This window comes from Lithobates pipiens, unplaced genomic scaffold (genome assembly GCF_037356315.1).
Source record: "Lithobates pipiens isolate NorthernLeopardFrog02 unplaced genomic scaffold, aLitPip1_a1.2 Scaffold_16, whole genome shotgun sequence".
In the NCBI taxonomy this organism is placed as follows: domain Eukaryota; kingdom Metazoa; phylum Chordata; class Amphibia; order Anura; family Ranidae; genus Lithobates; species Lithobates pipiens.
The window spans coordinates 287398923-287543101 of NW_027507748.1; positions in this window are offsets into that span (position 1 = coordinate 287398923).

The window sequence follows — 144179 nt, forward strand, 5'->3', positions numbered from 1 at the left end:
ATTTTTGAGGGTCTAATCGCTTGATCTTTAGTGGGTTTAGTCTTGTCAAGACCCTGGTCGAATGCTACGTTGGAGTCCCCACCCATAATGATTTTACCTTCCAGCATTGGACCCAATGTCGAATAGAGGGATTTGAAGAATTTGGCTTGACCCTTATTGGGAGCATAATATGAGACTATGGAATATAGTATTCCTTCAAACGTGCCCTTCACTAGGATGAATCTGCCCTCTGGGTCCCTATATTCTGAAATGTGTGTATAGTTGCATTGTCTAGAGAAGAGGATCGCAACCCCCTTGGTTTTTGTAGGGGCATTTGCCAGAAAAAACGTGGGGTAGGAAGAGTGAATAAAGTTAGGTCTATATCGGGTAGGAAAGTGCGTTTCCTGTAACAGGACGACATCAATTTTAAGGGCTCTATACCGATCGAATGCTATTCTCCTCTTCTTGGGGGAATTAAGCCCCTGGACATTGTGTGAGACCAGTCTCAGATCCCTGTTGATATTGGGAGTATCAGCCATGAGAACAGAGAGGGGAGATGATCAACCAAATACATCCACTAACCTTTTGGGTGGTGACCTTCCGAGTCGAAGCCCCCAGATGACCCCGGAACCAATCACTCTATTCGCCTGCGGACACGCTTGGGGGAAGAGAAGGAGAGAACATGAGGGGGGGGAGGGTAGGGAGACAAAAAACACAGAAACATGTCTTCTACGAAGACTGGTGTAGGGTCAGTGCAATAGAACCCACCGACCCCCGACAAAAATGCTTTGAGCGATCCCGAGGATCGTCCAAAGGCCCATGTCAGAGAGGAGAAAACTACCTCTATGAGATGGGTGAGAGCACATTGGGCCCACCCCGGACCCTAACATACAGCTATATCAAACAGTATAAAACTTAACGACTAAACGCTATAAAATTAAGAGCAGCAATTTCCTGCCAACCGTTGTACCCAGGCTGCTTCTGGAGAGCAACTATCGAGTGGGGAGAAGATCCGACCTGGTTCAGCTAGATCCAAACCCAAGGTGCAGAAATCTAAGGCTATGGCGAGGAGACAGTGAAATGATGGGACAGGCCACTGCCCATCCCCGAGCCATTGGTCTTAGTAAACCATATCCACCTCCTGCCCCCCTACTAATAAACTAAGGAACACCAGTATACCGAGTAGGGGGAGGGGGAGCCTGGGGGTTTGTGGACCCATCAATCTATACATACCAAGAAGACTTATGAACCGCAAAGGCCTAACAATTCAAAGGGGGTCTCCGACCTAGGGGGGTATGACCAAAGTGGGCCTGGGCCCCCAGGCGTGCAGGGGGACTCCTCCCAGAAGGCCCAGAGGCCATCAATAAGGTGTTCCTATAGCCCATCCACGACCATACCGTTGTGGGGGCATAGGGGGATAAACCCGCTTAAACGCCTGGAGGCCAACCCTATAAGAAAAAAAAAATATATATATATAAAAAATTATATAAACCAAAAAAAAACGAAGTGCCAGAAAAGATCATAAGGGAACAAGGAAGAAAAAGTCAGTTCAACCATGGTGTTGGAGGTTGTCCCTCCGATCATCGAGTGGGCTATTGCCCGAGGAAGTCCACTCGAGGTTGGGAAAAGAAATGAAAAGGTCGGCTTCACAGCAGACATCCATCAGGGGGGGCATCCGTCCTTGCTCTTCTTGTTGCGGCCGTTAAGCCAGAGTGGGGAAACCGGGCTAGATGGGGGGGGTCTCTTGGCTGACCCGGCTGAAGAAGAGGAAAAGTCCATGGGGAGCTCCTGAGAAATCAGCTTCAAGTGTAGAAAGAGTTTTTCACCATCCGTCATATTGGAAAAGGAGTAAGATTTGCCGTTGAAGGAGAACTTCGCTGCAAACGGGAAAGTCCATCGGTATTTAATGTCTTGCTGGTTAAGCACCAACAGGAGTGGTTTGAGCGCCCTTCTCTTTTGTATGGTGGAGGGAGCCAGGTCAGCGAAAATCTGTAAACGATGACCCTGAAATTGGAGGTCTGACTGCAATCTAGATTGGCGCATCACTTCTTCTTTAGTGGTATAGTAATGGGGTTTCACAATAATGTCCCTTGGGGAGCCATCTTCTCTGGGGGGTCCCAAGGAACGGTGTGCCCTGTCTAGGTCCAGACGTTGCGGCGGGATTTGTGGGGCCAATTGGGAAATGATGTCCCGAACCGTAAGGGGGATGTCATCAAAGGACTCTGGAAGGCCACGGATTCGGAAGTTATATCTCCTTGACCTATTCTCAAGGTCATCGATTCTTGCAATGGCAACGTCAAGTTGATCCTGGATAGTTTTAATATGTGCCTCGTTTTGATTGGTCCTGGAGACCGTAGTGTCCATTTTGTTTTCTATGGCCTCAATTCTGGAGCCCAGATTGGCAAAGTCAGATTTGATGTTATTTGTAATCTGAGTAGCAGTATTAGCAAGTCCCCTGTCCAATAACTCCGAGAATTTGGAGAACAGATTAGCTTGGAGAGTGGAAATGTCTGTCAGGGAGAAGTGCTGGAGTGCAGGTCCCAGTGGCTGCGGTGTGCCTGGGCTCTCTGGGGAAGGAGGGAATTCCTCCATGTGGTGGCCTATGAGGGATTCGGTAGAAGCAGGTGACGGGACCTGAGGGGAGCAGGGATCATCAGGTGGTTTGTGCCTGCGTTGGGAGCCACTCTGTGCCACCTGAGAGTAGGACAGTGTGGCCGGGGTCAGCACTTGCCTGGATTCTGGCGGTTTGTCCGTGTAGGCCGCAAGTGTCTGTGTAGCTGAGGCGCCGGCGGCCATCTTGGTACACCCTTTCCCCGCTGTACGGTTGAAGTGCGGCCCGAGATCTCGTCTGGCGGGGGGACCAGGCATCCGTTGATGTGCTCCGTTCTTTCCCACGTTCGGGGGAGTATCTGGGGAGAAGCTCCGTGCGCTGAGAGCGGCGTAATGCGGTCCGGGGTGGTGCGGAGCTCGTGGCTTAAGCGGCCATGTCGGAGCTCTCGCGCATGCGCACTCGTTTTGGGGGTGTTTTAACCATTTAAGGACCAGCTCCTGTAGAAATACGTCAGCAGAATGTAACGGCTAGGCAAAGTAATGTACCTGTACGTTACTTTGAATTTCCCGCCATGCGAGCTCCGTGACCGTGTCCACGGGACCCGCAGACTCGATGACCGCTGGGTGCCCATGATTGTCTCAGGGAACTGAAGAACGGGGAGATGCTGTGTTTACATTGGCATCTCCCCGCCTAGTGACAGGACACTGATCGTCTGTTCCCTGTCACCGGGAGCAGCAATCAGTGTCATGTGACTGGTAGCCCATCCTCCAGTCAGTTAGAATCACTCCCCAGGACACACTTAACCCCTCCTCTGCCACCTAGTGGTTAACCCATTCACTGCCAGTAACATTTTTACAGAAATCAATGCAATTTTATAGCATTGATCACTGTATTAATGTCAATAGTCCCAAAAATGTGTCAAAATTGTCCGATGTGTCCGCCATAATGTCGCAGTCATGATAAAAATCACTGATCACTGCCATTATTAATAAAAAATAATTCATTAATAAAACTAATAAAAATGCAATAAAACGATCCCCTATTTTATAGACGCGATAACTTTTGCACAAACCAATCAATAAACGCTTATTGCGATTTTTTTTACCAAAAATATGTAGAAGAATACGTATCGGCCTAAACTGAGAAAAAAATGTTTTTTTCGATATTTTTTGGGAATATTTATTACAGCAAAGAGTAAAAAATAATGTGTTTTTTTTTTCAAAATTGTCGCTTTATTTTTGTTTATAGGGAAAAAAATTAAAACCGCAGAGGTGATCAAATACCACCAAAATAAAGCTCTATTTGTGGGAAAAAAATGACGTCAATTTTGTTTGGGAGACACATTGCACGGCCACGCAATTGTCAGTTAAAGGGACGCAGTGCCAAATCGCAAAAAGTCCTCTGGTCTTTGGCCAGCCAAAAGGTCCGGGGCTTAAGTGGTACTCTAGGTTGACATTTTGTCAAATTTGTACACAAAACAGTGTTTGTGAATAGAAGAGCATAATATACTATGCTCTTGTGACTTGTTTTGCCCCTGTTTGAAAATGTATATGGCATTAATATCTTTTTTTTCCTGTAATACATCTGCTGTTTCCAGAGTTCAATTAAAGCTTACATAGAAAAATCTGTTGTTTTTCCCAAAAATCTGTCATATTGGGTTTCCACTGTTGTATGCAAGCAAAACCATTATGTGTAAATAAAGTGAATGATCAGAAATGCAATTTATGTGATGTCAGAAAATGGTATAGCTGACACTATCCCTGAGAGTCAAAATGTAATACAATTCCACTTACACCTTTAGGTTATCCCTCAGGCAGGTTATATAAAGGAACTTTACTTTCTTTGCCAATACTTTGACCTTTAACTTTAATGGCAATTCATGAAAAAAGATCAAATTGGTTTAACTGGGGCTTGGATCTTCAAAAACATTCGTCAAACCATGGGTATGATCCGCTCATCACTACCAATAGAATTTGTCTCAGTAAAGTTCAGGGTAATACTGGTAACACAGGCAAACAGCTGCAACTGCACTTGCAAAGTGCATAGTCTAGTTGTCTTTAGTAAGCATATAAGAGCATGCCATTATGTCATTTAAGTCTAGTACAAAGTATTCAGATTATGAGAACTATAAGAGAAATATACTAGACTAAATATAATATACATATTAGACCAAAAATACTGTACACAGTCCTTTTGGAACCAAATGTTCTATCCAATCAATAATAAACAACAAAGCACATAATAATTAACCCATGCATGCCTAACATATAAGTTTACTGTACAAAGTTTGGTTTGTGGCTAGCTTCACTAAATTTAAAGATTTATCTCTTCCTGTTATTTCCTGTGTCTTTTTTATGCTAAAGTGAGTTCTTGCAGGTTCTGTGTGATAACATCTGAAGAGAGATCCTGACTGTACTTCTGAGCTTCCTTCAAAGCTCCTGGCTCTAACTCTCCCTGGGATTTCTCAATTGCTTTGATTTGCAGCTGGCCATTGCAATAGATGCACATGCTATCTCTGTACTATAGGGTCTGCAAAGTATGAACACATCTAACTAGTGCTTTAAATAATCTTTTCCACTGGGAAGTGAGTGACAAGAGCTAATAATCATGGTACTTGTCAAACATGCTAAAGTTTCAGTCACAGTAAGTAACTGCCAAAATGTTTTTCAAGAGACTCCGGGAAATTAAATATACTTTCACGCTAAGTTCACTTACAAAGAGTACAAGGTAAATGGGTAACTTGTAAAAAAGTAGCACACTGGCCATCATTACTAGCCATATCTTCTAATGACGCATGGGATTCTATTACGTCAACAATACATTACATACCTTATAGTTTAACATTTGCATTTGACAACCTACAGGAAAAATTGTCCGCTCTGCTGTTAATTGACATCATAAGAATTGAAAATGAATACAAACAGATGTCTAAAGGAAGATTAAATTATAACCAGTGGGCCCTTATGTTTATATTATTAACATCTTTAACCACCTCCATACAGTGCAGTTACACCCCCTTCCTGACCAGACCAATTTTCAGCTTTCAGCGCTCTCACAGTTTGAATGATAATTACTCAGTCATGCAACACTGTAACCATATGAAACTTGCGTCCTTTTTTTCACACAAATAGAGCTTTCTTTTAGTGGTATTTAATCACTAGTGAGTTTTTTATTTTTTGAGCTATAAATAAAATAAAATGTAAATTTTGTGAAAAAAATGCATTTTTCTTTGTTTCTGTCATAAATGTTTGCTAATTAGTAATTTTTCTTCATACATTTTGGCCAAAATTTATACTACTACATATCTTTGGTAAAAATAACCCACATTAGTGTATATTATTTGGTCTTTGTGAAAGTTATAGCGTCTACAAACTATGGTGCCAATCACTGAAAATTAATAACTTCTGATCAGGCCTTCAGTACATCAGGTGCATCTAATTTCTTGAGACATTAACAAGTCAGGAAAGTACAAATACCCCCCAAATGACCCCTTTTTACAAAGTAGACATTCCAAGGTATTAAGTAAGTAGCATGATGAGTTTTTTTAATTTGTCATTTTTTCCCACAATTCTTTGCAAAATGAAGATTTTTTTTGTATTATTATTTTTTTTTACAAAATTGTCATATTATCAGGTTATTTCTCACACACAGCATATGCATACAACAAATTGCACCCCAAAATACATTCTGCTACTCTTCCCGAGTACGGCGATACCACATGTGTGAGACTTTTACACAGTCTGGCTACATACAGAGCACCAACATTGAAGTAGTACCTTCAGACGTTCTACGAGCAAAAATGACGCATCTCATTTCTCAACCACCTATTACAATTTTGAAGGCCCTGGAGTACCAGGACAATCGAATTGCCCATAAAATTACCCCATTTTGGAAAGCAAACACCCCAACGTATAATCTGTGAGGCATAATGAGTCTTTTGAATGGTTAATTTTTTTCCAGAAGTTTTTGGAATATGTGCAAAAAAAATTAAAACGCATTTTTTTTACACAAAATTGTCAATTTATAAGAAATGTCTAACACATAGCATGTATATAGCAAAAATTACAACCCAAAACACATTCTGCTACTCCTCCCGAGTATGGCGATACCACATGTGCAGGACTTTTATACAGTCTGGTCACATAGAGAGGCTGAACATTGAAGTAGTCGTTCAGGCATTCTAGGAGCATAAATGACACATCTCATTTCATTCCTACCTATCACACTTTTGAAGGTCCTGGAGCATCAGGACAGTGAAATTACCCACAAAATGACCCCATATTCTATGAGACATGGGCTGCAAATAGGTACTCGGGTACTCTGATGGCCTGGTGACAGGTACTCGGGTTCTCTGATGGCCTGGTGACAGGTACTCGGGTACTCTGATGGCCTGGTGACAGGTACTCGGGTACTCTGATGGCCTGGTGACAGATACTCGGGTACTCTGATGGCCTGGTGACAGGTACTCGGGTACTCTGATGGCCTGGTGACAGGTACTCTGATGGCTTGGTGACTGGTATTTGGGTACTCTGAAGGGCGGTGACAGGTACTCATATGGACTGTGACAGGTACTCGGGTACTGAGATGAACTGTGACAAGTACTCGGGTACTCAGATGAACTGTGACAGGTACTCAGGTACTCAGATGAACTGTGACAGGTACTCAGGTAGTCAGATGAACTGTGACAGGTACTCGGGTACTCAGATGGGCTGTGACAGGTACTCGGGTACTCTGATGGGCTTTGACAGGTACTCGGGTACTCAGATGGGCTGTGACAGATACTTGGGTACCATGATGGACTGTGACAGGTACTCTGGTACTCTGATGGACTGTGACAGGTTCTCGGGTACCCTGATGGACTGTGACAGGTACTCGGGTACCCTGATGGACTGTGACAGGTACTCGGGTACTCTGATGGACCGTGACAGGTACTCGGGTACCCTGATGGGCTGTGACAGGTACTCGGGTACTTTGATGGGCTGTGACAGGTACTCGGGTACACTGTTGGACCGTGACAGATACTTGGGTACCATGATGGACTGTGACAGGTACTCTGGTACTCTGATGGACTGTGACAGGTTCTCGGGTACCCTGATGGACTGTGACAGGTACTCGGGTACCCTGATGGACTGTGACAGGTACTCGGGTACTCTGATGGACCGTGACAGGTACTCGGGTACCCTGATGTGCCGTGACAGGTACTCGGGTACTCTGATGTGCTGTGACAGGTACTCGGGTACTCTGATAGGCCGTGACAGGTACTTGGGTACTCTGATGGGCCGTGACAGGTACTCGGGTACTCTGATGGGCCGTGACAGGTACTCGGGTACTCTGATGTGCCGTGACAGGTACTCGGGTACTCTGATGGGCTGGGACAGGTACTCGGGTACTCTGATGGGCTGGGGCAGGTACTCAGGTACTCTGATGGACTGGGACAGGTACTCGGGTACTCAGATAGACTGGGACAGGTACTCGGGTACTCTGATTGGCTGTGGCAGGTACTCAAATACTCTGATGGACTGTGACAGGTACTCTGATGGACTGCGATTGACAGGTACTATGAGGGGTGGTGACAGGTCCTCTTTGGGGGGGCAATCAGTGTGATTGGTGTACACTAGGCGGTAACGAGATGTTACCACAATCTCCTCCTCACACACGATCGGTGTGTGAGGAGGAGAACAACCCGGTAACATCTCGTTACCGCGGTTTGTTTACATTTTAGTGATCGGCTGTGAAAGGATCACAGCCGATCATGTGGGTAAACAGCCGGACAATGGCTGTTTACCAGCGTCGGTGACGAGCAGTGTTCCCTGGGAACACACCCCCACCGACGTGCACGCGCAGAGCGCTCGCGTTCGCGCGCATGCGCCGTGCACAGCCGGGGTGTGACCATCTGGGATCGGCCGTGACTTCATCACGGCCGATCACGTGGTAAACAGCCATAACCAAATCGCGTGCATTCCCTGTTTAAATGGGAGGCCATCATATGACGGCCTCCCGCCACAATAGGTGCGCCGCCTGGCGGTCAGGAACCAGTTAAAGAGGAACTGCAGTCTGCTCACATAATTTGTAATAAAAACATATTTGCCATTTTGAAGCTTCCCTCCAACCACTTTGCATATTATTTTATATATACTATGATTCTGTACTTGCCAAATATGCTGCAGAATTTCCCCTCCACTGAGTCCAGCCGCAACCATTTTAACTGTTGGCAGTTGAAGCTGCTGCCTGTTCACTTCCTGGATTTACACAGAGGCACACCTCCAGCTCTCGTTGGCCCTCTTATGACTCGTCCCCCTCCCTTGCTTGCAAACTCTTAGGAGAGTGAGAGAGAGAGAGAGAGAGAGAGAGAGAGAGAGAGAGCTGTGCATAATGTCATAAGCCTAGGCTTCCTACCAGACAAAAAACAGGAAGTGGGCTGTATATGTTATTTACTGGCAAAAAAAAAATGTTTTACTATCCAAAGTTAAAACAAGGGCAGCAGATTTAAAAGATGGAAAAAGGACAAAATTACAGAAGTTCCGCTTTAAATTCAAACTGCAGCCAAAGGTTTTTTTATTTTATTTAGGACTTTATATGCCCCGTTAGAGATTTCTTCATGCATTCTCACTTAGTATTAGACTGGGTTCACACTACTGAAAATTGGATGCAGGTTTCACCGCATCCAATTCGCATAGCGGGAAATTGTGACCGGCTCTCTATGGAGCCAGTTCACACATCCCCACAGTGGTTCCAGTGGAAATTGCATTGGAGTCCTGTGCACATTTTGGTCTGTTTCAGGTCCGAATGCAGCCCAAAATTTGCGCTGAAATCGGACCCCCTGAAACAGTGAGCCGCTCCGTTCTCCAGGGTGAACCCAGCCTTAGCTTTTACTGAGGGAATCACTGATAGGAATTGAAAGTAAACCTCACCAGCTGCACATAGAAAATAGCAAATACCCAACAGATACTGTAATATTTCTTAACTGTGCTTAAAATTAATTTTTGTGTTGAGTAAACCTGTGGACTCATGTAAGCAATTAAAATGGCATTTACATTGAGCAACAGGTACCTCCAAATGCCTACATACCAGCATGTCTCTTGTAGAGCACTTCAGAAACCTAGGAAACATGACAACTTTGATATGGAGATAGTAGACACCTATTGAACATTGGTTTGGGATGGACTGGACCACTTGGTGTGAGGTAAATCATTTAGATTTTTTGTGATTTGATTGAATTTTTTTCTTGCCTTCTTTTTCAAGGCCAGTTTGCAATTTTTTGAAAGAAAAAGAGCTTGGGTAGCTGGGCACTGCCCTGGTGGACATAAACAAAAGTAAAAAAAAAAAATAACATGCTTGGAGGGTGCCTTAAACCTGCATATGAAGTGGTGAACCTACATTATATGATGTGCTAAAGCAGTGTAGAGTTACAAAAATACTATTTAAATTGCCTTAAAATTAAAAAAAAAAGTGTGCTATATGTAAATAGGTTTGTTAGTGTAGAAATTTGGTCTTGCTGAGAGCCAGGCTTGGGTTGGATCTGGGTCAGGGTTGAGTGACTCAGGGAGGCTGGATAACTCAGCAAGCAGTTCCTTTGGTGCCTTCCCCTGTTTCTGGAACCTTGAAGAAGCTTCCAGATATAGTGGGTGGAAACTAGTAGGAGTTGTTTGGCATATTTATGAGGTCCACGACTACAAAACGACAGGAAAGAGAGCAGCTAGTACCTAATAGCACCATTAAAATTTGTTACCTCTCCCCCCACATATTAACTGAAGTCGAACATTCCTTATTGAAAAAAGTCTCAGCTTTGCACCTTATACCACAGCCAGCGAATTTAGCCTTTTTAAAGATCTGAACCATTTTATATCTAATCTTACAGTGAAACGTCATTACATAAAAAATCAAGACATGAATCCATCTTCTCAAGATGAGCCCCTGGCCTGTGATGACATATAGGGGATCATGACACACTTCAGAATTTATGGAAGTTATGGGGGAAGTCATATTGATAACCAACCTCAGAAGGAATGTTTTGACCCACCAGCCTTAAATACTTCCCTCTGGTCCTGTTCCATTTTCTATCCCTCCCAGTCCAGAAGTTCATATTTGGATACTTGTTATCATGTGTTTATAGAGATCTCATTAACTTATGTGATAATATTTCTACACATAAGTCTAACCTACCCCCCATTGAGCAACAAGTTTTGAAAGCCTTGGAATCTAATTCTGATATTATTATCAAACAAGCAGACATGGGGGGGTAGCATTGTCATTCAGAAACGGATTGAATACCTTAAAGAGGAACTGCAGTCTGCTCACATAATTTGTAATAAAAACATATTTGCCATTCTGACGCTTCCCTTCAACCACTTTGCATATTATTTTATATATACTGTGATTCTGTACTTGACAAATATGCTGCCGAAATCTCCCTCCACTGAGTCTAGCTGAAATCACATTAACTGTGGGCAGCAGAAGCTGTTGGCTGTTCACTTCCTGGTTTTAAACAGACACACAGAGGCACACCTCCAGCTCTGCAGCTCTCATTGGCCCTCTTATGACCCCCCCCCCTCCCTTTCCGGCAAACTCTCACAAGAGTGAGAGAGAGCTGTGCATGATGTCATAAGCCTAGGCTTTTTTCCAGGCAAGAAACTGGAAGTGGACTGTATAAGGTGTTTACTGAAAAAAAATGTTGTACTATCCAAAGTTAAAACAAGGGCAGAAGATTTAATAGATGGAAAGTTGAAAAAAAATGACTGAAGTTCTGCTTTAATGAGTCGCTAATGCCGTGTACACACGGTCGGCCTTTCCGGCAGAAAAAGTTAGACAGAATCATTTCTGGTATTCCGATCGTGTGTGGGCTTCATCATACTTTTTTTTCAAAAATTCTGATTGACCTAGAAATAGAGCATGTTTTAAATCTTTCCAACGGAATCAATTCCAATCGGGAAAACTGTTCATCTGTATGTTATTACGACAGACCAAAAACGATGCAAGGGCAGCTATTGGCTACTGGCTATTGAACTTCCTTTTTCTAGTATATCATCGCGTTCTAAATGAACTGACTTTGGTGTGATCGTGTGTAGGCAAGTCTATTTCAGTGGAACTCTGTCGGAAAGACCATCAGAGTTTATTCTGATGGAAAGAACAGTCGTATGTACGCGGCATTAGGCTACTTTCTGACACTGCCACCTACCTAGTACTACCAAGGGATCCTCTTCTGAGTTCCGCTTAGATCTCCAAATAATGATATATGAAGCCACCAGGGATGGAGTTCTGAGCAAGAAGGAAAGCCAATTCCTTACACCTACTTCCTGTTGCACCCCATACTTTTATCACTTCTATAAGCTGCACAAATCACTCTCAAACCCCCAGTAGACCTATAGTAGCTGGGACTAACAGTTTTACTAGTGGGCTATCTCAAAACATAGACTGGTTCTTCCAGCCAGTTGTCTAACTTTATTCCTATATACGAGACTCTGGTCATGTCATTGATATCCTCCAGCATTACCACTATTTATGGGCATCCCTGGATGTCTGCTCTCTTTATACCTCAATCCCACAAGATATAGGTCTAAAAGCTCTCAACCATTTCCTGTCTAAAGATTTGCAGTTCAATTCTCGCCAGGACCAATTTATACTCGAGGGGACTAGATTCTGCCTTGAACATAACTATGTTTCCTTCAATGACAGGTTCTATCTACAAACTAGTGACATGGCGATGGGAGCGAGCTTCGCATCCTGCTATGCTAATATAATGATGGGTTTTTGGGAAGAAACTTCTATTTGGAACAACCCAAATGTGAGGCACATTGCGTTTTATGGCAGGTATATTGATTACCTGTCAGGGCTGGCTTAGCCCTTCGTTCTCTGGGCTGGCTGCTCAGCTGTTGGCTAATTGCCAGCTCTCATCTCTCTCCACGGTTACCAGCTGTTCCTGATCATGCTCGTCTGACTACTTAAATCTGTCCAGCTCACTTCACCTCTGCCTTCGCCTTGGTCTCATCACAAGAAACCATCTCCTGCGGTTCTGTTTAATGACTGGCTTGCTGACATCCCTTCTGGCTCCTTATCCTGCTTGCTGTTGCTCTACTTGGATCCCTGACTTCTGGCCTGGCTGATTACCCGATCTGGTTATTGAACTCTGGCCTGGCTGACTACTCTATCCGGTTACTGGACTCTGGCTATGCTTTGATCACGCTTTTACTATTTACCTTTTTATTTTTATTTATTAAACAAGTGTGATTTAATTGTACTTCTGTCTCAGTCTGATTCATGGTTTCTAACATTACCTACACGTATGAGTTTTTGGCCTTTGTTGCTGTCAGGGAAGAAACCAAAGAAGAGCTGGCAATGTTGCCAATACAGGTAATGACCGCATTCGGCACTTTCCCGCGAACATGCACATGCAAATGCGTGACAGCGCTAACAGGGGAATGCATGTGCGCAACACAAGCAATGCGTGACAGAAGTGAGCACTTGATGGCCTATAAAGAACTGCTGCTGAACCCATAAGATTTCTGGATTGTTGTCAGCCTTCCTGTATTCCTGAGCCTCTGTGTGCATTCCTTGGATTTCCCTTCATCCCCACTTGTTCCAGACCTGTCTAATCTCCTCTCCCTGGCATTGACCCCTTGGCTTGTTCTACCAACCTTGCCCCTGTTTTTGATCACCTGTATATGACCCCGGCTTACCTTATGGACTTTGCTACTTCTCATCTGCTTGCTTTCCTGTCTCTGACCTCTGCCAAAGTTCCTTTTCCATTATCTGCCTCTGCCTGATTGATCACCCATGTTTGACCCTTGGCCTGTTTTTTTTACGATTGTTTCCTGTGTGCACTGATTGCCAAGTACATCTGGAGTTTCCCCAGAGACATCTGCCTTGCTGTGTACATTACCACCTTCAGCATTCTCCAGGTGATCACGGGTCCCACGCTCCAATACCCTGCTGCCAATCTGTGCTTCTCTGGGTGCTACAACCTCCTGTACCACTTCCAGGGGTTTACTACACTTAGCAGCATGGAGAGCCCTCTCAGCACCTTGGCATCGGATCAGGTACGGGACAATTGCATATTGCAACACCATCCATCTGGACTTCACCTTTATGCACGTAATCGTCCCCCACTACCTAATGCTAATGGATCTAGAGCTCACGCACAAGAATGGTTTCATCGTTACCCTCAAACATTCCAAGCCAGTTGGTGGCAACTCTTATCTACATTTTGGGAGCTGCTACCACCCTACTTGGAAGAAAAATATACCCAAAAGGCAGTTCCCGAGGCTGCAAAGGAATTGTACGAGGGATACAGATTATGTTGCCCAGAGTAAGGTACTATGTTGCCCAGAATAAGATATTGACCAACAAGTTTAGAGAGAAGGATTATCGCAATCTATTTTTCCAGAATGCCTTTGAATCTTGTTTTATGGGGCACTCGGGTAATAATGCTACAACTGTTTCTTCTAACTCTAATGTTAGATTCCCCACAGGTTTTAATGGCAACTTTAAGGCTATTATATATACTAATATAAAATAAAACCATTGGCCTATCCTTTGACCCCAAACTAGGTCCCCATCTACCAACTGCTTTTCAGGTTGTCTTTAGGAAAACCCTGGCCCTCAGAAATTGCATTGCTCCGGGTAAACCAAAAAAGACAGAGCCAGATACATAGAACTATGGACATCAGGAGTTATTTTGCCAACCGGTTTGGCGTCTTTCAATGCAGTAAACGGGGCTGTCTGGCATGCTAATTCATCACCCATGGCCAGTCCTTTTTCAGTGACAGCTCCGGTAATACTTACTCCATTAGACAGTTCATCACCTGTTCCACCCAGTTTTTTGTATATGTCCTGTAGTGCCCATGCAATCTAATATATGTGAGTTGCACCATCTGGGTCTTACGCACCAGGGTTTGTGAGCACCGCAGGTTCATTAAGAAAGGGGAAGATGAACATAGTGTCCCCCCGTCACTTAGCTGCCCACCACGGGAATTTACATTGTCTGTTTTAGCCATCACATACATACCCAAGGGAGGCCTCACAGAGAATGAAAGGTTTTTGTGATTATGAAGAAAAGAGACCCTATGGATATATAAGCTCAATACACTCAATTAGATGTTCATACAGTAATTTAATTGTAGTGGTGCATTACTGGTTATATTTATTTATATTCGTATATATACTGTTTACATATGTTTATATACAGTGCCTTGAAAAAGTATTCATACCCCTTAATATTTTCCCAATTTTGTCATGTTACAAACAAAAATTTAAACGTATTTACTGAGATTTTATGTGATTGACCAACACAACGTGGCACATAATTGTGAAGTGGAAGGAAAATAGTGAATGGTTTTCGATTTTTTTTAGAAATAAATATCTGAAAAGTGTGGCATGCATTTATATTCAGCCCCCTTTACTCTGATACCCCTAACTAAAGTCTAGTGGAACCAATTGCCTTCAGAAGCCACCTAATTAGTAACTAGAGTCCATGTGTGTGTAATTTAATCTCAGTATAAATACAGCTGTTCTCTGAAGCCCTCAGAGGTTTGTTAGAGAACCTTAGTGAACAAACAGCTCCATAAAGGCCAAGGAACACACCAGACAGGTCAGGAATAAAGTTGTGGAGAAGTTTAAAGCAAGTATAAATTATAAGAAAATATCCCAAGCTTTGAACATCTCACTGAGAATTGTTCAATTCATCATCTGAAGATGGAAAGTGTATGATACAACTGCAAACCTACCAAGACATGGCTGTCCACCTAAACTGACAGGCTGGGCAAGGAGCGCATTAATCAGAGAAGCAACAAAGAGGCCCATGGTAACCCTGGATGAGCTGCAGAAAGCCACAGTTCAGATGGGAGACTCTGTCAACAGGACAACTATTATGCCGCGTACACACGAATAGAATTTCCGACAACAAATGTTCGATGGGAGCTTGTTGTCAGAAATTCCGACTGTGTGTAGGCTTCATTGGACTTTTTTTTGTTGGAATTTCCAACAACAAAAATTTGAGAGCTGGTTCTCAAATTTTCCAACAACAAAATCTGTTGCCGGAAATTCCGAACGTGTGTACGCAATTCTGACGCACAAAATTCCATGCATGCTCTGAATCAAGTACAAGAATGGAGATAGCACATTCATCCCGCTGCAAATTTTTAAATCTTTTAATGCAGCGCATTCTCTTCTTCTTTATAATGCTAGAATAATGAAGTTGCTTTGCTGCTGATATTCACACAGAGTTCTCACAAACTGATTTCTTTATTATTTCTTGTTATCTCATGAATATATTTTTTTATTCGCCAGATCTCCAGAATAATGTTTCTAATTTTTGTTTATAGTGGTCTCCTTTTTTTTTTCTTTTTTTTTTTAAATCAAGATCTCCTGTTTTTTTTTCTAGTGATCTCCATAATACTTTTTGTAATTTTGTGTGTCAAGTTACCACAACATCATTATGATGACCTTGTATTTTTGAAATGTACCTGCCTACTCACAAACAAACTGTCATTTTTTTATTAAAACACATAGCCAATGATTTGTGAAAAAAATAGACATTTATTAAGGGGTCATAACAAAATAAAGAGGAAGGCAACGCTGGATAAACTAGTGAAACTAGCAAAGCCTTTGTACTCCAGGGCACACATCAACTATTTAACAGGCAAACTTGGTAGCAGAGGGAAGGGACCTGGGATTCGGTCAGGCTACTGGACCCGGCCAAATCCTGGCTGCCACTGGCCCCCACCACCTCCTTGCTGCCACTTTCCCCTGCCACTTCCTGGCTGCCACTTTCCACAGACTCCTCCTGGCTGAGGCTTTCCTGTGTATGAAAAAGGTTTATTGTTCATTAACCACATACAATTTTGAGAAATGTGTTTAACAATGCTATACCTGACTGAGGCTGGGCTCCTCCACATCTTCTTCTTGGGTGGAAGGCCCAGGTTGGACTTCTGAAGCCTCATTTAAGGTGGAAGGAAGAGTGGAAGGAAGGGTTGTGAGTGATGGCCTGATTTCAGTCTGGTCTGACAAAAACCACAGTCTGTCGTAGTACCAGAGCCTGGGGACATAAACATCATCTGCTGCTGCTCCTGATCTCTGGGAATCCTGGACCTTCTTGTGCTCCCTATCATAAGTGCTCCTTAGGCCACCAATTTTGCACTTCAAATAGTTGATGTTTGCCGTGGGGATCTGCGGCTTAAGAAATTCCAGCAATTTATCCAGTGCTGCCTTCCTCTTTATTCTATTTGTATAAAGGGGTGTTTTGTCTGCCACAGACAGGGCAGCTCTCTGTTGATATCAATGAATTGGGGGAGGAAATCATGATCTTTGAATCAAACCATTTTATCTTCAAGATACAACACAAGACAAACCCTAATGTCAGGCTAAACTATCATAATCTTGTTCCAATATAGACCTCAATATAAGCAGTATAGGCCACTGATGCACCAAGTTAAAATTGTACCTTTGTTAGAACGATCTGTGCTTCTGCTACTCCTTTCTCCGCTAACAGATTGTAGGTACAATGTACGCATGTTCCACTTTATATACACTGCGCATGCATTAAACTCAGCCTGCCCCTGACATTCTTTCTAGTATATTCCCTGCCCCTTCTGTTTCGGCACAGTGGGAGAACACATGGCAGAGAAAGAACAAGTGCATGAAGACAGCAGCAATGACAAAAGTCCGGAGCCACAAACGTTCTGATCCCGGAGGAGATTTAAGGCCTCAAATATTTGTAGAGATGGTGGAGATGGTGGACATCTTGGAGAGGGCCGACTATTATCATTATTATAATTATTATAAGGGATTTATATAGCGCCAACAGTTTGCGCAGTGCTTTACAACATCGGGGAAGACAGTACAATTACAATACAATTCAATACAGGAGGGATCAGAGGGCCCTGCTCATTAGAGCTTACAATCTAGAAGGGAGGGTCAAGTGGAACAAAGAGGAGTAGCTGCGGGGGATGATCATATGGCCAAAATGAAAATACAGCTGTTAGGTGTGGGTAGGATAGGCTTCTCTGAAGAGGAGGGTTTTCAGGGATCGTGAAAAAGCTAATAGAGTAGGAGATAGACAAACAGATTGGGGCAAGGAGTTCCACAGGCTTGGAGAGGCTCTGGAAAAGTCCTGGAGACGAGCATGTGAGGAGGTGATGAGAGAGCTAGAGAGCAGGAGGTCTTGAGAAGAATGAAGAGAACGATTAGGTTGGTATTTTGAGATTAGGTCAGTGATGTAGCTTGGGGCAGAGTTGTGGATTGCTTTGTAGGTAGTTGTTAGTATTTTGAATTTAATTCATTGGGTGAGCGGAAGCCAGTGGAGTGATTGACAGAGAGGAGTAGCAGAGACAGAGAGGTTGGTAAGGTGGATGAGTCTGGCAGCAGCATTCATGATGGACTGAAGGGGGAATAGAGTATGCAGAGGTAGGCCAATGAGGAGGGAGTTGCAGTAATCTAGGTGAGAGATGACCAGGGAGTGAATTAAGAGCTTTGTTGTGTCATTGGTTAGAAAGGGGCGTATTTTGGAGTTGTTCTGAAGGTTGAGGTGGCAAGATTTGGACAGTGATTGGACATGGGGCTTAAAGGAGAGTTCAGAGTCCAGGACTACTCCTAGTACCTTGGCATGTGGGAATGGGCTGATAGATGTGTCATCACTTTTGTCCAAGAGATCATTGGAGGAGGCACGTGGGAGAGGAAAAATGATAAGTTCGTTTTTGGATAGATTAAGTTTGAGGAAGTGGTGATATATCTGATAGTAAAATATTGATATGTGAGGAGACTGAAGGAGTGTGTTGATAGGTAGAGAAATATATTTGAGTGTCAGTATTGGAAGCCGTGGGAGGCTATCAGCTGACCCTGGGAGGAAGTGTAGATTGAAAAAAGAAGAGGTCAAAGAACAGAACCTTGGGGGACCCCAACAGAGAAAGGAAGAGGAGAGGAGGCAGTAGAATTGTAGGTAACGCTAAAGGTGCGGTTAAATAAGTAGGTAGAAAACCAGCAAAGAATATAGCCATGGAGACCAAAGTCCTGGAGTTTTTCGAGGAGGAGGGGGTGGTTAACCATATCAAAGGCAGCAGAGAGGTCCAGAAGTAGGAGTACAGAATAGTGTCCCTTAGTTTTGGCCGTTAGTAGATCGTTTGTTAGTTTTAGGATAGCAGTGTCTGTGAAATGTTGAGGATGAAAACCAGACTGAAGGGAATCAAGAAGGCTATTATCAGAAAGATGGGCACTCAGTTGGTTGTAGACTAGTCATCAATAAGTTTGGATAAAAAGGGGAGCAAGGAGATGGGGCATAGGTTGTTAAGATTGGATGGGTCCAGTGAGGGCTTTTTAAGTATAGGGTGGACAAGTGCATGTTTTAAGGAATTAGGGAAGATACCAGAAGAGAGGGAGAGATTGAAGATGTGGGATAGAGAGTGTAGAATAGAGCTAGATTGTGACTGTAGCATTTCTGAGGGAACAGGCTGCAGAGGGTAGGTGGTAAGATGAATATTAGCAAGTAATTTATCAACCTCTTCTATAGTGGTGGGGTTGAAAGAGGGAAGTAATGACTGTACCTGTGGACATGAGGTATAAAGCATGGAGAACGTCTGAACAGTAGAGATCTCCTCACGAATTGTATAAATCTTCTGCTTGAAGTGATTGGTGATCCCCTGAGCAGTGAATGAGTTAGTGGGTGGAGGCAGTGAAGGGCGCAGTAGAGAGTTGAAGGTAGAGAAGAGTTGACGGGGATGGGATTATGTTTTTAATGAGGGTGATGAAATAGGTCTGCTTGGCAGTGAGGATTCTGGAATTGTATTTTTGGAGGGCAGATTTATACTGACTTTGTCTTACACCACAGGTGCTCGAGAGCATGGCTGTGCTTTTTCAGACTTCTAGTGTGATCTGTTTGCCAGGGTTGAAGGGGGCAGGGCCTGACTTTGTGCATAGCGAGAGGGGGGCCAGTGTTTCCAGTGAGGCTAGAGGTGAAGTGTTGTAGACAGAAGTGGCTAGGTTGGTGCAGGACAGAGGAGTGATTTTGTCATAGAGGTGGTCAGTAGCAGAGTAGAGAAGAGAAGGGTTGAGACGGCAAAGGTTTCTACGGGTAACCGTTAGGTGTATGGAGGGTGAAGAGGCAGAGGTGAGGGAGAGAGTGAAGTTAATAAGGTAGTGATCAGAGAGAGGGTAAGGAAAGTTGGAGAGGTTGCATTGAGTGCATAGGTGGGAAAAGACAAGGTCAAGAGTGTAGCATTCAGAGTGAGTAGCAGCATATATCCATTGCTTAAGGTCAAAGGAGGAGGTTAGACTGAGAAGTTTGTAAGTTGCAGGAATGCTAGTATTAGCAGGGATGTTTAATAGACTTGTGCACAACGGAAAATTTTGTTTAGTTTCGGTTCGTTGTCATTCGTAAAATACATCATTTCGTTCTGTTATATTCATTATGTTACGTTAATACGTTTTCGGATAATTCGTTATTATTCGTAGAGTGTCGAATTAATTTGTTTGTATTCGTTAAAATTCGCTATTTATGTATGTATAGACATTCGTGATAATGATTTGTAGTTTGGAAAGTTGTTTGTTTATTGAATCTTTTAACACACACAATGACAATGTCTCTTCTCCTCGGTTCAAATACAATACAACACCCTTCTAACTCAGTTCTCAGGAATGCACTTTGCCAGTAATCCATCCTCCGGCACAAAATGAATTAGCTGATTGGACTATAAGATTTACTTTAAGCTGACCTTTTGTTTCATTAGATCTTTAAAGAATTACCGAATCATGTCAAATTCATTTGAATTAATTCGTTATTTTTCTTTCGTATTCGTTGTTATTCGTTATTTTTTTATTCGGACATTCAGATGCATCCGAATGTCCGAAAGATGCAAAATCCGGCCAAATTTTGATTCGTTAGATCACAGCTATCCTTAGAGAAACTGGAGAGAAGAGACGAATGCAGTGCACCTCAAATGAGGAGAGTGACAGAGAGGGAGATGCGTGAAGTACTTGAAAGGTGCTATGTGGGTCTAAAAGGATTTCAAAACCCCCTCTTTTGCATCCACTGGGTCTGGGGGAGTGAGTCCAAAGAAGACCACCGCGGGATAGAGCAGCAGAAGACACAGTGTCAGATTCGCCAAGTTTTGTAATGGCAAGTAGATTAAATGAGTTACCAATAAAGAGATCATGGAGGGAGGTGAGTTTGTTGCAGACAGAGCAAGCATTCCAAAGGGCACAAGAGAGAGGGAGTATGGTCTTGGGAAGACGAGAAATGGGAACTAGATTGTGTGCATTGTGGCTGCAGCCAGAGGGTGTACGATAATGGGAGCTTTGAGTACAGTTAGATGAAGGAGGCCCTGTGTTTTACACTAGGTTGGTGATCAGTGAGTAAAAAGCTGTAAAAAACACATCATACTCACTGATCACCACCCGGCTACAGGGATCTGCTCTCCTCTCCTCAGCGATGACTTCTGTGTGAGGAGAGGAGAGTCGATTGCTTAGCAACCAGCTGTTTGTTTACATCACATGACGACCGTGATTGGACACGGCCGTCATGTGATCAGGAGAACCAATCACAGAGCACTCCTGCCGATCCGAGATGTGCCATGTCCATGTGACACGAGCGCATTGGGATCACGCCACTGCGCGGGCACATGCGCGCACGATCCCCCTACTTCTGAAGGACTTTCAGGAACGTCCAGTCAGAAGTGGAGAGCTCCCACCCGGCTGTATATATACATTGGCTGGGTGGGAAGTAGTTAAGGATGGAAGACTATGATGGGAAGCATGGACCTTACCCAAACCCAAATGTGAGAAAGGCCAAGATCATGACTAAAGTTGTGAAAAGTCTGCCGAAGAATTTTGGGGTACGACGATCCAAGGATCAATTGAGGAAACAATGGTCTGATCTCAAATTGAGGGAGCTGGATCAGTAAATAAGAATCAAGAGAGTTCTGCAAAAAAGCAAGTAGTTGTCCTGTGTTCCTATTATTATTATTACTTGCATGCTGCTCCATGTGCTTTTCTTTACTGTTGTACAGTTTAAAATGGCAACTTTGAGGGTCATGGGCACAGTAACCGTTCATAGCACACATTGTTCGTTCACCAACTAATACAATGTTTTTGGTAGATGCAGGTTAACTACATTTGGTCATGCCTATGTGTATTAAAAGAAGTTTAGCACATTGTTGCCAGATGGGTTTGTAAATAGAATGAAATGCCAACTTGATTCAGTGTAAGGAGAGGACACTCAGCAGCTGTTTACACATTTGGATGCAGGAACACTAGTGTGGGACACCATAACAACCTTTTTATGGTGTCCCACGCAGGTGCTCCAGTGTATACTAGGGGTGTCGCCATGTGGCAAAAAAGGTAATTATTCCAGCTTTAAGATAGAGAAAAACATCATGTCTTCAGCTTGGAACTCTGCCAAAACAGACATTTGGACTTCCAAGCAATGTTTCATATTACTATTTCTGTCCTCAAATATCTGTGTGCTAATTATATCTTTTTTTATTCACATGGGGAGAAAAGACTTGGGACATTAGAGGACATGATGGACCCACAACCTCCTAAAGAAGGGGAAATCCCAAAACCACAACCTTAGGATGTGGAGGAAGGAGAGGTTTATAAAAAGGGGCGAAATAGTGACAACAGTTGAGTATCTTAGACCACAGCTTCAGGTAATAGATGTATGCCTGCATATTTATAATACATGGTGTATTTTTTTATTATTTTAGGTGATGTGGATGTTGTGGACAGATCCTCATTGGAGAGATCATGGTGTGCAATAGGGATTTACAGAAGATCAAGTTAGACATCAATGATGTTGAAAAAAGACTCAAAAACATCATTGATGTTTTAGGCAGAATTTAAACACATCAAAACTATTCAAATGGTTTATATTTTTCTAACTTTTTAAAAAATTATTGAAAGATTAATTTTGAAGAAGCACACAGTGGGGATGATTTACAAAGGGTTTGCGCCATGAGTTGCTGCGAACGCCGATGCGCAACGGCCATTTTTGTATTCACAAAGCATTTGAGCCTGTAACACAGCGCAATTCCCCATTTACTATTAGCATGCCGGCGCACAGGCGGCCATGATCTGTGCACTGCTATAGGCCTGGTGCATACATTCTTCAACTCAGAATTAAAAGAAACTGGAAGTGCCAATATTATGGGGGTGATGTGGGTGATGGGAGGAAGTATAGATATAACTGTCCAAGTAACAAATATGCCCAAAATAGAACGGAAAAGTAACTTTCTCTGAACAAGCTTGCTTCGCCTGAAAATACACTTGGAACTGCACTAGGTCAATTTATGCACTGCTCATGCGCAAGCAGCATTCGCGTTACACGTTCAAGGGCTCTGGTTCACTGCGCCGGCAAAATCTTAGTAAATGTCAAGCTGCGTAGATTCATTTGCATAAGTTGAACAGGCGTATCTCTCAACTTGACTTTTTTTTTGCGTTGGTTCACTTCTATGGGGTTTTTTTTAAGGCTATTTGCACAAAGGTCATGTTAGCATTAAGAAAAAAAAAATAAGAAAAAAAATGCATGGGGGTCCCTCGAAATTCCATACCAGGCCCTTCAGGTCTGGTATGGATATTAAGGGGAACCTCGCGCCAAAAAAATAAAAAAATGGCGTGGGGGTCCCCCTCAAAATCCACACCAGACCCTTATCCAAGCACGCAACCTGGCAGGCCTCAGGAAAAGAGGGGGGACGAGAGAGTGTCTCTTCTTCTGACACTTATATAACGGGTGGGTGGGGGGCACTGGGTGGCCTCGCCCTCCGTTATATAAGAACTGTCAAAAGAAGAGAAGCATCACACAGCGGGAGTGGCCGGAGAATGAAGAAGAGACGACGTGGAGGAAGATGCCGGATGAGAACACCGGAGCAAGAAGAAGAGGATCAGAGGAAGAAGACGATGGAGGAAGAAGAAGATGAAGGAAGAAACCGAAGGATGAAGGAAAGAAGGAAGAAGACCAGGAGAAAGAAGATGAAAGAAGAAGATGTTAATAAAGGAATTGTCAAAAACCGTCTCTTGTAATTTTTAACACTTTTGTCAGTTTTTTGTTGAAATAGTAGGAGTACTTTTGTACCCCCTTACCATTTCACACCGGTCGGAAGCTGGGATCTGGGGGTCTGGGGGCTTCTAGATTCCGATAAGACAGGGTTGTGGGGATGAGGCACAGCTCATCCCCACAAACCCCAAAGCAATCTCCCAATGTTGAGGGCATGTGGCCTGGTATAGTTCAGGAGGGGGGCACTCTCTTATCCCCCCTTTTTTCCTGTGGCCTGCCAGGTTGCGTGCTCAGATAAGGGTCTGGTATGGATTTTGAGGGGGGACCCCAAAGTATTTTTTTTCTTTTTTTTGGTGTGGGGTTCCCTTTAAAATCCATGCCAGACCTGAGGGGCCTGGTATGGATTTTGAGGGGGACCTCACGCCATTTTTATTTATTTTTTGACGCTAGGTTCCCCTTAATATCCTTACCAGACCTGAAGGTATGCTCTTGGAGGGGAACCCATGGCGTTTTTTTAAAAATGAAAGTCGCCTGGCCTGGGGCGACTTAAAGTCGTGTTGTAAGTCGCGCTGTGATTCACACTCAAGTCATGTCCAAGTTGCCTCCCAAAGTCGCGCTGGAAGTTGTGTTTCCCCTGTGTGAATGGACTGTTAATGATACGGCGTGCGCTATTATCAATAGGATACTATTATCGCGTGTGCCGACATATTATTATCTGTTGCGCTTATGCATGCGCTGGTTCAGACGCTCACTTAATAATTTATCTGGCGCACAAATTGAGGTATGAACCGGCGCAGTGCATTCATATTAGTAAATCAGCCCCAGTGTGTCAACATGTGCTATCTGCCAACACGGGATATCAATGTATGTGTTTTGTGGGTGCAACCTCTTCCTCGCAACTAAAGTAGCTGAGGTTGTACCCCTGAAACACATCCATTGATCCCCCATGATGGGAGCTAGCACATGTTGACATTAGGCATGAGACCAAGAGGGAAATCCACATTTTGAGTCCCAATTTGTGTGCATCATTAAAATGTGGCTTTCACAGGGGTGACATCACCCCATCTGATGAAGGCAATATCAACACAGTTTGGACATAATGTCTGATATTGCCTTCAATTTATCAAAGCTGAACTTTGTAAGTCCCTGATTTATGTATGTTTTATGGTTTTAAACATGCCTGTTTACCCCAAAAAGGATATTTCTACTGTCAAAAAACATATATATATATATATATATATATATATATATATATATATATATATATATATATATATATATATATATATGTATATTAAAAAAATATGTTGGTTTGTTCAAAAACCCTTTTCTAACGCAAATGTGAATGTGCACAGAGTAAAAAGCGTTCTGCTCAACAATGTGTGGCTTCTTCTTTCAATGCTCAATAGCAGTTTTTTTGAGTAAGTTAGTGCAGTTTCAATTCCACTTTGCAGTGCACTTGTAGTGCAAAATGGATTTTACTTTTGTAAATAACACCCACAGTGCTTTATAATTTGCCCCAATCAAACAAATACATTAACAACAAAAACAAGGTGTATGTGTAGCAGACCCACAACATAATAGTTAGTTGAAGAAGAGATTGTCACCTCATGTATCAAATAAACTACGTTTGTACTATTGAAGAAAAGTAAAAAAAAAAAAAAAGCCCATTGGAGAACCTAGGAGACAGCTGAAAGAAACACAAGCAGTAAATCAAAGGAAATATTATTTCAGTTTAAAATAAAATGTATTTTAAAAATGTTTCTTAAACATTTTCTGCATATCAATGCCTCTTCTACCTGCAAATTACTCCATATATTTTAGATGGACCTCGCAGGGGCTTTGGGGGGGCAAGCCAGGATGGCTAGCTTTAAGCACCCAACTGAGGCCACATAGTTAATAGAATTTCTCCTTAAAAGGTGTGTAGAATGCAGCATGCAACGATTATATGGTTAAGTTTATATTCTGCCATTTTGATTGGTGTAAGGAATAAGTGGAACCAGCTGGCCATTATCCCGAAAGCATTCTCCACCACTCTTCTGGCTCTGGCCAGCCAATATTTAACCACTTCCCACCCGGGCAATGTACATATATACGGCTGGGTGGGAGCTCTCTACTTCTGATAGGACGTTCAGGAATGTCCTTCAGAAGGAGGGGGATGGCGCGCTCGCATGCCCGAGCATCGGCGCAATCCCGATGTGCTTGTGTCACCCAGACACGGTGCATCTCAGATCGGCAGGAGGGTTCTGTGATTGGCCCTCCTGATCACATGATGGCCGTGTCCAATCACGGCCATCATGTGATGTAAACAAACTGCCGGTTGCTAGGCAATTGACTCCTCCTCTCCTCACACAGAAGTCATCGCTGAGGAGAGGAGAGCAGATCGCTGCAGCCGGCTGGTGATCAGTGAGTGTGAGCTGTTTTTACAGCTTTTTACTAACTGATCACCAGTCTAGTGTAAACACACATCACCACACAGTGTAAACACACATGTCACCACAATACACATGTCACCACACATGTCCCCAAAACACACATGTCACCAAATAATAAAAAGACATGTCCCCAAATAAAAAAACACATGTCCCCCACATATGTCCCACTAAAATCACATGTTCCAATGATTATCTGCACACATATGTACGTGATCACCAGCACACATCTGTACATGATCATTTGCGTACATATGTCCGTGATCACACAAACCAATTATTATACACTTAACAGATTTTTTTTACCAAAAACATGTAGCAGAATACATTTTGGCTTAAATTTATGACAAAATTTGATTTTATTGGATTTCTTTTAAAATAGAAAAAAGAAAATATAGTTTTTTTTCCAAATTTCCTCTTTTTTTGCGCTTATATCGCAAAAAATAAAAAACGGAGTCATGAATAAATACCACCAAAATAAAGCTCTATTTGTGAGAACAAAATGATGAAAAAATTTCATTTGGGTACAGTGTAGCATGACCGCGCAATTGTCATTGAAAGTGCGAGAGCGATGAAAGCTGAAAATTGGGCTGGGAAGGAAGGGGGCGAAAGTGCCCTGTATTGTAGTGGTTAAAAACCCTCTGGTCCGGGGTGAGGGTCCTTATCGAGAACGGCCACATCAGGTGATCACCCAGCCCAAACGCTTCATCAGCGACAAAGATGAACGGCAGATCTCCACTTCATTGCGAGCTTAATGCATAAATAATGTGTGTTATTTTGACCAGCTCCTCCTTATTTACACTATTGGCAGCCCACTGGACAGGTAAGAAGTGTCATAATACAAAAATATAAATACACACTGTCTAAATTGAAGCACATTTTTACATTCTGCAATTACTTATCAAGATAATAGGAGAACAAAACTTTAAACAGTACCATTTGAAAGTATTCGGGCAGGCCCTTTCACTACATGCTTTGGTGAATTCATTCATAAATCTGGCCACAAAAGAGCTGGGTATAGTATGTATGGGTTTGGCAAAGTCAGCAGATAGAGGATTGGTATCGGTTGACTTAGCGGCTGGGGGGAGGGAGGGTTCCATATGATTTTGGGGTCCAAAAAAAAGCCTCTGGCACTCTGTCTGAATTTAAACACACAAATAACATTTGTAGATATTTTAGGGAGTGTTTAGGGTAAAGCAGTGCAATGGAGCTGGCAAAATACATTGTTAAGTGACTAAGCTAGGTGTGTATGGGCGCAGGATAGCATGCTGGGGAGGTTAGTGAAGGCAAATATGCATGAATAACTAAAAAGGAACTTTAAAAAACTTCCAGCATGCATGAGGACAAAGAGGGCATTCACAGCATATTACCAGTCTAGTGTAAACACACATCACCACACAGTGTAAACACACATGTCACCACAATACACATGTCACCACACATGTCCCCAAAACACACATGTCACCAAATAATAAAAAGACATGTCCCCAAATAAAAAAACACATGTCCCCCACATATGTCCCACTAAAATCACATGTTCCAATGATTATCTGCACACATATGTACGTGATCACCAGCACACATCTGTACATGATCATTTGCGTACATGTGTCCGTGATCACACAAACCAATTATTATACACTTAACGGATTTTTTTTTACCAAAAACATGTAGCAGAATACATTTTGGCTTAAATTTATGACAAAATTTGATTTTATTGGATTACTTTTAAAATAGAAAAAAGAAAATATAGTATTTTTTCCAAATTTCCTCTTTTTTTGCGCTTATATCGCAAAAAATTAAAAACGGAGTCATGAATAAATACCACCAAAATAAAGCTCTATTTGTGAGAACAAAATGATGAAAAAAAATGTAATTTGGGTACAGTGTAGCATGACCGCGCAATTGTTATTGAAAGTGCGAGAGCGATGAAAGCTGAAAATTGGGCTGGGAAGGAAGGGGGCGAAAGTGCCCTGTATTGTAGTGGTTAAAAACCCTCTGGTCCGGGGTGAGGGTCCTTATCGCGAACGGCCACATCAGGTGATCACCCAGCCCAAACGCTTCATCAGCGACAAAGATGAATGGCAGACCAGCCACGTTGTCTTCTGGAGGTGGCAATCCCAAAACCATTCTTCCCCGTCTTCCCCAAAACAATTCTTCCCCATGTCCACATAGAGAAACTCAGATGTCACAGACACCACCGCCAATATCACAATACTATTAAACCCCTTATAGTTATAATAGTATGACCCCGACTTGGGGGGTGGGACTATGTGGACGTGGGGAAGAACTGCCACTCTGCAGTTGGGAAAGTCCCATCGCTGGGCAAATTGGGAAGCCACAGTCTGCCATTCCTGTGGGTTTGAAGGAAACTGTGGAGTGAAACAAAAAAAATCGTACTTTTGCATATAACATTGCAAGCAGATTGGACACAAACATTCTTGGCCAACATAAGTATAACATTTATTTTAAGGAGTATTTAAAGAAAAAAATCTAAGGTCCACTTATCAGATTCCTCACCCCCTCTGATGACCCATTGTAAACATTTTAGGGGGGGGTGTTTTGGACAGGTAACCCTCTCCACTTCATTGCGAGCTGAATGCATAAATAATGTGTGTTATTTTGACCAGCTCCTCCTTATTTAATGACCCTGACTTGGGGGGTGGGACTATGTGGACGTGGGGAAGAACTGCCACTCTGCAGTTGGGAAAGTCCCACCGCTGGGCAAATTCGGTGGCCACAGTCTGCCATTCCTGTGGGTTTGAAGGAAACTGTGGAGTGAAACAAAAAAAATAGTACTTTTGCATATAACATTGCAAGCAGATTGGACACAAACATTCTTGGCCAACATAAGTATAACATTTATTTGAAGGAGTATTTAAAGAAAAAAATCTAAGGTCCACTTATCAGATTCCTCACCCCCTCTGATGACCCATTGTAAACATTTTAGGGGGGGGGGATGTTTTGGACAGGTAACCCTCTCCACTTCATTGCGAGCTTAATGCATAAATAATGTGTGTTATTTTGACCAGCTCCTCCTTATTTACACTATTGGCAGCCCACTGGACAGGTAAGAAGTGTCATAATACAAAAATATAAATACACACTGTCTAAATTGAAGCACATTTTTACATTCTGCAATTACTTATCAAGATAATAGGAGAACAAAACTTTAAACAGTACCATTTGAAAGTATTCGGGCAGGCCCTTTCACTACATGCTTTGGTGAATTCATTCATAAATCTGGCCACAAAAGAGCTGGGTATAGTATGTATGGGTTTGGCAAAGTCAGCAGATAGAGGATTGGTATCGGTTGACTTAGCGGCTGGGGGGAGGGGGGGTTCCATATGATTTTGGGGTCCAAAAAAAAGCCTCTGCCACTCTGTCTGAATTTAAACACACAAATAACATTTGTAGATATTTTAGGGGGTGTTTAGGGTAAAGCAGTGCAATGGAGCTGGCAAAATACATTGTTAAGTGACTAAGCTAGGTGTGTATGGGCGCAGGATAGCATGCTGGGGAGGTTAGTGAAGGCAAATATGCATGAATAACTAAAAAGGAACTTTAAAAAACTTCCAGCATGCATGAGGACAAAGAGGGCATTCACAGCATATTACAATAATGGTAATTAGGGAACGATGAAATAAATGCAATACATTAGCAAATAGGGATGGCCTTGCGGTTCACCCAGCGGTCGGTTTGCAGTGAATTTTGCGCGTTTGCGAATCGCCAAACCGGTGGACTTCTGGAGCTGTTCGCACGGCGGACATATGCGTCTACATTGTGAAAGAACTTTGACCCATGATGACATATCCATCATGGGGTACAGGACAGCCAATTGAGACATTTCAGCACATGGACAATTGGACATTCCCCCACCTTATAAATAGACCTGATCTGGTGGCCATTTTACATTCTGTCTTTTGTCAGTGTAGGGAGAGGTTGCTGTGTGGAGCATGGACAGACTGTAGTGACACAAATCGCTAGCTATTAGGTCCACAAAAGTCCTTTTAAGGACTGGTATAGGTTTACAATATATAGGGTTCTGGTGCACTGCTGCTGACTACTGTGCTGATTGCTGAGTGCACTGCTGACCGATTCTGCAGCTGTCTTTTGTCAGTGTAGGGACAGGACGCTGTGTGGAGTAGGGACAGTCAGTTTAATCACTAGCTATTACTATTAGGTCCACAAACGTCCTTTTAAGGACTGGTATAGGTGTACAGTATATAGGGTTGTACACGTATAATATACTTTCTTTCAAATATAGAAAGCCTATTATACTTGACTGCTGAGCTGAGTGCTGACCGATTCTGCAGCTGCCTTTTATCAGTGTAGGGACTGAGGGACAGTCTGCAAATCACTAGCTACTAGGTCCGCAAAGGTCCTTTTAAGGACTGGTATAGGTGTACAGTATATAGGGTTGTACACATATAATATACTTTCTTTCAAATATAGAAAGCCTATTATACTTGACTGCTGAGCTGAGTGCTGACTGATTCTGCAGCTGTCTTTTATCAGTGTAGAGACAGATGGACAGTCTGCAAATCACTAGCTACTAGGTCCACAAAGGTCCTTTTAAGGACTGGTATAGGTGTACAGTATATAGGGTTGTACACATATAATATACTTTCTTTCAAATATAGAAAGCATATTATACTTGACTGCTGTGCTGCTGAGCTGATTGCTGCCCGATTCTGCGGCTGTCTTTTATAAGTGTAGGGACTGAGGGACAGTTTGGTATTTGGAGCAGGGACAGTCTGCAAATCACTAGCTACTAGGTCCACAAAGGTCCTTTTATAGGGGTACAGTATATAGGGAAATATGGAAAATATAAGTAAATGATCAAAAATGTGCACATGCAAACATAAGGTGCAAGAAATGCAGCTGAACCTGATAGTGTACACAAACTACCCAGCAAGATTACAGTGAATAAATAGTCCTGCGCAAATCTACCAAAAGAGTCCTTTGAAAGTGCTAAGTGCTAGTGAAAATTACAAAATATAATATATCTAATATATAATATATCCCAGGGAGTGGCCGTAAGTCGTACCGGAAGTGAAGTAGGACTGACGGAAGACACCTTATCTCCATTTTACTTCTTGTGCTGTTGTTTATTTTGTTTAATGTGAGAGTCTGATACTTATTTCTTCTATTAAAACCTTATTTTTTAACCCAATACTACACTATCAGAGCCTTCCCTCTCTCTCCATGTTTTTTATTATTTATTTCAGCCGCATACCTCTATGAACGTCTTCCTGGCTACTACAGTATCGTTTACATGTATTATATGGCCCCCCTGTGGCCCGGTGTGGAGAACATCGCTTTTTAGCTTACTGCAGTGGCGGACCCCCCTGGTGGCTGGAAACAAGGAGTGGAGTTGGCCAGTTTCTTTTCCGATGTGCCTGTTTCTTGTATTGTGAGGTGAGAGTTCTGAGAGCCTATAATCCTGTGATTTTATTACTGCTTTCATCCACCATTTTTTCATCATTTGTGCCTGTTTACTACATTATATGGACTTTTATATATTTTTGCTCTATATATATATATATATATATGTATATATATATATATATATATATATTTTTTTTTTTAGATATATTATATTTTGTAATTTTCACTAGCACTTAGCACTTTTAAAGGACTCTTTTGGTAGATTTGCGCAGGACTATTTATTCACTGTATACTTTCTTTCAAGTATAGAAAGCATATATAGTGCACTGCACTGCTGTGCTGCTGACCGATTCTGCAGCTGTCGTTTCTCACTGTAGGTAGGGATAGTTTGGTTTTTGGAGCAGGGACAGTCTACAATTCACTAGCTACTAGCTAGCTACTATTAGGTCCACAAAGGTCCTTTTAAGGACTGGTATAGGTGTACTATTTGGTGTGCAGTATATAGGGGTGTAATACACGTATAAAATACTTGCGCATATAGGAAGCATAGTATAATGCATTTCCACTGTGCAGCATTGTGACTGCTGAATGGTTCTGCTACAAAGAGTGACAAACGTAATTAAAAAAAAAGTATTATAACTGGTGTGATAGACCAGTGGCCCCCAAAAACGACAGATTGAAGCGGGGTGTTATATACCTTCTTCCACTAACATACTGCACTTCTCTAGAGACTTTTATCACAGGGTCATTTAAAAAATGACAGGCAGAGGAAGAGGCAGGCCGATTACATCAAAGGACGCACCAGACTTGGTTGAGTAGCTCACTCAGCCTTACTCTTCTGCACCCTCCTCATCCTCTCTATCTGCACCCTCTTCAATCTCTGCTGTGTGTACCCCCAAAGACACTACCACCAACACCACCATATACCTTCCGCTTGAGTCACAGGAATTATTTTCTGATCCATCACAAGACATTTCCGATACACAGCCATTCTTGGCATTGTATCAGGAAGAGGAGGTAGCAACAACCGCCACTCAGCAGTCTGACGACAGTACCCAGATCATCCCAAGGAGGAGGTTGGTCCCCGTGTTGCTGCCTACTCCGAGATCTCTAATTATAGCGGTGGGGAAGGTGACATCGATGATGACGTGTCTAGTGATGTCATGTGGGTGCCCACAAGAGAGGAAGAGGAGGGGAGTTCAGAGGGAGATATGGACCAGCAGATAGGGAGGAGAAGCATGCGGAACTTAGATTGCACAGGAGGGATAAAGCAGACTGCTAATGTATCAGGAGCGAGGCATCAACCATGTACGGTCACATCTGGTGCTCCCAGGATGCCGGAACATGACTCCGCAGTGTGGGCTTTTTTTAACGTGTCCACTGTTGACAATAGTGTTGCCATCTGCAATCTTTGCAGTCAACGCATAATTCGCGGTAAGCCCAACACTGACCTAGGGATGACCGCCTTAAGAAGGCACATGAGCTGCCATCACCGAGCCCAGTGGGAGCAACGGAACCCACAAAGCCACACTCCAGGCTCCCACCGTCCAGCCTCATCTTCTACTTCTCCTCTCTCCTCAAAATTGTCCTCCACTCCACCTTCCATCATGCCGTCCTCATGTTTTTCTGCAAAAAGGCAGGCTTCCGTGGGCCAAATGTTCGAGCGCAAAAAAATGATGACGCCGGATAACCCTCTTGCCCAATGGTTGACAGCTGGCTTTCAGAACTGATAGCCCGTCAACTACTGCCAGATAAACTGGTGGACTCGGAGGCCTTTTGAAAATTTGTGGCCATTGGAACACCACAACGGAAGGTCCCAGGAAGGAAGTATTTCTCAAAGAAGGGCATACCAGAGCTATATGGCCATGCTCAGCAGCAAGTGAATGTATCTCCGGCACACAGTGTCAGTGCCAAGATACATCTGACCACAGACACGTGGTCTAGCAAACACGGGCAGGGAAGGTATATAACTTTTACTGCCCACTGGGTGAACCTTCTGACAGTCGCCAAGGATGTAACCCGTGGCACCCGTGTAAATTTGGTTTTACTGCCATGGATTGCATGCAGGCCTGCCTCTTCTTCTCCTCCTACTCCATCCTCCTCCCTCTGCTCCTCAGCTGACTCCTCCTTTTCCGCTGCTAGCGTCTCTTCTGCTGCACCGCCCAAGATCCCCAGAACCTATTCGACATGCCAGGTGAGACGTTGCCATGCTGTGCTGCATCTGTTGTGCCTGGAAGCCAAGAGCAACACTTGCCCTGCACTCCTTTCAGCTTTGTGTTCACAGGCAGATCAGTGGCTAACACTGCTCAATTTGACAGTTGGTAAAGTGGTGTGTGACAATGGTGCCAATCTGCTTAGCGCACTGAAACAGGGCAAAATTACACACGTGCCATGCATGACACACGTCTTAAACTTGGTCGAGCAGCGATTCGTTGTCAAATACCCTGGGGTCCAGGACATCTTGCGGCAAGCAAGGAAAATCTCCGCCCATTTCAGAAGATCTTACATGGCCATGGCTCGCCTTGCTGACGTTCAGCAGTGACACAATCTGCCAGTCAGGCGTCTTATTTGCGATTGCCCGACGTGATGGAACTCAACCTTCTATATGCTTGATAGGCTGCTCCAGCAGAAATGTTCAGTTAACAGCTACCTGTACGAACTCTGCAGCAGAACAGGTTCTGGGGAGCTTGGTTTTTTTTCACTGCGCCAATGGCTGCTCATGCGCGACGCATGCAGACTTATGCAGCCATTTGATGACATCACCAAACTGGTCAGTCGCAGCCATGGCGCCATCAGTGATATGGTACCTTATGAGAAAAAATTGGTGTAGCGCTGGTGAATCAAATGGTGTAAAACTCTAAAGCTATATTTGAAGGGGTGGTAATAAAACCAATACTATAAAACACACATGTGAAATAATGTGCAAAGGTAAGTGAAAAATAATATAGAATGAAAATAGGTGAAATTAATAATTCATTAAGTATATGGATGCAATATATAAATGCACACAAATCTTAATGGGTATCAGCAACTGAAATATAAATCCCAGCAAACAGTCCACATATGTTAGGTGGTAAAAAATATCAATGTTGGTCTTCCCAGCAACGGAATCAAATGACCACACAGTTCAATTCAACCCGGAACAGCGGCTTGTCTGGAGTAAATTAAAGAGAATTGAATACTCTTACCAGAAGAACTGGACACATCTGTCATATGACAGTGGGTCAGAAGCGCTTGAAATCCTAGATGGTATCAATCAGGTATTATGCTTTTTTGGCAGGTCCCGGTTAGTCACCGTATTGTCTCCGGATCTCACAATTCACTGGGACTCCTGATATGAATGGCTGGATCGTACGTCTCCTGGCTCCACAAGGTCCAAACATTCACATTGGAATGCCATCCAAAATATGGTAGATCATATAAAAAGGGGTTCAAAAAGAAAAAAGGCTCCAAATGGTGCAGGTCAGACGGTAACCAATGGGTTTATTGAAAAAATCATAAAAACCTTGGCATAAAGGCAATGATTGATCACAAATTAAAATCGAACATGAGAAAAGATATAAAAGCAATGTGGGGTACAAAATGCAAGCCCAACGCGTTTCGACAACAAAAGGTCTTCAACAGGGGCATGGTACCTTATGCCTTCTTTATGGAGCGTGCATTGCGTCGTGTCATTGATCAAGCCGTGGAGAAGCAGGAGCAGGAAGATGAGGAAGTCACAATGCTGGATGAATTCCCAGGGGGGGCTACTCTATCAGAGACAAGTCAACAACAGGCATCTAAAGAGGAGTCAGAGGAGGATGATGCCGGGGCGGATGAGGAGGAGCAAAAAGAGCATGCTTTAAACCTTTCTGGGATCCCTGTTGTTGTGCATGGATGGGGAGAAGAGAACGAGGAGGACGACATTATCCTGGATGATGAGCAGGAGCCAGGCCACCACACTGCTTCCAGTTTAGTGCAAATGGGGGGCTTCATGCTCCAGTGTTTTAACAGGGACCCCCGTATAAAAAGCATAAAGTTCAAGAACCAGTACTGGGTGGCAACGTACTTAGACCCATGGTACAAACACAAAATGGCGGAAATGTTACCACCACCACAGAGGGCTGTCAGAATGGAGCACTTGCAGGCCTTGCTTCGAGAAATGCTGCATTATGCTTTTGCGTGCGCTGGCAGAGGAGGAATTCCCACTCCCAGAGAAAGAGTTGCGGGTACCAATCCAACAGCGCCTGCAAGAAGATGACGGTTTGAAGATGTGTTGGTGACTTCTGATATGAGGTCATTCTTTCAGCTGACCCATCGACAGGTCTCATCCGGATCCAGCATCAGGGAATGCCTAGACCGACAGGGTTAACGGCAGATGTGGATGCTCTGAGGAGTGATGAACCCCTGGACTACTGGGTGGGCAGGCTTGACCTCTGGCCAGAGCTTGCCCAATTTGCAATGGAACTGTTGGATTGACCCTCGTCCAGTGTCCTGTCTGAAAGGACGATCAGCGCAGCAGGGGGGATCATGACCGATAAGCGCACTCGCCTAGCTCACAACAGTGTTGACTACCTCACATTTATAAAAATGAATGAGCCATGGATCTCGGAGGCATTTAACACATGTGACCAGTAGACCATGTATATGCATAACTCTATAAACAATTTATTTCATCGAGCACTCGGACCTTTTTTCTACCTTTGACTCACTTCCTTGTACAAAAAAGCACACCATACTATATGCCCTTACCCTCCTGTTTGAAGAGGCTGAGCGGTGTCATATTTTTGGGTCCCACAGCAAGTTGCTGGTATCAGTGCTGCTGTCAGTGCTCTCTATCTCGGTGCTGGTGTCAGTGCTCTCTCTCTATCTCGGTGCTGGTGTGGTTTCAGTGCTCTCTATCTTGGTGCTGGTGTCAGTGCTCTCTCTCTATCTCGGTGCTGGTGTGGTGTCAGTGCTCTCTATCATGGTGCTGGTGTCAGTGTGCTCTATCTCGTTGCTGGTGTCAGTGCTCTCTATCGCGGTGCTGGTGTCAGTGCTCTCTATCATGGTGCAGATGTCAGTGCTCTCTATCTCGGGGGGTGGTGTCAGTGCTCTCTATCTCGGTGCTGGTGGCAGTGCTCTCTATCACGCTGCTGGTGTGGTGTCAGTGCTCTCTATTTCGGTGCTGTGTCAGTGCTCTCTATCACGGTGCTGGTGTCAGTGCTCTCTATCTCGGTGCTGGTGCCAGTGCTCTCTCTCTATCTCGGTGCTGGTATCAGTGCTCTCTATCTCAGTGCTGGTGTCAGTGCTCTCTCTCTATCTCGGTGCTGGTGTGGTGTCAGTGCTCTCTATCTCGGTGCTGGTGTCAGTGCTCTCTATCTCGGTGCTCGTGTCAGCACTCTCTATCGCGGTGCTGGTGTCAGTGCTCAGTCTCTATTGCGGTGCTGGTTTCAGACAGTGAGGGAGATAGCAGCGGAGAAGCCAATCAGCAGGCAGTGCCATCACCATGGCTGAGGATCAGCACTGGACTGGCACCTCTGGACCACCGCAGTGGAGCCCTGCATAGGTGGGGGTAAGGGCCGGGCAGAGGGAGGGGCTCAAGCACAGGTTGGCACACTGGGACACTGGCACAGGACTGCGCTGCCCAGACTGTGGCACTGATCATCTCCTGCACCCCCTTCATAGCCTGCCCTGACCTTGCCTCCCCTCCATGGCCTTCATGCGCTCCTGAATTGTCAAAATTTCACAGATAAAAAAAGAATGCTTGTCATTGTCGATCCCAAATTCACTTAATACTTCTGGTATGTCAGTGTCCATGTTGTGGGACTATGTGTGCACAGCTAGTAAGTATTTTGTGGCTGAAAATATGACCTGGAGGTTTTTAAGGTTTGCCTGCCATTAAAGTCAATGGGGACCGCCGCAAACTTTGCGGTTCGCAAACTTTGCGGTTCGCAAACTTTTTTTTTTTTTTTTTTCAAAAAAATTTTTATTCAAATTTTTATCAAACGGTTACAAACATTGGTTACATATTGTGAGATAAGTCACTTTTGTAGTATAGAAATACAATTGGCTGTCATAGTTATAGTGAAAATGAAAAACTGTTGGAATACTTCGATGAGAAATCGAAGAGAATGAAGCGAGACACAATATAATAAGATCAGATAAACTAAAGTCAAATAAAGGAAAAATGAAAGAAAATAAAATAAAATAGATTCTGTTGCAAATGTACAGAAGCCAAAGAAAGATACAAACGGTTATTCCCTCCTAATGTGAGGGTAGATATCACTGGGTCAAGTAGCATAGATAGATTACAAAAGAAATCAGTACCTCAAAATGCATCAGTATTTAAGGAAAGAGCATGACATTAAGATTATAGTCTATACATCATTGAGTCTAATGTGCATAAGATCATCTCCGGACACCCCTACTGGGATCTGACTGTGACCGGCGACGGAATCAGTTAGGGATTCCTATAAGAGTGATTAACAACACCCAACTGTCAATGACAGCACGTTATGTTTAAGTCAAAAATTATACAGAACAGCTGTCCTCTGGAAGGGAGGAAAGAGAAAAGAGGGGGGGGGGAGGAGATTCGAAAGAACCAAGGAGTTACGGGAGAGGCGAAGTGTGGTGCACATGAGGGGGAATGTGAGTTAGAGTAGGTTGGGTTAGTCCTGCTAGCCCAGAAGATCTAAAGTGTTTCCATACAGCCCAAGTTTGCCCATAAATGTTCGGGGTATCTTTGGCCTGATGGATGAGTTCTTCCATTTCCGAAATTTTGTCTACCCTTTTTGTCCAATCAGCTATGGTAGGGGGAATAGTAGATCTCCAAAGCACCGGGATGCATAAGTTAGCTGCATTAATGAGGTGGATGGTCAGGGATTTAGTGTATTTCCGGGTTATATTAGGGCCATAATGTAGTAGGAATTGGGCGGGAGTAAAATCAGGGGAATAGGTGGTAATTTGAGAGATCAATCTGTGTATTTCCTTCCAAAACACTTGCAGTATGGGGCATTCCCACCATATATGAAGCAGAGTGCCCAACGCATTATTGCATCTCCAGCATGTCGGGGGAACCGCTGTGGCGAATTTGTGGATCTTGTCAGGAGTTCTATACCATTTAGCATAAATTTTGTATCTGTTTTCCTGAGTTGAGACGTTCACAGACCCCTTGTGTAGATTATGATAAATCAGTTCCCAGGCCGCCGGTGAGAGATCTAGGTGCAAATCCGATTCCCATTGTTGCACCATTTTGTCCGATTTGATCTCGTGTGAGGAGAAAAGGAGCAAGTAGACCGTGGATATAACATGTCTTTGAGGTTCAGTACTAGCACATAGGGATTCAAAGGGTGTAAGATCTCTATGCCATTGAGCACCAAGCTTCGAATTTTGGAAGAAGTGTCTCAACTGCAAGTATTTGAAGAATGGGATGTTGTAATCTGGGAAGGTGGAGACCATACTTTGATGTGACAGGAGTACGCCCTTATGGAAAAAGTTAGAAGCTCTAGGTTTAGGGCTAGATGTATTAATGTGTGGTGAACGAAGAGGAATATCCGGTGGAAATTCAGGGTTTTGAGTCAGTGGGGTCAGTGGGCCATACGCAGGAGCCAGCTTGGTGAAACCGCAGAAGGGAAGCTTGTATACAGGGGTGATTGGAAAGCTCGCGTGGAATGTGGGATTTATGTATCCATGGTAGATTGTCTAAAGGGAGGCAAGAGAAGGCTTGCTCCAGTCCAACCCAGTCTTTGTGGGATACGTGGGAGTGCCAATCTAGAATTCTATTTAAGTGACATGCTAGATAATATTTATGTAGATCTGGGACTCCTAGGCCTCCAATGTTTTTGGGGAGCGTAAGTTTTTGCCAGCCAATTCTAGGGTGTCCAGACTTCCAAATAAAAAGTCTACACAAGTTATTGTAGGAACGAAAAAAGGAAGATGGCAAAGTAATAGGTATAGCTTGAAGCATGTAAAGAATCCTTGGTAAAATGTTCATTTTTAGAATGGCCAATCTTCCAAACCATGAGAAGGGACCAAGTTTCCATTTTTGTAGGTCAGCTTGAGAGAAGAAGTGGTTGAAAATTTTTAGTGTATAGGGAATGCAGGGTGGTTGGGATTTGTATGCCCAGGTAGGTAATGGATTCCCTTTCCCATTCAAAGGGAAAATTGCGAGTACATTGAGCCACCAAGGAGGGTGGTAAAGAAATGTTGAGAGCTTTGGATTTATTGAAATTAATTTTTAAGTTAGAAAGGAATTGGAAATAATTAAAATCACTTAATAAGTTGGGAATAGAGGTAATGGGGTCCGACAGGAAAAGCAGGATGTCATCAGCATAAGCTGCTATTTTGTACGTTTTGTGTTTAATTGGTGAAAATGGACGATAACACCCCAATATGGGGTCAGAGGGCGCTGATCACCCCTGGTATATTGGAAAACAAAAAAAGAAAAAGATATCCCCGAATGGGGTTTTTTGCCAGCGTATATTACCTGTAAAGGCTTAATGGGTATGTATGTGTGAATAATGACGTATGACAATTTATTGAAAGTAACAAATGTTTATTAATAAAAAATGAGGATTAAACAGGTGACACAGTGGTCAGGGACTGAGCTCAACTATGTGAATAAAAATATATAGCATATTACATGTGTGGACAGAAATACAATTATGATACTTAAACTATGATGTAACTTAAGGTACAATAAAAATAGATAATGTAGACCCTTTACGCGTTTCGACCCACTCGGGGGTCTTCTTCAGAAGGTTTTTATCTATTATAGAAAAGGGGGAGACAAATATAAATATATATATATATATATATATATATATATATATATATATATATATATATATATATATATATATATATACCCATACATGATGCACTGTACTAGACTAGAAACAATCTGCTGTAGGCAGAATGTACATCAAACATTGCATGGCTACATAATTGGCAATCAAATAGTGTATATTATACAATAAATACCTATATTATTCACATAGGGAATCCTCTTTAAAAGACAGAACTGAAATCCGCCACTTCTCCCGTATCCTTCACAGATGCACCAGACTTGTGTAGTTGGAAAAAAGTCGCTGGCTCCACCCAAAAGGGGGAGCAAGGGAACTAGGTCCGAGGGGTGAATGGCTTACAGGGGATCACATCATATTACTACCTCCGATCAAAGATAATGGAGGAGAATATGGGTATAAGTAGCCACAGGTGAGAGGGGGGATTTGACCTACAATAAAAAAGGAAAAAGAAATATAAAATATATATGTATGTAAAAAACCCCCATGTGGGAACTATCGCCTCTGTATGGGGAGATAGGGAGTATACCCATATACGATATCCAGAGTACATGGGTATAAAGATAGATCCTATTATTTGATATAGGGTACTATACAAAATTAAAGTGTAGATAAGTGCTGGGAAATAAGGGTTGAAAGTACCCAGAAAGAAACCAGCAAACAAGAAACACCAAGTAGAAGAAAGAGTGAACAAATGGAAGTGAAAAGAAAAATGTAAACGCACCGTGTGCAGGATCAAACGTAATACAACGTGACGGTGATAAGGAAAGAAAAAGAATAATAATGTGAAAATGCACGTGAAGTGCTACAAAGTGTAATGTGCCACAGCTAAACATGAGTGATACTGAGATTAGACTGTGTGTATATACATGTACGTAATTTCAAGTGGGTACACGTTAAAATCACGAAGCCCAGGAGGGGCAGTATGATGACAATGGTGAAAGGATAATAAAAAAACGGTGGGCTTAGCAGTGGAGCCCCTCACATTCCTATGTTACCATAGGACAGAAGGGATTTTGTATCTGCAAGTGAGTGAAAAATAATAATATTAAACTCCTACAAGCAGAGTTATATGTAAAGCAATGAAACAATTATGGTAAAGCATAGGTGAGATAGTTCAGTAACTTACCCTAGCATATAAAAACTGTGCAGGTGCTGTCTTGCAATAAAGAAAGTGAAGTAACAGTGTGGGAGGGTGGGGTATATATACCCCATGTGTGGTTTGGCTCCTTAAATGAGGTCAATCCTCCTTAGCAGTCTTCACCTATCGCGCCATGACCTTATTGGTCGCCATATTGGCCGACCGGATGTGGTCCCCTCGGCGTTCCGGAAGTGACCTTCCCAACATGGCGGGAGGTACACGGTAACGTCGCACCGGCGTGACGTCAGCACGTCGCGTCGCACGCGTATGACGTGCGTGCGCAGCGAGGTGCCGAGTCCGGTACCGTTCCGGAACGCCGCCGACCAGATGTGTTGTCCCGGGGTAACGGGTGGTACCTACCCGCACATATCCCGGGACAGAACGGGGGGAGGCATGTGCGCACCAGTGCCGCCCCCTCTTCTGGTCGTGAAGCCATGCCCGAAGGGTCCGCCCTATGTTCAGCAACATAAACCGCAAGTGACAACAAATGGCGCCATCTAGTGGAGGAAAACGGAAATGCACCCGGACCTTCCGTCATAAAATATATGGAACAAATGCCGCATATCATAAATAAAGAATAGATACCATTAAGCAGAAAAACAGCAAAAACATTTCATAAAGAATATATATATATAAATATATGCTTTACAGGTAATTCGGGTATACATGAGAAGAAGAAATTCACTGGTTATTACATAGAACATGGCAGACCAATTATAGAATAATACAATATATACTCTATATTCCGTTAATCATGTCACACATGTGCACGCGCATGTCCCTCAAACACGGAACAAGTAAAGGTATAAAAAGATTGATCAGACATCTCAGAGGATGAATAGTGAGATGTCTGTATATATGTAGGCATATGCACATGTGCGGCACGTCAACTATATAAATGCCCCAAGGGGCCACAGGGAAAAACCAAACAAAAAAGTAAAAAAGATAAAAATAGCAATCAATGTGCATAAGACTAAAGCTGAGGCAGGGCCGAAAGGATATTCAGATTTAAAGGGTGACGTGGAGGACATGTGGTAAACTCACTCGACATTATTGTGTTTTGCCTGAAATGAATCCTTTCAGAAATGGAGAGAATGATATAGCTTCATTCAAGCCTGGGGAGATGGTCGCATTTAGTTTAAAGATCCATCTCTGTTCGAGTTGGAGAAGGACCTTGTTCCAATCTCCTCCTCGACTCGGGATATGTGTGCGATCTAAAGCAACAAATGAAATTATAGGCATCTTGTAATTATGTGTAGTTACCACATGTCGTCCAAGGGGTACATAGAAGTTCCCAATCTCCATATGATAAACATGTTTAGCTACCCTTTTGTGTAGTTCCAACTTAGTTTTTCCTACGTAGTACGCCCCACACTCACACTCCATGAGATACGCGACCCCACATGTCTGGCAATTAACAAAGTGGGACGGACGGAATGTTCGGCCATTCGGAAGACGAAAGATTTTGTCACGTTTGATATACTTACAAGAAGAGCAATGCCCGCAAGGGAAAGAACCCAAAACTGAGCAGTGCCCTGATCGCTTTGCTTCATCTCTGTATTCGCTTTGTACCAGTTTATCGCGTAAAGAGGTGGCACGTCTATAAGTAATAGAGGGATATCTCGAGACTAGTTTTCCAATTTTTTGGTCATCTTTCAATATAGGCCAATGTTTCTGGATGATGTGACGAATCGGAGCATGCTGTCGGGAGAAACGAAGGATGACCCTGGCGGTACGTGTGCCAGGGCCATCCTTCGCCGCCCCAGGATGCAAAAGGCTGCTGCGGGATTGGGCTAAAGACCGATTGTACGCCTTGCGTAAACATGATCGGCTATATCCGCGGGCTAGAAGTCTAGTCTGTAGTTGGGCGGCTTCAACCCTGAAAAGGACATCATCCGAACAGTTCCTGCGTAGCCGCAGGTATTGGCCATAGGGTATAGACTTTTTTAGAAATGTTGGATGGAAACTATCTGCATGGAGTATAGTATTCCCAGCAGTGCTTTTACGGTACAAGGTGGTAGAAATTGAGTTAGTGGGGGAACGCCCAATTTTGATATCCAAAAAGGTGATCAGATGATAATTGTATGACATGGTAAATTTTAGATTGTACTCGTTTATGTTGATTAGAGAGATAAATTCAAGTAACTGATCCTCCGTACCCTCCCATATGACGAGAATGTCGTCGATATAACGTCGCCACAAATGAATGTGGCGCGTGAAATCGACGAGTCCCCCGTCAGATAGGAGGGATTCCTCCCACTCCCCCAGGTACAGATTGGCGTAGGCCGGGGCACAGCATGTGCCCATGGCCACGCCCTGCACCTGGAGGTAGTGGGAGTTGTTGAATACAAAATAATTGTGATGTAAAATGTACTCCAATCCCTGGATGATAAAATCATTCAAGGTCTGATCGTGCAACCCCCTGTGTTGTAGGATGTTCCGTATAGCTGCAATCCCCTTACCATGGGGTATCGAGCTATAAAGGGCTTCTACATCAATGGCTACTAGCCAAGCATTGGTCGGTAGCGTTACATTATCAAGGATCTGCAGTAGGTGTATAGTATCCTTGACATATGACGGCATCTCTATTACAAGGGGTTGCAGGAAGGAGTCAATTAATTTACTAAGGTTTTCAGTTAACCCCCCCCTACCCGAAATTAAGGGTCCACCAGGCGGATGAGAGGGATTTTTGTGAATTTTGGGGAGACAGTAAAAGGTAGCTTCCGTAGGAAACTTAGTATTGATGAAAAGATATTGGTCCCGGGTAATACTACCCATTTGTAGTGCTTTGTCTATCAATTCATAGAATTGTTGATGGTAAGTTAGTATTAGCCTAGTGGGGATAATTCTGTTCCAGTCAGCATTGTCCAGTATGTCCTGGCACATGCTGACATAATCGGCATTGTCCATTAACACCACATTTCCTGGAGAGGATCGTGAGACACCCAAGTTAGGCATGAGAGAACTTAGAGCCCTACGCGATCTAACACTATTATACGAGGAAAACAACACTCTGGACCTGATTGATTTGGTTGATTTGGAGTCTCTCCTAGGAAATACTATTGACTTGGGGAAACACCATTCATCTCTAAAGAAACCCTCAGCTTCCTTCCCCCCTTTGAGTTTAAATCCATGCATTGAGATTTTCGTTAAACAAGTGTTGAGGGACATTTCCAAACTTCGTCGTAAGCAAATTTACCCCAAGAATCTAAGTAGTGAAGAGTACAAAGCCATCCAATCACTAGGGAACAACGTTAACATTACTATTAAACCCTCGGATAAGGGGGGAAATGTGGTGTTAATGGACAATGCCGATTATGTCAGCATGTGCCAGGACATACTGGACAATGCTGACTGGTACAGAATTATCCCCACTAGGCTAATACTAACTTACCATCAACAATTCTATGAATTGATAGACAAAGCACTACAAATGGGTAGTATTACCCGGGACCAATATCTTTTCATCAATACTAAGTTTCCTACGGAAGCTACCTTTTACTGTCTCCCCAAAATTCACAAAAATCCCTCTCATCCGCCTGGTAGACCCATAATTTCGGGTAGGGGGGGGGTTAACTGAAAACCTTAGTAAATTAATTGACTCCTTCCTGCAACCCCTTGTAATAGAGATGCCGTCATATGTCAAGGATACTATACACCTACTGCAGATCCTTGATAATGTAACGCTACCGACCAATGCTTGGCTAGTAGCCATTTATGTAGAAGCCCTTTATAGCTCGATACCCCATGGTAAGGGGATTGCAGCTATACGGAACATCCTACAACACAGGGGGTTGCACGATCAGACCTTGAATGATTTTATCATCCAGGGATTGGAGTACATTTTACATCACAATTATTTTGTATTCAACAACTCCCACTACCTCCAGGTGCAGGGCGTGGCCATGGGCACATGCTGTGCCCCGGCCTACGCCAATCTGTACCTGGGGGAGTGGGAGGAATCCCTCCTATCTGACGGGGGACTCGTCGATTTCACGCGCCACATTCATTTGTGGCGACGTTATATCGACGACATTCTCGTTATATGGGAGGGTACGGAGGATCAGTTACTTTAATTTATCTCTCTAATCAACATAAACGAGTACAATCTAAAATTTACCATGTCATACAATTATCATCTGATCACCTTTTTGGATATCAAAATTGGGCGTTCCCCCACTAACTCAATTTCTACCACCTTGTACCGTAAAAGCACTGCTGGGAATACTATACTCCATGCAGATAGTTTCCATCCAACATTTCTAAAAAAGTCTATACCCTATGGCCAATACCTGCGGCTACGCAGGAACTGTTCGGATGATGTCCTTTTCAGGGTTGAAGCCGCCCAACTACAGACTAGACTTCTAGCCCGCGGATATAGCCGATCATGTTTACGCAAGGCGTACAATCGGTCTTTAGCCCAATCCCGCAGCAGCCTTTTGCATCCTGGGGCGGCGAAGGATGGCCCTGGCACACGTACCGCCAGGGTCATCCTTCGTTTCTCCCGACAGCATGCTCCGATTCGTCACATCATCCAGAAACATTGGCCTATATTGAAAGATGACCAAAAAATTGGAAAACTAGTCTCGAGATATCCCTCTATTACTTATAGACGTGCCACCTCTTTACGCGATAAACTGGTACAAAGCGAATACAGAGATGAAGCAAAGCGATCAGGGCACTGCTCAGTTTTGGGTTCTTTCCCTTGCGGGCATTGCTCTTCTTGTAAGTATATCAAACGTGACAAAATCTTTCGTCTTCCGAATGGCCGAACATTCCGTCCGTCCCACTTTGTTAATTGCCAGACATGTGGGGTCGTGTATCTCATGGAGTGTGAGGCGTACTACGTAGGAAAAACTAAGTTGGAACTACACAAAAGGGTAGCTAAACATGTTTATCATATGGAGATTGGGAACTTCTATGTACCCCTTGGACGACATGTGGTAACTACACATAATTACAAGATGCCTATAATTTCATTTGTTGCTTTAGATCGCACACATATCCCGAGTCGAGGAGGAGATTGGAACAAGGTCCTTCTCCAACTCGAACAGAGATGGATCTTTAAACTAAATGCGACCATCTCCCCAGGCTTGAATGAAGCTATATCATTCGCTCCATTTCTGAAAGGATTCATTTCAGGCAAAACACAATAATGTCGAGTGAGTTTACCACATGTCCTCCACGTCACCCTTTAAATCTGAATATCCTTTCGGCCCTGCCTCAGCTTTAGTCTTATGCACATTGATTGCTATTTTTATCTTTTTTACTTTTTTGTTTGGTTTTTTCCCTGTGGCCCCTTGGGGCATTTATATAGTTGACGTGCCGCACATGTGCATATGCCTACATATATACAGACATCTCACTAATCATCCTCTGAGATGTCTGATCAATCTTTTTATACTTATACTTGTTCCGTGTTTGAGGGACATGCGCGTGCACATGTGTGACATGATTAACGGAATATAGAGTATATATTGTATTATTCTATAATTGGTCTGCCATGTTCTATGTAATAACCAGTGAATTTCTTCTTCTCATGTATACCCGAATTACCTGTAAAGCATATATTTATATATATATATTCTTTATGAAATGTTTTTGCTGTTTTTCTGCTTAATGGTATCTATTCTTTATTTATGATATGCGGCATTTGTTCCATATATTTTATGACGGAAGGTCCGGGTGCATTTCCGTTTTCCTCCACTAGATGGCGCCATTTGTTGTCACTTGCGGTTTATGTTGCTGAACATAGGGCGGACCCTTCGGGCATGGCTTCACGACCAGAAGAGGGGGGCGGCACTGGTGCGCACATGCCTCCCCCCGTTCTGTCCCGGGATATGTGCGGGTAGGTACCACCCGTTACCCCGGGACAACACATCTGGTCGGCGGCGTTCCGGAACGGTACCGGACTCGGCACCTCGCTGCGCACGCACGTCATACGCGTGCGACGCGACGTGCTGACGTCACGCCGGTGCGACGTTACCGTGTACCTCCCGCCATGTTGGGAAGGTCACTTCCGGAACGCCGAGGGGACCACATCCGGTCGGCCAATATGGCGACCAATAAGGTCATGGCGCGATAGGTGAAGACTGCTAAGGAGGATTGACCTCATTTAAGGAGCTAAACCACACATGGGGTATATATACCCCACCCTCCCACACTGTTACTTCACTTTCTTTATTGCAAGACAGCACCTGCACGGTTTTTATATGCTAGGGTAAGTTACTGAACTATCTCACCTATGCTTTACCATAATTGTTTCATTGCTTTACATATAACTCTGCTTGTAGGAGTTTAATATTATTATTTTTCACTCACTTGCAGATACAAAACCCCTTCTGTCCTATGGTAACATAGGAATGTGAGGGGCTCCACTGCTAAGCCCACCGTTTTTTATTATCCTTTCACCATTGTCATCATACTGCCCCTCCTGGGCTTCGTGATTTTAACGTGTACCCACTTGAAATTACGTACAGGTATATACACACAGTCTAATCTCAGTATCACTCATGTTTAGCTGTGGCACATTACACTTTGTAGCACTTCACGTGCATTTTCACATTATTATTCTTTTTCTTTCCTTATCACCGTCACGTTGTATTACGTTTGATCCTGCACACGGTGCGTTTACATTTTTCTTTTCACTTCCATTTGTTCACTCTTTCTTCTACTTGGTGTTTCTTGTTTGCTGGTTTCTTTCTGGGTACTTTCAACCCTTATTTCCCAGCACTTATCTACACTTTAATTTTGTATAGTACCCTATATCAAATAATAGGATCTATCTTTATACCCATGTACTCTGGATATCGTATATGGGTATACTCCCTATCTCCCCATACAGAGGCGATAGTTCCCACATGGGGGTTTTTTACATACATATATATTTTATATTTCTTTTTCCTTTTTTATTGTAGGTCAAATCCCCCCTCTCACCTGTGGCTACTTATACCCATATTCTCCTCCATTATCTTTGATCGGAGGTAGTAATATGATGTGATCCCCTGTAAGCCATTCACCCCTCGGACCTAGTTCCCTTGCTCCCCCTTTTGGGTGGAGCCAGCGACTTTTTTCCAACTACACAAGTCTGGCGCATCTGTGAAGGATACGGGAGAAGTGGCGGATTTCAGTTCTGTCTTTTAAAGAGGATTCCCTATGTGAATGATATAGGTATTTATTGTATAATATACACTATTTGATTGCCAATTATGTAGCCATGCAATGTTTGATGTACATTCTGCCTACAGCAGATTGTTTCTAGTCTAGTACAGTGCATCATGTATGGGTATATATATATATATATATATATATATATATATATATATTTATATTTGTCTCCCCCTTTTCTATAATAGATAAAAACCTTCTGAAGAAGACCCCCGAGTGGGTCGAAACGCGTAAAGGGTCTACATTATCTATTTTTATTGTACCTTAAGTTACATCATAGTTTAAGTATTATAATTGTATTTCTGTCCACACATGTAATATGCTATATATTTTTATTCACATAGTTGAGCTCAGTCCCTGACCACTGTGTCACCTGTTTAATCCTCATTTTTTATTAATAAACATTTGTTACTTTCAATAAATTGTCATACGTCATTATTCACACATACATACCCATTAAGCCTTTACAGGTAGTATACGCTGGCAAAAAACCCCATTCGGGGATATCTTTTTCTTTTTTTGTGTTTAATTGGTATCCCTTTTATGTCCGGATTGTCTCTGAGTTTACGGAGTAAAGGTTCCATCGTGAGAATGAAGATTAGGGGTGAGAGGGGGCATCCCTGGCGTGTACCGTTGAGGATGGAGAAGGCGTTCGACAGGCGGCCATTGATTTTAATTTTAGCTGTGGGGGACGAGTAGAGTACCATTATCATCCGCAGTAAATGTTGTGGGATTCCTATTGCCCTAAGGGATTCCGCCATGTAGTCCCAAGCCACCCTGTCGAACGCCTTCTCCGCGTCAAGGGAAAGCATAAAGCCAGGATTGGCCGTGGTGGTGAGCCAGTGGTGGATATTAATCGCTTTCGTGGTGTTGTCCCTCGCCTCTCTACCAGGGACAAAACCAACTTGATCCATATCGATTAGTTGAGGGATGTGGGGCAAAATACGATTGGCTAAAATTTTGGTGTATATTTTGAGATCCACGTTAAGTAAGGAGATGGGGCGATAATTATTAACTAATAAGGGGTCTTTGTTGGGTTTAGGTATGAGGGTGATATGAGCTTCTAAAAATTCTTTTGGTAAATCCTCGGTAGTTGGGAGGTGATTGAAGGTATTGGTCATATGAGGGAGTAAGTGTTCTTGAAAAGTTCTATAGTAGCCTAGAGGGAACCCATCGGGTCCTGGGCTCTTTCCGGGCTTCATTTGTGTCAGGGCATTTAAAGTTTCAGCGACAGAGATTGGGGCATTCAAGGCTTCAGATTCCTCACTAGTGAGGGGGGTGGGAGCATATTTTTGCAAGAATGTGTGAATAGTAGTCTCTCGATCTGTCAAAGAACTAGGTTGATGGGGGAGGGGGAGGTGATATAGCTCTGAAAAATAATGGACAAATTTGTCCATAATATCTTCCGTCTTTGAGATTTTATCACCTATATTATTTCTGAGTTCGTGTATAGTGTGAATTGCCTTTTTAGCCTGGAGAGCTCTGGCTAACAGCTTTCCTGACTTATTACTGTGTTCGTAGAAGAACTTCTGGGAGAGGGCAAAAATTTTTTTCATTTTCTTGTGAAGCACCGTCAGAAGTTCTTCTCGTGTGTTGGTCAGTTCCGTTAAAACGTCCGCGGCCAGGGAAGCTTTGTGTTTTTTTTCCAGAGTGTGTATGCGTTTAGTTAGAGCTGCAATGTGAGCTTTTCTAAGTTTATTTCGTGAAGCGGACAAGGACATAAAGTCCCCCCTAATAACGCATTTATGAGCAGCCCATATTGTAGTTGGGGTGGAGTCTCCTCCAGAGTTCTCAATGAAGTAATTTGACAGGTTGTTGGAGATTGATTGGACAATTTCGGGATCTGTTAGTAATGAGTTATCTAGGCGCCAAATGCGAGTGTGTGCTTTGATATTCGGGAAATTCAGTGTCATGGATATTGGGTTATGATCTGAAATGATTTTGGGTTCAATGGTTGCTTTAGTCAAAAAAGACAATTCATTTTGGGATAGAAAGAAATAGTCCAATCTGGAATATTTGTTGTGAGGAGGTGAAAAAAAGGTGAAATCTTTCACGTTGGGATGTAGCGTTCGCCATGTATCATGAAGTAAAAGATCATGGAATTGCAGTTTTTTTTTTTTTTCCATAAAGATTTTATTAAGGTTATAACACAGGCAGGTACAAACATGCATAAGCAAAACAGGCTTAGCTTACAATACAGGTCAAGGCAAGACTTACGAAAGGGCAGGAAATATCTCCTGGGTAAACCCAGTAATAGGTAGGGGGGAAGGAGTCCGTTCCAACATTCTTTTATGGTAAGTGCAAGTGTCACAACTCATGAGTACAGGCGATAGGAGAGGGAAGCCGGACGGCGACCAGCACACGTCCAAACCTCCCAATGATAGATGTGCGGAGGGGAAGGGTCAATTATGGCGGAAACGGCACAGCCGGGTATGAGGGAGAGGGAGAAAGAGAAGAAAAGGCAGGGGGGGGGGGGGGGTGACGAGGGGGGGAGAGAGAAGGAGGAAGAGAAAAAAGAGAAGAAAGGGGAAGGAAAGAAAGGGAAAGACATGACAGGAAGGGAAATAAAGAGGAAGAGGAAAAGGAGAGGGAAGAGGAAAAAGAAGGGGGGGGGGTGCAGCCCCACGTCCAGAATCAATCGGGGGGGGGAGCAGGGGAAGGTTCCAGAAGCCCGGGAATGGGTTTAGGCACTAGAGGAGGGAACGTGTTGCTTGAAATCTGCGGTAGTGGTAAAGTGTGACCAACAGGCCCAGGTGATCGAAAATTTCTCCGTCCTTTCCTGCGCAATATGAATCAGCTCTTCCATGTCACCAATCCTGGAGATAGTGGCAAACCACTCACCCAGAGTTGGGGTGTGTGTGGTCCGCCAATGTCTGGGGATGCACAATCTTGCGGCGTTGACCATGTGCATAGCTAGGGATTTAAAGTAGGTTTTTTTGGACAGGGACGTGTGATGGAGAAGAAACTGCTCCGGTGTAAAGTCTAGGTTATAGGTGGTAACTGCCAGGATAAGTCTGTGGACTTCCCTCCAAAATAGTTGGAGGTTTGGGCAAGTCCACCAGACGTGAATCATCGTCCCAACATCAGCATTGCATCTCCAACAGGTATTTGGGACGGCGGGGGAAAACTTGTGGAGGCGAGAGGGGGTCCTATACCATCGCGTGAGGATTTTATATCCATTCTCCTGGACAGCAACATTCATCGAGCCATCGTGTGCATATTCGTGAATTCTCGTCCAATCTCCGGGTGACAGGGAAGTATCTAGTTCCCTATGCCAGGAGGATTGTGATGGGGAGAGGTCTAGGACACCTGGGTCCGAAATGAGAGCATACAGGAGGGAGATAAGGTGCTTCTGAGGTGTCTTGCGATTACACAAGTCCTCGAAGGGGGTGAGTCGTCTCGTCCAGCAGTTAGGCGCATCTCGGGTGGAAAGAAAGTGGCGAATTTGCCGATATGTCCAGAATGGAAAGGAGGAGGACTTGGAGAGGCTCTCGAGAGTGGCATGTGAGGCAACCTTACCCCCTGGGTAGAAGTGAGAGGCCAGAACGTCCTCGAAGGGCCATTCTCGCCGAAGAAATGTGGGTGAATTGCCAGGGGGGAAATCCGGATTGCCTCGTAGCGTGGTCAAGGGGCCCGGGGTCGGAGCAAAATCTAATCCAGCTGGGAGTTTCTTGAAAAGTAACAGGGAGGTGTGGATAAATGGGTGCCTGGCCAGCGCCGGGGGCCATTGTGACTGGAGCAACCAGGGAAGAAGGTGGATAGGTATAGGAGAAAAGGCATTTTCTAAAAGAACCCAAAGTTTATCGCGGGAGTGGATGTTCCAGTCTGCTATTCTAGTGAGATGGCAGGCTACATAATATTTGTAAAGGTCCGGGAGGGCAATACCACCTTTTGATTTGGGTAACGTGAGACGGGTATATTTGATCCTCGGGGGCGAACCTTTCCATAAGAATGTAGAGCACATCTGCCGATAAGATAAGAAAAAAGAATGGGGCAGGGCTATAGGGATGGTTTGGAATAGGTAAAGGAAGCGAGGTAGTACAATCATTTTAAGCAAGGCCGCCCGGCCAAACCATGACACGTTTAAATGTTGCCAATCTTTAAGATAGTTTTGGGTTTGGAACAAAGTAGCATGAAAGTTGAGAGAGTAAAGGTCCGGGAGGTGCTGCGGGAGTTTAATACCTAGGTAGGAGATCGCGGTCCGTTCCCACTTGAAGGGAAAGGCGTCCTGGCAATGGGTGACTTCGGAAGGGGGCAGGGTGACATTTAGCGCCTGAGACTTGGTATAGTTAATTTTGAGGTTGGAAATTCTCCCAAAGGCCTCAAGGTCTTGGAGTAGAGAGGGCAGGGAGGTACGCGGGGACGTCAGGGAGAGCAAAACGTCATCAGCGAACGCGGAGACCTTATATTCCCTGTCCCCCACCACCACCCCCCTGATATCAGGGTTTGTCCTGAGTTTATTTAGGAGGGGTTCCAGAGTAAGGATATAAATTAGGGGGGAGAGGGGGCAGCCTTGGCGGGTGCCATTGGTGATGGGGAAGGCGTTCGATAGGTGGCCATTTACTCTCACCGCCGCAGTGGGGGCGGAATATAGTGCCATGATGGAAGCTAGCATGCGGTCCCCCAGTCCCATGGATGTCAGGACTGCTTGCATGTAGTCCCAGGCCACTCTATCGAACGCCTTCTCGGCATCAAGGGAGAGCAGAAAGCCCTGGGTCTTGGACGAGGTGAGCCAGTGGTGTAGATTTAAAGCACGGGTGGTGCCGTCTCTGGCTTCCCTACCCGGGACAAAACCCACCTGGTCGTTAGGGATGAGGTCAGGAATCAGGGGCAGCAGTCTGTTGGCAAGAATCTTCGCATAGATTTTTATGTCTACGTTTAGTAGCGAGATCGGTCTATAGCTAGACGGTAGAAGGGGGTCCTTGCCTTCCTTCGGTATTACCGAAATGTGAGCTCTCAACATCTCACCTGGTTGCGCAGACGGATCAGCTAAGGCATCGAACGTGTGGAGTAGTTTAGGGGAAAGGACATCTTGGAAAGTCTTATAGTATTGAAGGGAAAACCCATCAGGACCCGGGCTTTTACCCACTTTCATTTGTTTAAGGGCAGTATCTAGCTCAAGGGGCGAAAACCGCGCCTCTAGAGACTGTACACATTGGGGGGGGATAGATTTAGGGCCATAGAGGGAAAGAAATTCCGTAATAAGGGCATTGTGTGTGTCACGCGTAGTCTGGGACTGTCGGGGCGGTCGGAGGTTGTAAAGTTTGGTATAGAAGGATTCAAATTCCTTTGCGATGTCAGCATTCTTAGTCAATAGGGGGCTCTTAGAGGACCGTAGGTTGTGTACAGTGGGGGACAGTTTGGCGGACTGAACAGAGCGCGCCAAGAGGCGGCCACATTTGTTGCCATATTCATAAAAGATTCGTTGGCCCAGGATGTATCGCCTCTTAGCACGTCTGCCCAACTCCTCCGCGATTAGAGTGCGAGTTTGGATCAGGTCCTGAAGGGTGGATTGGGCCTGAGATTGTTTGTGGGCGAGTTCGAGCAAGTTCAGCCGTTGCATAAGGGAAGATACACGTTCCTGGTGAAGTTTTTTGGCCTGCGAGGACAAGGCCAACAGCTCTCCCCTGATCACGCATTTGTGCGCCTCCCAGAGGGAGATCGGGGAGATTACCGAGCCTGAGTTCTCCTGAAAGTAAAGCTGCAGACGAGTGCGGATGCGTTCCAGGGCGAGAGAGTCTTTAACAGTGGACGGGTTGAACCGCCAGATTTTTGTCCTAGGGCTAGATTCGGGGAAAGATAGTGTGAGCGTAATAGGATGGTGGTCAGAGAGGAACATGGGTTCAATGGAGGAATGGTGCAGGAAGGGGAGGTCAGCTTGGGACAGGAAGAAAAAGTCAATCCTGGAATATTTTTGGTGGGGGGCCGAGAAGTAAGTGTAGTCTTTAGTCGAGGGATAGAGGGTGCGCCACGCGTCGTGGAGGGACAGGGCTTGCAGTTGGGCTTTGATCTGGCGTAAGGCCTTGTAGGGCAACGATGAGGTTCCGGTGGACGTATCTAGAAGAGGGTTTAGGGGTACATTAAAATCCCCCGCCAGAAGGAGCATTCCGTTCTGGAAGGAGGACAGAAGGGCACAAGTTTTGCGGAAAAAGGTGACCTGGTGTTCGTTGGGGCAATAGATATTGGCCAACGTGATTGGCGTGGATGCATAAGTACCTTTGAGAAAGACGTACCTGCCCTCAGGGTCCACCAGGGAGTCAGTCAAATGGAAATTGGCATGCTTGGAGATAAGGAACAGAGACGCCCTTTGATTTCGCAACAGGATTGGTGGCATGGAAGGCAGACCGGTATACGTGGTTAGACAGTTTCGGAATGGCATCAGAGCGGAAATGCGTCTCCTGCAAAAAAATAAAGTGAGCCTTAAATTTGGTTAAAGATGAGAGCACCTGGGACCTCTTTTCCGGTAAGTTTAGACCCTTCACGTTAAGGGATACACATTTCAACTGTAGAGGGCTACTAATCGGGGGAGAGGGCCGCATCATCAGAGGCAAACGGAAGCAAGACCCGTACCCGGGGTCAGTAGGAGTAGGGATCTAGACGGGGTAGGGATAGAGGGGGGGCTACACCCCAAAAAGAAAGCGGATAAAAAGGGCAAGAAGGGGAGGAAAGAGAAGGGGAAGGGAGGGGGTTTAGAAAGGCGAGATCGAGAGAGAGTGCCGGGAAGGGACAGAAGAGAAGACAAGGAGGGTAGAGAGGGGAAGGAAGAGTCGGAAAAGAAGCGAGAGGAGGAGAGAAAAAGGAGACAAGGGTGGGGATCCGGAGGGGGGATAACCAGAGGTAGGGTTAGACCAGCTACCCACCTAAAGGGGTGGAGGGGGGATTCCGGTATGTCAGCTTGGTCTTCAAAGAGACCGCTGTGTGGGGACTGTAAAACTGGCGGGGATCGCAGGATGGCCGCGTCCCGGGGGGGAAAGTGGAGGTGAGGGGGACTCCACCCATTGCAAGGTGGGCCCGAGCGTAGTGGGGAGCCTACCAAAAAAAAAAAAAAAGGGGGGGATCCTAAGGGAGGACCACGTATGGAAACAGCAGGAACAAACTGTGAACATAATGTCATGCAGTAATTGCGAACAAAACATGAAAGAGAGTTTAGTTAACATTCAAACAGCCTAGATCGCCGTACAAATTGAGCACAAAAAAGGAAAAGCCGGAAGCCGGCCAAGGAGAAGGAAGTCCGTGCACCAGCCAGTTCAAGGGGATGCGGGAAGAGGAAGAAGAACAGCAAAAAAAAAAAAAAAAAAGGGGGGGGGGGGAGGGGGGGGAAACCCCCAACAACAGACCCCCCCCCCCCTTCGGTGCAGTAGCCCCATCCAGAGGGTAAGGTGTATGCCAGGATATATCCATTAGAGATCTTCTCCAGAGAGAGCTCAGCAGATGGGGGCGTTCAGGGTCCACATGCTTCCAGGTATGGTGATGGGTGCAAATGAAAAGATCGCGGGACAGCCAGTAGCTAGTAGGTAGGAAGGCGCATGTTGCAGTTCCTCTGGAGACGTGAGAGGCTTCGTGTCATAGGTTCTTGGAAGGGGAGTGAGCGGCAGAGAACAGCGAACGAATCCATCGCAGGAACATTGTGCATTAAGTCTATTGCCGGGAGCTGCGCGTGGAGAAGAGGCGGAGGCACGATGAAGTCAATTCAAGTATAAGGTCTCCACTGCGCACTATACGAAGGGAACGCCGTCCCCAGCGACATTTATGCTATAGGTCAATCCATTCTCCCCTTCCGATTTCCGAAGGGTCGAAACGAAGGGTCAAAACGAGTCGGCAGTAGTGGCAAGCAGCGGGCACATAGTAACTAGAACGGTGGTCCGTGCGGGTGGAGTCGTCCGGAGGGGCTGAAGGGCAACTTCGAGGATAGGCACCAGGTCAGAGAACGAAGGGATCTTGTGGGTAAAACAAACAACCCGGGCCGTCAGTGAGAACGGAAGGGGGGGTAGAGGGAGAAGCAAGGCAGGTCCCGGGGGAGGAGGGGTGGAGAGGCTGGTGTGGTACTCACGGACGGCAGATCTTCGGCAGCAACAGAGTTCCTCATTCCACCAAGTCTTCCCCTCTCATTAACGGAGGAGAGGGGCTGCGCTGACGTGAGTCGCGGCGTACCGGGCGGGCATTCGGCGACATCGGTCCAGGCCTACGATGACGGGATCGCTGACGAACCGCTTTCGGTGAAGGATTGAGCGTCACCGGCCTCCAAGGTTCAGCTGGGAAGAAGATGGAATACCAGTCCGGAAGTTCAACAAAGGGGAGATCAAGTTGAGCACAAAAAGCCGGCAGGTCTTCAGGTGTACGGAGGAGAGCCGAGCGCCCCCTGGAGGATGCGGATAGGCCAAAGGGGAATCTCCAACGATATTGGATGTTCCTGGTGCGCAGGGCTTCCAGTAATGGTCGCAATGCCTTCCTGTTCTGGAGGGTAATTTGCGAAAGGTCCTGGAACAGCTTCACCTCAGTTCCATTAAACAGTATACGGCCTCTCATACGTGCCTTGCGGAGTATTTCTTCCTTGAGGGGGAAATTCACAAGGAAACAAATTATGTCTCTGGGGGGCTCAGAGTCTCTGGGTGGAGGACGGAGGGCACGGTGCGCCCTTTCCATGTCAATGGGGGAGTCCGCCGGCCGCTCCATGAGGTCGTTAAAAATGGCGCATAGTGTTGGCTGGATGGCGTCAGTTTCGACGGATTCGGGGATCCCTCGCACCCGAATATTGTGCCGGCGGCCCCGATTGTCGAGGTCCTCGACATGCCTGTGAAGCTCAAAAACTTGGGCAAGTTGGGAATCATAGGCAGACTGTACCTGGCGAATGGCGGCAGCGTGCGTCTGTGTGGTCTGTTCCACGTTGTCCATGCGGTGAGCCACCGCAAGGATGTCGGCCTTAAGATCTGCAATCGCCGCTGTCACTGTACATTTAATGTCCTGTGCCACCTTCTCCAGATCCAGGAGGCTCGGCGGATGAGTCCCTCCGGCCGCAGACAGGGATGCTCCAGGCATGGTAGCAGGTGATAGTTCGTCAGGCGAGGCCGGGGACTGGGCCTGCAGAAGCATGCGGGCCTGGTGTTTCTGGGACCGAAAGATCTCCGGAATGTGCCTCCCTTGTGGGGTCTGGGGATCCTTAGGGGTGCGGGAGACGGACGAGCTTCTGGTGGATCTGTGCATAGCAGGGAAGGGTGGTAGGCTCCCGTATGTGCAGCTAAAACGTCCCCGGAATGCGGGAGCTCCCAAGTTAGGCAGCCATCTCGGTCTCCGTCCAGGCCACGCCCCCCGGAATTGCAGTTTTATCGCACGTAACGTTTTATAAGCTACTGTGGTGGTGCCAGAAGAGGAGTCAAGGGAGGGGTTAAGGGCAACATTGAGGTCTCCGCCTACAATGAGAGTACCGGATTTAAATAGGGAAAGGTGTTGGAAGGTGTCTCGAACGAAAGTAACTTGATGTGTATTAGGAGCATAGACATTAGCCAGGGTAATGGGCTCGTTGTGAAGCGAACCTTTTAGGAATAGAAACCTGCCCTGTTTATCTTTCAAGACGTCATCAACCTTGATTGGACAGTGTCTGGAGATTAGAATAGAGACACCCTTGGATTTGGCATCTAGATTAGGAGCGTGAAAGGCCGTGGGAAAATGTTTGCTGAATAATTTGGGTATGTTATCTGCTCTAAAGTGAGTTTCCTGGACAAAAACAATCTGCGCTTTGGAGTGATGTATTGCTGAAAGGAATTTTGTACGCTTTTCAGGCGTATTGAGACCTTGGATGTTAATGGAATAGAGTGTGAGCTGTAGGTGGGAAGGGGTGTCTGGATGCAATGAAGAAGACGAGGTGGGGTTCATGTTAGCCATCAGTTGGGGTGCGGGGGGGAGTAGTGTGGTAAAGCTGCTTTAAAAATATTTCTAGAAGGAAAAAAAAAAAAAAAAAAAAAAAAAAGGGGGGGGGGGGGTAGAAGGTACCAAACCGATGAGACAATAAGGTTAGGGGCAACCCCTGTCTCGAAAAAATGAGGATCGGTAGATGTACAATGTGGCGACCGCAGATCCTCCCTAAACCGGTAGGACCTACAGTAGACACACACTGAGTGGGGGTTAGCACTAGTTTGACCAGAGAGATGGGCAGGAGAACAAAATAAAGAGAAGATATGAAAACAAATAGGGATATATGACACTGCTATGCTACCTCACATTAATATTAGAGAGTTATGGAAGAAAACCTTGCAAAACAATAAGAGGGGATACATAAGTATTAGTCGAGAGTACCCAGTTGTCAATCTATATCATAAGAAACTTCAAGGTATCACGGCGTTTCAATGTGAAATCTTCTGGGATGAAACTTCCAGCGAAAAACAATTGAAACCCACCGACCAATATATGGGCAACGCTAATCCCGCTTAAGCTGGATTAGGAACAAGCCCAACTGAACAACAACTTGAGATAGAAAGAGTGCTCTGACGGGTACCAATAAAGCTATGTGATGCCTATACACCAGCAGAATTGATCAGTATAACATATTGAGTACAGAAACAGTCTATGATCCCGTAAAGGGATATGTTGATTAAACCTATAACAGTTAAACTAGGATTGAAAACCAGAAAGACAAAATAGAAAGTAGTTATAGCCATTTCCTATAGCTGAAAACTAAATCTGAAAAAATTGAACATAAGTGTGAGGAAACAGAGTTCAAAACAGAACCATCAAACAAAAATAACATCCCGGAGGGCACCTAATGCCTGAGAGTCCACAAGCGTTATCCATGTGACTGACAAGTACCGTAAAGTACCCTAGGTAAGTATAGGAAAGAAACCAGTACTTGCAGATCGATGCAGTGGGAGCGACTTTGCATATCAGAGACAAGGCGTGAAGCAATAAGGATGTGAACCCGATGAATAAACGAGATACTGGGCGGGCTCGATGCTCAGCTATGAAGGACGGAAGAAGACAGGACGCATTGGTGTTTACGTCATTCGATATGAGCCAGTCATCCCGGTGCATGGAATTATGGGGATTGTAGTATCCGTCATATCCTGAACATTGCCAAGCGTAGTGATATTGAAATACATGGGTATAGATAGAATGCAGAGGAATATAGAAATATCTTGGGTAATTGAACAGTTATCATACCTCTGTAGGTAAAGTCTCACCGAATGTAGAGGTGTATGATTTAAACGCTAAATAGCCTGCATCAGGAGGTAGAATATAATAGAAAACGAGCCAGAAGTGAAGTGAGCAACATAAGAGATAAACTGCAAGAATAGAATAAGACCTGCGAGGGATAATCCATGCTAGCAGGGAATTGACGGGCATCTGTTATCGCGATCAATGATCCCTTCTAGCTCTCCGAGCATTTGGGGTGGAGGTCGGGCTATGAGCACAGTGAGATCTTCTAGGTGAGTTGCGAGTATCCGTGGCTGATGGAGATCTGCGCCTCCGAGAGGAGCCTGATTGCGCATCCATTGGTTCGATTGACGGAGAGTAGTTTTGTACCGCCGAACGCCTGAAGTCTGCAAACCAATTCGGAACTTCAACCAAAGGGATGTTTAGGCTGTTGCAGAAGTGAGGTAAATCTTCGGGGACTCTCAGGCCGCGTACACACGCGGGGTCTGTTCGCTCAACTTTGTTCGTCAAACAGTTTCAGCGGACAGTCCGCTCAAAATTAGCATGGACGGACATGGCCACACACGACGAACGAACAGTTTGCTGAAACCGCGCGCAATGACGTGAACGGCACGTACGACGGGACTAGAAAACGACGTCCTATACACTGCAATGCAACCTTCGGCGTATAAATTCTTTCTGAGCATGCGCGGAACTTTGTTTGACGAACAAGCCTACACGCGAGGGGACTGTTCGCTGAAACAAGGTTTCAGCGGACAGTTTTTCGGAAATTCCGAAAAACCTTGTTCAGCAGACTGTTCGCTGAAACTGTCCGCTGAAAGCCCACACACGAGCGGACTGTCCGCTGAAACACTGTTCAGCGGACAAAGTTGAGCGAACAGTCCCCGCGTGTGTACGCGGCCTCAGATTTGCAGAGCGGCCCTGTGCTGAGGCTGAAAGGCAAAATGGGAATTTCCATTTGTAGAGGATGTTATTTGCTCGAAGCACATCCAGTAGAGGTCTCAGGTCCCTCCGATGTTGCAGTGTAATGCTGGAAAGGTCCTGATATATTTGGATAGAAGAACCCTCATGAGTAATTTGCGGAGTCTCCCTGGCATTTTTGAGGATATCTTCTTTCAGCTTGAAATCTTGTACACAACAGATAATATCCCTTGGAGGATCTGTGGGTCTACCTTTAGGTTTTAAAGCACGATGGATTCTATCCATAGCAATGGGGGTAAGTGGCAGTCTGTTCAGTAAGTTATTAAAGATGCTGGTAACAGCCGTTACCGTGTGTTCACCTTCAAATGTTTCCGGGAGACCCCGCACCCTTAAATTATGGCGTCTTCCCCTGTTGTCGAGGTCTTCCATGCGGATATGAACCGATCGGAGTTGTAAAGTATGTGTGTCCACATGTCGTGTTGTTTTCCTAATTTGGGATGCTTGTTTAGAGAGATCGTCTTCCACAACTAGTACCCTATCAGTCAGGGAGCGAATATCCAGGCGGAGTTCCGAGATGGCCGCCGAAAGTATGTCCTTGATGTCCGCAGCGATGGTTCTCAGATCATTTATGTTAAGTTGCGGTTGTGAGGATATTCCGGTCGGTTGAGAGATATCGGGATCTCCTCCCGGCGTAGAGAAGGGAGATCTTGGCGCGTTGCGGTGAGGAGACGGTTGCTCTCGCCTGAGGTCTTGGTGAGGCGTCGCCATGTTCCCCCTGTTCGCTCGGAACAAATCCGGAATAGTGTTCGTGGAAGCGCGTGAATTCCCTCGGGGAGAACGGGAACGTGAGGTCGAAGAGTTTCTCGAGGCAGTCCCCATCAGATAAGGCGTGAAAAGAGACGGTAACCTCCGGTAATCAGATAGCTTTTTCGTGAGGTAGCGGGAGCGCAGGGATTAAGCGTCCATCTTCCAGTCAGACCAGGCCACGCCCCCCCCGGTTCGCAAACTTTTGCCCGCGTTCGCGAAATGTCCAGTCTGAAGTTTGTCCATCACTATTAGCAAACATTAACTACATATAATGTGATGTTAAAGGAGAAAACTTACCTTTATAGTCCTTCTGTAGGACCTGAATGATGGCAAAATAGGTCTCTGGAATAATTATCCCCAGAGCCCGGGGAGGGAGATGTCTGTGGAGAACTTGATGTCCTGCAGACTTCTCCCCATCGCCAAATACTGCATTGAGGCGACTAGCCTCTGTTCAGGAGTGCTTGCTTGCCGCATACAGGTGTTCTGCTTTGTAATAAAAGGGGACAGCAAAGCCAACAGATGGTGAAAAACGGGGTCTGCCATCTGGAGATAATTCCTGAAATCATCGGGATTATTCTCACGAATCTCCCGCAACAAAGGCATATGAGAGATTTGGTCACACTGGACCAACCAATTCTTCGTCCATGAACTCCTCCTCGCCCTGTTAATGGACTGCACTTGGGTAAAAGTAAGAACCCCAACACCAAGCCCCTGCACAATGAGTACGTACTTGCAACATGGCTTCAAAAAGCAGAAATGAGCAGATAAGAACGCACTGAAAATCAAATACATACTATAAAAATACGCATTGAAAACCAGATGAGAACTGACTACACACACTGAAAACCAGATACGAACCCCAAAGCACAAACTGAAGAGCAGTAACGATCTGAAAAGCACGGGGCTGAAAAGCGTGAATCGTCTCTCACCAAACTTCTACTAACAAAAGATAAACACGAGATTAGCAGAAGGTGCCCAAAGGGATGTAGCACTGGCTATTGAACTTCCTCTTTCTAGTCCCGTTGTATGTGTTGTACAACAGCGCGTTCTTGACAGCCTTTTGTATGCAAGAGAAGTTTGAGCCAACATCCATCAGAAATAAATCCAGGATTTCGTTGTCAGAATGTCCGATCGTGTGTATGAGACATTAGTCGTGCACGCCACAAATCTGGCCTTTATGGAAGAGAAAGCTATAATTTAAAGAAAGACACAAGAAGTCACATTTGCAGTTTACGAGAAGCCATGTGGAGGAAACAGCAAGCATGTAGAAGAAGGTGCTCTGGTCAGATAAGACCAAAATTGAACTTTTTTGCCTTAAAATCAAAATGCTATGTGTGGCAGAAAACTAACACTGTACATCACTCTGAACACACCATCCCCACTAGGGATGAGCTTTGAGTTTGAGTCGAACTCATGCTCGACTCGAACATTGCCTGTTAGCCTGTTTGGCGAACAGTGAACAATTTGGGGTGTTCACGGCAAATTCAAAAAACCAGCGGAACACACTGTACAAGTCTATGGGAGAAATCTTAAGTGCTAATTTTAAAGGCTAATATGCAAGTTATTGTCCTAAAAAGTGTTTGGGGACCTGCCCCAGGGGACATGTATCAATGCAAAAAAAAGTTTTAAAAACGGCCGTTTTTTCGGGAGCAGGGATCTTAATAATGCTTCAAGTGAAACAATAAAAGTGTACTGTTCCTTTAAATTTCATACAGTGGGGTGTCTATAGTATGCCTCTGAAGGGGCTCATGTTTCCCGTGCTTAGAATTGTCCCTGCACAAAGTGTAATTTCTGCAGGAAAAAAAGTCATTTAAAATCACTTGCGGTTATAATGAATTGTTGGCTCCCCGTAATACAGAGAACAGTCATTGATAAAAAAAAAAAGCGTGGGGTTCCCCCAAATTTAATTACCACGCCCATCAGATCTGGTATGGATATTAAGGGGAACCCCGCACCAAAAAAAAAAACTGACGTGGGGTTCCTCCTAAATATCCATACCAGACCTTCAGGTCTGGTATAGATTTTAAGTGAAACTCCATGGCAAATTTTACAAAAAAATGGCGTGGAGTTCCCCCTAAAAATCCATACCAGACCCTTTATCTGAGCACGCAACCTGGCAGGCCACAGGAAAAGAGAGGGGGGCGAGAGAGCGCCCCCCCTCCGGAACCATACCAGGCCACATGCCCTCAACATTGGGAGGATGCTTTGGGGGTCTGCGGGCGGGGGGCTTATCAGAATCTGGAAGCCCCCTTTCACAAGAGGACCCCCAGATCCTGGCCCCCCCGTTTGAAATGGTAAGGGGGTACAAAAGTACCCCTACCATTTCACAAAGAAAGTGTAAAAGAATGTTAAAAAAGGCACACACACCATTGAAAAAGTCCTTTATTAAAAAAAAAATTAAAGATTTATTAAAAAAAGATTCCAGCGGTGGTAATCCACTCTTGCTATCCAGCGACAGATGATCATCTCTCCAGGGTTCAGCGATGGCTGATCTGATCCAGCAATGGGTGTTCTCTCCCTCCGTCACAGCACAGTCCATCCATCCTCTGTCTCCACTGGCGGAAAGCAAAAGGGGGCAATGGGAGAAGAAAGGTGAGAGATTAATTCAGGGAGGTAGGAAAGGGAGAGAGGAGTAAGTCCAGGAGAGGGGATGGTGAGAGCTTAGTCTCTTTCAGAGGAGGGTTGAGGCTTACACTACTGCAGGGATCCTGGCAGCCTGACATTTCTTATATGAGGAGGGCGGGGCCACCCATCACCTGACCCCACCCCCCCTCTGACGCAAGTGGGAAAGCCTGGCTTCCCCAATGACGTGTGGGTGACACCGCCCCCCTCTGATGTAAAGCAGGTTTCCGTTACGATTCTGCAAAAGACTTGACACTGGAGTGAAGGTTCCCCTTCCAGCAGGACAAAGACCCTAAACATACAGCCAGAGTTACAATGGAAAGGTTTAGATCAAAGCATATTCATGTGTTAGAATTAAGGATGAGCCAAACACCACCACCCCCTAACCCCCCCCCCCCCCCCCCCGTTCGGTTCACACCAGAACTCACGAACAGGCAAAAAGTTTGGATGAACAAAGGAACACCGTTAAAGTCTATGGGACACGAACATGAAAAATCAAAGGTGCTCATTTTATAGGCTTACATGCAAGGTATTGTCATAAAAATTGTTTGGTGACCTGGGTCCTGCCCCAGGGGACATAGTTTCATAGTTTCATAGTTAGTAAGGTTGAATAAAGACACCAGTCCATCCAGTTCAGCCTGAGTGAGTGTCTACAATTGCCCCTATCCCTGTACATTGCACACTCACATCGGTCCCTATCCTCAAGGAGCCCACAATCCAAGGTCCCCATTCATATACTAGGGCCAATTTTGGACAGAAGCCAATTAACCTACCTGCATGTCTTTGGAGTGTGGCAGGAAACCGGAGTACCCGGAGGAAACCCACACAGGCACAGAGAGAACATGCAAACTCCAGGCAGGTAGTGTCATGGTTGGGATTTGAACCAGTGACCCTTTTTACTGCTAGGTAAAAGTGCTAACCACTACACCACTGTGCCGCCCATAACATATATTAATGCAAAGTCTAGGTCTGGTATAGATTGTAAGGGGAACCCTGCGCCAAAATTAAAAAAATGGCATAGGGGTCCCCCCAAAATCCATACCAGACCCTTATCCGAGCATGCAACCTGCAGGCCACAGGAAAAGAGGGGGACAAGAGAGCACCCCCCCCCCTCCTGAACCATATCAGGCCACATGTCCTGAACATGGGAAGGGTGCTTTGGAGTTGGACCCCAAAGTAACTTGTTCCCATTTTGATATGGACCTGTTGAAATGAATTAGTAACGGCTACATTGTACCCCCACCAATTCACAAAAAAGTGTCAAAAATAGTAAAAAAGTCAGAAGACACTTTGGGAAAAAAAATACATTTAAATTTTTTGGTTGTAACATGACAAAATGTGGAAAATTTCAAGGATTACTTTTTCATGGCACTGTATATATACAGTATCTCACAAAAATAAGTACACCCCTCACATTTTTGTAAATATTTCATTATATCTTTTCATGTGACAACACTGAAGAAATTTCACTTTGCTACAATGTAAACAGTGTAAATTTGCTTTCCCCTCAAAATAACTCAACACACAGCTATTAATGTCTAAACTGCTGGCAACAAAAGTGAGTACATCCCTAAGTTTAAATATCCAAATTGGGCCCAAAGTGTCAATATTTTGCGTGGCCACCATTATTTTCCAGGAACAGATAGTCAGACAAGCCAAAAATTTCAGGTAACCAGAGAATAGCATAGTAGAACAGCAAGCAGGATCTGGAGCCAGAAGGAATGTCAGCCATGCAATTCTTTAACAGGAACACAGGAGAGCAACTCTAGAGATGTGACCAAGGCGAAGGCAGAGATCATCTGGACTGGACAGCTTAAGTAGGCAGGACTGACGAGCAGGATATCATCAACACTGTGGAGAGATAGGAGCTGTCAATTATCCAACAGCTGAGCAGCCAGCTCAGAGAAGGAAGAGATGAGCCCAGCCCTGACCGTGCCCCCTCCTCAATGACCCCTCCCCCTCAGAGGACCACCAGGCTTGAGGGTAAAACGTCTATGGAAATCATGGAGGAGGACAGGGGCATGTACGCCCGAGGATGAGACCCAAGAGTGTTCCTCCAGACAATACCCTTTCCAATGCAGCAGGTACTGTATGCGCCCACGGAACCTACGGGAGTCAACAATGGACTTCATACTCCTCATGGTTGAGGACGAGGCACTGAGGTGTTAGAGCGGTTGCAGACCAAAGGTTTTAATAAGGAGACATGAAATACATTTGAGATATGCATATTAGAAGCAAGGTCTAATGTGTAAGCCACTGAGTTAATCCTGCTAAGAATATGGCAAGGCCCAATAAATCAAGGTGCAAACTTCAGATAGGGAACATCAAGTCGGAGGTTGCAAGATGACAGTCAGACCCTGTCCCCAACCTGATAGGAAGGCGCGTCTGCGGTCAGCATGGAGTCTGAACCTATCATTAGCATGAATCTTCTGTTGGTCAAGAGAGGAGCGTTGGAGAAGGCGTCTGCCTAAGTGAGGCATTTCAGAATATTTTTAGTCCTCGCCGTCCAGGGTTGTCAGCTTCCACATCTCATCAGCAGCATCTGCATGACACGGTGGATGATTACCTTGGCGCCAAAAAAGAGATGGAGAGCTTTCCAGCTGATGGTCCACTGACTTACTGGGTCATGAGAATAGACTACTGGCCAGAACTTGCCCAGTATGCTATTGAGTTGTCGGGCTGCCCTGCATCCAGCGTGCTTTCAGAATGGGCATTCAGTGCTGCAGGGGGTTTCATTACTGATCATAGAGTGCATCTCTCCAGAGACTCCGTGGACCATTTGACTTTTATAAAAAGGAATCAGTCCTGGATTACCAGCTATGAAGCCCCTGATGCCGATGTCACTGATTAAGTCTTTTTGGGATGTGGAGTGTCTGCAGGACTTCGAGGCTGCCTAGCTTTGAGGGTGTTCAATCATTTCATCTGGAAGAATGTTTTTGGTATAGGTTTCATGGGCACACTTAACACCCAAAGACCAATTTTCAGCACCTGTTTGACAGGTGCATATCATTCCAATGTTGTTTGCCTTCATCAAGAGCATCTCTATAGGGTTACGGAGGGAAGGCAGCCCCGACACCCAAAGAGTAATTTTTCTGCACCTGTTTCACAGGTGTATATCATTGCAATTTTTTACAGCTAGGCCAATTCTTGCTTTCATCAAGATTACCTCTATAGGGTTATGGTGAGAAGGTACCCCCGACACTCAAATAGTAATTTTTCTGCACCTGTTTGACAGGTGCATATGATTGCAATTTTTTAGAGCAAGGCCATTTCTTGCTTTCATCAACAGTACCTCTATAGGGTTACGGTGGGAAGGCAGCACCGATACCCAAAGACCAATTTTTCAGCACCTGTTTGACAGGTGCATATCATTGCATTTTTTTTGCCTTCATTAAGAGCCCTTCTATAGCAGTGGTCCCCAACCTTTTTGGCACCGAGGACCGGCGTAGTTGAAGAAAATTGTGCCAAGGCCCAGGGGGTGTATGCGGCTTTTCGCTGGCAATTTATCGGAGCGATGGCTGGCATTGGCACTTCAATCATCCCGGCACCATCATTAATATGATGTTAGGATGATTGAAGCACATTATTTCTATTATTACATTGTAATATATAACATTTATTATAACTTTGTATGTTTGAGTGTTACCTTCTAGTTTCATCTAAGTAGCGCAGTGTTTTGCCTTTTTTTGTAGTTTCACTTTAGACAAATTATTCACTGCTGCTTCACTTATCCGTTCATATGTGGATGTCTTTGAGTATAGGACCACAAGGTCCCTTAATACAGATGGGGTCTTCACAACCAAATCCATTGATACTGAAACCAGTGGCCTTTTTCTTAGGCTTAAGAATGTGATGGTTTCTGAAATACATTTACAATGGGACATAGCATTCCTGGAACAGTACATCAAAGAAAATATGGTACCACGAGGTCTGCGTTTGGAAGTACATCCCCAACAGGGTGAATCTGACCTAGATGTATGGTACACATATTTCAATGATGCTGGGATTAAACTTATCAGTTTTTAGTTGAAAGGAAAAATGCTAGATTAATTACCATTGACAGAGAGATCAAGGATCTGAAAGATAAATTGACTCCGTCAATTGGCACTTCAGAATATGTTACATTGAGTACAGTATCACTCTCAGAAGATGAGAAACAAATTTTGGATAAAGGTCTCAAATTCGTTCCACCTAGAAAATTAAATACATTTAACACGTTTATTGAAGTACAAAAATACATCCGCAAATTGAACATTTAGAGACACTTTTTGTCTGTACCTTCCACCAATATTAACAATGCTCATTTGAACAACGATTTTCATTCAGGACTATCCAACCCCTCTTTATTCAATCCCCCAGGGAGTACTGCTCCATCTATAAACGTTTTCCGTAATTTAGTATTAAATGATTTGGAAAAATTACCCCCCAAAAGGACCCATCAAGACCCAGCTATTCAAGCGAGTCTCAAGTCCCTCTGTGAAAAGAGGGATTTGATAATCTGCTCTGCCGACAAGGGAGGGGAGATTGTCATGTTAGACAAAAAGGCCTATATTGGTAAGATGAACAGGCTCCTGGATGACCCCAATACTTATAAACTTTTGCTTGGGGACCCCACTGTAAAATATAAAAAGGCCCTTATGGAAATAGTGAATGAAAGTTTCTCTTTAAATATTCTAAATCAAAAAGAAAAAGAGTTCTTGGTCCCACTGGCCCCGGGTATTCCCATCATTTATCAATTACCTAAGATCCACAAGGACCCTGTGAATCCGCCTGGCTGCCCAATAGTGAGCGGCACTGACTCGGTTACATCCCGAATTGGGAAATATATAGACCACTATCTTCAACCTTTGGTCAAACGGGTTCCATCACATCTGCAGGACTCTAGAGATGTTATCAGGGTGTTGGAAGGGGTACAATACTATGATGATATCATCTTGGTCACTGCAGATGTCTCTGCCCTGTACACGTGTATCCCACACCATCTTGGATTAGCTTCGGTTGAATTCTATCTGTCTAGGGTTTCTTCACTTTCCCTTATTCATAGGAATTACATTATGGAATTGCTAAAATTCGCCACTGAGCACAATTATTTTTGGTTTCAAGGCTTCTTTTTTTCTGTCAAACAAAGGGCATGGCGATGGGGGCTAAATACGCCCCGAGCCTGGCCGTTTTATTTATGGCCCAGTGGGAGGAGGATGTCATCTATGCCCTCAAGAGACCTGAATTGGTCCTGTGGGCTAGGTATATAGACGACATCCTCCTCCTATGGAGAGGTAGTCGGGTCTCATTGGACTCCTTTATGTCAATTCTCAATGAGAATGACAGGGGGGTTGTCCTTAATTTTGAGGCTAGCACAACCAGTATCCACTTTCTGGACTTGGAGATTAATGTAGTTAATAACAGCTTTGAACTCAGGAAGTTCTTTAAGTCTACTGATTGAAATGGATACATCCCAGTTGACAGTTGTCACCATCAACAGTGGCTAAATTAGGTCCCACGGGGCAAATTCCTACGGTTACGTCGCAACTGTACAAATATCAGTCCCTTTTTTGGACAGTCCGAGATTCTAAAATTTAGATTTTTAGAGAAGGGATACAAACCGTCGGATTTAGATGCAGACATTCTGTCCACTTCCAAGGTTAATAGGGCCTCATTGTTAGAGACTAAACCAAAAGTCATACAAAATGACAAATATAGGTGGTCATTTTTCACCACCTTTTCTACTCAATATAGAGAAATTAAAAGAATTTTCAACCGTCATTGGAAAGTGCTCCGTAGTGATAATATTCTAGGGAATTCTATTCCCGAACGAGCAGGGGACATTTTCAGGGGAGCACGATACATTCAGGGGGACATTGCTCCCAACACAATAGATCCCCCAAAACTTATTTCTCTTTTCCCTGAAAGTAAGGGCTTCTTCCTGTGCGGGAAATGCAACGTATGTATGCATAACGCATTGGGAAGAAGAAGAAAAATTGAAACTTCTACAGTTACTCATAAAACTTATTCCATCAAACCATTTGCTACTTGTGTAACCAAGTTTATAGTTTACCTTATCATGTGCCCTTGTAAAAGACAGTATGTGGACCGTACTATTAGAAATTTTTCCATCAGGGTCAATGAGCATCTAGCCAAAATTAAAAAAGGTTGCGATAAACACACTGTCCCGAGACATTATTTAGAATGTCACGGGAGAGATCCAACCTGTACTCAATTTCAAATCATAGATCGATTAACTCCCAGTTGGAGGGGGGATTCGTGCTTGTGGGGCGTATCGCGCCTTGAGACTAGATACTGGATACAAGAACTCAGTTGCTATACGCCCCACGGCATGAATACTGACTGGGATATAAATAGTTTTATAAATCAGGCTTGATTCAGGAGCCTCCATTCTCCTTTAGAATGTATCTGTTGTTCATTGGTAGGGGTATTTGATCCTGTTTGACATCATTTAATCATGTCAGGGGACGCCATAGTATTGGGGGATATGTCACAATTTTTTTGAATAATTTCCCTTTTGGGAGAAGGTACAGCTTTTTATAATATAATTTCAATTTATATTATATACATAATTTTATTTATTTTTTTATACCAGGATTTCTATTTTATTTTTTAATTTCATCATCATTATTTTATATTTTAAATTTTTTATTTTTTTCTGTGCTCATGTAGATGCTGCGGTGTCACAGAGCATCCTTGTGAGATATTTCTATATAATGGGGAAACCTCAGTGTGGGTTAGCCGCGGCCACGCCTACTCCCATTAGTCTCCCTGGTTTTCATGTGGGGTGGTGCATTGTGGGTGGAGGCATGGCACGCTCCTCGCGGTGTACGTGAGGAATGTGCCGCGTCACGTGACGTCCGTGATGTTCGCGTGACGTTAAGGAGACGGAGGTGCGGTCTGCCTTGGTCGCATAATGCGTCTGGCGAACCCTCCTCCTTCTTATCCTGGCCACTGCCTCTGCGTGATATCAGTTCTCCATATATGGGAGGGGTGTGAAACATAATCTGGCCATCCCGGAAGTGTATCCCCAAATTTACTTACTTTTCAGTTGGGGACACAGCGAATAAGGGTTACAAGTGGAAGTATCTATATTGCTCAGGTTGAATACTTTATGCCATGTTTTGTTTTTATTGTGATCTTTGCCTATGTTCTGACTGGGTGATCGATTATATTTGGTGGTGATTCATTTGTAGATGTGGACATGCATTCACTCTGACTGAAATAAGTGTATAAATGGGTGGTTTCATGCACATGTCTTATATTAACTTTTAATGAATTCCAATTTCCTGTTCCGTCCATTTCTGGGTGGACCAAGTTTAGAGTAAAGCATTTATATAGCAGCAATGTGGGGGGAAAGAGTAAGCCCCTGTTGATGACCGCTTGTGTCGAAACGCATCGGGCAGCATTACTTGCACCCCATATTGCTTCTTATCCCATTTGTCTTTTTTGTGATCACTTTTTATATTTGTATAATAAGTATTTTTTTATTAAAACCAATCGGTTTTTTTGACCTACACCATCCGGAGCCCTTTTCTTTTTCTTTTCTCTTATTATATGCCATCTGTACGAACCCTTGAAATTGGAGTTGGGATATATTGGTTTCCTGAGGTATCGTCGCCCTCGAGCGTGGGAATCACTGGTTGGTAACTATCGGACCCACTTATTTTCATCTGGGATAGAGGATGCTTATAGGAGGATTCCATACCGTGATCCTTCCCATCAGAAGTTGGAGTACAATCCTTAGGGATTACAAGCTCTTTAGACCCATTGTCGTAGGGCATGCGGGTCCAACTGTTCTGGTAAGAGTATCCATCTTATATCTTCAGAGTGTCGCATCCTCAGCTACTTCTACAGACAAATAGATTGTTGTGGTTTGTCTCCTAGTTACCTTGATTCAAGGTCTACATGAGAAGATTGGTCACTCTTTTTCCATTCAAGTGGACTTTCGTACAGATTGATGAACTGTTAATAGTTTACCCTTCAGGATTCACGTCATGTGATCCCACTGTTATTATATTATCTATGCACTGCTGTATTTATATAGCACCAGTGATTACACCTTGCACATAATGTCATTTACACTTGTTTTATAACCAGTGCAAGGCTTCCCCTTTTTGAATACGGGTCACTCATACTCACTTAAAATTTACTTTTTAGAGCTACATTTATATTTTTTTCACATTTATTATAACTTTGTATGTTTGAGTATTAGCTTCTAGTTTCATCTAAGTAGCGCAGTGTTTTGCCTTTTTTTGTAATGAAATAGTTCAACTCACCATAACGCAGAATGTGCCAGAGTGTCACTTGCCACGTCGCCTGTCACCAGATGCAGATTGGCACTTTCCACGTCGCCTGCATTCAGATGCAGCTTGTCACTTGCCACGTCGCTTGTCACCAGAAGCATTTTGTCCCTTGCCATGTCGCCTGGCACCAGATGCTTTTTTGTCCCTTGTCATGTCACCTGCCACCAGATGCAGCTTGCAACTTGCCACGTCACTTGTCACCAGATGCAATTTGTCCCTTGCCACGTCACCTACCACCAGATGCGGATTGTCACTTGCCATGTTGCCTGCCTTCATATGCAGCTTGTCACTTGCCACATCATCTGCCACCAGATGCATTTTTTCCCTTGCCAAGTCATCTACCGCCAGATTTGGATTGTCACTTGCCACGTCCCCTGCCATCAGATGCAGCTTGATGGTTGTCACTGCAGTGGTGGCAGCACAGGTGTGCACATTAGTTCAGAGGCAAGCCTGGACTAGTGGGTAGTAAGGGAGAACAGTGGCAATGGGTGATGATCTCACCTGCCTCACCTCCAACAGTGTATCAGTGTTCTGCTGCGCTGTGTCGGCAGAGGAGCAGTAAAGCGGACGAGCAGTGAGAGATGATCTCATCTCTCTGTTCCCCCGCCTCACCTCCAGCATTATAGCAGCCCCGCTGTGAGCGTGGAAGAGCAGCAATGCAGGCGGGCGGTTGGAGATGATCTCATCTCTCTGCTCGCTCGCCTCCTTATAGCGGCCCTGCTGTGAGCACAGAACAGCGGTGATGCGAGCGGGCGGTGAGAGATGATGTCATCTCTCTGCCTGCTCTGCCACCGCTTATCAGAGACAGTGCAGCATTCGCGGCCTGGCTGCAAGCAGGCCACGGCCCGGCAGTGGGCCGCGGCCCGGGGGTTGATGACCCCTGCTCTATAGGGTTAAGGTGGGAAAGCACCACCGACACTCAAAGAGTCATTTTTCTGCACCTGTTTTGAAATTTTTACAGCAAGGCCAATTCTTGCTTTCATCAGGATTACATCTATAGGGTTACAGTAGGAAGGCACCACCAATGCCCAAAGACCAATTTTTACGCACCCGTGCTTCTATCCAAAGTTAAAGTGACACCACAATGTATCCAATAAATCTCTAATCTTGTTCCCAGGGCACTACATTATGGCCTCATCATACACAGTGGCTCCCCAGCTGTTGCTTAGCCAAATAAAGGCAGCTTGCAGGGAAAATGAAATTTTTTTGGGCTTTATAAATGCAATTATTGCTGCAGCAGATTCTAGACATAGTACGGTTTTATGCTTTCATCTGCTCATTTAAAAATTACGTTTTTTTACAAACTTTTTTTTATTGATGCATGGGCAGGGCAGAAACCGGACCCCTATAACCATTGTATGCCCAATTACTTGCATATAAGCCTTCAATGGGCACTTTGGATTTTTGATGTTAGGGGTCCCATTGACTTTAATGGGGTTCATTATTTGGGTCCAAATTTTTGCGGTGTTCGAAAGTTCGAGTACGAACTGAACAGGGGTCCGTTCACCTCATCCCTATTTAAGATTTAGCCTAATTTTATGGACTCAAATTATTGTAAAAATTTTAAACGAACCATGGGAGCCATGTTTTGTGGAATCTCTCAACCTTGTCACAGGATTCTGCTAATGTTTCTTCCATTTCACATATGTCCGTTACTTTGCATAGCCAGTCTTGTATGGATGGAACCCAGGAGGAGTTCAAGAGAGTGGGAATTAAGGACTTGGTGGCGTTTAGGAGGTGTTTGGATAGGGAGTTTTTATATCTCCTGAGTGGGAAATGTGTTATATGAAGTAGGCAACAAGCTGCATTGAGAATAAGTTTAGTTTCTGTGATTTGGATGATTATTTCTCTAATCTTACTCCAGAAGGGTGCTGGTAATGGACAGTGCCACCATATGTGTATGAGAGTTCTTGTCTCAGTCTGGCATCTCCAACAGGTATCAGACATTTGTGGACACCACCTGTGAAGTTTTGCTGGAGTGACATACCAATGAGTAAATAGCTTGTAGGCATTTTCCTGTATATTAATACTAATAGAGCATTTATGTGACAGAGTGCATGCATTCCTCTATTGTTTATCCATTATGTTAAGCTGCAAAGCCTCTGACCACTTCCTCCTGAATCTGTCCATGATGAGAGGTTTCAAAATCTGGAGCCAAGTAGAGGTGACTGAAGTTGCCCAATCAAATTGCGCACCAGTGCTACACACCAATTCTAATTCTGTTAGAGGTCTTATGAGGTTCCCTTTCTGCGACTTGCTAGTTAGGTAACTATGTGCCTGAAAGTAGGACCGGAAAGGCAGATGAGTGAGGTTGTTTTCTTTTTTAAGGTGCGATGGTTGAAATGTTTGATTCCCAACTCCAGGTAGTCAGGGATGTCTTTTAGTGGTGCAAGTGGACTGAGCAAGGAGGTGACAACTGTTCATTTTACTATCATGTGAAAAGCCTCAAGGTTAGTCCCTGTTAGAGGATGGCATTTTAGGTCAAAGGGGTAACTAGCCCAGGGAATCCAAGGGCAGAAACGTAGGGGGATGGGGTTCAAAACTGATTCCAAAGAGACCCAGTCTTTGGAGTCATCATGGCAATGTCAATCAATTATTCTTGTGAGATGTGAAGCAACGTAATAATTGTTTTTAATTAGGTAAGCCCATTCCCCATGCTTCTTAGAGCTGGTCAGAAGTGAAAATTTAATTCTGGATTTTTTGTGGCTCCACAGAAGTTTTAGTAGGATAGAATGTAGTGCTTTGAAGAAATGTTGAGGTATCTTAATTGGTAATTGGTAGAGCAGCTTTGGTAGGATTGACATTTTAATTATAGCTGCTCGGTCAAACTAGGAAAAAAATCCCTGAGTGCAAGTTCTTCAAATCTCTCTATATAACTTTGATCAGCGGAGGGAAATTTTAATTGTAAATTGAGGTTAAGTGAGGGGTTAGTCATGCTCCCAGATATTTAAGTGCCCAGGAATCACACTTAAAGGGGGAGTTCTCTTTAGTTATTTTGAGGATATTGTCATGTAGGGAAATATTCAGAGCTTCATATTTGGAATAATTTATCTTTAAGTTTGACATGTATCCATAGTATGTGAATGCTTTTATTAGATTACGTTGTGATTTGCGGGTTGATCAGAAAAAATAATAAATCATCTGCGTAGGTGGCTGTTTTGAACTCTCTGTCCAACACCTTATAGCCACTAATTGTGGTATCAGCATTAACTGTTCTAATAAATGGTTCCAGGGAGAGAATGAACAGGAAAGGGGATAGTGGACAGACTTGATCTTTAATCTCACAAATGGATTTTGATATATGGCCTAGATCAAAGCCAACATATGAGAACCCAGTCCAATATGTTTGCACATTGCCAACATGAAATCTCATGATACACGATTAACGGCCCTTCATTTTGTGTGTGTTTGAGCCGCACGGATCAAAAAAGGGACTTAGTTACATTATCTTTTGCTTCACGTCCTGGCATAAATCCCGCTTGTTCGTGACCAATTTGTCCCTGTAGGAAAGGTCTCAATCTTGTGGCTAGGATCTTTGCAAACAGTTTCACGTTCAGATTTAGCAGGAATATGGGGCAATAATGAGAACACTCTGTTGGACCTTGGTTGGGTTTAAGAATGACTGTAATGAATGCTGAGAGGAAATCTGGCAGTACATCTCTTGGTTTGGACAGAGAGTTTAGAGCCTTGGCTAGTAGATTTTCTTAAGATATTCACAAATGTTTTATAATAAATAGAAATAAACCCGTCGGGGTCAGGACTTTTCCCTGATTTTAGGTCCTTAATTGCTTGTCTGATTTCTGAGACCTAAATCTTTCTTTCTAAGATGGTTGCATCTAGCTCTTTTATTGAGGGTGACCACTCCTATCTAGATATTCCCTGATAAACTGCGATCTTTCCCCCTGGAGGCCTGCCGGTCTATGTTGTGGTGGCAGGTTGTAAAGATTTGTATAACATTTATGGAATAACTAGTGGTTAGTATAAGATTTATGGAAATGTTTTGCAATCACTTCGGTAGTAACGTCTATAACGTTGTTTTGTTTCTTGATACCTATAATGTTGATGTTGGAGGTGGATTCTTTTAAGGCCCTAGCTAGTAATCTGCCTGTCTTGTCTCCCGATTCATAGTATATCCTCTTTTTCAAAAACAGATGGCATTTTGTTTTGGCCTCTAATGACTGCTTTAGCATTTTCCTAGTTTCTAGGAGTTTTTTAGCAGTTTGTATAGACAGTGATTGTTTGTGAAGATTTTCTAAGCTAGAGATCTGCTCTGTCAAGCGTTTAATTTATTTTCCCTGTTCCCTTTTATAGTGGGATCCTAGTTTAATTAACTCTCCCCAGAGAGAGCACTTATGGGCTTCCTAAATCACCAAGGGATCCATCTTGGGGGTGGCAAAGTATTTAAAATAATCAGTGAATGATGCCGTATGGCTTTTCCCATCCATAAGAAGTCAATTCATCAATCAACTTATCATGAACTGGCTTTTTGGTACATTTTTGCTTGATCAGCACATGCAGCAGCTAATACGGTAAGCTATAGTGCTGATCAGTGTATTGTGGTAGTGGAGGAGTCCCATGTTAGAATACAATGACACATCAGGGAGGAACTCCCATCTACCTCAAATGTGTGAATGGGAAAATCTGCTCAGTTTTTTTTTTAATTTAGCCAGTTTTGTGAACAAAAAAATACCATTTATGGCTAGCTTAAGCCAAACTACTTTTGTGAAAAAAAAAGTTTAGACTTATAAAATAGTTTAACTATTCTCTCATAAATTTAAAAGGAAAAATTGAAGTAACGGATTAATTAGAATGTGAAGCTCTATAAATCACCAAGATAGAGTTGCATGTACTAGCATTTATTTTGTACATTGAATCATCAAACTGTTAATTAAAAGTAATCAACACTGATGAGATTTCCTGAAGTTTGTAAATTACGTGTTCCTTAAAAAAAAAAAAAAAAAAAAAAATTGGGACGGAAAATGCATGCAGTGAAAACACATCCACTCACCAGCTTTAATTATTGTAATATATTAACATCACAAATTAAATCAACAATGTGAAATCAGTGGCAGATAACATTACTAAATGATTCCAAATTCCAATCTAAATACATTAATTGCAGACTATATTTGAAACTATATATATATATATATATATATATATATATATATATATATATATATAATATTAATAATGTTAATGTATTAGTGTGGTTCAGCTCAAGCGTAGGACATTTCATGAACTTCAATATAAGCAGTCAATTACATTGAAGGGTTTTACTTGGCCACATAGCTTACCCTCAGAGGTAACAACCTGAATTCCTCTTCCAAAAGCAAAACAATTCATTAGCTTTATTTTGCATCACCGCTGCTCTGGTCTCATGCTTCAGGCAGTGTCAGAACGGAGGGCAGAAGGGACTTATACCCTGGGCTCAGTTTTTTCATGTGTAGCGCACTCGCTAAAGATGAACTGGGACCCCCCACTCTGCACAGCCAGGCACACCAAATTTTCACAGTCACTCCAGAGACAGAGAACAGTTGTGACTTTGTTTTTGTGGTTAATTGAGGGCTAATTGGATTGGGATGGGAGGTTATGGGATGCCCACTTGTCTTCAGCAGTAAAACTTTGGCAATATCTTCAGGGACATCTTCCTATACACAGTCTATTTACAGTCCTTGATACTCCTCCTGCACTTTACTTGCTTGTAGAGATGGGCCGAACACCCAAAAGTTCTAACCCAAACGGCCACCCCCATTGAAGTCTATGGGAGCCAAACAGGAAAAAAAATCCAATTTTGAAGCCTTATATGCAAGTAATTGGCCATAAAAGGGGTATGGGGGTTTGGGTACTGCCCTGGGGGACATTTATCAATGCAAACATTTATTTAAAAGCAATATTTTTTCAGGAGCAGTGATTTTAAAGATGCTTAAAGTGCAACAATAAAAATGAAAAATTCCTTTAAATGCAGTGCCTGGGGGGTCCCCTTAGTCTGCCTGTAAATTTGCACATATGTAGCACATATAGAACATGCTGCAGCAAAAATAACATTTCGAAAGAAAAAAAAAAACATGTCAAATCACATTTCATTAAAATGACTGGTGGTTGCAATTTCTGGCACCCTGCTATTGAAAATAAATGAAGAAAAAAACATTTTGGGGCCCCCAAAATCCATACAAAATCCTTATCCAGGCATGCAGTCTGGCAGGTCAGGAAAGGGGAGGGCGAGGGAGCACCCCCTCCCCCTCCTGAACCATACCAGACCTGCCCCCCACCCCAAAGCATGTTGTCCCAATGTTGATGGGAATAAATGCCTTATCCCCACCACAGTGGCCAGATTCCCCCCCACCCCCCTTGTGAACGAGTATACATAGTACGCCTACCCATTCACCAAAAATGTGTCAAAAAGTAATAAAAACACAGTGACAGTTTTTGACAATTCCTTTATTAAAAAAATTAAAAACAGTGTCACCCAATGTAAATCTATTTTCAATCACATCGCACCCGTAAAAAAAATGAAAATGATCTCACCGACATGAAGGCTGAACCAGATTTACAGCTCAGGCTTAGCCCTGAGCCAAACTAATTTTTTCTACTCTACAAAACCTTAAGTCTAGAACACGCCACGTGTGTGTGTGTGTGTGTACGGGGGGGGGGGGGGGGGGGGGGGGGGTGGCAGCTGCTCACCCAGGGCACATATCCTATATATGCTAGTGAGTGCCAAGTTTCTATTGCTGTAAACACACAGCACTGTGTTCACAAGCTTACTCATTGGCAGCTGTAGGAAGCAGTTCACTAGCCAAACTACATTCATTTCTGGGTTCCTTCCTAGGCACCGTTGGGCACCTTCACCCTGGGAGCTGAATAAATTTGTCCAGCTACAAGATGTCCACAGCTCAATGCTTCAACCAGAGCACTCTTTTTGCCATGATTGAATGGAGCATCACTCGAGCCAAGCATCGGATTAAAAACATTGCTACTTCCCAGATTAAATTTGCAAGCATTTCCAGTTTGTCTAATGCCGCATACACACAATCGGAATTCTCATCTCATCGGAAGAAGCTCTGATGGTTTTCCAGACGGAATTCCGCTCAAGCTGTCTTGCCCACACACGGTCACACCAAGTTACCGCCAAGAACGCTGTGATGTCCACCACTATGACGGGACTAGAAAAGGGAAGTTCAGCACCACGTACTGCACCCTTTGGGCTCCTTCTGCTGATCTCCTGTCTATCGCATGTTAGTAGAAGTTTGGTTAGAGACGATTCGCGCTTTTCAGACTTGTGTTTCAGATCGTTCCTGCTCTACAGTCTGTGCTTGTCGGTGCGTATCTGCCTATCAGTGCATGTAGTCAGTTCGCATTTGTTTGTCATCGCGGCCTATATCTTGATATATATATATAGTACGCTTTGATTTTCAGTGCTTATTGTCCGCTAGTTGCTGATTTGCATTTCGTTCTTTCAGGCCTTGCTGTTTATCAGTGCTTTCTGTTGTCCATTCTGACCAGTCGACCGTTTTGAAGCCATGTTGCGTGTACATACTCATCGTAGAGAGGGGGCTTGGTGTTGGGGTTTTTACTTTGACACAAGCCCAGTCCATGAACAGGGTGGGGAGGAGTTCATGGACCAAGAATTGGTTGCTCCAGCGTGACCAATTGTCTCATATGCCTTTGCTGCGTGAGATCCGTGAGAATAATCCTGATGATTTCAGGAATTATCTCAGGATGACAGACTCTGTTTTTCGCTGTCTGTTGGCTTTGCTGACCCCTTATATAACCAGGCAGGATGCCTGCATGTGGCAAGCCATCACTCCGGAGCAGAGGCTAGTTGCCACATTGCGGTACTTGGCGACTAGGAGAAGCCTTCAGGACCTCAAGTTCTCGACAGGCATCTCTCCCCGGGCTCTGGGGACCATTATTCCAGAGACCCGTTCTGCCATCATCCAGGACCCACAGAAGGAATATATGAGGGTACGTTTTATCCTTTAACATCGCATTATATTTATTTACTGTTTTCGGGGAGGGGGGCCATTGCTTTGCCAGCACATGTTGAATAAATTTTACATTTAATCTGCAAAAATCTGGATTTTGATTTCCTGCTTGTGTTTCTTTTTTCTGTCTCCTAGTGCACTTGTAGTGCCAAGGGGTTTGTACATTATTATATAATACCCATTGACACTGTAAACACCTTAAACACAAAAAATTGTATTGATCATTGAAAGAAGAAGCCACACATTGTTGAGTAAAAATCCTTTTACTCCATACACATTCACATGTGCATAGTAAAACTTTTTTTTGTAAAAAAGTATAAAATTTTGAGTTATTTACATATTTTTTTAAGGTTACATAAACACCCCTGTTTCAAAACAGAACATACACAACTCTGGAACTTACAAAGCTCAACATTGAAAAACTAAAGGCAAGATCACTCATTATGTTGTCCAAAATGTGTGGATCTTTCCTTCAACAGATGGGGTGAAGTCACCCCTGTAAAAGCCTAATTTTGAAGATGCACACAAATTGGGAGTCAAACTGGGGATTTACATTCTGATCCCATGGCTAATGTCAACATGTGCTATCTCCCATCATGGGGATAAATGGACAGGTTTTGGGCGTGCAACCCCTTCCTCTCACCTACTTGAGTTTTGAGGAAGGGGTTGCAGGCACAAAACGCGTACATTGATATCCTCTGAGGGCAAATAGCACATGTTGACATACTGGGATGGGAGGTTATGGGATGCCCACTTATTGAAAATGTTTGTTGGACTCATAAGCTGTGTCATGTTATTGCCATCATCTCGGAAATAGTAATTACAATTGATTGACACCTCAAATTTATTTGGGATTTTTAAGGCAATATAGAAAAAAATTATACTAAATATATATATAAAAATATAAATTTTATTACAAATATCAAACAAAAAGTACAATAACAAGAAAATCCATAAAATAACAATGTTGTGCTGACATGTGTATATGGCATAAAATAGTACCACATGCGTAAACTTCATGCAACAGAGCAAGCGGCTTTTTTCCCTACGCGTTTCGAAAAGTATGTATTAATAGTTTCTTCTTCAGGGAAGCCACTATATGCTTATTTTTTGTGCCATAAATAGCATTTTCTCTTATTTTGGCGGCCGTCCCAAAGACGGGAAAAACGGGCCAAAGGAGAAAAGGTTGAACCAATAAGTGAAGATGGTGAGGGTCTGCTACTATGTCACCGCACTCAAAGCCCTGGAGTCAAACAGACTCAACAAAGGATGGGAATGAAAAACTCCTTCATATATGTGTCCAATGGCCCAGAAGATGGGGAAACATTACATTTTATAAGCCCCAGTCTTGTCTGAGGAACCGCCGTATCAAGGTTCCAAATTTCTAGGTCTGTGTTTCCCAGTTTTCCTACCAATGTCATCAGATCTGGAGAATCCAAAGGACATGAGGAGAGTTCCCACCAGACAAGACTGGGGCTTATACAATGTAATGTTTCCCCATCTTCTGGGCCATTGGACACATATATGAAGGAGTTTTTCATTCCCATCCTTTGTTGGGTGTGTTTGACTCCAGGGCTTTGAGTGCGGTGACATAGTAGCAGACCCTCACCATCTTCACTTATTGGTTCAACCTTCTCTCCTTTGGCCCGTTTTTCCCGTCTTTGGGACGGCCGCCAAAATAAGAGAAAATGCCTTTTATGGCACAAAAAATAAGCATATAGTGGCTTCCCTGAAGAAGAAACTATTAATACATACTTTTCGAAACGCGTAGGAAAAAAGCCGCTTGCTCTGTTGCATAAAGTTTACGCATGTGGTACTATTTTATGCCATATACACATGTCAGCACAACATTGTTATTTTATGGATTTTCTTGTTATTGTACTTTTTGTTTGATATTTGCAATAAAATTTATATTTTTTTATATATATTTAGTATATTTTTTTTCTATATTGCCTTAAAAATCCCAAATAAATTTGAGGTGTCAATCAATTGTAATGGGATGCCCACTTGACTTCAGCAGTAAAACTTTGGCAATATCTTCAGGGACATCTTCCTATATACAGTCTATTTACAGTCATTGATACTCCCCCTGCACTTTACTTGCTTGTAGAGATGGGCTTCAAAATTTGGCTTTTTTTAAATGTTGTCAAAATTTTTGAAAAAAACACAAAATGGTGCCAATTTTTTTTGTAAATTAAATTCTTCCAAGGACATCAATCTGTTCATGTTCATGTTCTTGTTATTGAAGTTTTACTTCAATATCCATAGTTTTTTTGTTTGATAATGTCTAAATCCTGACTACACCACATGATGTCCTGGATTAGCCTTTGGGCGCTGTCACTGGTGAAATTATCTGATTGTTCTTCCACAACCTGTACATCACCTAAACATGAAAAAAAAACACCATGTATTATAAAAAGTATGCAGGCATACATCTCTTATTATCTGAATCTGGGGTGTCAGACACTCACCTGTTGTGGTCTCAGTCTCAACCACCTCTCCTTCCTCCACATCCTCTGGTTGTGACCTCTGTTGCCATTCTTCCTGACTTGGGGGGTCCCACCTCTCCTTCCTCCACATCCTCTGGTTGTGACCTCTGTTCCCCTTATTCCTGACTTGGGGGGTCCCTAGTGAAGTGACCTCATATTTCCTGATTCTTTGCTCCTCTATGAGAATGAAACAAAAGGTATACTTAGCACACAGATATTTGAAACAACAAATAGGAATGATAAACATTGCTTGGAAGTGGGGTACAATTGTCTGTTTGGGCAGAATTCCAAGCTGAAGACATGATTTATTCCCTTACTGTAATACTTAACCTTTTTGGACCCCCCCAAGTATCCAACGGAGTACCTGTGTTTGACACCCTAAAAAGTTTGTTCTGGTGTCCCACACTAGTGCACCTAAGTCCAGATGTGTAAACAGCTGCTGAGTGTCCTCTCCATACATTACACTGAATCTAGTTTGCTATTCCTTCTAGGTTCAAATAAATCTAGACAACAATGTCCTAAACCTCTTTTATTAAATTCAAAATTAACATGAACAAATGTATTTAATCAGGTATCTGGGAAAACATCATATTTATTTGGGAAACGAATGATGTTTACTGCGACCGATTACTGTGCGTATGAAAGTAGCCATTTTTAAATGTACAACACCATAAAGAAAAACACATGGTGCAGCATGCAATATTAATAATAATAGGAGCACACCACAAATACTTACTTTTTCTAAGAACTTTCTTTATATTTCTATACTGATCCTGCTCCCTTAATTTGAGGGCCGTCCAGCATTTCCTCAATTGATTCTTGGATCGTCGTACCCCAAAATTCCTGTACAGACTCTTCACAACTTTAGTCATGATCTTGGCCTTTCTCAGATTTGGGTTTGGGTATGGACCATAATTACCATCATCTCAGCAAAGGACATATTTGTGGCCTTAAATCTACTCCAAGATCGGGACGTTCCTGGCTCCGGGCTTTTCTCCTCCTCGTTACTGCTATTATGCACCTGGTGTGTCTCCGCCATGTTCCTCTCCCACTGCAACGAAAGAGACAGGGCGGGGAATACTCTAGAAAGGGCAGAGTTTCACGCATGCGCAGTGTATAGAAAGCTTAAACATGTGTGTGTCGTAACTACGTTCTGTGTGCAGAGGAAGGAGGAACGGAAGTAACAAACGTTATAACGAAGGTAAGATTTTAACTTTGGTGACATGAGCGGACTATACTGAATCTAGATTGATGCCTATATTGGCTTTTAAGATTATCCTGAGACGAGTGTTTTTGTCTTTTGTTTTGTCTTGCAGAGAAAATGTATCCATTTAAAGACCAAGAATTCCTGGGCGAATTCCTGGATAAATATTGTGATATGTGCAATTTATGGAAGGTGAAAAAGGAAATGCTGGAGAAGCTGCTTGAATTTGTAAAGACCCCCAATGCAGACATGGGGTCTCTGGAAACGAAAATTGGTAGCTTGAGAAGCACCTATAGGAAGGACTATCAGAGGGTCCAGCAGTCCCCGAGGTCAGGAGCAGCAGCAGATCAGGTGTATGTACCCAGTTTGTGGTACTATAACAGGATGCGTTTTCTTGATGGCCAGATTGAGGGCAGGGAATCGCTTTCAACTCTTCCGGAACCCCTTGCCTCCAGCCTTCCATCCAGCCTTCCCTCAACCCCAGCTGAGGCTTCCATGGACCAACCTGGGCCTTCCATCCAGGGGGAGATTGAGGAGCCCAGTTGGAGCCAGGTATAAGATTTTTATACATATTTTTTAAGTGAAAATGATGGTTGTTAACTAAATATTATTATTGATAATAAATTAATGATTTAACAAAAAGTGTTTCACATATCAATAGACAGTAGTGGCCAAAAATGATTGGGACAAGAATGAAAAATGCTGGGCTCAGAATGATAGTCTTTTCTATTTAGCAACATTATATTTTCAACAATCATGAGATGAAAATTGTGTGTGTTTGATGAACAAAAAACTAAAACTATGTCCCTTTTTCATACACAGGAAGACCTCAGCCAGGACGAGGCTCTGGCAAGTGGCACACCGGAGGAGGCAGGGAAAGGTGTCAGCCAGAAGGTGGCAGGGCCCAGCAACATTCAGTCTCAGGTGTCTCCCCTCCTCCTTCCATACAAAAGGCCCAGAAGGGGACTAAAACAGAGGAGGCAGCACTGGCCTTCATCAAGGAGGCTAATGATGCCCTGAAATCCCCCCTCGATGCTGTGGAGGCCTATGGCTCTAAACAGCCTCCAATTTACAGCAAATGGAGGAGGGCCAACGGCGCAAATGTGAAAAAAATCATTTTTACAACTATCCACAACGGGTTGAGTGGCAAACTAACTGATGACGACCACCTATGTGGAGAGCTCGAGAAAATAATACAATAATCCAAAAATTACATTAAATAAAAAAAAGGACTTTAAAAAAAAAAAGTATATATATTATGTAGATATGGCTTAAATTCAAATAAAGATTATTCAGGAGATACCTAGAAATAATAAAAAAAATACGTTTGTGATAACTCTGTGTGAATATGAGCAGCAAAACAACTTCATTCTTCCAGCATTATATAAAGAAGAGAATGCGAGGCCTTGAACAATCTAAAAATGTGCAGTGTGAAGAATCTGCTATCTCCATTACAAACACTAGTTTTACCATCTCGTACTGGATTCTGAGCATGCAGGATTTTTGGCATGTCGGAATTGCATACACACGAATGGAATTACCAATAGAAAGTCTTTCAGACGGAAAAAATTGAGAACATGCTATCGATTTTTGGCTGGCGGGAATTCTGACAGCTAAATTCCGATGGAGCCTACACACAGTTGCATTTTCCGATGAAAAGCTCTTATCTGTCTTTTTCTGGCAGGAATTCCAATCGCGTGTACCCGGCATTAGGCATAAACAATATCCTCTTTTGTCACTCCCTCATTGATTGTGGCATCCATATCATCAACTCTCTAGACTGACATACAAACTCAACAGAAAGCGTAATCCATACAGGTGTGAGGTGCCATTTTTCAGGACGTTTTTTTCATTTGTATGTCAGTGTGGAGAGTTGACTATATGCATGTTTTTTCACATATCTATGTGAGTATTTTTAATCCCTGTATGTAGTTTTTAATAAATATTCATAGCAGAGAGTGTTATTGGTTCCTCTTGTTATTTTATGGCTACACACGTTTGATTGACATCCAAAGAGGAGGTCAGCGTGGTCCAGGGACACACTAAAGAGGAGTACCCCGTGGCATCCTGAGAGATATTCTAACAGGCGATTGGGACTCTGAAGTGGGGTCATTATTTGTAGGTGAGCAGGCATTCCAGCTAGAGGTGGTGGTCACTGAAATTACTAGATTATATGAATTATTATTTTTTTAACTATTTCCTAGAGTCACCCAACAGTGACAATTTCACACAAAATTGGGACTTGTTTGGATTATATATTGATCATGTTTTACATTGGTTGTGCTACACTGGTTATGTTATCACAACAAGCCTTGTTGAAGGTCACTGATAATTACTGTATTTATTGGCATATAACACGCACTTTTTCACCTTTAAAATCAGGTGCAAATAGCGAGTGCGTGTTATACGCCGATACTTCAATTTTAGCTGCCTCGGCTGGGACAGGGAGGGGGACGAGACAAGCGCCATCAGATTACATACAGTGAGAATCTCCGCTTTACTTGGCAGACTCTGTAATAGGAAGTCCCGTCTCCTGGGCCGCCATTGGACCACTGTTCTGTCTATCATAGGAGATGTCTCATCTGTCGATGCTCATCCTGCCCCCCTCCCTGTCCCCTCTAGGCTGCAGATGGGCATCGATCAGGCTGCACTGATGGCAATGGTGAGGCTGTTGCATAGATGGCAATGGTGAGGCTGCTGCATTGATGGCAATGGTGAGACTTCTGCATTGATGGCATTGGTGAGGCTGCTGCATTAATGGCAATGGAGAGGCTGCTCCATTGATGGCAATGGTGAGGCTGCTGCATTGATGGCACTTGTAAGGCTGCATTGATGTGAACTGATGAGGCTGCATTGATGGCACTTGGGAGGCTGCAGCTGAGCATTGATCAGGCTGCATTGATGGCAATGGTGAGGCTTCAGATGGGCACTGACCCTTATTTTGCTTCAAAGTTTTTTTTCCCTCTTAAAATGAATGTGTGTGTTATACGCCTGTGCGTGTTATACGCCGATAAATCCAGTAGTCTGCAAAGTATTTTTTACACTGAGTTTCTCCAATATTGAGCTGATTATATATTGTTTTATAATTATTGGTAGCTGGTTGCTATGGAAGCAAAAATCTGCATTTGTTTGCTAGGTTCATGAACTACACATGGGTTGGGTTTGCTACGAGCCCAACCTGAACCCAAACCCAAGGCTCCTCCATACTGACAGACACATAAGGTGTTATACTGCTGCTTTGGAAGAGTTCTCAACCACTTCAGCCCCAGAAGGATTTGCTCCCTTCCTGACCAGGCCATTTTTTGCGATATTGAACTGCATCACTTTAACTGACAATTGCGTAGTCGTGTGGCATTGTACCCAAGCTAAATTTATGTAATTTTTTTCCCCACAAATAGAGCTTTCTTTTGGTGGTATTTAATCACATCTGCGGTTTTTATTTTTTGCACTATAAACAAAAAAAGACGTATTTGAAAAGAAAATATGATTTTTAAAACAGCTTACCTGTAAAATCCTTTTCTTTGTACATCAGGGGACACAGAGCCATAGTAATAACTATGTGGGTTATATCGGCGTATCAGGTACTGGACACTGGCATGCCCCATAAGGCATGAACTTCCCCCATATAACCCCTCTCATTACTGGGAGTCCTCAGTTTTGTAGCCAAGCAATCAAAGTGTATAAGAAGAAGAAGGGAGGGACCTCTGTGTCCTCGGATGTACATCAAAGAAAAGGATTTTACAGGTAAGCTGTCTTATTTTCTTTTCTTACATCAGGGGACACAGAGCCATATTAATAACTATGTGGGATGTCCCATAGCAATGGCAACTGAAGGGGGAGACAGAATCAAGTAAACAGGAGGCCAGAGGACTCATACTGCAGCCTGCAGTGTATGCTGTGCCCAAAGGCAATATCCTCATGACCCTTAATATCGATTGGATAAAATCGGATAAACGTCTGCACCGAAGACCAAGTTGCGGTCTTACAGATCTGAGGCATAGAGGCCTAATGATGCACCACCCAAGAGGCACTAATCGCCCTGGATGAGTGTGCTCTTAATATGAGAAGGAAGAATTTTCTTCTTTAAACTGAAGCTTGATCAATCAATTGACAAACCCATTTGGAAAATAGTGGATCTTGACGCTGCCTGTCCATATCTTGGACCCTCTGGCAGTACAAACAAAACCTGTGTTTTGTGAACCTGAGCGGTTGCCTTTAAATAGCTCTTACTACATCAAGAGACTGTAAGGGTTTCTCTTCCCCAGATTAAGGCTTCTGGGGAGAAAGAAGGCAGAATAATAGATTGGTTTAAACGAAAACCTGTTACCACTTTTGGTAAGAATTCAGGATGAGGATATAAAACCACCTCATCCCTATACATGATGAAATATGGCTCTTACAAGACAGAGCCGTTAGTTTCGATACTCATCTAGCAGAAGAAATGGCAAGCAAAAAAGATTATCTCTCTTGTCAAAGAACCAAGAGAATTTCTCGTATGGTTCAAACGGCTGATTCAGCAAAGCGGAAAAGACCAATTTTAAATCCTAAGGATTTAAAAGTGCCTTGATAGGGGATAAAGCGTGATACCCCCTGAATAAGCTAGGCACCAAGAGTGGGAAGCAAGAGGCCATAGGAAACGACATCGACACGGCCTGGATCTGGCTCTTGAAAAAAGTCAAGGTCAGCTTCATTTCAGATCCCATATGCAGGGATCCTGCCTATTGATATACTTTCTGGTGTGCCAACCCCTGGATCCATACCAAGAAACCTATGCCTTCCAGATTCTAAAGTAAGTGATTCTGGAAGCCAGCTTCCTGGAATTAGTCAAAGTAGACACTACTGAAGGAGATCACCCACGATCTTTTATAGAGTGGGATTCAACAGTCAAACTTGTTAAACTCCTTGTCTGTAAAGTAGGATGAAATACCGGACATTGTGCAAGAAGGTCTGCCCTCTTTATGATCTCGATAAATTAAGATCTTCTGGGACCCGGCTGGGGCCACCAGAATCACCTCCTTCTGTTCTTGCTTAATCCTGCGGAGAAGGCGTAGAAGTAGCAGAGCTGGAGGAAATGCATAAATCAGTGATAACTGATCCTTTCCTGGGAAGACTAATGCGTCTGTTCTGCCTGCTAGCGGGCCCCTTGTTTGACATAAAGTTGTCAACCTTATTAATGAATCTGGACACAAATAGGTCCATGTCCAGAGTACCCCATCTGACATATTGCTAGGAAGATGTCAAGGTGAAGAGATCATTCTCCCGGAAATAATTGTTGGCGTCTCAAGTAGTACGCCTTTAATATTAAAATTGCCAATAGGCAATTAGTGTTGTGTTCTGTCAAAACTAGAACATTATTCACCTCTTTTTTGGGCTGCACGACTTCTCGTGCCTCCCCTGGTGATCGATGTAAGCCACAGCTGTGGCTCTGTCAGACTGAATCCTGTCAGTACAGTCCCATAATCTGACCACCAACATTCTATGGCCAGATGTACTGCCTGAAACTTCCAACAAAATTGATAAGCAAGGTCCTCTAACCTGGACCATCTCCCCTGGACGGAATCTTCTTCCAGGGCTGCTCCCCAGCCTAGAAGGCTGGCATCTGTTGTTAACACCTTGCAAAATAAAGATTTTCCCTCCTGCTGGATAACAACCTTCAATTTAGGTTCTGACCTATGTTGGGAGTCAAGCGTACTGAAAACAAACAAGGCCTGAATCCTCTTTATTCCAGACCGACAGGATGGTGTCTTGGAACAGTCTTTGAATAAAACTGCGCGTAAGAGACGGCCCCCTGAAGAAGGCCACCATTTCCCCTAAAAATCTCCTGTAGCAGAATTAAGGAATTTTCCTTTATCCTGATAAGTTGAATTAGTCCTACAATGGAACTGATTCACGTCTGGGGTAAGAATACCTCCTTCTGTACGCTATCTATAACCAGCCGCCAAGTAACCTCTTGATGGTTTTAAGGAGAATCTTCCTAGGCTGAGAATCCAACCTAGAGATTTCAGATATCTACAGCTGAGATCAGACTCTGTTTTTAGACCAGAGACTGAATGAGCTATTAAAACTAGATCCTTTTAATAGGCTAGGACCGTTATGCCTTGAGCCCTTAACCTGGCTAAAGGAGGTGCCAGAATCTTTCAGAACGCTCATAGTGCTCTGGCTAAGCCAGATGGCAGTGCCATGATTGAAAAAATAATTTTATATTTCAAACCGCAGAAATTTCTGGTAAGCTTGAAATTTTGGCACATGGAGATATGCAACTCCCCTCCTTGCAGGATGGACACAGCCGATCGAATTATGAAAAAATTGGATGTTCAAGTGCCGATTCAGATCTCCAAGATCTAGAATGGGTCTTACCTCTCTGTTTGGCTCTGAGACCTTAAAAGGTTTGTGCCAACAAATCCCTGTTCCACTAAGGGAATCTCTGATATCACCGACTGGGATAACAGCTGATCCAGAGGCCAGAAAGAGAGACTCCTCTTCTTTCCTTTCCTTTCTTTTTTTTTTTTTATTTTTTTTTATTTCTCTGAAACCTTAGGCGCATTCTTTGAGGAGACGGACACTCTTGCACACAGTGCGTCAAATACACCAGCCTCTTGCTGGGCCTGCTGATCGGGCAGAACTTTCAGGTATCTCACACCTGTTCCTTAACCCTCTGGAGTACATGTTCCAATGCATTAGCGTGACTCAAAATGTGCTCCACCAAAATAGTGGAGCAGACGTTAAAGGGTTAATGGACTGAGCTACACCAATTGCAGCCAGAACTGCAAAGACATCTTGTCTTCAAAAGGAAAATCCAACCTTAACTTGCTGGATCCTTTAACATCAGCGCATTATCCACTGGACATGTGAGACTCTGCTCACTGAGGTGATTGCAGCATTAATAGCTGGGACCCCCCATTTCTTTCATAGAAATATTCTCATTCAGAATACATAGCTATGCATGAATAGGAAAAACATCCCCAGGTGGGGGAAGTTCAAATGAACCCTATTAGAGGTAGATACCTCAAGAGCCTGTGCTGCAGGCAACAAAAGGGTTAAGTAAGGGTTAAGTAAGGGAGTAGACAAACACCTGACTTGTGCGGCTACTCCCTCCCTGTTAGGATCCTCCGAAGAGGAAAAATAAGTATCTTCCAATATTTGGGACGATCTACCTGATCCCCAGTCTCCTGCACCTCAACAAAAGGGCCCAGAGTACTAGATGGGACTAGATGGGAATCTGCTATGTTTAGTCCTACTATGGAGAGACATCATAGCAATAATCTTTTAAATGGTAGAAAAAAAAAAACCTGTTTGTATGAAATACACAGGGACAGAAGTGTTCTACCCTTGACGGTTCATATGACTGCCCGTATTTTTCTTTTTACCTCACCGGGAGGAAGTCAGGCATTCTTTTGGTAAGGTTTTTAGTTTGCTGTATACCATTAACCAATTAGAACCCTTAGAGGAGTTCATGGCCCCTTTTATACTCATAGCTTACAGTACAAAGCAGAGGCACTACCAGCAAAAGAATGTAACACTTGCTAGGCTATAGTACAGTACAATAACTGCTATTAGTCCTAGCTATACAGTACAATGTTGTCAACAAAATAGAGAAGCCTGTGTCACCATACCTGACCAGCAACCACTCTGCTCTATCCCTCCACCGCCAGACTGCAGCTCTGCCTGTGTAGCTTAAATTACTTCCTCCACATGTGGCCGGCGTCTGACGCCGTTATGCCATGCCCCCCACGCGAAAACAGCCCCCCTTCCTCTTTCAACAGGGAAGTGTGTGAAAGATTCTGCTGTTTCCAGCATCAGAATGGTGAGTGCTCAATACAGCCTCCATTGGTGATACATGACATGAGACATGATATGACAACACAATACATGGAAGGAGAGATTCCTTGCAGAAAATCTCCCCTACCTTTCCTCGCCGCAGGGTTTTATCAAGGATAAAAAAAACAATCTTCGCCCTTCACGGTAGGCTCCAAGACCTTGAAAGGAAACCTTCAAGAACAGGGGTACACTCAGGTAATCCCACAATCCTGGACCTGCGAGAAGACTGTGCCTGTAAACTTTTATTGGTCTTACTACCAAAAAGTACTGGATCCAAGGGCCCAGCTTTAAAAGCATTCGCAGGCAAAACCTTGTGTCTTTGGATGACGAGGCCCCGGTACCGTTCATCAGAATGGATCCAGAGACATCAGAACGGATCCGGTCAGGATGGCTGGCACTCATCAAAGGATTACTGCCCATGGAGCTCAGTACACACATCCTTACATGTGCCCAACACCTTAGACACTGGTGAAAAAAAGGGGTAATATGGGGGAATTTCACGCCTTAAGGGGCGTATCAGTGTCCAGCACCTGATACACATATATAACCAACATAGTTATTGCTATGGCTCTGTTTCCCCTGATGTAAGAAAAGAAACACAATATTTTGTACTTTTTGCTATAATAAATATCCAAAAATGTAAAAAAAAAAATTCTCAGTTTAGGCCAATATGTATTCCTCTACATATTTTTGGTAAAACAAATTGCAATAAGTGTATATTGATTGGTATGCGCAAAAGTTATAGCATCTACAAAATAGGGCATAGATTTAAGTCTTTTTTATCATTATTTACACACACAGATCCCAGTTCTCGCCCTGTCATCGTGTCCACCAGGCACATGCAGTGGCATGAGCACCTGTTGTGACGTCTTAAAGGAGTGATGTACAGCTACGGCATTTGCGCACCCATGCCAACCTGCCGCAGTATAACTGGTCGGCTAGTGGTTAAGCTGCTTACATTTGCAAGCCATAAGGTTTATCACTACTTAAGCATAAGCCGTACAAACATCAACCACATTTTTCCTTTCCTGCAGGTGACTGTATGCTAAAGAAAACAATTTTTATATTTCCTTTATGCATCCCTTTCTTTAGAGACAGCTTGGTGACACTTCAAAATTTTAGCATATCAGGCCTCCATTTCAAATTTTTGCCCAAAGCACTGTTTTTTCTAAAATTGGCCCAAGTACTATACTATTATATTTGAAATATGAGAGTGATAACACTGGCATATATAAAAGCATTACCTGAGATAGGAGGAAATTTATTTGTGAGTTAACTCAATAATCCCTAGGGTACATTCAACTTTAGAAGCACAGACATAACAAACATTCACTAAAAAATGTGTTACTACTTTTAGAAGTTTTAAACTGATTGCTAAATATGTATTACACAAATTCATTAAAAAAAAGGCTTCTTTTACACTGGCCATACCACCCTCTGAAAAAAGTGATCTGTGGTGGGTTGCTTTCAGGGGCAGTATAGAAGCAATTGGCGGGCAGTGATCCTACTACCTTCTGAATGTCTGCTTTTTTTTCAATCCTATCCTTTTGTAGTAAAAAAATCATACTGCAACCGCAAGCTGAGCGTTGCACTTCAATTTAACTTATTGGATGAGTTTGACAGACAGTGCTACTTGTCAAACTCTACAGCCATTTAAAACTCTGCACCACCCTCAAGCTGTAACGTTAGCATTTTGATGGAGGGTTGGGGTGGAAAAAATGGTCCCCACCTGCCTTTGTGACCCCTAAAAGAAAAAGCTTCTCAGAAAACATCTAAACAATCAACAAAGAGGGCCTGTCTAATGTGCCTTTAATTTCAAATAGATTCCTCAGTTGCATACATTTTCAGAACAGCTTTGTAAGATACATGTAAGGCTCTCAGTGTTATGAGACGCACGGATGGCAATATAACGCTTAAGCTGTTTACCTATATGGCTAAACTGATATGGTTATCAATATGGTTATCAAAGGCTCACTCTGTGTATTTTTTTCAATAAGCCTTCCTTTTTAAACATGTATACAATTTCCTGCAGGGTTCATATATGTGTAGTTTCACAGAAATATAATATAAGGGGTAATGCTACTGTAATTTGTGTTTTTCATCTAAAACACAGACCACTGAAATTAATTCTCTGCTATGTTGACAGCAAACCGTGCATACATGGCAAGGATCAATGTTTTGCTCAAAACTACACTAGAAGCCTTCATAAATATTCAGAATTTGATGTATAAACTCAGTTACATCCCAAGGGATCTAATCTTTGAGACGCAAGATAAACTAATTGATGATGGAAAATTTAGTTGATCCTCAAGAAGGATGCATTCTAATACAGGAGATGTGGACTGCCATATTAATCAATGTTTCACTGCTCCCGCTAACATGGAGATGTACTGTATGTGTGTAAAACCACAAAAAGCTGCTAAGGATTTTTTATAAGAGAACACATTCACTAAGTGGAAGTTAAACATTAAATTATAATTTATCAAGCACAAGTTAAGGGTGAACTACTAGCAAACCTACTGTATGCATACTGTACATATGTGTAATTTAAATTGTTATATTTTTTTCTTTTTGACAAAGCCTTGCTAACAGTACTGTCAGCCTGGTGACTTTAATATTTCTGTGCCATAGCACAGCTTAAAACAGTACTCAACTCTCCCCACCCCCATGCTTTTTTTCTCACTTACATGCAGTGCTCTTCAAAGCACATACTGACCCACATAGCAAATCCAGTGTTGTCCCACTGTGATCCGGTGTTCAGGTGTCACACAATAGATCCTGGAACACCACCTAGAATCCCTTAAAATGGCTGCCTCTCCTGGGTGTAGGCAGCAAACTCTGATCATATGCCTGACCCGCAGCCCACCATGCCCTCTGGACAACTCCCCCAGCCACTCCGTGTGCTTATCCTTCAGCCTCCTTGGTGATTCAATGTGAGTATCCCATGAGACTGCAGGATCAGGCATATGTCATTCTAGCCTAGGCCAAAATAGCAGTGAAGCTGTAACTAAAAGTTTAAAAAGTTAAAATAAAATTGGTTAGAACAGCAAAAATTCTTTTAAAAATTCCACAATTCTGCTTGTGGAGAGGTGGAGTGTTAAAGTGGAGCTAACTCACTTTTGAGAGTTTGGTTCTGCTTTAAGCAACCCTCCCACACCATGTCTGGAAATGGACAGTTAAGGAGCAGCATATTGATGAGTAAACTTTCTGCTTTGTCCCACTGTCAGCAAACATGTATGCAACATACATAGGTACTAGTTCTGTCTCTACCTCTCCTAAGATTAGTGCTGCTGTATAGGACATTACATGAGGCTAATAGCAAGTCCGATTCATGTACTTGCATAGTTGCATTTCAATACAGTACATTTCCTATTGTGTTAATGATACCATCACTGTATTATGTATATCTCTATACATATATATGTGTATATATATATATATAAATATATATATATATGTCTAAATTTAGCTTCAAACCTCTTGACCCTCATTGATCATGCAGAAATCTCTATGAAGGGAAATTACACACATATGTTCATTTAAATGAGAGTGTTATAGTGTATGTGAAATTTTTTTATTTGCTCTTTTTGCTCTGTTGATATTTAATTTGAAGCATTTTACTGTGTCCTCTGCACACTTCATTTATCTCAAATAGGTTATTTAGCCCCGCTAGTTCTTATAATAGATAACATAATAGTTACCCTTTACTGAGTTGATATCTGAGAGTACGAGTGGTTGAGTAGTTTAGCAAAAGACAATGGGCAGAGCTTACTATACAAAAAAGTTTATGTTTTTAGATTACAAGACTTAGGAGTTGAGTACATTTCTGGCAAACCAACAAGTATGTTTCTATACTTGCTTGGTCTTTCAAGGGAATATGTACATAAAAATCTGCATGTATTGCAGTCATGTACTACATACCTTTTTTTTTTAAACTTCCTTGACATACACTTCAAGATGTATTAAGAAAAACAAAATGTAAATATCATTAAAAATAAGAAGTGAAAAGACTATATTACACACTATATACTATACTATTGTAGCACTCACCCCCAAAGGAGCTGCTGGTTTTATTTGGGCTTACCGTTACCTCACCTGCTCGCTTCTCCGTCTCAGGGGTCCCGTTGGAAAGTAGCCCAAATAATGTTGAATCCGTCACTTAGTCCTTTTTCAAAGATTTATTCAAGATAAGCACAAAGTCCTTCAATAGAGGGTCAAAAGGTTAAGGGGAGTTCAGGCACCTGATAATTGTGGGTTAGAGATATTGGTCAGATCCGGAGGGCAAACAGCTCCACAGACTGGATCCAGCAACCACCGGATAGGCCTCTCTCACTTGACCTAGCAGCCGGTGAGATGCTCAACAAAGTCTATGCCACAGACTTGTCAATTAAACTAAAGCGTTCTTGAGAGATCTTGAGAGCTTTAAAGAACTGCCATACAGTACCAATTTTCTTTCAGCTGACCCGGCGAAACTTTATGGGTGTTGATTGCATCCTCTAACTGAGTTTCCAGGCTCCTCCTTGTGCTCAGTCCTCTCCTAGAAAAGTCCTCCCCTGGATCCTCCAGTTTTCTTGGCCTCTCCCCGCAGGCGAGACAGCACAAGACCACCCCTGGATCAGTAGGCCCCAAGACCTTTTTGGGCCTACCCTCTCATTTGCAGAGCCTTGGGCCAGCCGGGCCCGAGGCGCAGGACCATGCGACACAGACCCCAGGCCAGGAGGGCCATGAGGTTGGGATAGCAGACCCCAGACAAGAAGAAGACCCACCCACCTTAAATAGGATAGTGAGTAAAGCCTTTGCGCTACCAATTCAAGGTAAAAAAAGTATATGAAAAAAAGGGAGGTAATATTCCTCTTATAAACCAGTGCATAAATACCTATATATAAAATATATATATATATATATCTTTTTATATATATATATATATATATATATAAAAAAAGAAAAGGGTAATAATCCTCTTATAACATGGTGCACAAATATGTGAATAAGCAAAAATTGCACTAGACCAATAATTCCAGACAAACGTAAAACGTGTAAATATACAATAAAGTGCTAGTGCGTTACAACTGGACCTAAAATAAGTGAATGAGCAAAAATTGCACTAAACTAACAAAAGTTATACGTGTAAATATGCAATAAAGTGCAAGTGCATTGCAGCTGGACCTAAATGATATTACACATAATACCACAATAGCAATTACAAATATAGAATGGTCCTGCTCAACCCAAAAAGTGCTACGTGTTTCAAATCAAAATAAATATAAGTGCATAAAAAATGTAAATATATAAAAAAGGCATAAAGAACAGTCCCAAAAATCTGTCCCAAAATCTTGGTTCAATAGCATCAAATACATTCAAGGAATGGTGCAAAGAAGGTGTTCATATAAACACGGGAAACTCTATGCTCCTAGAACTCTCACCTCAGAACCTTTAAAAATAGGCACATCAAATATATCAGACAGCTTCAGTTCCGTTCTTAGCCACCAGAGGATCTTCAATAATAAATGATTGAAATGCCATGTATATCCATGCTAAGCCACCAGAAACGAGGATCTGGCAAAGTTACGGCTTCCCCCTTAGCATCCACAGTTGTGATGAAATACACGATGATGTCCTTTCCCAGATGGCAAATGATTACTTTATCCACATAAATGTGTCTCCCGTAGCTCCAGTGTTGAAGACACCCAGTAAAACGATCATCCATACTAGGAGAACATCCTGACTTCCTGAAGGGATTTGGTACTTTCAAATAGTCCCAAATATCATCGGCATATCAACGTTCTCTTCTGTTCAATCTCTTGCACGACCTCTTTAGGAACGTAAGGGAATTCCAGCCCATACTCGATAGCCACCAGTTTATTCAGCAGCCGCTGTGATCGGGCAAGTCTAATCCAGGAGGCAGACATGAACTAGGCTACTTTTGTACCATGGCATAGATGGGCAATTTATTTGATTCAAAGTAACTGTTATCTTTGGGCAAAGTCTCACTAATAGAAGCTGGGGTTTCTGCCTGAGGCGATGCACTCCCCGAGTTTAAGGTTAGCCAACCAGATACATTACACGTTGCAGCAACATAGCCAGCATTTGCTCACAACATCTCCTGGGACATGGTTTCAAACAGGTCATCATCTCCAGATATGTCCGACAGGGAGTCTATCTCAGAGTCATATAACTCTTCTGCCGGTAGGTATCTACAAACAGTCCCACTAGGTATATTTTCCTCAGAATTCTCACCCGTTCCTGTAGTGGATTCCTCGGGATCGATCACTTTCTCTGGATCCGGTCCAGGCAATCTCTGAGGTAGGCCTCGACCGCGGCCACGGGAGTCTTTCACATATCCCACTTTCTTTTGGGTAGATGCAGGAAAATGAGTAGTGGTGGCAGGAACAGCTTCTACGATGTCCACGGTTGTTCCTCTGATGGCAGTAACTGTACCATCTCCCTCAGGAACACTGGTTGTAGCAGTTGGTTTTGAAGATGTAGGCCCGGCCATAGGAGTAAATGTAGCGGTCTCCTCAGTGGCGATGTTCGTAGCCCAGTCCATCCTATAGGCATGAGGTGGCACGGTAGGCTGCTCCAATGCGTACAGGTAGTCCCCGCAATGCAAACATTGGACAGATGGACGGGGGTTTACGACCAGTCCCTCGCACCTGTTGCACAGCATGCCCAAGATCTAAACATCTTCTGTAGTATACAGTATAAAATGGCCCTGCGGTCTCAGGTGAATCCCTGTATCTGTCAACAGAGTTCTAGGCAGTCTGATACTTGTAGTGGTACCCCCAGAGAACATCCTGGGTCCCATAACAGACGGTACTTCTGGCATTCGGAACATTTTCTTTAGCAAAAGGTCAACTCTTACTTTCAGCATCTTGATACAGACACGTGGTGCCTCGTGCAGCAAGTAGACGTTACCTCACCTGCTCGCTTCTCCGTCTCAGGGGTCCCGTTGGAAAGTAGCCCAAATAATGTTGAATCCGTCACTTAGTCCTTTTTCAAAGATTTATTCAAGATAAGCACAAAGTCCTTCAATAGAGGGTCAAAAGGTTAAGGGGAGTTCAGGCACCTGATAATTGTGGGTTAGAGATATTGGTCAGATCCGGAGGGCAAACAGCTCCACAGACTGGATCCAGCAACCACCGGATAGGCCTCTCTCACTTGACCTAGCAGCCGGTGAGATGCTCAACAAAGTCTATGCCACAGACTTGTCAATTAAACTAAAGCGTTCTTGAGAGATCTTGAGAGCTTTAAAGAACTGCCATACAGTACCAATTTTCTTTCAGCTGACCCGGCGAAACTTTATGGGTGTTGATTGCATCCTCTAACTGAGTTTCCAGGCTCCTCCTTGTGCTCAGTCCTCTCCTAGAAAAGTCCTCCCCTGGATCCTCCAGTTTTCTTGGCCTCTCCCCGCAGGCGAGACAGCACAAGACCACCCCTGGATCAGTAGGCCCCAAGACCTTTTTGGGCCTACCCTCTCATTTGCAGAGCCTTGGGCCAGCCGGGCCCGAGGCGCAGGACCATGCGACACAGACCCCAGGCCAGGAGGGCCATGAGGTTGGGATAGCAGACCCCAGACAAGAAGAAGACCCACCCACCTTAAATAGGATAGTGAGTAAAGCCTTTGCGCTACCAATTCAAGGTAAAAAAAGTATATGAAAAAAAGGGAGGTAATATTCCTCTTATAAACCAGTGCATAAATACCTATATATAATATATATATATATATATATCTTTTTATATATATATATATATATATATATAAAAAGAAAAGGGTAATAATCCTCTTATAACATGGTGCACAAATATGTGAATAAGCAAAAATTGCACTAGACCAATAATTCCAGACAAACGTAAAACGTGTAAATATACAATAAAGTGCTAGTGCGTTACAACTGGACCTAAAATAAGTGAATGAGCAAAAATTGCACTAAACTAACAAAAGTTATACGTGTAAATATGCAATAAAGTGCAAGTGCATTGCAGCTGGACCTAAATGATATTACACATAATACCACAATAGCAATTACAAATATAGAATGGTCCTGCTCAACCCAAAAAGTGCTACGTGTTTCAAATCAAAATAAATATAAGTGCATAAAAAATGTAAATATATAAAAAAGGCATAAAGAACAGTCCCAAAAATCTGTCCCAAAATCTTGGTTCAATAGCATCAAATACATTCAAGGAATGGTGCAAAGAAGGTGTTCATATAAACACGGGAAACTCTATGCTCCTAGAACTCTCACCTCAGAACCTTTAAAAATAGGCACATCAAATATATCAGACAGCTTCAGTTCCGTTCTTAGCCACCAGAGGATCTTCAATAATAAATGATTGAAATGCCATGTATATCCATGCTAAGCCACCAGAAACGAGGATCTGGCAAAGTTACGGCTTCCCCCTTAGCATCCACAGTTGTGATGAAATACACGATGATGTCCTTTCCCAGATGGCAAATGATTACTTTATCCACATAAATGTGTCTCCCGTAGCTCCAGTGTTGAAGACACCCAGTAAAACGATCATCCATACTAGGAGAACATCCTGACTTCCTGAAGGGATTTGGTACTTTCAAATAGTCCCAAATATCATCGGCATATCAACGTTCTCTTCTGTTCAATCTCTTGCACGACCTCTTTAGGAACGTAAGGGAATTCCAGCCCATACTCGATAGCCACCAGTTTATTCAGCAGCCGCTGTGATCGGGCAAGTCTAATCCAGGAGGCAGACATGAACTAGGCTACTTTTGTACCATGGCATAGATGGGCAATTTATTTGATTCAAAGTAACTGTTATCTTTGGGCAAAGTCTCACTAATAGAAGCTGGGGTTTCTGCCTGAGGCGATGCACTCCCCGAGTTTAAGGTTAGCCAACCAGATACATTACACGTTGCAGCAACATAGCCAGCATTTGCTCACAACATCTCCTGGGACATGGTTTCAAACAGGTCATCATCTCCAGATATGTCCGACAGGGAGTCTATCTCAGAGTCATATAACTCTTCTGCCGGTAGGTATCTACAAACAGTCCCACTAGGTATATTTTCCTCAGAATTCTCACCCGTTCCTGTAGTGGATTCCTCGGGATCGATCACTTTCTCTGGATCCGGTCCAGGCAATCTCTGAGGTAGGCCTCGACCGCGGCCACGGGAGTCTTTCACATATCCCACTTTCTTTTGGGTAGATGCAGGAAAATGAGTAGTGGTGGCAGGAACAGCTTCTACGATGTCCACGGTTGTTCCTCTGATGGCAGTAACTGTACCATCTCCCTCAGGAACACTGGTTGTAGCAGTTGGTTTTGAAGATGTAGGCCCGGCCATAGGAGTAAATGTAGCGGTCTCCTCAGTGGCGATGTTCGTAGCCCAGTCCATCCTATAGGCATGAGGTGGCACGGTAGGCTGCTCCAATGCGTACAGGTAGTCCCCGCAATGCAAACATTGGACAGATGGACGGGGGTTTACGACCAGTCCCTCGCACCTGTTGCACAGCATGCCCAAGATCTAAACATCTTCTGTAGTATACAGTATAAAATGGCCCTGCGGTCTCAGGTGAATCCCTGTATCTGTCAACAGAGTTCTAGGCAGTCTGATACTTGTAGTGGTACCCCCAGAGAACATCCTGGGTCCCATAACAGACGGTACTTCTGGCATTCGGAACATTTTCTTTAGCAAAAGGTCAACTCTTACTTTCAGCATCTTGATACAGACACGTGGTGCCTCGTGCAGCAAGTAGACAGAAAAACTCCTCCTACTGGCTCCTCTGGTCACGTAAATCACTGGCTTTTCTTGACTCCGCCCACAGCTTACGCCCCAGGTAGTGACCCGCAATTAACCCCTTGTAAAGAAAGTATGGTACAGTCCAGAACCCTCTATTGTGTAGATTTCCAAAAAACTGTTTCCTCAAGTTGCGAGAGGTAACGGCAAATCCCGGATGGGCCCCCACGTGTAGCACTGACCCCCGAAGGAGCTGCTGGTTTTATTTGGGCTTGCACTTTAATTTAGAACCCCCACTTGACAGCTGTGGTGCGATGTAAGCGTGTAATGAAATGGTGAGAGATAACCCCACAATACACAATACAATATAATATACCTGTATATTCACCAGGGTGTCCACCTGCTGGGAGAAAACAATACTGCACACAATTGGGGTACTTAACTAGAAGTATACTTTACTGTAAATTATGAAACAGATGATTACAATAATTGTACTGTCACCCTAACGTAAAGCGACAGGACAATGAATCTGAACAACAATTCTACAAAGTGAACTACAAGGGAACTCCCCCTACTTTAATAGCTAGTTGCAAGATCTTGTTAATAGTACACAGTCCTTAATCTTCTTTTCTTCTGCTAGCTATGATGGTCTTTTATAATTTGTAATCCAAAGGGTAAAGAAGTTAGGCTGGATGTAAAAGTGGTCCTGTTACTATTTCTTCAGAAGCTCCAGTGAGTATTCTCTCAGGTATACTACAATGCTGAAGATGCAATGAGGATTAGGCCTTAAGCCTGCCTAATGTCAGTTTCTGTGAGCTTCTTCCGTGGGACTACAGGTCCCAGCAAACACTGTGTATGAGTCTAACTGGATGCAAATGTGTAATAAAACTGTGGGCCGCAACCCGCTCACCAACTGGATCTGAAGTCCTGTATAGAAGCTCTGGTCCGGTGCACCGTGGCTTGCTTCAATGCCGGCCACTCCATCACACCGCTCCGCTCCGCTGGGTGAACCGAGTCCACTGAAGCTTCCCGATCCGGTCACTGTGTTTCTCACGCTGTCAGATGACTGGAAATGTCTGCTTTGGCTGCGTTCCGCAATGGCTGTAGGCCGCTCCTTCATGAGACCTCCTCACAGATCCTCACAGGCAGGCCATGCGTCCAGAAGAGACCCAAGATGGCTGCGCGGGGTCCTTTTATAATCTACCCAGCATGCAGTTCTGTCCAAGGTGACCATGGGTAGGGTCCCTGGCTAGTGATGGACGAACTTCCGACGGGACGTTTCGCGAACGCGAAATGCGAACGGACCCAAACGTTCGCGAAACCGACCGTTCGCCGCGGGCCCCATTGACTTCAATGGGAGGCGAACTTTGCAAACCTTCATGTCGAATTTGCGGCCACGTGGTAATTATTAGGGGGTAAAACGTAGTCCCACCATCTGGACAATGACATAATACATGTATGAGGTGAATTTGGGATCGATAACTACAAGCATTTTTATTTTATTTGGGAAATTGTTCTAACAATTCAGGACTATGGAGCTAATGAAGGCAATGGAGGAGAGGGAAGGTCAGGGACCAGGGTAGGCAAAGAAGAGGGTGCAGGAGATGATCACCAGCAGCGTGACATACCGGAATGACACATGCACCGTGATAGAGGCATCTGACAGCAGCACCGTAATACAGAGCACTGACAGCAGCACCGTGACATACAGCGCTGACAGCAGCACCGTGACATACAGCGCTGACAGCAGCACCGTGACATACAGCGCTGACAGCAGCACCGTGACATACAGCGCTGACAGCAGCACCGTGACATACAGCGCTGACAGCAGCACCGTGACATACAGCGCTGACAGCAGCACCGTGACATACAGCGCTGACAGCAGCACCGTGACATACAGCGCTGACAGCAGCACCGTGACATACAGCGCTGACAGCAGCACCGTGACATACAGCGCTGACAGCAGCACCGTGACATACAGCGCTGACAGCAGCACCGTGACATACAGCGCTGACAGCAGCACCGTGACATACAGCACTGACAGCAGCACCGTAAGCAGCCCCAGGAGGAAGTCAGCACAGCACAGGGATGGTGTGATCCCCTCATAATAAGAACCCCCAGGAGGAAGTCAGCACAGCACAGGGATAGTGTGATCCCTTCATAATAAGAACCCCCAGGAGGAAGTCAGCACAGCACAGGGATATCATAAGCAGCCCCAGTAGAAATATGACACCGCTCAACCTCTTCAAAGAGGAGGGTAGGGGCATATAGTACGGTGTGCTTTTTTGGGTCAAGGAAGTGAGCCAAATGAATTAAGAAGGTCTGTGTGCTTGATTAAAAAAATAGTTTATAGACATATACATGGTCTACTGGTCACATGTGTTGAATTCCTCCGAGATCCATGCCTCATTCATTTTTAGAAATGTGAGGTAGTTAACACTGTGGTGAGCTAGGCGAGTACGCTTATCGGTCACAATCCCCCCTGCTGCGCTGAACGTCCTTTCGGACAGGACACTGGATGAGGGGCAAGCCAACAGTTCGATTGCAAATTGGGCAAGCTCTGGCCAGAGGTCAAGCCTGCCCACCCAGTAGTCTAGGGGTTCATCACTCCTCAGAGCGTCCACATCGGCCGTTAACCCAATGTAGTCGGACACCTGACGGTCTAGGCGTTCCCTGATGCTGGATCCGGATGACACCTGTCGATGGGTCGGCTGAAAGAATGACCTCATATCCGAAGTCACCAACACATCTTCAAACCGGCCTCTTCTTGCAGGCGCTGTTGGATTGGTACCCGCAAATCCTTCTCTGGGAGTGGGAATTGCTCCTCTGCCAGCGCACGCAAAAGCAGAATGCAGCATTTCTCGAAGCAAGGCCTGGAAGTGCTGCATTCTGACAGCCCTCTGCGACGGCGGTAACATTTCCGCCATTTTGTGTTTGTACCGGGGGTCTAAGTACGTTGCCACCCAGTACTGGTCCTTGACCCTCATGCTTTTTATACGGGGGTCCCTATTAAAACACTGGAGCATGAAGGCCCCCATTTGCACTAAAGTGGAAGCGGTGTGGTGGCCTGGCTCCTGCTCATCATCCAGGATAATGTCGTCCTCTTCATTCTCCTCTCCCCATCCTCGCACAACAGGGATCCCAGAAAGGTTTAAAGCATGCTCTTCTTGCTCCTGCTCATCCGCCCCGGCACCATCCTCCTCTGACTCCTCATCAGACTCCTGTTGTTGACTTGTCTCAGATAGAGTAGCCCCCCCTGGGAATTCATCCAGCATTGCGACTTCCTCATCTTCCCGCTCCTGCTCCTCCACAGCCTGATCAATGACACGACGCAATGCACGCTCCAGAAAGAAGGCATAAGGTACCATGTCACTGATGGCGCCATGGCTGCGACTGACCAGTTTGGTGATCTCCTCAAATGGCCGCAGAAGTCTGCATGTGTCGCGCATGAGCAGCCACTGGCGCGGTGAAAAAAAACCCAGCTCCCCAGAACCGTTTCTTTCGCAGAGTTCATACAGGTAGACGTTAACTGCACGTTTCTGCTGGAGCAGCCTATCAAGCATATAGAAGGTTGAGTTCCATCGCGTCGGGCAATCGCAAATAAGACGTCTGACCGGCAGATGGTGTCGCCGCTGAATGTCAGCAAGGCGAGCCATGGCCGTGTAAGATCTTCTGAAATGGGCCGAGATTTTCCTTGCCTGCCGCAAGATGTCCTGGACCCCAGGGTATTTGACAAGGAATCGCTGCACGACCAAGTTTAAGACGTGTGCCATGCACGGCACGTGCGTGATTTTGCCCTGTTTCAATGCGCTAAGCAGATTGGCACCGTTGTCACACACCACTTTACCAACTGTCAAATTGAGCGGTGTTAGCCACTCATCTGCCTGTGAACGCAAAGCTGAAAGGAGTGCCGGGCCAGTGTGGCTCTTTGCTTCCAGGCACAACAGACGCAGCACGGCATGGCAACGTCTCACCTGGCATGTGGAATAGGTTCTGGGGAGCTTGGGCGGTGCAGTGGAAGAGACGCTAGCAGCGGAAAAGGAGGAGGCAGCTGAGGAGGAGAGGGAGGAGGATGGAGTAGGAGGAGGAGAAGAAGAGTCAGGCCTGCATGCAATCCGTGGCGGTAAAACCAAATCTACACGGGTGCCACGGGTTACATGCTTGACGGCCGTCAGAAGGTTCACCCAGTGGGCAGTAAAACTGATATACCTTCCCTGCCCGTGTTTGCTAGACCACGTGTCTGTGGTCAGATGTATCTTGGCACCGACACTGTGTGCCAGAGATACATTCACTTGCCGCTGAACATGGCCATATAGCTCTGGGATGCCCTTCTCTGAGAAATACTTCCTTCCTGGGACCTTCCATTGTGGTGTTCCAATGGCCACAAATTTGCGAAAGGCCTCCGAGTCCACCAGTTTATATGGCAGTAGTTGGCGGGCTATGAGTTCTGACAAGCCAGCCGCCAACCGTTGGGCAAGAGGGTTATCCGGCATCATCATTTTTTTACGCTCAAACATTAGGCCCACGGAAGCCTGCCTTTTTGCAGAAAAATGTGAGCTTGGCGTGATGGAAGGTGGAGTGGAGGACAATTGTGAGGAGAGAGGAGAAGGAGAAGTAGAAGACGAGGCTGGACGGTGAGAGCCTGCAGTGTGGCTTTGTGTGTTCCGTTGCTCCCACTGGGCTCGGTGATGGCTGCTCATGTGCCTTCTTAAGGCGGTCGTCCCTAGGTGAGTATTGGGCTTACCGCGACTAACGCGTTGACTGCAAAGATTGCAGATGGCAACGCTATTGTCAGCAGCGGACACGTTAAAAAAAGCCCACACTGCGGAGCCATGTGCCGGTGTCCTGGGAGCGCCAGATGTGACCGTACATGGTCGATGACTCGCTCCTGATACATTTGCAGTCTGCTTTGTCCCTGCTGTGCAATGTAAGTCATTGCTGCTTCTCCTCCCTATCTGCTGGTCCATATCTCCCTCTGAACTCCCCTCCTCTTCCTCTCTTGTGGGCACCCACGTGACATCACTAGACACGTCATCATCAACGTCACCTTCCCCACCGCTATAAGTAGAGATCTCGGAGTAGGCAGCAACACCGGGGACCAACCTCCTCCTTGGGCTGATCTGGGTACTGGCGTCAGACTGCTGAGTAGCGCTTGTTGCTACCTCCTCTTCCTGATCCAATACCAAGAGTGGCTGCGCATCAGAAATGTCCTCTTGATATGGATCGGAAAATAATTCCAGTGACTCAAGCGGAAGGTATGTGGTGGTGGTGGTGGTGGTCGTGTTGTTGGTGGTAGTGTCTTTGGGGGTGCACATAGCAGAGAGTGAAGAAGAGGGTGCAGATCGAGAGGATGAGGAGGGTGCAGAAGAGTAAGGCTGAGCGAGCCACTCAACCAAGTCTGGTGCATCCTTTAAAGTAATTGAACGCACCTTCTGCAACTTCCCACTTTGGCTCAAGCCTGTTGCTCCTGCCCTACCCCTACCACCCCTGCGGAAGGGCCTGCCTCTTCCTCTGCATGTCATTTTTTAAATGACCCTGTGACAAAACTCTTAGTCCCTATACCGCTGAAGGACTGCTGCAGTATAGGTGAGCGGTCAGCAGTGGTGCACGTCAACCCTATCTATTGTGGACCTATAGCGGTCCTTACAGAACAGCAGACTGTACCGCACTCAAGCCTATGTACCGTAGCACCCTATACCAAGTTACCAGTCCTTATAAGAACTTTTGTGGACCAAGCAGGTTGTGTATTAGTGTTTAGCAGACTGTACGTCAGTCCCTATACCGCTGAAGGACTGCTGCAGTATAGGGCAGCGGTCAGCAGTGGTGCACGTCAACCCTATCTATTGTGGACCGATAGCGGTCCTTACAGAACAGCAGACTGTACCGCACTCAAGCCTATGTACCGTAGCACCCTATACCAAGTTACCAGTCCTTATAAGAACTTTTGTGGACCAAGCAGGTTGTGTATTAGTGTTTAGCAGACTGTACGTCAGTCCCTATACCGCTGAAGGACTGCTGCAGTATAGGGCAGCGGTCAGCAGTGGTGCACGTCAACCCTATCTATTGTGGACCGATAGCGGTCCTTACAGAACAGCAGACTGTACCGCACTCAAGCCTATGTACCGTAGCACCCTATACCAAGTTACCAGTCCTTATAAGAACTTTTGTGGACCAAGCAGGTTGTGTATTAGTGTTTAGCAGACTGTACGTCAGTCCCTATACCGCTGAAGGACTGCTGCAGTATAGGGCAGCGGTCAGCAGTGGTGCACGTCAACCCTATCTATTGTGGACCGATAGCGGTCCTTACAGAACAGCAGACTGTACCGCACTCAAGCCTATGTACCGTAGCACCCTATACCAAGTTACCAGTCCTTATAAGAACTTTTGTGGAACAAGCAGGTTGTGTGTTAGTGATTAGCAGACTGTACGTCAGTCCCTATACCGCTGAAGGACTGCTGCAGTATAGGTGAGCGGTCAGCAGTGGTGCACGTCAACCCTATCTATTGTGGACCGATAGCGGTCCTTACAGAACAGCAGACTGTACCGCACTCAAGCCTATGTACCGTAGCACCCTATACCAAGTTACCAGTCCTTATAAGAACTTTTGTGGACCAAGCAGGTTGTGTATTAGTGTTTAGCAGACTGTACGTCAGTCCCTATACCGCTGAAGGACTGCTGCAGTATAGGTGAGCGGTCAGCAGTGGTGCACGTCAACCCTATCTATTGTGGACCGATAGCGGTCCTTACAGAACAGCAGACTGTACCGCACTCAAGCCTATGTACCGTAGCACCCTATACCAAGTTACCAGTCCTTATAAGAACTTTTGTGGAACAAGCAGGTTGTGTATTAGTGTTTAGCAGACTGTACGTCAGTCCCTATACCGCTGAAGGACTGCTGCAGTATAGGTGAGCGGTCAGCAGTGGTGCACGTCAACCCTATCTATTGTGGACCGATAGCGGTCCTTACAGAACAGCAGACTGTACCGCACTCAAGCCTATGTACCGTAGCACCCTATACCAAGTTACCAGTCCTTATAAGAACTTTTGTGGAACAAGCAGGTTGTGTGTTAGTGATTAGCAGACTGTACGTCAGTCCCTATACCGCTGAAGGACTGCTGCAGTATAGGTGAGCGGTCAGCAGTGGTGCACGTCAACCCTATCTATTGTGGACCGATAGCGGTCCTTACAGAACAGCAGACTGTACCGCACTCAAGCCTATGTACCGTAGCACCCTATACCAAGTTACCAGTCCTTATAAGAACTTTTGTGGAACAAGCAGGTTGTGTATTAGTGTTTAGCAGACTGTACGTCAGTCCCTATACCGCTGAAGGACTGCTGCAGTATAGGTGAGCGGTCAGCAGTGGTGCACGTCAACCCTATCTATTGTGGACCGATAGCGGTCCTTACAGAACAGCAGACTGTACCGCACTCAAGCCTATGTACCGTAGCACCCTATACCAAGTTACCAGTCCTTATAAGAACTTTTGTGGACCAAGCAGGTTGTGTATTAGTTTTTAGCAGACTGTACGTCAGTCCCTATACCGCTGAAGGACTGCTGCAGTATAGGTGAGCGGTCAGCAGTGGTGCACGTCAACCCTATCTATTGTGGACCGATAGCGGTCCTTACAGAACAGCAGACTGTACCGCACTCAAGCCTATGTACCGTAGCACCCTATACCAAGTTACCAGTCCTTATAAGAACTTTTGTGGAACAAGCAGGTTGTGTATTAGTGTTTAGCAGACTGTACGTCAGTCCCTATACCGCTGAAGGACTGCTGCAGTATAGGTGAGCGGTCAGCAGTGGTGCACGTCAACCCTATCTATTGTGGACCGATAGCGGTCCTTACAGAACAGCAGACTGTACCGCACTCAAGCCTATGTACCGTAGCACCCTATACCAAGTTACCAGTCCTTATAAGAACTTTTGTGGAACAAGCAGGTTGTGTGTTAGTGATTAGCAGACTGTACGTCAGTCCCTATACCGCTGAAGGACTGCTGCAGTATAGGTGAGCGGTCAGCAGTGGTGCACGTCAACCCTATCTATTGTGGACCGATAGCGGTCCTTACAGAACAGCAGACTGTACCGCACTCAAGCCTATGTACCGTAGCACCCTATACCAAGTTACCAGTCCTTATAAGAACTTTTGTGGAACAAGCAGGTTGTGTATTAGTGTTTAGCAGACTGTACGTCAGTCCCTATACCGCTGAAGGACTGCTGCAGTATAGGTGAGCGGTCAGCAGTGGTGCACGTCAACCCTATCTATTGTGGACCGATAGCGGTCCTTACAGAACAGCAGACTGTACCGCACTCAAGCCTATGTACCGTAGCACCCTATACCAAGTTACCAGTCCTTATAAGAACTTTTGTGGACCAAGCAGGTTGTGTATTAGTTTTTAGCAGACTGTACGTCAGTCCCTATACCGCTGAAGGACTGCTGCAGTATAGGGCAGCGGTCAGCAGTGGTGCACGTCAACCCTATCTATTGTGGACCGATAGCGGTCCTTACAGAACAGCAGACTGTACCGCACTCAAGCCTATGTACCGTAGCACCCTATACCAAGTTACCAGTCCTTATAAGAACTTTTGTGGAACAAGCAGGTTGTGTGTTAGTGATTAGCAGACTGTACGTCAGTCCCTATACCGCTGAAGGACTGCTGCAGTATAGGGCAGCGGTCAGCAGTGGTGCACGTCAACCCTATCTATTGTGGACCGATAGCGGTCCTTACAGAACAGCAGACTGTACCGCACTCAAGCCTATGTACCGTAGCACCCTATACCAAGTTACCAGTCCTTATAAGAACTTTTGTGGAACAAGTGAGTTGTGAATGTTTAGCAGACTGCAGCAGAAGGGCAGCAGTCAAGTATAATATCCTTTCTATATTTGGAAGAAAGAATATTATACATGTACAAGCCTATTACTGTACCACTGATACCAGTCCTGAAAAGAACCTTTGTGGAACTAATAATAACAGCAAGTCTTTAAAATTACCCTCACTGCCTGACAACACTGCTTCCTTCCTGTCCCTATACAAATTGGCAAAAAAAGAGAACGATTAGTGGTTACTGGAACAGCTCTTTTGTGGACCTTGATAGTAACAGCTAATGATGATGATGATGATGATGATGATGAAAGACTAATCTGGCTGTCCCTGTAGCATACACCGTCCTTTCCCTTTCTCTAAACTAACAAAAGACACTCAGGCTGCTGCAAGAATCAGCAGCACAGCAAACCTATCAACACCTAACACCTATACCAGTCCTGAAAAGAACTTTTGTGTACCAAATAGCTAGTGGTTTATCTCTCCCTACTCCACACAGGAACCTGTCCCTATCTTAACAGAAGAAAGAATGTAAAATGGCCACCGGATCGGGTGTATTTATAGGTTAGGGGGAATGTACAAGTGTCCATGTGCTGTCATGTCTCAATTGGCTGTCCTGTATCACATGATAAACGTGTCACCAAAGGTTAAAGTTCTTGTATACATTAAACACGTAAGTCCGCCGCGGCGAACGACGGAAAAAGGCGTTCGAACGTGCGGACCGCGAATGTCGGAAATTCGCCGCGAAACGACCGCCGGGCGAACCGTTCGGCCATCACTATCCCTGGCATTCTGGGCAGGCAAAGGTCAAATAAAATGAACATAAACAATCACTTCCTGTGATGCTTTTCAATGTTCAAGAAGAAAATAAACCAAGTCCATTTCTTGTTATTGGCCGCTAGATGGCGCCAAATACTAAGCCATGATAATGTCCATAGACTTACATTGTAATAACATTAACATAGGATTAGTAGGCAGAAATGTCAGTGCTACACTATACTATATGGTAGGTAAAAATATATGTGGAGAGAAGTTTATATTAATGTAACCATAGTGACACAGAAGTGTCATCCTGGTATAATTGGTATAGAAAAAGATGTGGAGAGGAGTTTATATCAATTTAACCATAATGACATAGACTATACTATACTATACACATTGCTTTTAACCCTTCGCATAGATATTTTGCTTCCTGTCTGCTGGTCATCCTTCCACAACTTCCTGGATTCCTGCTGCGTTCTTTCTGGTTTCTCTTCTGCTTATCACTTTGGCATACTTTAGATTTCTAAGGACTACATATCCCATGGTACCTTGCTGCCTGCATGCAGTGATGGTTTGTTATGTTTCCTATACTAAGTAAGCTCCTGTTCTTTCAGAATGCAGGCTCTCTAAGATGTGTGACATATGCAGTGCATAGTAGACAAAGTCTACTGAATATGTGTTACAGAATGCAAGGAGGCAAACGTGTGAGATTCTTCAAAAAATGTTTTCAGACTTCAAGATCATTCAATCGATCGCCTGTGTTTCTGGGGCTTACCGTTTAAACTAACAAGCTTGAGAAATGATGCAATGGTGCAGCCAGCTAGTCCCAGTGCAATCAAAGAGTAGATCATTTTTGATTGCCCTTTGACCTTGGAGGACCAGAGCAACCTCATGGTGCCACTTCCAGTCCAGGGTGGAAGTAAATTTTTTTTTTTTCTTTTAACCACTTCAATACAGGGCACTTAAACACCTTCCTGCCCAGACCAATTTTGAGCTTTCAGCGCTGTCGCACTTTGAATGACAATTGCGCGGTCATGCTACACTGTACCCAAATGAAATTTTTATCATTTTTTTCCCACAAATAGAGCTTTCTTTTGGTGGTATTTGATCACCTCTACGGTTTTTATTTTTTGCGCTACAAATAAAAAAATACATAAAAAAATAAATAAAGAAAATTTTGAAAAAAAAATGTTTTTTTTTGTTTCAGTTTCAAAACTTTGTAAATAAGTACGTTTTCTCCTTCACTGATGGGCACTGATGGGGCTACACTGATGGGCACTGATAAGGTGGCACTGATGGGCACCAATGTGGCACCAATGAAGTGGCACTGATAGGCGGCACTGATGGGCGACACGGATGGGCGACACGGATGGGCGACACGGATGGGCAACACGGACGGACACTGATAGGTTGGCACAAATTGGCACTGATAGCTGGCACGGATGGGCGGCACGGATGGGCGGCACGGATGGGCATGGATAGGCGGCACAGGTGGGCATGGATAGGCGGCACAGGTGGGCACTCATAGGTGGCACAGGTGGGCACTCATAGGCGGCACAGGTGGGCACTCAGGCGGCACAGGTGGGCACTCATAGGCGGCACAGGTGGGCACTCATAGGCGGCATCGGTGTTATAGTAATGGATGCCAATCAGTGCCAAACAATAATGCATGCCAATCAGTGATGCCCATTGTGGGCACTGATTGGCATCCATTATGGGCACTGATTGGCACCCATTGTGCTGACTGGCATCCCTGGTGGTCTAGGGAGGATTATGGATTTTATTACCTTTTCCCTGGTGGTCTAGTGGTGTCCCTGGTGGTCCAGTGTGGGCATCCTCGGGGGGGCTGTGCTGATAATCGATCAGCACAGACCCCCCCTGTCAGAGGAGCAGCCGATCGGCTCTCCTCTACTCGCGTCTGACAGACGCGAGTGAGGGAAAGCCGATCACCGGCTCTTCCCATTTACACTGTGATCAGCCGTGATTGGACACGGCTGATCACATGGTAAAAAATCTCCGTCGGAGACTCTTTACCGAGATCGTAGTTGCCGGGTGTCAGACTGACACCCCGTAACAACGATCGCCGCGATGCGCGCCCCCGGGGGCGCGCAGCGGCTCATAATCCTAATCACGTCATATGACGTCCGGTTAGGATTATGAAACCACTTTGCCGCCGTCAATTCCCTATAGGGCGGGCGGCAAGTGGTTAAAGTAAAAGATTATTTATTTCTTTATCTTTTGCTTTTAAAGGTAAGGGAAAAATATGTGGTCTTTTTGGCCCCAGATCTCTTCATAAAGAGGACCTGTCATCCTTATTTCTATTACTAAGGATCTTTACATTCCCTGTAATAGTGATAAAAAAATATAGGAACAGTGTAAAAAAAAAAAAAAAAAAAAGGTAAAATAAATAAGAAAAAAAAAATGTCCCCAATCACTTTGTGCTCGCACGCAGGAGAGAATGAATGTAAACGTTATTCGCACCACACATGTGAGTTATCGCTGTGAACGTTAGAGCAATAATTCTATTGCTTTACCTCCTCTGTAACTTTAAACAGGTAACCTGTAAAATATTTTAAAGCGTCATCAATAGAGTTTTTTTTTTTAAGTATCATAGTTTGGCACCATTCCAGGAGCTTGCACAATATTAAAGCGTGGCACTTTAGCTATTCATGTGCTCAGTGTAACATCATCTTTCACATTTTACAAAAAAAATAGGGTATATATTGTGTTTTCTTTATGCAATAATATGTATTTTTCTCCAAAAATTGAGTTTACAAAAACACAGTGTTACATAAAAATAACCCCCATTTTATCCACTAGGGTCTCTGCTAAAAAATAAAAAAATAATAATAATATTTGTTTCTAGCAAAAAATACTGCTGACAAACTTGTAAACAAAAAGTGCCAAAAACATCTGGTCTAAAAAGTGGTTGAATACCGCTCTATCATTCTAAATAAATGATGTGGGTACAATGTTGCATGACCAAGTAATTGCCATTCAAATGATCACAATACTGGAAACTGAAAAGGTATCTGGTAATAAAGGGGGATTGCAGGCTGGTACTCAACATAACCTGTTCTATAAGATTTTGTTTTTACTATTTTTAGATCCCTTGATTTTGTTAGATGTAAAGCATGTTCAATGCTATATGTTTTTAAATGTTGACCCCCTTTGAATCTCAAGCTAATAGCTTTAATAACAATTTCAAAATAAGTAGTCTACAACAAACACATATAAAAGGTTGATATGCATATTTGTAATTCACTGTTTACACTAAAGGTAAATACAATACAATATATCAATTAATGCAGCTATGTGTGAACGCAGAAGCAAATATCTTGCCTCCAATGTCCTGAAATATATTCAAACCTTGTAAATAATTAAACCCACTGGTATATACCAAAAGCTCTAATACACATTTTGTGTGATTCAATATTCTATTGTATTGATTCTGCTGAGTTAGTACTTGCTAGAACCAGCTCTTCGGAAGGTTTTTGTATGGCTCTGGCATTTGTTTTTTTGTTTGTTTTATAAAAGCAATAAAGGGAATTTTTTTTTGTTTTTTTAATGTTTTGTCCTTTCATATTTTAAATTCCTTTATATGCTAAAAACAAAATTTCATGAAATTAATTTAAAAACAGCATTGCATGATGGAGTAATCAAGCTGTGATAGTTTGAGTGGTGATAACTAAAAACTGTTGTACTGTTGTAGATTGTTAATGAAGGGATGTTAGAGGCTAATACTAAAGTGACTAAGGACCTTGCAAGCACAGAAAACTACCCGTTGAACTGTTGGAAATAAACACAACTCCTATGTACTGTGTGAAGTTGCTAATGAATTTTTATGAACTAAGTGATGTCAGCCTTTCCCAGCTGTCTTTTTGCTAAACTACTCAACACCACACTCCCATCACATATAAAACATAGACACTAAAGAGATCTACTGGAAGTTGACATAGGATAGCTCTAGTTTTCTGACACGATAAACAGATTTTTTTGTACCTGCTGAACAGGACTTTTACAGCCAACTTTCACCAAATCACGTGCTTTTCCTGCTCTTTACTGCCACCTTTGGTCAACTTCTGTATTGTTGTCTGATCTTTTGCATTGGTTCTGAGCATGTGTGTTCGTACTTTGTACAAATGTCCTATGGTTTTCTGTACACACGATCAGACTTTGCTCCATCAGACTTTTGTTGCCAGAAAGTTTGTCCGTTCGCACAGCCAACAAAAGTCCGATGAAAACTGAAAAAGTTTGTCTGATGGAGCGTACACACAGTCGGATGTTGCTCCAAAACAGCTAATTTGCATATTTGTTGTCAAAAAGTCAGATCGTGTGTACAGGCCTTAAGTGTTAGGTTTCCCATGTAAATGATAAATTTTGTATAAGGATAATAACAGAGTTCCAAAACATGAAAACTGCTCAGGGCAATTATTTGTAACATAATATCGGTACTTATAAGTCATAGCATGAAGGGTATCTATACATTTGTCGACTTTCCATCTATTATTATGGATAAGGAGATATATTCCTGTCTTTGACCACATTTTCTCCATATCATTTATAAATGCATCTGGTCAGACATGTCAGAAAATGGCATACATATGTCCACCAATGACTGTATTTTGCCAAATGTATCACAGTACTGTGATGAAAATGATATGCATCTGACCTCATAATGAGGGATTTCACATTGTTGTCCATGATATAGTCATAATAGTGAAAACATTGACCAAATCAAAAATTCTGTAGAAAATTCCTCAGTAGTGGTAATTTATCTAGTTTCGCGTTTATATAGTCTATGTATACCTACTATTACTTTATGGTCAGCCTAAATGATATATTCATCAGGACAAGTTAGTGACCTACAAACACACAACTTGATTTGTGCCCATTTGGTGCACTATAGTAGTATCATACTCCTGTTCCTCTCTGTTATTATAATTTCATCTTCCAGGGTCTAGCCCAGCTCTGATAAAAAAAAAATGAAAAAAAAAAAATGAAGACACCATTGAGAGGTGAGAAATAATTTTCTATACAGGTGGACATCTTACACATTTATTTTTATTTTTTTTAATATCTAGGCCTATGGGTAGTTTATATACCTTATAAGGAATGTTTGCTTGTTGAAGGACTCCACTGAATTTATTCTTCTGTTAGTTCACGCTAAGTTGTCGTGTCATTATTTAACCACTTCAGCCCTGGAGCGATTTACCCCCTTCCTTTTTGCGATACGGCACTGTGTTGCTTTAACTGACAATTATGCGATCGTGCAATGCTGCACCCAAATAAAATTGATGTCCTTTTTTTCCCACAAATAGAGCTTTTTTTGGTGCTATTTGATCACTTCTGCAGTTTTTATTTTTTGTGTTATAAACAAAAAAAGACTGTCAATTTTGAAAAAAATGCAACATTTTTTACTTTTTGCTATAATAAATATCCCCTATTTTTTTTTTCAGTTTAGGCCAATATGTATATTTCTACATATTTTTGGTAGAAAAAAAAATGCAATAAGCGTATATTGATTGATTTTCGCAAAATGTATAGTGCCTACAAAACAGGGGATAGATTTATGGCATTTTTAATATACATTTTTTTTTTTATTAGTAATGGCTTTATCATGACTGTGACATTATGGTGGACACATTGGAAACTTTTGACACTATTTTGGGATCATTGTCTTTTATACAGCGAACAGTGCTATAAAAATGCACTGATTACTGTGTAAATGACACTGGCAGGGAAGGAGTTAAACCCTTGGGGGCGCTCAAGGGGTTACGTGTGTCCTAGGGAGTGATTCTAACTGTGGGAGGGATTGCCTCACTAGAACATGACAGAGATCACTGCTACCAATGACAGGGAACAGTAGATCTATGTCATGTTTCTAGGCAGAACAGAGAAATACCTTGTTTACATAGGCATCTCCGCATTCTGCCCCTCCGTGAAAACACTATTGCGGGACACCAGTGGACATCGAGTCCATGAGTCCTGGGGGTACGGTAACGGAGTACTGGCGCGTGCACGCACCCCGGCGACGAGTGCCCACAATGCCACAATTTAAAGGGGAAGTACCTGTACGCCCATTTGCCCAGCCATGCCATTATGCCAACATATATCGTCGTGCACTTGTCGGCATGTGGTTAATTGCACTTATATTGATCAGAGGTTAAGGGGGCATCTGACAATTTTGCGATCGTGCGACACTGTACCCAAAAAAAGGAATGTCCTTTTTTGCCACAAATAGAGCTTTTTTTTTTTGTATCTGACCACCTTTACATTTTTAATGTTTTGCACTATGAATAAAAAGGCTGACAATTTTATTTTAAAAAACACACAATTACTAAAGGTAAATCCACTTTGCACTGTAAGTGCACTTTGAAATTGCACTTAAAGTGCACTTGGAAGTAAAGTCACTGTAGATCTGAGGGGGACATGCAAGGAAAATAAAAAAAAAACATTTTAGCTTGCACGTGATTGGATGATAAATCAGCAGAGCTTCTTCTCATTTCAGATCTACCCCTAAGGCCGCGTACACACACGCGTCTCCGTCGCGGGCCCCGCCTACCTGCACACGCGCTCGAAATGAGCGGACTGTTGCCTTGTGTGTGGGCTTCTTGGTACGACGAACAAAGTTTGCCGTATTTGTCCACTCAAAAAGTGCCGTGTGTGGGCGTGTTCGTTCATTCAAAAGTTTGAGCGGACTGTTTGACGAACTTAGTTTCGCCGCCTGGAATGTACTTAAAGGGGAACCCCAACGCCGAAAAAAATCGGCGTGGGGGTCCCCCCAAAGTCCACAACAGACCCTTGTCCGAGCACGCTACCCGGCCGGCCAGGAAAGGGGGGCGAGCGAGCGCGCCCCCCCTCCCGAGCCGTACCAGGCCGCGTGCCCTCAACATGGGGGGTGCCTTGGGGAAGGGGGGGCCGCGCAGCCCCCCCACCCCAAAGCACCTTGTCCCCATGTTGATGAGGACAAGGGCCTCTTCCCGACAACCCTGGCCGTTGGTTGTCGGGGTCTGCGGGCGGGGGGCTTATTGGAATCCGGGAGCCCCCTTTAATAAGGGGGCCCCCGGATACCGGCCCCCCACCCTATGTGAATGAGTATGGGGTACAATGTACCCCTACCCATTCACCTGTAAAATAAAAGTACCCAAAAAAAAAACACAACAAGGTTCTTCTGCCGGGCCACCGCGCCTTCTTATAGCTCTTTTGCAGGCGGTAGCCCGGTCTTCTGTCGCCGCCGCCTTCCGTTCTTCTGCCGGGCCACCGCGCCTTCTTATAGCTCTTTTAGAGGCGGTGGCCCGGTCTTCTGTCGCCTTCCGGTCGCCTTCCGTTCTTCTTCTTGTTCTTCTTCTTCTTCTTCTCCAGGAGATGTTGACACGTCGCTCTCTCCGGCCGGAATGCCAGAGCCGCGCTGCGCGGCCACTTATATAGTGACAATGGGGCGGTGTCACATGGTATATGTCACATGGGTTGGTCACATGGGTTGATGTCACATGGGGACTATGACATCGTAAGGGGGCGGGGTCACCATGTGACCAACCCATGTGACATATACCATGTGACACCGCCCCATTGTCACTATATAAGTGGCCGCACAGCGCGGCTCTGGCATTCCGGCCGGAGAGAGCGACGTGTCAACATCTCCTGGAGAAGAAGAAGAACGGAAGGCGACCGGAAGGCGACAGCGGCGACAGAAGACCGGGCCACCGCCTCTAAAAGAGCTATAAGAAGGCGCGGTGGCCCAGCAGAAGAACGGAAGGCGGCGGTGACAGAAGACCGGGAAGAGGGGGACAAGACCCCCGAAGTCGGGAGAAGAGGCCGGCGGCGGGGAGGAAGAAAGCCGGACTCCTCCGCTAGCAAAAGAGCTACAAGAAGATAGCGGAGGAGTCCGGCGAGAAGACCCCCGAAGACGGAAGACCCCCGGAGCTGTGCAATAAAATATTTTATCTCGTGTGTTGTGTTTTTTTTTTGGGTACTTTTATTTTACAAGTGAATGGGTAGGGGTACATTGTACCCCATACTCATTTACATAGGGTGGGGGGCCGGTATCCGGGGGCCCCCTTATTAAAGGGGGCTCCCGGATTCCGATAAGCCCCCCGCCCGCAGACCCCGACAACCAACGGCCAGGGTTGTCGGGAAGAGGCCCTTGTCCTCATCAACATGGGGACAAGGTGCTTTGGGGTGGGGGGGCCGCGAGGCCCCCCCTTCCCCAAGGCACCCCCCATGTTGAGGGCACGCGGCCTGGTACGGCTCGGGAGGGGGGGCGCGCTCGCTCGCCCCCCTTTCCTGGCCGGCCGTTTAGCGTGCTCGGACAAGGGTCTGTTGTGGACTTTGGGGGGACCCCCACGCCGATTTTTTTCGGCGTTGGGGTTCCCCTTTAAGTCCATACCAGGCGGCGGGGCCCGCGACGTCTCCTTCGCGGGCCCCGCCTACCTGGAGACGTGCTCGAAATGAGCAGACTTTCCTCCGAGCGGGAACAGTTTGCTCATTTCGAAAGTGGCCTACACACAGGCGGACTGTCCGCTCAAACCAAGTTTCAGCGGACAGTTTTTCGGAATTTCCGAAAAACTTTGTTCGTCAAACTGTCCGCTGAAACTGTCCGCTGAAGCCCCACACACGAGCGGACTGTCCGCTGAAACACTGTTCAGCGGACAAAGTTGAGCGAACAGTCCGCCCGTGTGTACGCGGCCTTAGATTTAGAGTGACTGCACTTCCAAGTGCACTTGTAATGCACTTCTAGTGCAAAGTGGATTTGCCTTTCGTAAATAACCCCCAATATTTTTTACTTTCTGCTATAAAACATATCCAATAAAGGAATTGAAATAAATCAAATTTCTTCATAAATTTAGGACATTATGTATTCTGCTACATATTTTTGGTAAAAAAAAATCCCAATAAGCGTATATTGATTGGTTTGTGCAAAAATTATAGCGTCTACAAACTATGGGATATTTTTATTTATTTACTTGTAATGGTGGCGATTGGTGACTTATAGCGATACTGCGATATTGCAGTGGACGCTTGGACACTGACACTTTTTACACTTTTTGGGGACTAGTGTTGTGACACTGATACAGTGATCAGTGCCAAAAAAATATACACTGTCACTGTACTAATGACACTGGCTGGGAAGGGGTTAACATCGGGGATGTTCAAAGGATTAAGGCCTCTTTCACACGGGGCGGATCAGTCATGATCCACCCCGTGAAGATCCGCTAGCTCAGCGGGGATCGCTCCGTTGTCCCCGCTGAGCCGGCTGCGGACAGGGCAGTCTCCGCACACTGTGCAGGGACCGCCCTGTCAGATCTCCGCTCTCCTCTATGGGGATCGGACGAGCACGGACCGTGTGTCCGTGTTCGTCCGATCCGCTCTGCAGACGGATAGAAAAATAGGATTTTCCTCCGACTGCAGAATCGGACTGTTGCGGAGGCGGACGAAATCGGGTGTCTGCGGATGCTCATCCGCAGACACCCGCTATCCCATAGGGATGAATGTATGTCCGTATTTCATCCGCAAACGGATGGATGAAATACGGACATACCATCCGCATGTGTGAAAGGGGCCTAACTGCGAGCCTAGCCTGTGTTTTACTACAGTGTGAGAGGTGCTTTTACTAGGAGAAGACATGGATCTTAGTCCCTGCTTTGCAGAGCAAATCCTTGTTGCCTTGTTTACATAGGCAGACCGCTGTTCTTTGTCTCTGCAGGATGATTGTCAGGTGCCTCCCTGTAGCAGTAGAGCTGCTATAGGGCAGTTAGAAAGTGGTTAACTCTGACAAACTACTGGGTTTAGTCTCCAGCCACTTAGAGTGCCAGAGCATGACCTTACAAACAAGTATAGAAAGCAAGGGGGTTCTGGGACTTTAAATAAGGTGCATGATAACATAAACTCAAAGTCCCAAAAAACCCTTTTTTATTACGTATAAATATTCCAGACCACTGATAACCTTGAGGTAACCTACTGATATACTAGCTTAATTATTTTATGACATTTAATGAACAATTGCACCCTTGCCATACTCGCTTTACTATAGTCCAAGAAATTTTATTAGGGAAAAAGATAGAGTAGGAATGGTTAGAATCACTTTATTTTTCAACATCTGTCTCCCTTCATGGAGAGTTACCTTCACTTCCTATCTCATACCAAAACATGAAGAGGAAATACATCTAAATTAAGATAATTATTTTTAAAACACAAGGTGCCAGAACTAGTGTCCCCATCAGAATAATTTTGCTCAAATACTTTTCTATGGGCAACACCCAATATTTGATTTTTTATTTCACTCTAAGTTTCAATGATATAGTAAAAAAGGAAACATAGAGAAGTTAAATCTTAACAGGGACACATTTTTTAGGTGTTATACCTATCCACTCTGTCACAAATAAAACACTTACATTTTTTTTGAAAAAAAAAAACAGACACAGACACAATGCAGATAGCAAGACTTTTTTTTTTTTAAATAACAAAATTACTTTTAAAAAGTGGCTCATTACAAATGTTAACAAAATGTAACAGATTTATAAAATATTTACCAAAAAAAGAAACCTCCCATCTCCCCCCCCAATGGAAAAATAAATTTCTTTATCATACATCACGGGACACAGAGGTAGGCTAATATTTATTACCTACTGGGTTGTACGCCATCTCTAGGTGAATGGACACTGGTAGACAAAGCCTTAGACGGGAAGTGATCCCCTATATAACCACTCCTTCAGTGTTTTACCAGAGCCTCCAAGGTGGATGGGCATGTTTGTTGAGCTCTCTGAGCTCCAGGTCTTTAGTCCCAAAAATGGTTCTTAAATGAATCAAGGGATTGACCGATAAGATCCATTTGACACAGGCTTATATAATTAGATAAATGGTACACGAGCCTTGCAAAGAAGACACAAGGATCCTGCAAGGTTTTGCCAGTAATGCGACCTTTGTGCGTTGGACCCTACGTAGTGGAATCCTGGACACCACAAAGCTAAGGCATTCCTTCAGAGTGTTGTACAGGTCCAAGGGAGTGGACTCTAAAACATGAAAGGGTACCCAGTCCTTGAAGGTCCTCAAGTGACAGGAACCCACTGTGACGTGTGAAGATTGGCCTCTTCCTAAGGGTGCCCTGCTTCTGAACGGGTAAGTGAAACCCCCTTATTTTCTTATTGTGGGGTGCCCCAGTGATTGTTACAATCATTTGGCTGGTCACCTATATGCAGTGACCACAGGGTGGAGTTGTGTGGTAGCTGTATAGTGGGGTAGTAGTGTAAAAGAGAACCTTTTTTCTTGTTGTCTGGCTGTCTTTTTCCTGGATGGAAATGGACGGTCCATTCACGAGGATGTGCCATTGCACATTTTGGTTTACAGGGCGCACGTGTGTTCACCAAGGTGCTCAGGAGTTTGCGGTTGTTTGGCAGCCATGGCGGATGCGGCTTCACTACAGGCATTGTGCACACTCAGAGCCGTGCATGCGCCATAGCCTAATATGGGCGCATGAACATTTGCGTCATATGCGAATACAACCACACACAGCCAGCTTATTTAAGCTGTTTATGCCAAACATGTGGTGCTTCCAGAGGACAACTGTGGGACACAGAGCGGGCTCTGAACCAGACATATTCATCAGTTCATTTTTCCTTACCCGGGTCATGTCAGTCACTAGTAGGTGATGTTTGAGTGGAACTTACGTTCCACTCGAACATCGGGTGTTCTCCTGTTTGCCGAATAGCGAACAATTTGGGGTGTTTGCAGCAAATTCGAAAGCTGCGGAGCACCCTTTAAAAGTCTATGGAAGAAATCAAAAGTGCTAAATTTACATGCATGGTATAGTCATAAATAGTGTTTGAGGACCCGGGTCCTGCTCCAGAGAACATGTATAAATGCAAAAAAAGTTTTAAAAACTATAGTTTTTTCGGGAGCAGTGATTTTAATAATACTTAAAGTGAAACAATAAAAGTGAAATATAAATTTCGTACCTGGGGGGTGTCTATAGTATGCCTGTAAAGTGTCACATTTTTCTCGTGTTTAGAACAGTCCCTGCACGAAATGACATTTCTAAAGGAAAAAAAAGTAATTTAAAAGTACTTGCGGCTATATGTCAGGTCCCGGCAATACCGGTAAAAGTCATGAAAAAAAGGGCATGGGGTCCATCCCAGTCCATTACCAGGCCCTTTGGGTCTGGTATGAATATTAAGGGAAACCCTGAACCAATTTTTTTTTTAATTGCGTGGGGGTCCCCCCAAATTCTCCCCAAATTCCATGCCTGCCCTTTGACACCACTGGGAAGCCATTGGGAAGTCCCCATGGGGGGCGGGGTCACCCAGGTACGTCAACATTTAATCAAACTTCTTTTCTCAGACTGTGTTTACTCTTTACTTAGTCTCTCCTCCTTACACCCTCCATATACTCCTACAGCGATATAACCGGCAAATTTCATCTAGGTACCCCACGTTATGCACTTGACACTTCTTCGACCATAGTGATATCAAGGTTAAGGTTCCATCTTCAACCGCGGTTAGACCTGTTAATATTGGTCTATGGAGTCTTGCAACTGGTTTAAAAATGATTTGATTCCTTCCAGGTACCTGACCTCAAGTTGTATTTGTGCTGGTTATCCATAAAATGTATATTAGCTTAGAAGACTTTTCCGGTTATAAATACAGAACCCCTCTGTTTGTTTTCCCATGATTTCTGTTATCTTAACATCTCATGCTATTTCAATGTAAAAGTCTGTCATGGATGCATTTTCGGATGATATGTAATATGTATTGTTCATGCAATTTTGTTTTCTTTCAATAAAAATCTTTTGTGGAAAAAAAACCCATCAGGGACCGTTTCCTCGGGTATTTCAGCACCAAGGCAGTTCTGTCGCCAAGCCGCAGGGCCAGGGCCAGAAGAGACACTGAGCCCAAAACTCTTCTAAATCCAGCACCAAGCCCTCCTTTTGAGGGGATGCCACCACTCTATCGGGTGGAGGGAAGGCTGCTGTACTTTGTGGACATTTGGAGGACAATGGTTCAGAAAGAGTGGGTCACCATGACAGTATCCCGCGGGTTACAAGGCGGAATTACAGGGGTTCCCCCTCTGAGGTTTCTAAGATCCAGTGTTACCTTGGATCTGTCAGGGCTGGCTTAGCTCTTCCTTCTCTGGGCTGGCCGCTCAGCTGTCAGCTAATTGCCAGCTCTCTTCTCTCTCTACAGTTACCAGCTGTTCCTGATGATGATCGTCTGACCTGCCTACTTAAAGCCTTCCAGCTCACTTCAGCTCTGCCTTCGCCTTGGTCACATCACTGAAACCATCTCCTTGTTTAAAGACTGGCTTGCTGACATCCCTTCTGGCTCCTTATCCTGCTTGCTGTGCTCTACTTGGATCCCTGACTTCTGGCCTGGCTGACTACCCGATCTGGTTACTGGACTCTGGCTATGCTTGACTACGCTTTTTCTATTTACCTTTTTATTTTTATTAATAAACAAATGTGATTTCGTTTTACTTCTGTCTCTGCCTGATTCATGGTTTCTGACAGGATCCTCCCAAGAGATACTTATTGATGCTTATTGTTTCAGGCGCTAGATCATTTAGTGCATCAGGGGGTGATTATACAGGTTCCTTTATCCGATAGGGGAACCTTTCAGATTTTCTGACCACAGAAGCATGATAATGTCCACTGCTCTCCTAATCTGATTTAGTCCCTGGCGACCCAAGATGAAGCCCACCTGATCCCTATGTACATACAAATTGATAAAAGATGACAGTCTATTAGCCAGTACTTTTGAATGGCCTCACAGCAACTGGGATCAGACAACATAGATTTTGTGAGCCTCCACTGGTGAGAATGCAAGGATAAAGTTGACAATGTTACAGAAACCATAGAGTGGTCTGACCATGCTACAGCCTTAATATTAGCTTTGTGAATACTGGGCACCAGTGAGGATGAGACAAAAAATATGGTAAGAGTGTACGTGGAATGTGGCGCCTGCATTTATATTTTTAATCCCCATGTTCATTACTTTACATCTTTCTCTGACTTGTGGGGGATACCTTTACCATATTCTGCAGGCTATTAGTCCATCCGTGGATTTTCTCTCTGCCAAAAGAAGAATAGAGGAATGCACTCTTTTTAGAAAAAAAAAAGATATATATATACCTAGGTAGGTGCTAGAGTTGGGATTTTTTGTGAGATTAGGTAAATTTAGGCAGGCTTAGCTAGATGCTCCCCATTCTGGGGGGGGGGGGGGGGGGGGGGTGGTGACCTTGGGCCTGGGGTTTGGATGCAGGATGGAGCTCTTATGGAAAGCAAGAAGTATCTGGTCAGGAGGCACAGAGAGGAACCAAAAAGGACAACAGGAGTTAGTGCTACTGGGCAAGTCTTCAAGAAAGAATCACCAGTGTGTGTGCATCCGGGCGGGCTGGTGAGTGACATGTGCTATTGGAAGTACTGGAGAGGCATGCCAGAGAAGACTGAGAGGCAACAGTCAGAGCTGGGTGTGGAGCCAATGAGGACTGAAATGTCACAGGCAGTGGAGTTAGGATGCTGCAGCCAGGAAGGCTGGCAGGGCCTGAAGAGGGATTGCTGGGAGCATTAATCCACCGTAGGACAACTAGCACTAAAGCACTTCCTAGTCTATACTTTTGCTACACTTCCTATTTTTTTTCCTACTTCCTACATTTTCTACACTATTGGGACCCACAGTCCCTGCCTGCAACTTCTAGGGCCTGGCTGAGTCAGTGTTGGGCCTAACCATGTGCTAGCTGTGCCTGGAGTCAAGTTCTGTTCAGGAGAGAGGGAGTGATAGTCTGCAAGCAAGTGTTGTGCAGGAGGAGTTTGAGGAAATGTCATGTACAAGGAATGTACATAGTTCTGTCCCAAATTGACTGTTCTATAATTTTTCGGGGCATTCCATATATTCCCATTTCTATCAAAGTTCAAATCTCTCAATAAAAAAAAAAAAACAGGCATATAATATTTTCATTGTCTCCAAGGGAATTGAATGCCAGGCTGGGCAGGGTGAGAGGTGGGCCATAACTTCCAGCAGCCCCTATGGGGTTACTGCTACAATTACTATCGACTGAACAGAGTGCCTACATACCAGAATATCAAAATCTCATAAATAACAGGATGCCACACTACTGGAGTTAAGCAGGCTGTGAACACATTCACTGAGACCGGCCAGGGATTCAGCAGTAAACCGAGTAGAGCGGTGGAGCAGCAGAAAAGAGATACACTTACATGTGTAGAGCTTGCTCAGCAGGGACTACCCTACAGAAAAGGAGGACCTCCACCAATCTGGCTGCAGCATCTCCAGGCTCTACGGCAACCAGAGAAGCTTGCCCCACCCCTATCAATCCCCAATTGCCACATCACCCGCTGACCAGGGGGCAATCTGTTGCCCCATCGCCAAGACAGGAGAAAAGATGAATTTACAAGCTAAGGGGAGATGTCACCAAGCAGCGGAGGCATGGGAAGGGGATGACAGCCAGGCACAGGTAGGCACAGACTGCCCCAACCACAGTAGGACACAAAGGGAGGATTTCCTATCTCTCACACAGTAATTTATAATGCATAGTCAAATATTCCTGCACCAAGGGAACCCACCACCTTACATTACCAACAAGGGGTTTTTCTGACCCAGGAGAGGCTGAACCTGGGCAGGATAGGAATGGAGGAGGCAAAAAATAGAACAAAAAAAGTTGTCTGGATCAAGCACGAAAAAAGAACGTTGTCGGGGGGAGACAGTGGTTTATAGGCTAGGAAGAGGTTGTCCTGGAGGGGTCAGAGGAGACTGAGCTGACCCATGGTAGGCTAACTTGAGGAGGTTCTAGGAAATATATATATATATATATATATACACACACACACTATATTTCCACGCCTTTACACGCACATAAACTTTAATAGCATTCCAATTTTAGTCCGTAGGGTTCAATAGTGAGTTGGCTCACCCTTTGTAGCTATAACAGCTTCAACTCTTCTGGGAAGGCTGTCCACAAGGTTTAGAAGTGTTTCATTGGGAATGTTTGACCAGTCTTCCAGAAGCGCATTTGTGATGTCAGGCACTGAACAAGAAGGCCTGGCTTGCAGTCTCCTCGAAATTCTCCAGTATTATCTACCTAAAAAATTGATGTATGAGACACATTTTCCTAGACAGTATTGCCCTTTGTTCATCCACGCCAAGTTTCCAACTTTCTTCCTGGCCAATGCGGAAGACAAAACTTGGGGGGGGGGGGGGCAAATATTTTCCCACAAATGTAAATTTACACTCCAATGGAGTATAAGGTTTCGGTGGAGAGGTTTTTACTGACCAAAAGGGATTATTGAGGATCAAATTTATTCCTTTATCCTCTACTATGCACCAAATTGGGGACAGACTCACTTGTTTCACTCTATGTTATGGACTTTAACCCCAGTATTGGAGGGCACGGTAATCTAGGATGGAGATTCTAACAAGGCTTTTGATGAGGGTATGGATAAGACACAACCTCTTGGAGGTCGTCTTACCCACCCCTCTGAACAGATCTTACGCATTGCAAAAATGATTTAACAACAAGGGCTGATAGACATTTGGAGAGAAATTAATCCTGCAATGAGGGCTGTACTCAATTCCCCCACAAATGGGGGCCTGTGAGATTCAATGGGACTTGCCTCTGCCTGCAAACCACCTAATCTGTGACATGACCACTAGGTGGAGCTTTAATTTGGCCATCCTCCAGTGACTGCACATGCAGCAGAGGGCAATCTTTGAGTACCTGTGTAAAGCCCGGTACACACTGAATGTTTTCTTTTCATTCAACCCAGCAGGCTGAAAAAAAAATTGAGGATCTTGCGAGGAGCTTTCTGTACTAATTATGAAATGTTTGTACAGCATTCTCCCTGCTGAGCTTGTGTGACCTGACAGGGAAACTGCCCCCCGCCAGAAAACACCACTGGGGGTATTTTTCTCTTTAAAAATCAAACTCTAAAATACAGTATATATTAGGAGGATCAAACGTGCCTAGTCTTTCTGTCTTGCATTGTGGTTTATTATTAACAATATTATAAGGTGCTTTGTCCCCGTACAAGATTTCTGATATGTCACTAAATGGAAGCTCACAACAAGCTATGTTCTGTGTTTCTGTGACTTGTTCTGCCCCTGATTGGCAATTCACATGACATTGATAGCTTCATCTTTTTTTTTTTTTTTTTTTTTTTTTTAGACTGTATATGATACATACAATATTTATAAAATGAATACATACTGTATACAGTGGTGTGAAAAAGTGTTTGCCCCCTTCCTCATTTCCTGTTCCTTTGCATGTTTGTCACACTTAAGTGTTTCGGAACATCAAACCAATTTAAACAATAGTCAAGGACAACACAAGTAAACACAAAATGCAATTTGTAAATGAAGGTGTTTATTATTAAAGGTGAAAAAAAATCCAAACCATCATGGCCCTGTGTGAAAAAGTGATTGCCCCCTAAACCTAATAACTGGTTGGGCCACTCTTAGCAGCAATAACTGCAACCAAGCGTTTGCGATAACGTGCAATGAGGCTTTTACAGCGTCCTGGAGGAATTTTGGCCCACTCATCTTTGCAGAATTGTCCTAATTCAGTTACATTAGAGGGTTTTCGAGCATGAACGGCCTTTTTAAGGTCATACCACAACATCTCAATAGGATTCAGGTCAGGACTTTGGCTAGGCCACTCCAAAGTCTTCATTTTGTTTTTCTTCAGCCATTCGGTGGTGGACTTGCTGGTGTGTTTAGGATCATTGTCCTGCTGCAGAACCCAAGTTCGTTTCAGCTTGAGTACACGAACAGATGGTCGGACATTCTCCTTCAGGATCTCTTGGTAGACAGCATAATTCATAGTTCCTTTTATCACGGCAAGTCTTCCAGGTCCTGAAGCAGCAAAACAGCCCCAGACCATCACACTACCACCACCATATTTTACTGTTGGTATAATGTTCTTTTTATGAAATGCAGTGTTCCTTCTACGCCAGATATACTTGGACACACACCTTCCAAAGAGTTCCACTTTTGTCTCATCGGTCCACAGAATGTTGTCCCAAAAGTCTTGGGGATCATCAAGATGTGTTGTGGAGAAATTGAGACGAGCTTTGATGTTCTTTTTGCTCAGCAGTGGTTTTCTCCTTGGAACTCTGCCATGCAGGCCATTTTTGCCCAGTCTTTTCCTGATGGTGGAGGCATGAACGCTGACCTTAACTGAGGCAAGTGAGGCCTGCAGTTCCTTGGACGTTGTTGTGGGGTCTTTTGTGACCTCTTGGATGAGTCGTCGCTGCGCTCTTGGGGTAACTTTGGGCGGCTGGCCACTCCTGGGAAGGTTCACCACTGTTCCATGTCTTCGCCATTTGTGGATAATGGCTCTCACTGTGGTTCGCTGGATTCCCAAAGCTTTGGAAATGGCTTTTTTAACCCTTTCCAGACTGATAGATCTCAATTACTTTCTTTCTCAATTGTTCCTGAATTTCTTTGGGTCTCTGCATTATGTGTAGCTTTTAAGGATCTTCTGGTGGACCTTACTGTGTCAAGCAGCTCCTATTTAAGTGATGCCTTGATTGTGAACAGGTGTGGCAATAATCAGGCCTGGGTGTGGCTAGAGAAATTGAACTCAGGTGTGGACAACCACAGTTATAGTATGTTTTAACAAGGGGGGCAATCACTTTTTCACACAGGGCCATGATGGTTTGGATTTTTTTTCACCTTTAATAATAAACACCTTCATTTACAAATTGCATTTTGTGTTTACTTGTGTTGTCCTTGACTATTGTTTAAATTGGTTTGATGTTCCGAAACACTTAAGTGTGACAAACATGCAAAGGAACAGGAAATGAGGAAGGGGGCAAACACTTTTTCACACCACTGTATATAAAGGTTTTTGCCTGTATTGACTCTTCTGCTTCCAATACTGAAATATTACTTCTACACAAAAATCCTTTGGCAAAAACCTCCTGTTAAAAAAAAATCTTTTGGGGTGGAATCCAGTCATATTGGGTTCTTGCTGCTGTATGTAAGCCAATCAATTATGTAACAATAAAGAAAGTGAATACAAATTAAACGTATGCGGTGCCGGAATATGGTTTTGCTTACTCTGTCCCAGAAAGGCTTAAAGCAGGATCAAAGCTAAAAGCAAACATTTAATATATTGTAATTTACAAATTCTTGGATGTGATGCCTAGATACATTTCTTTCTTTTTATGCTTTCTTTCTTCTGATGATCCAGGCAGTCAGTATGTTATTTTTCAAAAGAACAAGCTCTCTTCCAGATATATCAGTTTACAGGCATAAGAAAAACCTTTTATACTGACAGGGGTGCTTACAATAAACAGCTTTTATTTATTCATGTAAAACCTTTATAATCAGTTACAGCAAGCATTTTTTTTTCGTTTGGGATAAAGCGTGAGCTGGAGTTTGGGTTAAATTTGTTAAATGTGTTACATTTAATGCCCTGTACACATGGTCGGAAATTCAGACGGAAAATGTCCAAACAGATTATGTTGTCAGAAAATCCGATCGTGTGTGGGCTCTATTGGACTTTTTTTTCCAACTGAAAGAATTTGAGAGCAAGATCTAAAATTTTCCGACAAAAAAATCAGATCTGACTTTTTCCGATCGTTTGTAGAGAATTCAGACGGACAAAGTGCCACGCATGCTCAGATCAAATTACGAGACCAAAGCAATTGGCTATTAGCCTCTACGGAGTCCCATTGTATGCAACGAATGTCACCATGTTCCGAACTATAAGATTTTCCGACAACTTTGTCCGACCGTGTGTATGCATCATCAGTTTCGGACAAAATACGTCTGAAAAAATTCAATGGATTTTGTGGTCGGAATGTCCAACCGTGTGTACAAAGGCATAACACTACTCTTCCCACATACTGACAATGCTGTTGTTTGCTGTGCTCCCTGCCTGTTCTCATTCATCCAGAGTGGGGGCACTCTAAGCCCTTGTACACACGGTCGGAGAATCTGTCGGAATGAGTCTTATCAGACCGGGTTGTCAGATAATCCGACTGTGTGTGGTATGCATCGGACTGATTCCGTCCGAATGTTGGAAATATTTCCCGACCAACTGGGCCGGACGGACCTAATCCGATCATGTGTAGAGCATTTTGATCGGACCAAGTGCCATGCATGCTCAGATCAAATTCCTACATCAAAGCTATTGGCTACTAGCCTGAATGTAGTCCCATCGTAACTAAATTACGTCATCACGTTCTGAAAGATCGGATTTTTCGCCAACTTGGCCCGACTGTGTGTATGTAACAGTTTCGGACACAATCCGTCGGACTAAATCCGACGGGCAAAATCCGACGTATTTGGTTGGCAAAATCTCCGACCGTGTGTACGTGGGCTAATACAGGAGGTGTGTTGCCAGATCAGCAGGTGAGAACAAAAGGAAAAAAACAAAAAAAAACAAATGCAGCCACCACATCTAATGATTGGTAAGCTGCAATATATTACATTTTTAGTTTGGGGTTAATACCACTTTAATATTTTATAATTCCATGCACACCATTAAGGCACCTTCCAGTCATGTCATTTAAAGGAATTTTCCTTTTTGATGTTGCTTTTAGAGTCACTTTAAAATGAGCTCTCCTTGTTGAATGATACGTTTATCTTTTTTTTTTTTGGTACATGTCCTCCTGGTCAGTCCCCGTGCATTTAAAAAAAAAAAAAAATGTATTTTAAGCTTATAAAATAACCATTACTGAAAAGGAATGTTTCACATTTATTGATTATAATGAAGTTTGGATTTTGATCCAAATTTCAGCAATGTTCGCTGAACATTTGTCTAATTAAAACTCGCTACGTTTAGTAGAGCACTTTTCTAGAGGATTTTCTAGAAATGTCTAGTGTCTAGTATGATTACAAACATTGCTTGCTAACATATCTACCTTGCTCTTGTTTACACGCAGTGTAAGTGGAATGACTGTTTGCTTTTTGCTCAGGTGGTGTCTGTGTTCTTTGGTGAAGCGATATTAGCAATGACTGATAACACAGCTGCAGAGGACTCAAAGGCAGCTAAATTGATATTTTCTGGATGAGGAGAGCAGGAGGGTGGTGAATGGCTTTTCATGGTAACATGGTTTTCAGGCAAAGCTTTACAATAAAAACAGAAAAATATATCCAGTAAGATAACATTGTGGCTTTTCTTTTTTTTTTTTTTTTTTACAAAAGCAATATTTATATGCAAAAAAAAAATACTAAAGCATGCCATGAGATCAAGTGAAAAATTTGTAATTGTAATTGATTTATTATTTTTTGCAAAATATTATTTCTTGCTTCTTTCTCTTGGAGACATTTACAATGTGTGAGTTATACTACCATTTATTTTTTTAAGGTTTTTTATGAAATGTAACATTTGATTAAATTGGTTACATGAATCTGAGAATTTATTTTTTTATGAATTATTGTGTCTTTTTATTTGTAAGCGCTAAGGTTTTTCTCTCATTCTAAAGGCACTTTTCTAAAGATTTTGAATTTTATGGCACATTCATTTACTTTATATTTTCAATAAAGTTTTATTATTATACAGTACATTGCTTATAAACTTTACATCATTATATATTTTGTTGGCAATACCTTCAATGTGAAAAAACAGACAACTAGAAAAGAAAATATAGATATAGGAGCGAAGAATCAAAGTAAATAAAAATGTAAAAAGTCTTCCACAGTGAACCATCATGTTGTTCAAGCTAAGTATAATCTGTTTTCCACTTTTCTTCCATACAGTTAGAAACATCTGTAAAGTCATACCACTACCTTTGTGTAGATTACACATTTACATCCCAGTCAGAATGAATATACCCTTCAATTTACAACCTTCCTACCCTCTATTGCTTGATCGACTTATGTCAAAGGATCCTGCTGGAAAGTTTTCAGCCAAACAGCAGCAGCTTCAAATCAGATGCAACCACTGTCCAGGTATTTTGACAACCAGCATGGCTGGCTGCAAAACGCAATACCCACAGCCAGAGATGTATTTATGTTGCACTTTATAGCATGGATGGTAAAATGTGTTTGTTTTTTTCATTCAGCCTGCAAGCGGAAAGAAGGAAAGAACAGCCAGTGTATTTCCAGCTTAAAGCATGTTTGCTAAAATTAAAAGTCAGCAGTTACACATACTGTAGCTGCTGACTTTTAATATTAGTACATATACCTGTTCTCGACACCCCGTGCAGCGGAGGAGATCGGTTCACAGCTCAGCCGAAATTTCCCAGTTGTTCCGGACCCAGGGTTTGTCTACCCACACAGCCTCACAGGCCTTGATGTCATGCTCGCCAAGCAGTGACTCCAACTCACAAATGACTAGAGGAGATACATCCAGTCCCCAATGGATTCAGCAACTGAGTATGTTTGATTTAAAGACAGTGGCATTTGACATTAAAAACACTTTTTATGGTGGCAATCGCGGACCTAAAGATGGACATACAGGCAGTTGCTCACCGCCTCTCAGATGTGGTGTGAACCCCCCAAACCCATGCTACAGCCATCTGTCACGTGCAGAGAACCTATGACACACTTTTTGCCTTCCTCTGGATCAACTTTGGATATAGGATTGGGTATATGGGATTGTTTGATATTATTTTTTATTTAAGTGGCAGCTCTAGATTATTATTTACATGAGCGTAGTGGTGGGACTTCGAGCGTGGGCATGCTAGACTTGCTGACCAACAGTTAGATATTTATATTTATGGTTGAACTAGATGGACTTGAGTCTTTTTTCAACCTGATTAACTATGTAACTATGTAAAACACAGCTATCGCATCTATTTGATCTCCACCACCATGTGGAAGATCTAGACAATCGGGTCCGCAGACATAATATCAGAGTGAGGGGAGTGCCGGGGGGGGGGGGGGCAATGCAGCAGGGCTGTAACAGACGATATGCACCATCTTTCCATCTTTAATGATCTGATAGATCATCCAGACTTGCCCATTGGCATGGAAAGTGTACATCACACCCTGCAACCCCAGCCTCGAAATTCTATCTGCTGTATCGTCAATTTCCCCCCTTAAAAAAATAAAAAAAGCATCCTCAAAGCACGAGAAAGGGGTCTACTTCTATACAATGGGACTGAAATCAAATTGTTACAGGGTCTTTCCCAAATAACCTTGCAGAACAGACTGCCACTACGCCCCCTATTGGAAGCACTTCTCGCAACATCCAGTACCGCCAGAAGTCCCAGTTCTGTCTATCCACCTCCGCCAGAGGATGCAGCATTCTACTTCATACACTGGAAGACCTGCAGGCTTTCTGTGAACAACTTGATCTACCGCAAATCAACCTTCCATAATGATATGCCCTCTACTTCCCAACTGAACCACGGCGCACAGTTTTGCTCAACCCATCTCCGAAAGCTTAGAGGCAGCGATCATGAAGACAGAGTAGATCCTACCTTGCCTGGCTCTCACACGTCTTATTGAGACTTAAATCAGCGCAGTCCTGGCTCCCGTTGCCTCTCCACAGAGGGATCGTCAGGAAGCCTGAAGAAACAAGCACCCACACAGCTCTGTGTAAGTGTCTTAGTTCCCAGTTCCCATCTGGTTTGTTTCCTTTATTTAACAAGGTCATAACTTGAAGCAGAATCCTTCTTGCTAGTTGCAAGGCCCAGCAGAACATTGTTTAGCGACGTACCTTCCTGCCGTTGCCCAATTTCCTCTATGGATATACGAAATGCCATACGAAAAACTCATTCACAAGCCCCAGTTTCCCATAAAGCGAAGACCACCACATTTTCCATACACATAACCTGGTAACCTCCTGCTCCTGGGTTTGATCCTATCAGACTAACTATTGCATCATATTCCCTGATAAGAACATGAGGCCATGAACATTGTGGCAGAGAGCTTGACATACCTGGAACGTGAAAGTTTCCTTATACTCCTGAGCCCTAGGCCTGAGGTCATACCCTGATGATGAATGAGTACCCTCTAAAGGGCTTACATTTTTCTTCACTTTTGAAGCAGATTTAACATGCGCAGTATATAATATGCAAGGCAGAGGGATGGGGTCCAATTTGGAGAGACAGAAAACGATACAGAAGTACCTAGTTCTCTCCTGATTGGGACTTGAGCTACCTTACAAGTAGATGCTGGAATATCCCCCTCTAAGATCTAATGAACAGTCCAACCCTTGGTCTTATCACAGGGTAGTGCCCTTTTAAAGGAGGCTAATAGTCACACTGGACTATACTTCAGATGGTACATTGTTTTGCACACATTTCATCCCCTCATCCATATTCTTTACTAAATGAAATGGCCAAGGGCAACTACTTGGTGATTGTGTAGACTTCCCATGGTGCACTGACAGATATGTTTGCACTTTAATGCAGCTCACTGAGGCTATATTGATACCCTCACAATGGACCACCTCCACACTCGGCTTAAAGACCATCCTACACGGAATGCAGTAAATCCCATAGTCTTCAAAGTCTTTAGAGCTATCTGATTCTGTTGTAGCACCCTTGAGTTTAGGCAGGGTTGCTGCTCACAAATGTACTTGCCAGGAGTAGTTATCTTGGTTGATTGTTAGAGATCCACTGATTTCTCCCTAAGTTTTGCCTTGTTGCGCTTTTCTCTTCTACCACTAGGTGGCCAGTGTTACGGGAGGGCCTGTGGAACCCCTTGGAAAGGTTGGGAAACCCTTGTTTCAGCTCCTCATGCACCTTTTATGTCTAAGTCACCATGTGCCTTCCTGGCACAGGGTGACTGAGAAAATATATCTTGGATTACTTAAAATGGGACATTTCATTATATTGGTGGCAGCGGTGGGACGCTTCCTCCAGTCTGGGACATCCAAACTTACACCTGAATCCAAGGTCCGGATAGCAGGGGAGGAGAGGAGAGCTACAGATACCAGCTACCATGAAAGAGGAATTCAGGAGGGGGTTGTGAGACATACAGATACAGCACAGAGGACCAGTATCAGAGCAGGTCCTGCTGGGATGGTTTGATTCTATTCGCTGGAAACTCTGGAAGGAAGTGCTAGCCCGTGAGCAGCGACATCAGGGAAAAATTCTCCCCTCCATCCAGGAAAGGTACTGCTCACAGTATGGATTGCGGGTGCTGTTTTTGGGGGAAAAAAGTCACAAGGAGCAGACAACTGAATTAAGCAGGCTGGTACTGGTCTGGGAAAAGATGCTGCAGGATGAGAGCTACAAAGCCCTCTGGTGGCATGTATCCCAAGTATGCCCTTGGGTAGTGGATGACAGCCCAATGGAAGGCTTTGGCTATGGTGACCTGGGATTGTTGTATGTGAATATGACAGGGAACCCTAACTTTGGGAGTGATTTGGAGTGGCAGTTGGATAAAATCATGGAATTCAGAGAAGGGCTACTGAACGTCTCAGAAGTGAACTGGGTACTGGAAGATATAGAGTTTCTGGCCGTTCAGGAATGGCAACTGGAGATTGCCTACAGGTGGCTGCTAGACTTTGCTCAGTGCCAGGGCTGGGCTCCCTTTGCCTGGGACTATCAGGAAATACCAGTTGACAATGCTGAAATCCTGGCTGAAGAGTCGGCAATGTGGCAGAGTAACAGTGTGCTCATCAAGGTCAGTCAGCATTTGCTGCATCCACCATAAGACCTCTGCATCCATAGTTGCAGGGACAGGTTGGCAAGCCCCTGCAGCTATGGACGCAGAGGTCTTATGGTGGATGCAGCAAATGCTGACTGACCTTGATGATCCTGTTTCTGCATGGGATGATCTTGGATGGAGTAATGTGCCTGTCCAGCAGCATGTCAGAGAATCGGCAGTGGAAAATCTGGAGATTGCCATCCCCAAAGCTGAAGTGCTGACAACAGGGCAGAGCTCTGCTAACCTCTGCCCAGCCTAGATAGCATCTTCTGGGGTTCCACGGACAGGAGATAGTGAACCTCTATTCTCAGACACCAGTTGCAGAGACAGGGGATTTGATAGACTTTTCTGCTGAGGAAGAACAACATGATGAGCCTCCAGCAGAAGAGCTGGTATCAGGACCAAATTTCATTATGTCTGCCCAGCACCAACAGCAGTATCTGTGGAGTTGCAAGGAACTTCCCCAGCTGAAGCGCTGGTCACCGGACAGAGGGTCCAAGACCTCTGCCCCACACCTGTGGCAGTTCCGGAGGCTCAGGGTGAGAAGGTGGCGATCACTTCCCAGCAGCAGATACATGGGGAGAAGGGAGAGGAGGTGTTTTTTGTCCCTCCTCAACAGTCGGCCAGGGTGGAGGAAGTGGTCTTTCCTCACAAGCAAAGATCCATGCACCTGGGAGACAGTACCATAGACATGTCATCCCAGCAGCCAGATGAGGGAATGGAAAAGGAAACAGCCAGTTCACCTCCCCAATGGCAGCTACACAGTTTGGGAGTGGAGGAATCCAGCCTCCTGCCCCAAAGTTAGCCGAAGCGGATGATGCTATCAAACTCTGCCCAGCACTGGCAACAACTACAGAGATCCAGGGACCCGGGCAGTCAGCCTCCCTCCCCAACAGTTAGCCGAAGCAGATGGTGTGGGGTTTCCAGCAGAAGGGCTGGCAACAGGGCAGAGTGCTACTGGCCTCTGTCCTCAACTAAAAGAGGACGGATTTCCTTTAAAGGTGAATGGGACTTCAGTCTCTACCTCTATACCCCAGGGATGCTGGGCAGTTGGCCCAGATGCCCAACAGCATGACGGACTGAGCCCAGCCACCCTGTCTTCTCTCCTGCAGCTAAAGGGACTCCAGGGGGAAGGACCAGTCTGCACTTCCCCACCAGCAGTGGGTATGTTCTATGAGAAAGGCAGAGGTTAGCTGGGAGAGTAATTCTCTACTTGGAACAATTTGTTTGGGGTACTGTGTGGAATTAGAGGACTGGAACTATGGACTAACTTCGGAGACAACCCTTCTGGGGTCTCCTCCTGTGTTAGTCTTCTGTCAAAAGGGGAGAGATGTGATGGGAGAGCTCTTGGAACCCAGAATCCCTTGGAAAGGTTGGGAAACCTTGGTTTCAGCTCCCAATGCACCTCTTATGCCTAAGTCACCCTCCTGGCATAGGGTGACTGAGAAAATATATCTTGGATTACTTAAAATGGACAGTAATAATTATCAACAATATCTCCCAGGATATATGTAAAGACTATTCTTGGTTTGTTTGATTCTGAACTCAACATGTTAGTTGAGAGAGCTGATCACATTGGCCTCTGCACTATGTAGGAGACAGGCCGATTGCTGGAGCTCCTGCTATTGTGTGCAGGTGTCCTGTGTTTATACTTATGATAATCTACTGTGTAAAGCTCGGTGACAAGTCTGACCTGTAGTGAAATCCTGATTAATCATAACAATTGTTACGAGTCACATCGGCTGCTTTAAGGGATTAATTAATTAGCTCATGTTAATAAGATTTCTGGTTTCAGTTGTATTGTTAGAGTAATATGAGCAGGAGGTAGGAACCTCCTCTTTAACTGTATATAAGACTTGTATTTTGGTTCTAATATAGAGTCCATGTTCAGCAACTAAACAAGTATCGTCTTGTTTTGTGCTTGTGAGTGGTTGGAATATCTGATATCTATATTCAGACTGGGAGGAAGTGGTATATGACAAAAGCACTCAGAGTATGTGACGTTTCCATACAGCCGGGTACTTGGGGGTGGTACTTGGTGGTACTAGATATGAGAAGGGCAACCCAAGGTCAGGCTATGGCTATATGAACTATCTCAGCCAATGGGCAGGTGTTTACTTGAATCCCTTGGCCTGCTGGGAGAGCCTATATATTCAGGTGATCTGTGTTCTGTGCCAACTGAATGGCTGTCTGGGTGGACGTGTGTTGTACTGCCCGGGCTGCTAGGCCAGAGATTGGGCCTATCCCGGGCACATCTGGCTGCTAGACTGTCGGAGGGCCTATCCAGAAGCAAGAGAGCAGTGCAGGGTTGGGATTGCGGCTTTCAGTCCAGCCAGAAGTGAAGGTTCTGTCAGCCAGAGAACCTGTCGTGGTCGGAGGTGGAGGGGAATCTGTGGCCAGTAAGGCACTATCCACCTTATTACCCAGGACCTGTCAGAAACCATGAAACAGACTGAGACAGAATTACAATCAAATCACACTTGTTTATTAATAAAAATAAAGAGGTAAATAGAAAAAAGCGTAGTCAAACATAGCCAGAGTCCTGTAGCCAGATCGGGTAGTCAGCCAGTCCAAAGTTCATTAATCAGATCGGATAATCAGCCAGGCCGGAAATCAGGGATCCAAGAAGAGCAACCGCAAGCAGGATAAGAAGCCAGGTGGGATGTCAGCAAGCCAGTCTTGAAACAAACAGCAGGAGATGGTTCCTTGTGTTGTGACCACGCAAAGGCAAATGAAAAAGTGAGCAGGAAGGCTTTAAATAGGCAGGTCAGACGAGCATCATCGGGAACAGCTGGTAACTGTGGAAATAGAAGAGAGCTTGCAATTAGCCGACAGCTGGGCGGCCAGCCCAGAGGAGGAAGGGCTAAGCCAGCCCTGACAGGACCATAGTAATTAACTGAAGCAAGTACTGGACTAGCATTCTCGCCAATCGGGGACGCTGAAGAATCTGGAAAATTCAGTGGGACTCAAGGCAGGTGACAACCAAAACTTGCAACCGCCCTCATCTATAGCTGGCTATCGCAGTAAGCGGCATTGGAAGGCTAGAACAGGTAACGACAAAGTCTGGGGAATGCCCAAAAAAAAAAAACAAAGCCTACTTACCACCAGTTCACAGACAACCAAATTGACCTAACAGTATGCGTTAAAAACAGGGGTTTAGTCCGCACGCATTTGCAATATGCGTGAGCCACAGAGCCATGTCACGGCACCCCTGGTATCTGTGGTCCTAACACTAAAATATGAGTGTCCCCACAGTGGAGGCACATGCATTCTGATGAATAGATGAGAGCAGGTGGACTGAAGGGGAGCCCACCCCTCCTTAAAGGTACAGGAGCATGCCAAACACCCAGCGATAGCACAATGGCTGCAAAGGTGTTGGTGCGTTGCTAGACTCAAGCCAGGGACCCAGCCAGCGGAGGTGACCCTTGCAGAGAAGCCTTGTGTGTCAAGCTAGGGACCGAGTGGGCCAGTGTGGGTGAAGTTTGAGAGGTATCTAGAGTGCCAAGCTAGGGACCCAGCAGAGAAGCGGGGGTGACGCTTGAGGAAGATACCACCGTGAAGATTGAAGGAGCTCAAGGGATTCAGTGACAGTGAATCAGCGGGTCTAGTGAGAGCCCAGGAGCTCAGTGTATTGAAGAACTACAAGGGGTGATTGTAGTGAAAGTGAAGGAACTGTTTAGCCTTGTGTTTGGAACTGTTAAAGACTGTTGGCATAGGAGACAGCATTCCTACACATGTAGATGTGGCATCTTGCTGGATGCCTTTCCCTGCATGGTTGTCCTCTTATTGAAGTTTTGGAGTCTGCCAATCAATCTTCCAACTACCTAAGGTTGTCCTGGCCCCAACCCTCTCTCCCCCAACAAAGATTAAGAGAAATAAACTATTTTGCATTCAAGAAGTGTTTGGCGCCCAATAGCTTAACTACTCTGCACCCACCATGCCTCACAACCCACCACATACAGAAGGATGTCAGCTATCTCTGGCCCTGGAGGTTCTCAGACCAAAGGAGACATGGGACCTTCTGACACAAGATTTGACCAATTGATAACCAACAATTGATGGTGACCATGGCAGGCTGAGAGGCTGGAGACATTGCTCGCACGGTAAACCTAGACCTGTGGAGTTATGCACTGTGCCCACTTATATTACTCCTAAAAGCCTCAAACTCTGCTTCAGCTACGGTCTCGCAATCGCATGGCCTAGGTGTGTTTGATGTTCCTGATTCTCAGATGGTCCATGATCAACTCATGAAGATAGTGAGTGAAATGCCACCATATAAGACTAGGATGCTTTCTATGTTAGAATATGCCCTGTTAATATGTTGATATATCAAAGTTAACCCTAAGTTGTTGTTTTCTTCTTTGATGTTGATGGGTAAACCCCCTCCCCTAGGGCACTTACAAGACTTATTAGCTGTATGTTGATGAACGCAAAACCTATGCGGTGCTTACCCAGTTTCATGTTTTCTTTCAGTACTACTGAACCTCCCCAATACAACACAACACACCAGACCTCTCAAACTAATTTTTTAAAGAAGCAAGTGATTTCAAGTGATTTCTGTCCTCTTATGCCTCCCAGCAGCAGTTCCACAGGATACTCGCTGACTATCCAGCCTGCCCTTTGCTAGGTGGAATAGCTTGAATATTACCACTAGGGATGAGCCAGACACCCCCCAGTTTGGTTCGCAGCAGAACGTACGAACAGTAGGGATGACCCAAACACCCCCCACAACGGTTCAGTTCGTAGCAGAACATGCAAATAGGGAAAAAAATTGTGTGAACGCCGTTAAAGTCTATGGGACGCGAGCATGAAAAATAAAAAGTGCTAATTTTAAAGGCTTATATGCAGGTTATTGTTATAAAAAAGTGGTTGGGGACCTGGGTCCCGCCCCAGGGGACATGTATCAATGCAAAAAAAGTTTAAAAAACAGCAGTTTTTTGTGAGCAATGATTTTAATAATGCTTAAAGTGAAACAATAAAAGTGAAATATTCCTTTAACCGCTTGCCGCCCGCTCTTGTTCTGGGCTGCTGTCATATGACGGCAGCACAGAACGGCTGCTCTCGCGCGCCCGTGGGGGCACGCAGCACGGCAATCGTGACCTCACCTTGTTGCTAGGACACGGTGCAACCCCGATCTGTGTCCGCGGCTCTTTTTTTTTTTTTCACAATCAAAAAAGGTTTTATTGAAAATATATTCAGGTTTACAATTAGCATGAAATTATAAATGTTGTCAACAATGGTATGTATACAAGCATTGATATAATTAGGTAGCATGTATGTTGTAACCATTTATCTCAATTAGAACAGAAGATAAAACCAAATCAAATAGATAAGATAGAAACTAGTGAAACCACAGGATAGGTTATGTATTTGGGGAAGGGTGAAAGAGGGTATAGGGTAAAGGGGGGTTGGAGGCCAAGGGGGGATACCATCGCACTAGGGTTCATTTCTTTAGGTGAGGTGTGTGTCTAGTAGGGGTATATATAACTCATTCAGTGTGTTTTCTCCTTTCTGTCTCCTTTTCCTCCGTAGAGTAATGGGGAAGGGAAATTCAACCCATAAGTAATTGGTAATCGGAAGAGAGGGTAAAAGCCAGCCAGAGCTGCCAGGTTTTGTTAAAGGATGTGCTGTTCTCTTTTTTCATTGCCACTATTTCCTCCATCTTGAAAATGTATTGCACTCTGTGTAACCAGTCCTTAACTCCTGGGACTGTGGGGGATTTCCAGTAGATAGGTATAAGTGTTTTCGCAGCAACGAGTAGGTGTCTAGAGAGCGATTTTTTGTACCTACTTAAGGTAGTTGGGACTAAATTGATCAGGCATGCGGCTGCGTTTAGTTCGAGATTAGTTTCCGTTATATGTTTTGTCCATGTCTTAATTTCATCCCAGTAGGTGCTGATGAGAGGACATTCCCACCAAATATGTATAAATGAGCCTATACAAGTTTTACATCTCCAACATTTATCCGAGGTGGGGTGAGACCATCTCCCAGCATTTTGTGGTGACATATACCACCGAGTGAGGACCTTATAGGAAATCTCTTGGTATTTGGAGCTTAACGAGCATTTGTGTGTCAAAATACACACCTTTTCCCATTGTTTTTCTGAGATTTTCATTTTAAGGTCACGTTCCCACTTCTGTTTGTGCCTATTGTTATCCGCGTGTGGCCTACAATTTAGCCATGAGTAGGCAAGGGACGTGGTGTGAGCTACTGGTGATCTTTTTAGGCATATGGATTCCAGTTGTGTCAACGTGAGTTTAAATTTAGATTTGTGCTTACTGTTTACCACAAAGTCCCGTAATTGCATGTAAAACCAAATGCCAGGAAATGTCCTGCCCACCTCGGAGCTAAGTGCGTCAAATGTTTTAATTTTCGAGTTTGTCATGCAGTGGTGAATGAGAAGGTCACGTGGCAGTTTGTGGTGTATACCCGGCGGAAAATCAGGGTTCTTGGCAAGCGGTGTCAGTGGGCCCGGGATGGATGCGATTTTGTATAGACTCGCTATTTTGTGCCAGACATTGATTGTGTTTTCGATCAGTGGGTGTCCTATCTGCTTATCCTTTTTGGAGTGTATAGACCATGGATAGTATAGCGTTTTATGTAAGGTTAGGTTGCTTTCTAATTGGACCGAATCTTTATTTGTGCCGTGGCAGTGCCAGTCTATGAGTCTGGTGATGTGTGCAGCCTGAAAGTATTTCTTAAAATCAGGAAGGCCCATACCCCCCCTACTTTTGGGAAGCGTTAGTAAAGTGAAATTGATTCTGGGTTTTCTGTCTGCCCAGAGGAAGCTTCTCTGTGCTTTAAGAAGAGTGCTAAAAAAAGTTTCCGGAATTTTTATGGGTAGAGCATTGAATAGGTACAATAGTCTAGGCAGTATCGTCATCTTCAAAATAGATGCCCTACCAAACCATGAGAATTTTTTCGGTTGCCACCTCCGCAGGTCTTTCGTTATTGTGGACAATAGAGGCTTAAAGTTGGAGTTGTATAAAGCATCAAGGTTGCTAGTTAAGTTTATTCCTAAGTATTTGAGTGCAGACTGTTCCCATTTATAAGGGTAGTTGTCTTTCAGTCTCTTAAGTTGATCAGGTGGGAGGGTAAGGTTGAGTGCTTCAGATTTCGATTGATTCACTTTAAAATTAGAAATAAACCCAAAGGTTTGAAACACTTTTTGAAGGTTTGGTAAGGATATATGTGGGTTGGTGATGAAGAGTAAAAGGTCATCCGCATATGCGGCTATTTTGTATTCTCTTTCGTTTACTATGAAGCCCTGAATATCTCTATGTAAATTGATTGTTCTTATTAGGGGTTCTAAGGTGATGATGAAGAGGAGTAGTGATAGAGGACATCCTTGGCATGTTCCATTGTGGATCGATATGGGGTCAGAGAGTATATTATTTACTTTAATTTGGGCCTGGGGATTTCGATAGAGGGCCGAGATCCATGATAGCATGTTTTCCCTTAGTCCAATATGGGCACAGGTGTCCATCATGTAATCCGAGGAGACTCTATCGAAAGCCTTTTCTGCGTCAGTGGAAAGCAATATTCCAGCTGTTTTAGAGGTTTGAGCAAAGTGGATTAGATTCAGTGCCTTAGTGGTGTTGTCACGAGCTTCCCTACCTGGCATGAATC